The 144,179-nt window shown below is 44.0% G+C and overlaps 3 protein-coding genes across 8 annotated transcripts in view; 2 read left to right on the top strand and 1 right to left on the bottom strand.

The window, feature by feature from the left end:
- Positions 1-525, top strand: part of DOCK4 (dedicator of cytokinesis 4) — a 267,843-nt gene extending 267,318 nt beyond the window's left edge. For all 4 annotated transcript variants that reach the window (XM_078786873.1, XM_078786872.1, XM_078786871.1 and 1 more), the window contains one exon: positions 1-525. This exon is cut by the window's left edge and continues 827 nt beyond it. The gene's annotated coding sequence lies outside the window, so the exon portion shown is untranslated.
- A 1,918-nt stretch (positions 526-2,443) lies between these two features.
- LOC137437096 (RNA-binding protein 15) lies at positions 2,444-10,341 on the bottom strand. 3 transcript variants are annotated; one of them, XM_068131464.2, is made up of 3 exons: positions 6,194-10,341; positions 5,764-6,001; positions 2,444-3,769 (listed from the first exon to the last, which is right to left on the bottom strand). In XM_068131464.2, the coding sequence occupies exon 1, from the start codon at positions 9,951-9,953 to the stop codon at positions 7,431-7,433; it is 2,523 nt and encodes an 840-aa protein (XP_067987565.2). In that variant the 5' UTR covers positions 9,954-10,341; the 3' UTR covers positions 2,444-3,769; positions 5,764-6,001; positions 6,194-7,430. The 3 variants fall into 3 exon arrangements, with proteins under 3 accessions (XP_067987565.2, XP_067987566.2, XP_067987564.2); XM_068131465.2 differs by having other exon boundaries at positions 2,444-3,278; XM_068131463.2 differs by lacking the exon at positions 2,444-3,769 and having other exon boundaries at positions 4,347-6,001.
- A 13,141-nt stretch (positions 10,342-23,482) lies between these two features.
- LOC137437095 (MAP kinase-activated protein kinase 2) lies at positions 23,483-127,195 on the top strand. Its single transcript, XM_068131462.2, has 10 exons — positions 23,483-23,890; positions 71,928-72,067; positions 90,227-90,291; positions 94,662-94,741; positions 101,607-101,733; positions 104,531-104,606; positions 104,731-104,855; positions 107,468-107,553; positions 107,875-107,952; positions 117,653-127,195. Exons 1-10 carry the CDS (start codon positions 23,717-23,719, stop codon positions 117,791-117,793), a joined length of 1,092 nt encoding a protein of 363 aa, XP_067987563.2. The 5' UTR covers positions 23,483-23,716; the 3' UTR covers positions 117,794-127,195.
- The last annotated feature ends 16,984 nt before the right edge of the window (positions 127,196-144,179 follow it).

Below are 144,179 nucleotides of genomic sequence, written 5' to 3'. Positions count from 1 at the left end.
TAATTCCTCATTTCTAAACGGTTTACCGAGCTCTATCATCTTTAGCATGAACAAGACGACCAACCAGGCTTATCAGGGCATTCAATTTGCGGTGGTTTTTATGGTTAATTTTAATGTTTTCGTTTTTTAAATCCTGCTAACTTAAATGTTTGCAATGTGAAGCGTTTTATCTGCACTGGTATCATTTATATATACAGTACATATAAATATATATATTAAGTCGCTGCAGGACAGATGACCGGGCTATGAGCAATGTGTAAATACCTTTGCTATCGGCTACCTTTACTAGCTCAACAAGACTTGAAACGGGTTCGAGAAGAAATGATACCTTTTGGGGTGCACTGATTTTAATTAATGTAAATTTGAGGTGGACGATGAATGGGGCAGCATCGAATGTTGAGATTACGTGTTTCATTTTAAAAGTGCTGCTCGTCTTTAGCATTTGCAGGTATTCCTCCTCTTCCCCCATCTCCCGTCCCCTCCTCGTTTGTAACCATGATGTACAATAAAAAGCCTCATAATCAGCTTGTGTTGTACCAAGTGATTTTACCTAGGAGCGCTTGAACTCCTCTAAAGACGGCACAAACTTGCGTCCAAGTCGAGAGCACGTGATCGCCATGTCGGAGCGGAAATACATGACGTCATAATCCTAATTCGTCTTTTAATGAAATCACTTTGAAAGTTTCGAGGCAAAGCCGAGACCTCGCGACTCGACAAATATTACGTTTGTGTGAACTACCATGTCGTCACAAACTCTACTTACTGTATTTAAACATAGTATCGGGAGGGGGTTCAGGAAGAACTGTTGCAAGAGGATTTGTTATACCTACTGGAGTTCCCACTAGGACCAGGCAAAACATTATGCATTGCAAAATCGAAGATTTTTCAAGTATATTGGTCGGTTGCGTTTGTGGTTCTGTCTGTCTGTTTGTCACCGGCCTGAAGGTCACAATTCTAAACCGATCGTCACGAAACTTCACCAAGCTGTCTGTCGTCCCAATTGAGAAGCCTATTGATTTTGAGATCAAAGGTCATCTGGAGGTCAAATTTCTAAAATCGCCATTTTAAATCCGATTGACTTGAAAATTGAATAACATTTGTATATTGAGTCAATAAATTGGGAAATGAACTATTTTGAAGTCAAAGGTTAACTCAAGGTCAAATTTTAAAAGTCATCAATTTTCATCCATAAAGCCGTCGATTCTCAACCGATTGACTTGAAAATTGAACAGCATTTGCATATCGAGTCACTAAATTGGGAAACATACTATTTTTGAGGTCAAAGATCAACTCAAGGTCAAACTTCCAAAATCATCCCTTTTCATCTGAAAAAACTCAATTTTCATCCGATTGACTTAAATTTAACAGCATTTGCATATTTCTCATTGAATTAGGAAACAAACTATTTTTGAGGTCAAAAGGTCAAAGGTCAAACTTCAAAAATCAATTTTCATCTGAAAAACTGTCAATTTTCATCCAATTGACTTGGAAATTGAACAGCATTTGCACATCGTGTCAATAAATAGGAAAACCAACTATTTTGAGGTCAAAGGTCAACTCTTAGGTCAAACTTCCAAAATCATCAATTTTCATCTGAAAAACCATCAATTTTCATCCGATTGACTTGGAAATTGAACAGCATTTGCACATCGTGTCAATAAATAGGAAAACCAACTATTTTGAGGTCAAAAGGTCAAAGGTCAACTCTAGGTCAAACTTCCAAAATCAATTTTCATCTGAAAACCCATCAATTTTCATCCGATTCACTTGAAAATAGAACAACATTGTGTATTGCCTCACTGAATTGGGAAACCAACTATTTTTGAGGTCAAAAGTTCAAAGGTCAACTGAAGGTCAAACTTCCAAAATCCATTTTCATCTGAAAAACTGTCAATTTTCATCCAATTGACTTGGAAATTGAACAGCATTTGCACATCGTGTCAATAAATAGGAAAACCAACTATTGAGGTCAAAGGTCAACTCTAGGTCAAACTTCCAAAATCATCAATTTTCATCTGAAAAAACCATCAATTTTCATCCGATTGACTTGGAAATTGAACAGCATTTGCACATCGTGTCAATAAATAGGAAAACAAACTATTTTGAGGTCAAAGGTCAACTAGGTCAAACTTCCCAAATCATCAATTTTCCACTGAAAACCCATCAATTTTCATCCGATTCACTTGAAAATAGAACAGCATTGTGTATTGCCTCACTGAATTGGGAAACCAACTATTTTTGAGGTCAAAAGGTCAAAGGTCACCTCATGGTCAAACTTCTAAAAACATTTTTCATCTGAAAAATCGTCACTTTTCATCCTGTTGACCCGAGCTTTGATCAAGATCGTAAATTTTAATCGTCATGAAATGGACAATTTGCTGTATCAATGGAAAACTTTTGGGGGGAGCGGGGGGGGCGGATTTTGCAAGTATCATGCTACGCATGACGTCTTCTTGTTTTATTTTTTTTAGATATTCGGAAATATTTGAGGATGAAAATGCCAGTGCAACATACCCTCAAAATTATACGTCTCCTGAGGATTAGATGGAAGATTTCACATTGAGGTGATTACACCTGTTTAACACAGGATGGAGCATGATGTGGCAATGTGACCTGAAAAATTGCATTTACAAACACCCCTGCTGACTCGTGCAAACCACCATCTAAAGAGAATAAGGAAGGATGCCGTTAAATCCGTACAGACAAATATACCATATATACCTTTCTCCAGAACAAACAATGGAACGTTTTGTCCTTTTTTTTTTTTTTTACTTTTAATACAAATGCTCAACTTTTATCAGATTTTTTTACATGGTCCCACCTTCAGAGCCAGCCAATCATTTCAGTCAGTCAGAGGTAGAATTGGTGGGAGTGCTTGAAATGATTGCCACTCAGATCCAAGGTGGTGGTGGTGGTGGTGCTGCTATTGTATAAAAATTTTTACATCAATAGTCTTCAAAGTGCATCTTCAACAAATCAGTTTTCTTCCCATGCTGGTGGGAGCTCAAATTATCTCCCATTGTCGTCATAGGCACAGAGGCCAAAAAAGAGGGGAAAGCAATTCAGACAAGACCTTGAGGAGCTGCCACTGTTTCCATGTAAACAACAACAATCGTGTGTCACATGCGGAGCCATGGTGATCCTGCGTGATTAACACAGGAAACGGTGTTATACTTTCAAGATGTAAGACGAAGAGGAAACACTTTCTTTCATCCACCTTGTGAAATTGTGCCACTTTCTGTCAACAACGGTCGGTCGCATATGGAGGCACGGCGATCCTGCACGATGAACACATAGGAAGCGGTGTTATACTTTCAAGAAGCAAGACGAGGAGGAAAGGTGAAATCCACCTTGTGAAACTGCAATCCTCGTCGAGCAAAGTGCAATTCATCCAATTGCAGTGCTACATTCATAAAAAGGTGTTCATCCCAGAAAGTGCTGCTTCAATGAATGGTGAAGAAGAGTGAGGAGACACCTAGTTATGCCGTGCACCTACAAGAGCAAAACAAATAAATCTTCACGAAGATCTGAACAAAAGTATGAAATGGGATACGACACGATGGTCCATGGGTAGCGTGACAACTACACGTCGATCGAACACGGTCAGTATCCTGTTAAGTGGCGGATTAGACCGCCACCGAGAACGGGTCCGTGCGGGCAGTGCCCGCATTGCATCCGTCCGAAAGTTGTCGTGCTGTGGCTCGGTGGTAGTGCCAGCTCAAGGACACATCGCACGTCTGACCACCATTCAAAACTTGGTATGGGACATCTTGAAAAACAAAAGCGATGGATTCAGGTGAGCAAGTCCTTGCGTACAGTTTTGATTTCCAGCAGGGCCTCTAAAACGTTTTTGTTTGTTGCCAAAAAGTGCAAAAGAACATGAGGTACATATGGGATTAAAGTGCATCTTCAGCAAGTTTGAATAACATTAAGTTATTAGGTTACTTAAACACAGTTTCAGCTAAGTGTATACCGAGGGCAGCCCATAACCAAAGGTGTGCAAAAAAAACAATTTAGGATTTCAGACAAATTCTGAGTTTGGGACATTTTCAGATACTGATGATCAAATCCACCCCCTTTTTATTTACGTATTTTTTAAACCAGAGGGGGGAAAAATGTAAACATCTGCACAAGATCCAGCAAAAAAATAACCACCCGCTCCCATTGTCCACTAAACATCTCGGGAGGACTGCGGGGAATTGTGTACCCGTGTCCCTCCCTACCCCGAATACCTGCCCACTCTGCAGTACGACAACCTTGGTAAGCAGGTGTCACTGACATTTATGTGCAGGGAACACAATAGATCCAACAGCAGCCATTGGTAAACATCTTAAAAGCCAAAAGGATCCTGTCTGCATTGGTTTATTTTTCAGTTGGTATGTTATTCATATATTGATCTGTTGCAACATTACCACACCGGAGCGCAAGCCGCACCCGGTACACCAAACTGTTGAAGTGGGACCAGAGAGCCGCTGACGGATGCAGTACGCACATCCAAAATAATAATAATAATAATAATAATAAAAAAATAATAGCACAGCAGCTGAATGCAAGCTTACAACCTGCGATTACTTTAAGAAAGTCTGTCCTCGTTAAAAGAGCGTGCAAGGCTTCAAATCAAAGTTGTTAAAGTTTACCGTTAAAACTTCCATGAAAAAGGCGGACGTCACCTCGCCGACCTGTTTGAGGAGTTACGTGAAGGATGTCGCCATTGGACACTCGACGGGTGAACGAAGTGGAACTTTTGGATTTGTAAATTCAAAATTACATCGAGAAGCCTTCAAACAAAAGAGGAACCTTCATTTTTGATCAAAGAACATCACAAAAGCAGCAGAAAACAATGTTGCAACATGCACTGTGGGGTCACACCGATTTAACAACACGAGCGGGGCAGCAGCGTTCACAGAGCCGACACTCCGACGACAGCACCGAACGAACGGCCGCACATGTGGTCCAATACCTCACGGAGACCCTTCGGCCTTGAGCCAGATAGAAAAGGCTCAAACTCAAATGAATCGTCCAGTGTGTAAATATATAGATGGGTATTCCTACAACATACATATGAGTAATATGCAAATTAATTTCTTAGAGAATATTGGCAAAGGGGGGGGGGGGGGGGGGGGAGGGGAAGGATTGGGTAGGTCCAGGGAGGGAGGGGCATAGGGGTGGTGGGAAGGGAAGGATTGGGTAGGTCCAGGGAGGGATGGGCATAGATGAGAGCTTTTGTCACATTTGTAAACGTTCCTGTTTGGGCCAAAAGAAAGTTTTTCCTCACCATGGCTCAATGCAGCTAAGTACTGGACGAAGGATGAGGAGGCGTCTACATATTGGGTACGCAAAATAATTTTCGCTTTGTTGGAGATAATTCCCCCTCTACTTTATTCTCCCACACCTCCCTCTTCCCTTACTCTTATTCCTCGTCCCTCCTACCCATTGGCTTAAGCTATTCTCATGAAAAATATGCAAAATCGGTTTGTGGCTTCCGAGGAAACAAGAAAAAGAAAAAAAGGAGGGGGTGGGAACCTGGAAACAAAATAAAACGTTTAAAAGGCTTGTTTCTTTAACGATAAATTGATATCCAATTTGCATCAGGTTCAGTAAAATGGAGTATTCGTTCAGAGTTTAAACACAAGCGACAAACAACAAAATGCAATGCAATGCAATCACAAAGCGACAAGTATGCTTCCACAATACTATTGTTATAGCCAATGTATAAATGGAGAATTGGAAGGGCTTGTGCACCAAGAGTGTTGACAGACACACCGGGTAGCTTTGCGCAGCAATGGCCGATTGGACACAAGGGACTGAACTGGGCCACGTGGTGGCGTGCACGAGGCTCGTCGATCCGGCTTTTCGAGCTCGTTGATCCGGCAGCAAGATGTTGTGGCGAGGTGAAAGTCGGCGGGCACAAATCCTCATCGAGAAGTTACCAAATGTGCCAACAGGGTAGACGAGATACCTCACCGGTCGAAGTAGACCCAAAGGGCACGGCCAGCGAATCCTGCGCAGAAACAACACAGCAATTTTTGAAGGCACGACACTCGTGGGTCAATCCCATCGCATGCAAAATCCCGTGCCCTCCCCGAACACCCGGCATCAACATCAGGCAGGTGCTGTCACCTTGCAGCTGCACCGTTTTAGCAAACCGAGTTTCACCCGCAACACCGGAGACGTCACAAACGTGACCGCTCACCTTGGCGAGCAGGACAAGCGACGTGTGCTGTGGTAGCCTGCTCGATTCACCGTTCACTGCTGCAGGCCTCCGTCAAAGCGAATGATCTTGGCCCGGCATTGGGAATGCAGGCCACGACGAACACAGAGGACCTCCTCCTTTTCGCTTCCACCTCGCGCCATGTCGTGGGTGGCATCGAGCAGGCTGGAGCGAATCACTGCCGGTTCCGGTGTTTCTGCCAAGAGCGTGTGTCAATGGGTACGTCGCTGGACTTGCACGTTGCTCTTCAAGTCATGAACAAAGCTGCTTTTTGTTTCCTCTCTGACATTTGCTTTCCTTCGCATCAACGAGACTTTCCCATCTGCTGCAAGGCCAAGGCGAAACATTTCAAGAGCAGAAGCTTGGCTCGGCAAGGCCCATTCAGTGGGAACAATGTGAACAAATTCCTGATGCTCAGTTCAGATTGAAGAAGAAGGAGGGGGAAAAAAAAACAGCCTTAGTTTGAGCTTTGCATGAAGAATAAGAAGAGAGAGCTTGTCGCAGGAGGGGGCTCGGGGATGTTCAGTCTAGTTTTTAATTGGTCGGGCAAATTTTTCAGGCAAAAGGATCCTCCCTTGTACGCTGTGTGCCGATGGGGTTGTTTTTGTTCGTTCATTTCATTTCTAATAATTTAGCAGGGATTTTACAACTAATTATGGACCGAAAAACACAGAAATCGCCAAATGAGCCGTAAACATTGCAACAGGTGCCCAAAAGGAATGGCCAATCGAAGGCGGACGAATTAGTAACCAAAAAGAGCACGTGCTGTTTCGACATGAGATCTGCACAATATGGGGATGAAGAGGCATGCAAACTAAACGAGCAGAGTAAGTAGAGTACGGTTAGCATTACATGGATCAAAAAAAGAAACAAACAAAAAAGAAGCTCACGACTATAAACACACCTTTGGACAATTACAACGTACACATTTGTACTAAATGCTTCTCGAAAACACAACTAGGCACAAAGAAAAAGAAGAAAGGAAAAAGCTTGTTTTTTTCTTTTTAAAAAGGAAACTCAATTTTTTACAACTTATGCAGACAGGTGGGTTTTTTTGTTTTGCTCCTCCCCCCCCCCCCTCCCACGCCCGAACCCCCTCATGCGGTGACAGTTTCACACAGCTGTTCTGTCGCAGTAATATCAGCAAAATGTGGAAAAATACGAAATAATTTTGAAACTGCCGCCACATTTCATGTCTTTTGGACGGTTGTTTTTGGGCTTAAGCGTTGCCACGAACGATGATGACTATAAGGTGGTCGTCGTCCGTCCGGGCTAACGTCCGAGCTGGCTCTTGCAAGAACTGCTGGGAGAATTCGCATGGCGGAAAAGTATGTAACACTCCCGTGCCATCCCTCTCTTTGCCAGCACCGCCGCCACCGCTACCAATGGGCAAACTGATGACCCCCGCGGCCTGTTTTTGTTTCAAGTATGACACCAGATTGCGCAGAGGCCGTGGGTCGCCGGATTTGGGCGGCTCGTCGCCGGCACCCTGCCGGGCGTGCAGTGCCAACAGGACGCAGTGCCCGTCGGCACCGGCCAGCTTCATACGCCGAGTTACTTCCTCCAGCTTGGGTGGGTCAAGCCGGAGCCGTTGCGTTATCTTCAGCTGGGAGGCGGGGCCACCGGTCGTACCGTCTTGAAGAAGACCCTGAGCCAGGCTCAAATCGCCGGCCACGAGAAACATGCGCGTTGGAAACGAGCTGTTCTTGAGGACGAGGACACCTTGCCAAGCAGGGCTCAACGATCGAGCGAACTCTGACAATACCTGTGGCAAGGCTCTTCCACTCTCGTTTTTCACCGTGACCTCGCCTTTGCCTCCTCGGTTGTCCGCTTCACCTCCGTATGGTCTGCGGTGCCGCTCGATGCTCTGCGGCCGGGTACGATCGCAACCGTTGGCCTCCCTCTGTCGATGATCATTGGGAGTTAACAACCCCACCCGAAGACCATCGGAGCGAAGCTCGCTCGGCACGACGCGCTCCAGGTCACCGGGAGGCCCGCCGTCCCGACCACGATCGGCGGATCCATAATGGCGGCGAGAAGACCTGTCATCAAACGGTGACCGCTCACAACGGTTGTAACCGTCGGAAAGCGGCGGCGGTAAAGATGGTGGAGGCGGACTTCTACGCCGCCGCCGGTCCTCCCAGGCCGGAGGCCCGGCCACAAAATCACGGGCACGGTCGCCAGGAGGCCAACTGTCCCGATGGCGGCCCCGGTCGACGTGAGCGTACGTGTCGAAGGAGACCGGCACCCTCGCTCCTCCAGTACCGCCTTTGCCCTGGTTGGGCCAATTTCCGTCCTGATTGCTCCAATTGCGATCTCGATAATGCAGCACAGACTGGACCGACTTCAGAGGACTAGTCCTGTCGCGCGTGCGCATGTCATAGGGACCGCCATAGCCATCAGGCAACCCATCGATCTGGGGTTGGAAAGGTCGAGGTGCCTGATCCATGTAGCCCTGATCCAAGTCGGCAAAATCGACACGAAGACGTCTGTCCATCCCAGGAATGTAGAATCCACGCATTTGAGCCCAAGCAGCAATGGCGGCATCGATGCTTTCGTATTGAATGTAGGCAAAAGTTTCCCCCTTTCGATAATCGATGCTCCTAATGGTGCCGAAGCGATCAAACTCACGGGCCAAGGCAGCTACGGGTAGCCACGGGCCAAGACCTCCGACCCAGAGCCTTGTGGTTCGATTGGCCTTTCCGTAGCCAATATTCACAGCACTGCGACCTATGAGCTTCCCGGACATGGCCACTTTGGCACGATGGGCCATGTCCAAATTGCGAAACTTCACGAAGCCGTAAGAGTTTCCTGGGACACTTGAGTTGTGCTTGATGTCGACCTCCTCCACAAAGCCAAAGCGATCGAACATTCGCTTGAGCTCGACCTCGCTGACCTCCAGGTCCAGGTTTCCAATGAAGAGCGTCCGGGTGGCCTTCTGGTCGTCCTCGGGGAGAATGTGGAACTCTTCTTCATCTCTTCTTCCACCGCCATAAGTCCCACGGAGGCGATCGAACGAGCCGTAATCCCAATATCCTAGGTCCCTGTCCCTCATTGCGCCCTCGTTTCGCACGGAGCTTCCTCTCCGGCCTCGAGAGTCCCGACCCGGTCTGCTCACCGGAGAATGGGCTCGGGGAGGTGGAGGCAGCGATGGTGGAGGCGGCGGCGTCGGCGGCGGAGCGTAAGGAGGGTAACCCACTTGTGCTCCGTAGGTGTCGTACTCGGGTAGGGAAGGGCTTCGTCGACGCGGGTACACGGCGTCCACCCGGAGCTGTCGCTGATACAGAGTGGGTCGGGGCTTGGCCCTGCGGGCTTCCCGGGCCTCGTCCGCCCGTCTGAAGCTCACGTAGGCCACGCGTGCCCTGTCGCCGCCGTCCTGCGCGATCTTCACGCTCACGTCGCCGAACTTTTTGAACTCGCGAAAGAGTCCGTCCTCGACCTGCTCGTCCGACAGCTGCGACCCGACGTTTCGTACCAACAACGTCTTGTACTCACGGGCCGCCGGATCGCCGCCACGTTTGGTGCGCCCGCCGAAGCCTCCAGCTCCCCCCACCGAGCCGCTCCGCGCTTCGAACTCGCGCTCGTCCCGCCTTGCGAGCTTGTCCCCGCGATCGGGGCTCGTCCTGCGGCCCGAAGCCGGCTGTCCGCGATGGCCCGGCCCGGAACGCGAGTCGCGCTCCTCGACCATGTTTCGGGGCCGTTTGCCCTTGGGCGGAGAGGCCCGCTCCTGGTGCCGCTTCATACTCGGAGCACGAGTTCCGCGCACGTCTACCTCGATGGGCCTCGACCTCGGCCTCCTCGTAACAGCGCCGATTGACGTCGGTACCTGTCCACTACGGCTTTCACTGGAAGAGCGTTTTGCTCTCGTTAGCCGCACTATCCGCCCGCCGCCATCTTGCCGAGGTTTCTTGACCGGCTCGCTTCCGCCGCGATGACAAATAGTGCGGTGTATCGAGACCCGTCCGCTTTATTTTCCCCCCTTGCTATTCCTCCGTCGCACCTTTTACAATCGTCACAAAACCACCGGCATCTTTTAATGAGATGTTATTGATTTCACCTCAAAATTCTCCCTCCTGCACCGACCTCCCCGTTTCCCTGAATCCTTCGGCGTCTGCGCCCCTCCGAGGAGTGTATCACTCCGCACCCAGCGCTGAGCAATATAATGAAATAATCGTTTCGAAAGATCCATCTCGCCACGAGTCGTCATGTGTTTTTTATTTCCTGCACAATGGTGTCAGCAGTGGGGCAGTCGTCCCAGCGAGCGTCTGGTGATTGTAAATGGGCGAAGAACCCATGTTCGTGTTTGTCCCTCAACCTCAAATGGATGCTCCCGGGACGCTTCCTGCATACCCCCCCCCCCCCCTCCGCTCCTTCAGCCCACGCTGAGGCGATCTTTTCCTCAATCCTGAGAATTCCATTCGTACAACGATTGGGTTCATTTTATTTATTTATTTATTTTTTAGCGGGCCACGTCCTTGCTCGGGTCCCGCCCGATTCCCTCAGATCCCCTCTGATGGAGCTCCGTGAACGCTTCGTAAGACTAAGGAGTGTCCTGATATATATATGTATTTTTTTATTTATCTATTTTTTTTTACCTTAATACGCTGTTTGTCAACCAATTTGGCCTAAACATTTCCAGAGATCATATAACACGCGAGCGGCATCCCTCTAATAAGTTTTTAATAGTAAAGAAAAAAACAAAAAAAACAATATACATCACATCCGGTCACTGCCGTAAAATCTCAATCTTCTTCCTCCTTATCCTTATTCGTTTTATCTTCTTCTTCTCTCACTTCAATTCAGCAGTGGTTGTTCTGTTAACGCCCTTATAGGTATATTTGGAATTTATGGGAATCACAAACATAAGACGTGTGACGAACACATGAATATCCCGTATTTGAATAAGAATTCGCAATGACGTTTTTGATCGTCTCGCATGAAGCTTACCAGCTGTGAACTTCCGCTTTCAGTACAACCTTTGAATCAAAACAAAACGTCTTTCGTTCTTTCCCACAATGCCTGTCCGAGCAGGGATGTTACATCACCAAGCAGCTTAAGCGCTCAAGCAAGCATTCCATTGAATCGGTTGATAAGGAACGGCTAGCTTGGCAAGCGCTAGCGAGCTGACTGGTAATGGCGCACATCTCAGCACATCCATCACTCGGGTACATGTTAACGGTTCCCATTTAAAAAACAAAGCCTGATGTTGGATGAACGTTTAAGTCGGCTGGCTTGAGATGTTAGCGTCTTGAGTTCGAGCCCCTTTCCCCCCGTTGAATTAACACCAGGTGGGTTGACTCAGCCTGTCATCCTTCCGAGGTCGGCAAAACAAGTAGCAGCTGATTGGTAACAGGGGCACTGCATCAGCGGCACAGCCACGCCCCCAGAAAATGATGCAACGAGCAGCCACCGGCTGCAGACGAAGCAGCACCATTCAAAAAGCATAAACCTTGTGACGTACAACACTGAAAACAATATAAACGAAACATTTCACGTTGGAAAAGGCTTCCCAACGAAATGTTTAAACTCGTTTGTCTCCACACGAAGAGATTGGAACGTAAGAAAGAGAAAGGTCATGAAAACGCGAATACTGGGAAGATTGGAGTAGGGATGTGTCCCATTACCAATCAGCTAGCTAGCGCTCGCCGAGCCAGCCGTTCATTACCAACCGATTCAAAAGAGTGCTTAAGCTGCTTGGTGAGCGCTCGCCAAGCCAGCCGTTCATTACCAACCGATTCAAGAGAGTGCTTAAGCTGCTTGGTGAGCGCTCGCCAAGCCAGCCGTTCATTACCAACCGATTCAAAGGAGTGCTTAAGCTGCTTGGTGAGCGCTCGACAAGCCAGCCGTTCATTACCAACCGATTCAAGAGAGTGCTTAAGCTGCTTGGTGAGCGCTCGCCAAGCCAGCCGTTCATTACCAACCGATGCAATGGAGTGCTTAAGCTGCTTGGTGAGCGCTCGACAAGCCCGCCGTTCATTACCAACCGATTCAAAGGAGTGCTTAAGCTGCTTGGTGAGCGCTCGCCAAGCCAGCCGTTCATTACCAACCGATTCGATGGAGAGCTTAAGCTGCTTGGTGAGCGCTCGCCAAGCCAGCCGTTGCTTACCAACTGATTCAATGGAGTGCTTAAGCTGCTTGGTGAGCGCTCGCCAAGCCAGCCGTTCATTACCAACCGATTCAAGAGAGTGCTTAAGCTGCTTGGTGAGCGCTCGCCAAGCCAGCCGTTCATTACCAACCGATTCAAGAGTGCTTAAGCTGCTTGGTGAGCGCTCGCCAAGCCAGCCGTTCATTACCAACCGATTCGATGGAGAGCTTAAGCTTCTTGGTGAGCGCTCGCCAAGCCAGCCGTTCATTACCAACCGATTCGATGGAGAGCTTAAGCTTCTTGGTGAGCGCTCGCCAAGCCAGCCGTTGCTTACCAACTGATTCAATGGAGTGCTTAAGCTGCTTGGTGAGCGCTCGCCAAGCCAGCCGTTCATTACCAACCGATTCAAGAGAGTGCTTAAGCTGCTTGGTGAGCGCTCGCCAAGCCAGCCGTTCATTACCAACCGATTCAAGAGTGCTTAAGCTGCTTGGTGAGCGCTCGCCAAGCCAGCCGTTCATTACCAACCGATTCAAGAGAGTGCTTAAGCTGCTTGGTGAGCGCTCGCCAAGCCAGCCGTTCATTACCAACCGATTCAAGTGAGTGCTTAAGCTGCTTGGTGAGCGCTCGACAAGCCAGCCGTTCATTACCAACCGATTCAATAGAGTGCTTGAGCTGCTTGGTGAGCTCTCGCCAAGCCAGCCGTTCATTACCAACTGATTCAATAGAGTGCTTGAGCTGCTTGGTGAGCTCTCGCCAAGCCAGCCGTTCATTACCAACCGATTCAATAGAGTGCTTGAGCTGCTTGGTGAGCTCTCGCCAAGCCAGCCGTTCATTACCAACCGATTCAATAGAGTGCTTAAGCTGCTTGGTGAGCGCTCGCCAAGCCAGCCTTTCATTACCAACCGATTCAATAGAGTGCTTGAGTTTCTTGGTGAGCGCTCGCCAAGCCAGCCTTTCCTTACCAACCGATTCAATGGAGTGCTTAAGCTGCTTGGTGAGCGCTCGCCAAGCCAGCCTTTCCTTACCAACCGATTCAATGGAGTGCTTAAGCTGCTTGGTGAGCGCTCGCCAAGCCAGCCTTTCCTTACCAACCGATTCAATGGAGTGCTTAAGCTGCTTGGTGAGCGCTCGCCAAGCCAGCCGTTCATTACCAACTGATTCAATAGAGTGCTTGAGCTGCTTGGTGAGCTCTCGCCAAGCCAGCCGTTCATTACCAACCGATTCAATAGAGTGCTTGAGCTGCTTGGTGAGCTCTCGCCAAGCCAGCCGTTCATTACCAACCGATTCAATAGAGTGCTTGAGCTGCTTGGTGAGCTCTCGCCAAGCCAGCCGTTCATTACCAACCGATTCATTGGGAGTGCTTAAGTTTCTTGGTGAGCGCTCGCCAAGCCAGCCTTTCCTTACCAACCGATTCAATGGAGTGCTTAAGCTGCTTGGTGAGCGCTCGCCAAGCCAGCTGTTCCTTACTAACCGATTCAATGGAGTGCGTAACTGCTTGGTGAGCCCTCGCCAAGCCAGCCGTTCATTACCAATCGATTCAATGGAGTGCTTAAGCTGCTTGGTGAGCGCTCGCCAAGCTGATTTGTGACGTTACCGATATCTACCTCAGTCTCACGGGTGTTCAGATACCAAGTTACTTGTACAGATGTTATGTCTCCGGACAGAGGTTATGCTTTTTTAATTTGTTGTTTTTTATTCGTATACATAGTCGAGGCTCGTGGAGGAGCTATAATTAGTACAATGAACGGAACAGGACACGACAGGACAAAAGGAACTGTTGAGAGAGAAGGCGAGAAGCACCAACAGAGTTGAAGGCCAAGACAGAAGGAGACATGGACAAGCAATGGGTGTGGGGAGGAATGAGGAGCAAGAGAGGATACATGGGGAAGACAAGATGGATGCAGAAGGAAACTCTCAGGAGGGAAAACTGGAAATTTGGAAGGGATTGTGGTACTGTGGTAGGGAGAGGGGAAGGTGGGGTTAAGGAGGGTAGAAAAGATCATGGTTTTGGATTGGGGACGATCTGAAATGGTGGTGATCAAAGCACGGAAAGAGCAGGGGGTGCAAGACCAGAAAGGAGGCGGGAGAAGACAGAGACCATCGACCGAAATACGATGGCGAGGTGATAGACCCATAGACTCATTTACAATGCGGAAGATTCTAATGATCTTGAAGGTCTTGGTTTCCATGGCACCTTGGTGAAGATGTAGGGCAGGGTAGGCAGCCCAGAGGAGACACCAGTACTCCATCAAGCTGCGGATGTAGGACTTGTAGGTGGATAGGAGAATTCAGGTGTGCCAAGGTAGGACTTTTTATGACGGAGGATCCCGAGAGGGCAATTGGAGGGAAATTTAGATATGTGTTTTACCCAAGAAACATCATGGCTGAAAGTGAGAGCCAACTTTGTCGATCTATTTGACTTGGTTTCTTTGGACGGTGCATCGCTAACTTTGTGATTGTGTGGGTGGAGGATTTGACCTCGAGTTCACCCAGCGGCCTCCACTGTGTCATCGATTGTCAGGATTGGGATTGCGAGACCTACCAAGATCTCACCACTATCCAGTCTCCCAACCTCACATAGTGTTTCCATATTGATGTTCAGACGCTGGAGCTCAGTTGATCGAGTAAAACTGAAATGGACGACCCAGACAGCATTGTTCGAGAACCACAATGAAACCGTTTCCATGGAGACCGCCATTTTATTAAGCGATGCCGAGCGCTGCGTTCCGTTGGAGTGGTTGCTTGAGCGCTTTGAATCAACAGACCCCAGGTTTTAATAGGTTTATTTCTGTGTTTGTGTGTGTAACAGTTTTAAATCACTGATAGGTTTTATTTTCCATAAAAGTATTTTTTAAACGAAATTCCCAGACTTCTTTGCAGTCTGCTGGAGCTCCTCTGTCATTTTGGTTATTTATTTATTTTTGTACGAAAATCTCGGCTCATAATGGAAGAGATAAATGCCACACTGATATAATATACAGAGAGGAGAGGGAAACAAAAACATGGTAAATGAGTGGTCGGATGGATATGTGAGAGGGAGGGATCAAGGATAGTAAAAGTTGAATCTACATTATAAAATGAGCCGTGTCTGTCTGTCTGTCTATCTGTTTGTCTCTTACAACTTGAGAACGGATTAACGGATTTCAAGAAACTAGTACACCCGCTAACTACGGGAGGGGCAGCAAGGGTCATTCCTCTTTGGGGTACATAGATTACAGTCGATGTATGGTGGGGTCTCAAGAACATTGGGTTTGTGTTCATTTACCAAGTTTCTGGGGAGAGATCGCCAAGTGGTTTAAGCATTCGAGCAAGCACTCCATTCAAAACCGTTAAGGAACGGCTGGCTTGGCAAGCGCCAGCTAGCTGCTTGGTAAAGGAGCACAACCCGTTGACACCTCAAATTGACACCGTAACAACCCGTAACATTGACACCTCAAAAATAATTGGTGGTTGAATTAAGTAAGCTGGCGTGCAAATCCTCTACAAATTTCAAGTCAATCCGATGTAAATTGACAATTTTAGAAATTTGGCCTATGTTGACCTTTTGGCCGATGTTGACCTCAAAAATATTTGGTGGTTGAATTCAGTAAGCTGATATGCAAATCCTCTTCAAATTTCAAGTCAATCCGATGTAAATTGACAATTTTAGAAATTTGGCCTATGTTGACCTTTTGGCCTATTTAGCTTTTTGGCCTATATTGACCTGACAAATAGTGGTTGAATTTAGTGAGCTGATATGTAAATCCTCTTCAAATTTCAAGTCAATCCGATGTAAATTGACAATTTTAGAAATTTGGCCTATGTTGACCTTTTGGCCTATTTAGCTTTTTGGCCTATATTGACCTGACAAATAGTGGTTGAATTTAGTGAGCTGATATGTAAATCCTCTTCAAATTTCAAGTCAATCCGATGTAAATTGGCAATTTTATAAATTCGGCCTATGTTGACCTTTTGGCCTATGTTGACCTTTTGGCCTATATTGACCTGACAAATAGTGGTTGAATTTAGTGAGCTGATATGTAAATCCTCTTCAAATTTCAAGTCAATCCGATGTAAATTGGCAATTTTATAAATTCGGCTTATGTTGACCTTTTGGCCTATGTTGACCTTTTGGCCTATGTTGACCTTTTGGCTTATATTGACCTGACAAATAGTGGTTGAATTTGGTGAGCTGATATGTAAATCTTCAAATTCCAAGTCAAGCCGAAGTAAATTGACAATTTTAGAAATTTGGCCTATGTTGACCTTTTGGCCTATATTGACCTCACAAATAGGGGTTGAATTTAGTGAGCTGATATGTAAATCCTCTTCAAATTTCAAGGCGTTCGGAAGAAAATTGACAATTTTAGAAATTTGACCTATGTTGACATTTTGGCCCATGTTCACCTTTTGGCCTATGTTACCTCAAAAATAGTTGGTGGTTGAATTAAGTGAGCTGATATGCAAATCCTGTTCAATTTTTAAGTCAATCGAATGAAAATTGAGGATTTTAGAAATTCCTGTCCATGTTGACCTTTTGGCCTCTGTTGACCTCAAAAAGGTGACCGCTATACCAAATGTTCATGGAACATGTGGTAAAGTTTGAATTTCCTACGCTGAACGGTTTTCGATGTACCTTCTTAACAAAATACAGACATGTACGTGCATTACTGATCGCTTAACCTCGCTTTTCGCTTCGCAAGCACAGGGTAACAAGTGCAGCAAGGTAAAAACGACACAGGTAAAACGACTCACAACTAGAACGGCACTCAGTAGAGAGCATTCCTCCGCCAGGTGAACAGTTTATGTTTTGCATCCTAGAGTAGACCGGAAAATCACAATACAGAATCACATTTAATCAAAATAATCCGCCCACAACTTTTTCAGATATCCTGCTATGTATCGTTTTTGGCCCCATCTTCCAATGGTGAAGAATAACTTTAAAAATTCTACTAGCCGGATCCGGATCCGGATCTTCACCAAAATTTAATCGAATCATCCTCGTCAAACACTCAACCTCTCCACCAGGTTTCGTTAAAATCCGTCCATAACTTTTTCAGATATCCTGCTATGTATCGTTTTTGGCCCCATCTTCCAATGGTGAAGAATCACTTAAAAAATTATAGTAGCCGGATCCGGATCTTCACCAAAATTTAATCGAATCATCCTTGTCACACACTCAACCTGTCCACCAAGTTTCGTCCAAATCCATCTATAACTTTTTGAGATATCCTGCTATGTATCGTGCCTGGCCCTATCTCCCAATGGTGAAGAATAACTTAAAAAAATTAAATAATTCTCATATCCGAATCCACATTCAGATCTTCAACAAAATCGAATCGAAACATCCTCGTCACACACTCAACCTCTCCACCAAGTTTCGTTAAAATCCGTCCATAACTTTTTCAGATATCCTGCTGTGCATCGTGTTTGGCCCCATCTCCCAATGGTGAAGAATCACTTAAAAATTCTACTAGCCGGATCCGGATCCGGATTTTCACCAAAATTTAATCGAATCATCCTTGTCACACACACAACCTGTCCACCAAGTTTCTTACAAATCCATCTCTAACTTTGTGAGATATCCTGCTGTGCATCGTGCTTGGCCCTATCTCCCAATGGTGAAGAATAACTTAAAAAATTAAATAATTCTCATATCCGAATCCATATTCAGATCTTCAACAAAATCGAATCGAATCATCCTCGTCACACACTCAACCTCTCCACCAAGTTTCGTCCAAATCCATCTGTAACTTTCTCAGATATCCTGCTATGTATCTATCGTGTTTGGCCCTATCTCCCAATGGTGAAGAATAACTTAAAAAATTGAATAATTCTCATATCCGAATCCATATTCAGATCTTCAACAAAATCGAATCGAATCATCCTCGTCACACACTCAACCTCTCCACCAAGTTTCGTTAAAATCCGTCCATAACTTTTTCAGATATCCTGCTATGTATCGTTTTTGGCCCCATCTTCCAATGGTGAAGAATCACTTTAAAATTATAGTAGCCGGATCCGGATCTTCACCAAAATTGAATCGAATCATCCTTGTCACACACTCAACCTGTCCACCAAATTTCGTCCAAATCCATCTATAACTTTTTCAGATATCCTGCTATGTATCGTGTCTGGCCCTATCTCCCAATGGTGAAGAATAACGTAAAAAATTAAATAATTCTCATATCCGAATCCAGATTCAGATCTTCAACAAAATCGAATCGAATCATCCTCGTCACACACTCAACCTCTCCACCAAGTTTCGTCCAAATCCATCTATAACTTTTTGAGATGTCCTGCTATGTATCGTGTTTGGCCCTATCTCCCAATGGTGAAGAATAACTTTAAAAATTAAATAATTCTCATATCCGAATCCATATTCAGATCTTCAACAAAATCGAATCGATTCATCCTCGTCACACACTCAACCTCTCCACCAAGTTTCGTCCAAATCCATCTGTAACTTTTTCAGATATCCTGCTATGTATCGTTTTTGGCCCCATCTTCCAATGGTGAAGAATCACTTAAAAAATTATAGTAGCCGAATCCGGATCTTCACCAAAATTTAATCGAATCATCGTCGTCACACACTCAACCTGTCCACCAAGTTTCGTCCAAATCCATCTATAACTTTTTGAGATGTCCTGCTATGTATCGTGTTTGGCCCTATCTCCCAATGGTGAAGAATAACTTAAAAAATTAAATAATTCTCATATCCGAATCCATATTCAGATCTTCAACAAAATCGAATCGAATCATCCTCGTCACACACTCAACCTCTCCACCAAGTTTCGTCCAAATCCATCTCTAACTTTTTCAGATATCCTGCTATGTATCGTGTTTGGCCCTATCTCCCAATGGTGAAGAATAACGTAAAAAATTAAATAATTCTCATATCCGAATCCATATTCAGATCTTCAACAAAATCGAATCGAATCATCCTCGTCACACACTCAACCTCTCCACCAGGTTTCGTTAAAATCCGTCCATAGCTTTTTCAGATATCCTGCTATGTATCGTTTTTGGCCCCATCTTCCAATGGTGAAGAATCACTTAAAGAATTATAGTAGCCGGATCCGGATGTTCACCAAAATTTAATCGAATCATCCTTGTCACACACTCAACCTGTCCACCAAGTTTAGTCATAATCCATCTATAACTTTTTGAGATGTCCTGCTATGTATCGTGTTTGGCCCTATCTCCCAATGGTGAAGAATAACTTAAAAAATTAAATAATTCTCATATCCGAATCCATATTCAGATCTTCAACAAAATCGAATCAAATCATCCTCGTCACACACTCAACCTCTCCACCAAGTTTCGTCCAAATCCATCTCTAACTTTTTCAGATATCCTGCTATGTATCGTTTTTGGCCCCATCTTCCAATGGTGAAGAATCACTTAAAAAATTATAGTAGCCGGATCCGGATCTTCACCAAAATTTAATCGAATCATCCTTGTCACAAACTCAACCTGTCCACCAGGTTTCGTCCAAATCCATCTGTAACTTTTTGAGATATCCTGCTATGTATCTATCGTGTTTGGCCCTATCTCCCAATGGTGAAGAATAACTTAAAAAATTAAATAATTCTCATATCCGAATCCATATTCAGATCTTCATCAAAATCGAATCGAATCATCCTTGTCACAAACTCAACCTGTCCACCAAGTTTCGTCCAAATCCATCTGTAACTTTTTGAGATATCCTGCTATGTATCGTGTCTGGCCCTATCTCCCAATGGTGAAGAATAACTTAAAAAATTGAATAATTCTCATATCCGAATCCATATTCAGATCTTCAACAAAATCGAATCGAATCATCCTCGTCACACACTCAACCTCTCCACCAAGTTTCGTTAAAATCCGTCCATAACTTTTTCAGATATCCTGCTATGTATCGTGTTTGGCCCTATCTCCCAATGGTGAAGAATAACTTAAAAAATTAAATAATTCTCATATCCGAATCCATATTCAGATCTTCAACAAAATCGAATCGAATCATCCTCGTCAAACACTCAACCTCTCCATCAAGTCTCGTTAAAATCCGTCCATAGCTTTTTCAGATATCCTGCTATGTATCGTTTTTGGCCCCATCTTCCAATGGTGAAGAATCACTTAAAAAATTATAGTAGCCGAATCCGGATCTTCACCAAAATTTAATCGAATCATCCGTGTCACACACTCAACCTGTCCACCAAGTTTCGTCCAAATCCATCTATAACTTTTTGAGATGTCCTGCTATGTATCGTGTTTGGCCCTATCTCCCAATGGTGAAGAATAACTTTAAAAATTAAATAATTCTCATATCCGAATCCATATTCAGATCTTCAACAAAATCGAATCGAATCATCCTCGTCAAACACTCAACCTCTCCATCAAGTCTCGTTAAAATCCGTCCATAACTTTTTCAGATATCCTGCTATGTATCGTTTTTGGCCCCATCTTCCAATGGTGAAGAATCACTTTAAAATTATAGTAGCCGGATCCGGATCTTCACCAAAATTGAATCGATTCATCCTCGTCACACACTCAACCTCTCCACCAAGTTTCGTCCAAATCCATCTGTAACTTTTTCAGATATCCTGCTGTGTATCGTGTTTGGCCCTATCTCCCAATGGTGAAGAATAACTTAAAAAAATTAAATAATTCTCATATCCGAATCCATATTCAGATCTTCAACAAAATCGAATCGAATCATCCTCGTCAAACACTCAACCTCTCCATCAAGTCTCGTTAAAATCCGTCCATAACTTTTTCAGATATCCTGCTATGTATCGTTTTTGGCCCCATCTTCCAATGGTGAAGAATCACTTAAAAAATTATAGTAGCCGAATCCGGATCTTCACCAAAATTTAATCGAATCATCGTCATCACACACTCAACCTGTCCACCAAGTTTCGTCCAAATCCATCTATAACTTTTTGAGATGTCCTGCTATGTATCGTGTTTGGCCCTATCTCCCAATGGTGAAGAATAACTTAAAAAATTAAATAATTCTCATATCCGAATCCATATTCAGATCTTCAACAAAATCGAATCGAATCATCCTCGTCACACACTCAACCTCTCCATCAAGTTTCGTCCAAATCCATCTCTAACTTTTTCAGATATCCTGCTATGTATCGTGTTTGGCCCTATCTCCCAATGGTGAAGAATAACGTAAAAAATTAAATAATTCTCATATCCGAATCCATATTCAGATCTTCAACAAAATCGAATCGAATCATCCTCGTCACACACTCAACCTCTCCACCAGGTTTCGTTAAAATCCGTCCATAGCTTTTTCAGATATCCTGCTATGTATCGTTTTTGGCCCCATCTTCCAATGGTGAAGAATCACTTAAAGAATTATAGTAGCCGGATCCGGATGTTCACCAAAATTTAATCGAATCATCCTTGTCACACACTCAACCTGTCCACCAAGTTTCGTCCAAATCCATCTATAACTTTTTCAGATGGCCTGCTATGTATCGTGTCTGGCCCTATCTCCCAAATGGTGAAGAATAACTTAAAAAATTAAAGAATTCTCATATCCGAATCCATATTCAGATCTTCAACAAAATCGAATCGAATCATCCTCGTCACACACTCAACCTCTCCACCAAGTTTCGTCCAAATCCATCTCTAACTTTTTCAGATATCCTGCTATGTATCGTTTTTGGCCCCATCTTCCAATGGTGAAGAATCACTTAAAAAATTATAGTAGCCGGATCCGGATCTTCACCAAAATTTAATCGAATCATCCTTGTCACAAACTCAACCTCTCCACCATGTTTCGTCCAAATCCATCTGTAACTTTTTGAGATATCCTGCTATGTATCGTGTCTGGCCCTATCTCCCAATGGTGAAGAATAACTTAAAAAATTGAATAATTCTCATATCCGAATCCATATTCAGATCTTCAACAAAATCGAATCGAATCATCCTCGTCACACACTCAACCTGTCCACCAAGTTTCGTCCAAATCCATCTGTAACTTTTTCAGATATCCTGCTGTGTATCGTGTTTGGCCCTATCTCCCAATGGTGAAGAATAACTTTAAAAAATTAAATAATTCTCATATCCGAATCCATATTCAGATCTTCAACAAAATCGAATCGAATCATCCTCGTCACACACTCAACCTCTCCACCAAGTTTCGTCCAAATCCATCTGTAACTTTTTGAGATATCCTGCTATGTATCGTGTCTGGCCCTATCTCCCAATGGTGAAGAATAACTTAAAAAATTAAATAATTCTCATATCCGAATCCATATTCAGATCTTCAACAAAATCGAATCGAATCATCCTCGTCACACACTCAACCTCTCCACCAAGTTTCGTTAAAATCCGTCCATAACTTTTTCAGATATCCTGCTATGTATCGTTTTTGGCCCCATCTTCCAATGGTGAAGAATCACTTAAAAAATTATAGTAGCCGAATCCGGATCTTCACCAAAATTTAATCGATTCATCCTTGTCACACACTCAACCTGTCCACCAAATTTCGTCCAAATCCATCTATAACTTTTTCAGATGTCCTGCTATGTATCGTGTTTGGCCCCATCTCCCAAATGGTGAAGAATCACTTAAAAAATTATAGTAGCCGAATCCGGATCTTCACCAAAATTTAATCGATTCATCCTTGTCACAAACTCAACCTGTCCACCAAGTTTCGTCCAAATCCATCTCTAACTTTTTGAGATGTCCTGCTATGTATCGTGTCTGGCCCTATCTCCCAATGGTGAAGAATAACGTAAAAAAATTAAATAATTCTCATATCCGAATCCATATTCAGATCTTCAATAAAATTTAATCGATTCATCCTTGTCAGACACCAAACCGGTCCACCAAGTTTCGTTAAAATCCGTCCACATTTTTTTGAGATATCCTGCTATGTATCGTTTTCGTCCCTATCTCCCGATGGTGAAGAATCACTTTAAAAATTCCACTAGTCGGATCCGGATCTTCACCAAAATCTATTCATTTCGTCCTTGTCGCATTCGCTACATCTCTGCCAAATTTCGTCCGAATTCGTCCACAACTTTTTGAGATATTTTGTTCACAAACAATCAAACATACAAACAGAGACGGCAGTGAAAACCAGACCTCCAGGCTCCAGCCACCGTCGGTTGGTGGAGGTAACGAAGGAGGCTGTGACGTCAAGCCAGTCCGGGCCCCGAGGGGGTGTGTCATCGCCGGAGGGCACGGCACGGTGCAATGACGTTGCCTTGTGGGAGGAGCTATATCCGGTTCGCTCCGCCCCCAGACCGCTTCCCGTTTTGTGAGGAACCCGAACTTTCCCTCAACTCTTCGTGTCGTCCTCTTTGAGTTCGTGTTGGTATCTCCATCGTTTCCAACTCACCTCACAGTGCGAGGGACCTTCCAGACGCGTCGAGGTCCCGTCGTTGACCTCGAGGGGGCCCTGAAGGTGACTTCGGGGAAACACGAGCGGCTTCATGTGGGCCAACGCCGAGACGCCCTTCCACGGGCCGGCCCGGCCTCCGCTGCAACCCAAACGGCACGTCATCACCGAGGACTACAAGGTGTCGAAGGCCGTGCTGGGCCTGGGCATCAACGGCAAGGTGTTGGAGTGCTTTAAAAAAGAAGGCGGCACCAAGTATGCCCTCAAGGTGTGTACCTGTTCATACTGTACACGGACGGCATCAAGGTATAATAGTAATAGTAATACTGTCCTGTATGTAATCATAGACGTGATGTACCGTCGTTAACGGACAGCTGATGTTCCAACGTCGGGCCAACGTTTCATGCTGGATTCACAATGGATGTCCTTTCCTTCCTGGGAATTCCTCATTCCCGAGAGAAGATGAACTCCTGAGGTTTATAATTCTAACCAAGTCGATATTTACCGAATGTAAATATCCATGTTTCTATTTATAAACGTCCACCATGTCTACAGCAGCACCTCTTGATGATCTCGGGGATTTTCAAGGTGAGTCTGGCTGTGACATTGCAGGACAAAAACACTGCTACACATCGGTGTACGTACCTTCACCTGCATTGTCAGGACATTCGTAGACGATGTACAAACTCGTTTGGAGTGATGGGATTCGACCCCGAGGCCCCCACGTCATTCGAATCAGGTGTTCACCTGACGTCAACTGTCCAACTGCGGACGTAATATCCTTGTATTTGTTTTAAGCCGGCTGTCCTAAAATGCTTGTGACCTCGAAATGGGTGTGTTGTTTCCCTCGCTCAGGTGGAGGTAATCGGAGCACTTTCTCCTGTGACACCAACGTCACTCGGGGGGAAGTTTGGATGGAACAAGTGTTGGCACCGTGAACGCCTCGAATCGTTTATGTAATTCCAGACCATTTATATCACGAGATGAGTGAGGGAAACTTTATTCCTGATGCTTTTCAATAAGGTCACCTGACATGGACAGTGCAGTGAGTTTGTCGTTGCTTTGTGCCAGCGGTTGAGTGGTCACCTTTCCACGCCTCTTGGTCGTCCCTTTCCCACCAAATACCCCCTCCGTTTCGATATGTGACCCCAGTTTGAAGCCAATGCTTCCCCAGTCATCCTGTCCGCAATGTCGGCCCTGGATCAGGGTGCATATGGGAATGGCTTTCTTTTTATAGAATCAAAACTCTTCCCTGGACCCTTCTGCGAAGCGCTCTTGGTGGACGTTGCTTTGTGCCAGCGGTTGAGTGGTCACCTTTCCACGCCTCTTGATCGTCCCTTTCCCACCAAATACCCCCTCCGTTTCGATATGTGACCCCAGTTTGAAGCCAATGCTTCCCCAGTCATCCTGTCCGCAATGTCGGCCCTGGATCAGGGTGCGTATGGGAATGGCTTTCTTTTTATAGAATCAAAACTCTTCCCTGGACCCTTCTGCGAAGCGCTCTTGGTGGACGTTGCTTTGTGCCAGCGGTTGAGTGGTCACCTTTCCACGCCTCTTGATCGTCCCTTTCCCACCAAATACCCCCTCCGTTTCGATATGTGACCCCAGTTTGAAGCCAATGCTTCCCCAGTCATCCTGTCTGCAATGTCGGCCCTGAATCAGGGTGCATATGGGAATGGCTTTCTTTTTATAGAATCAAAACTCTTCCCTGGACCCTTCTGCGAAGCGCTCTTGGTGGACGTTGCTTTGTGCCAGCGGTTGAGTGGTCACCTTTCCACGCCTCTTGGTCGTCCCTTTCCCACCAAATACCCCCTCCGTTTCGATATGTGACCCCAGTTTGAAGCCAATGCTTCCCCAGTCATCCTGTCCGCAATGTAGGCCCTGGATCAGGGTGCGTATGGGAATGGCTTTCTTTTTATAGAATCAAAACTCTTCCCTGGACCCTTCTGCGAAGCGCTCTTGGTGGACGTTGCTTTGGCTTGTTCGTTAGTTACACGGTAAGCAAACGCTGTTGCTAGGTGGGATTTGAACCTGGTTTCCTTGTATCATGAGCCAGTAGGTTTGATGAGAACGCCAACTACCTTTGAAACTCTACACTTGCCTATTTTATCGTCATCGCTGCCTTTGGCTTTCCATTAGCTCGGTTAGTCGAACATCAGGCCTGGCCAGCAGGTTCGTGAGTGACTTGGGTCCAAAAACGCTTCCCCAGAAAATCTTCACGAATGTGGGAATAATCGGCGTTTTCGAAGGAGTGGTAGATCTTCTTGGTAACTCGTCGCGGATGTTGAAAATCGTGGCTATGCTTGCCTCCTACTCTGATATTAATTGTGAATATAATTATGAGATGGGTGCCAACATATGGTTGCTCGTCCATGCCCTGTCCATGTTAACTGGAGCGTCAAACAAAGAAGTAGAACCATCTTTAGAGGCCATTTTCCCCCACAGAGCAGGGGTTGGCCTTTTTTGACCACCCCTTCATGTTTACAACTCGGTGGTGGAATGGGGGGCTCCGACCAATTCCCAGTCTCGCTTTCTGGACCCTTGTCTCCAACTAGTCTTGTTGGGAGGGGGAGTCAGGAAATGTCTATTCCATTTACACCACCTGTTGAACGAGCTGCTCTTCCCGATCAGCATTTGATGACTCGATTTTCTTTCTCCACGGGTTGATCAATTTGGGAACCCACAACCGGTTGTGGATGAACCCGTGCCTTCCCCATCATCTGGTCAACTACCTCATCGGGTTGGCGAGTCCATCTGTTATTATTATCATTACCTCTGCCACCGAAGATGGACGGAGGTTATGATTTCACCCCGTCTGTTTGTCCAATTGTTACTTGCAAAATTGAAGAGTTTTCAAATCTATTGGTCGGTCGACTTTGTTATTCTGTCTTTTGTCTGTTTGTCAATTGCCTACAGGTCACAATTCCAAACCGATCGTCATGAAACTTTACGAAGTTGTAGAGGTGGTCACAACTGACAATCCTATTGATTTTGAGGTCAAAGTCATCTTGAGGTCAAACTTCTAAAATCGTCAATTTTCATCTGAAAAAATCATCAATTTTTATCCGATTAACTGGAAAATTAAACAAGAATTGCATAGTGCCTCATTGAATTGGGAAAGCAACTATTCCCAAGGTCAACTCAAGGTCAAACTTCAGAAATCATCAATTTTCATCAAAAAAGAATAATAAATTTCCATCCGATTTGACCCGAGATTTGATTAAGATCATCAATTTAAATCTTGATGAAATGGACGATTTGATGTATCCATGGCAACTTTTTTTTGGTTTGGGGGGGGGGGGGGGGGGGGAGGGAGGTGGTTGGATTTGCAAGTAACTGGACCAGACGGCATCAGCCCACGGGTCCTAAAATCCTGCTCTGCTGCTCTATCTCGGCCTCTCTCTGTTCTCTTCACACTCTCTTTTGCTCAAGGTCATCTGCCATCTGCTTGGAAATCGACAAACATCACCGCTTTACGCAAAAAGGTGCAAAAACAGATCCTAGCAACTACAGATATCAGCTTGCTCCCAATTTATCAGCAAAGTCATGGAATCAATAATCGCTTCTGACATCAAATCCTTCCTCTTCTCCAATGGCTTGATCTCGGATCATCAATTTGCATTCAGACCTGGTCACTCTACTCTGGACATGCTGCTTCTGCTGTCTCAACAATGGACGGAGTTCCTCAATGCCAAACAGGAAATTAGAGCTGTCTCCCTCGACATATCACGTGCCTTCGATACGGTCTGGCACCCCGCTCTGCTCACCAAACTCTCCTCCTATGGTATCCATGGAAATCTTCACGCATGGCTTGCGGACTTCATACAAAGCTTTCATCCGCAGCTCAATGGAATACTGCTCTCCCCTCTGGGCTGGTGCTCCTGCCTCACACCTAGCTCGGCTTCACGCTGAGCTTCACGCTTCACGCGGAGTCGTCTTGGGAGCAGTGAGTTCAGGAATGGGAAAATAGGCTAATTTTACCTTAGAATCCCCTCCACACATTGGTCATAGACTCACAGTAGACAGATTGATGTAGAATGACTTTGTGTCCGTTTGTTGTTGCAGTTTTGCCGTCGTTGTAATCTTTGCTTCCTCCGCACGTTCTCCATTCTGGAATATGTTGTGCTATTTGAGCCTATCTTGAGTAAGTGTTTAACAGGTCTAAACAGGATTTGAAGTCAAGTGTTGCTCAAGGTCGTCCTTGTAGTGTCGTGTTTATCTATCCCTGGATCTAATTCCAAATTTCATTTTGCTGTAGAGTGCAACTTTGGGTAGTCTGTTGTATTGCATAAGTATAATGTGACGAGCCCAGTGAAGCTGAGTTTATAGTCAGATGGTTTCCATGCTGCCGCTGTCTATGTCTGCATGCTTGAGGACTGTACTGTTTGAGATCTTGTCTTTCCAGGGGATGACCCCGTTAGATTTAGGACAATTTATGTGTACGCCCTCCAGATAGTATAAAAGTGTCGACTATGTCCATCCCAGGGATTCCATCTCACACCATGATGTTCCTGTTTTAAACTCTCGTGGAGGGGAGCATCTGTTGAGACAAGGACATGAGAGGTCACTGGTGTGTTCATCCACAGAGGGGATTTCATTTCGTGCCCACCAACATTATATCTCATTCCATGTGGATGTGTTTGGTCATAATCATGAGATTACTTTTGCAGTTTATGCTTTTGCCATCAGAATCAAATACTGTATTTTGTTGAGCTGTACTCGTTTCATCTCACCTCTGATGGCACTTCCGAGGCCCAACATAATGTGCATAAACAATGTACCAGTATATTGTCCGAGGAATCTATGGCCACTGCCAATGCAGGTACACTACAAAAGGTGTGTGATTGTAAATGTATAACGCCGACATAGTAAAATGCTCCCAATCTTCTTCTTCTTGGTCCGTATGCAGCACGAGGCTGCGGGGTAGCATTACTGGCTGAGGGCGTGGCTGTGCCGGTGATGCAGTGTCCTCTGCTGATGAGGGCAGGAATTTGGAATTCGCCCAACTTGCCTACTCCTCGCGAAGGATACCATGGGATCTTTAACTTCCACAAATGGATGCCAGCAGATGTAATGCCCGCTTAACGTCTATCCGAGGGACGGCACGCACTCTGATGAACCACCATGCCTGTGAAACGCTGCGATGACAGTTTATAGCTGGGTCGGGATTCAAACCCAGGCGAAACAGCTTCGAGGCGAGTGTGCGTACCTCAAGGGTCTGGGCCATCCCATCAGCATAACAAGGCCTTAAATTGTCTTACAAACCTGTTGGATAGTACGTTGCAGTCAGTGTGACACACACACTATCACAATGCCAAACACATGTGCTTCTATTTTTAAGGTTGAGATTTTAACTTTAATTCACCACAAGATCTTGGCCCACCTCAGATGGTCACAGCACCATTGCAGTTGAACCTGATTACGATGATTCTTTATGTTTAAAGTGGAACTTGAGGGCATCTTGCATGCAAAGCTAATACTTTGTAAGCGATTTTTGTTTGTTGGCTTGACGCACCGTCACCTGCATCTTGACGACGTTGAGTTTGGTTTCTCATGTGCTTCTTGACTAAATTTGTTTTCCAACGCGTCCGCCATTGGTCATTTCTCTGGCTACCTCCTCGTCTGTCGACTGACCGGTATGTCTGTACTTCCAACCATCGTGCAATGTCAAATGTCCGTGAAACGGCTTGTCTTGTGCCCATTTTCATCACGGTGACCATTTGAAGTCAATCGAGTGCTTCGAGTCCTGTGCCCGACCACTTTACTTTGTGGCGTTCGAAAGGATTTAAGTCAATTTTGTACAGTTGTGACAATTTACGTCTTTAATCATGTGCACGTGCATTTACTTAAGGTTACGTTGAATGGGGAAAACATCAATTTTGCCTTGGATACGTTAATCTGTCTGACTGTGATCACCTGTGCACAGACCATGGGTGAAAAGGCGACATCTTTGTCATCTATGTAATAATACACAAACAGTACGCGGATAACCAAAATAAACTCCCTCCCCGCTACCTTTCGCCCACCGCAACCACTCCCGATGGACCGGGGCTCCCGCTCACTACGGAGCATGATATTTCTATTTTTGTGTCGTGGTCGTTGTATTTGGTGATTGACTGAAATCTGCTGCGGTGAACAGTTCCAATCATCGAGCAATTTGTCCGCAGAACTCAGTTAGTCGTTTTTTTTTTTACATCCCTGACCCATGAAAAGATCGTCAACGATTTTGTGCTTTGTGATTGAAAAACCTCGGAGCAACGAAATTCAATATCAAAATGTATGTTCATTCAAAATGTCGTGTTGTTTGCGAAGACCAGCGTTCGTATTTGATCAACAGGCTCCCTACCTGGGAAACAAGCCTCAGAAATTGCAGAAACACGATTCGATTTTGGTGAAGATCCGGATCCGGCTAGTATAATTTTTTTAAGTGATGCCTCACTATTGAGTGATATGGCCAATCATGCGGAAGTATGCTCTCTACTGAGTGCCATTCTAGTTTATAAATGTCTTCCATTCATTTTCATGGAAGTGGAACCTGTGCTCACCTGAGATCAACGGAACTAAAGATACATTGTCCAAACTCCATCCTTGTGGCTCTGGATTCAGAAATTGTAGCTTCAGGTGTTCTTTTACAAAACTACAATGTTCTGCCATTCCACAAAGTGTAACTGCCCTGCGTCCTGTTCCGCGAGGTCATTTTTGTGACCTTTTCTTGCTTGTGTTATTCACTGTAGTTTATTTTTCTTTCTCCCTGCCAGGACATCCTTTCCTCTCCAAACTGGAAGCACAGTAATAGTGTTTTGGCTCGGTGAGGTTATTCAACTCGAAGAGTTCGATTTCACTTGATGTAGCTTTGATGCATTCCAGAATCATGGCATAACCTTCCGGCAGCACTATCAAAATGGATCTTTGCACATTTCTCTGAGTTGATGTCATTGTTTTTATGTAGTGAGCTCTTAGTCATTCTGTTTTTTTAGCTTTGGATTTCTGGCATTTGATTTTTTTAGTCATATCTGAATATGATATTTTCAATAGGCCGGAAAAGCGATATTGAGCACCATTTTTAATAAAGCACTTTGTATTTTGTATTGAAAAGTACAAATTATTTGAGAGACGAACAGGGCCAGCAGGATAGCCTAGGCCCAAGAGCTGTGCTTACTCACCTTTCAGCTGCCTACCCTGGGTTCTTAATCTTGAACCAGCTATAAACTCCCACTCTGGTGTTTCTCATGCAGGGCGAGGCGTCAGTTGTGTGCACCGTCCCTCGGATAGACGTTAAACTGGAAGACTCGTATACAATACAAGTTTGGGTCTTTGACGAACATGTCTTTCATATAAAGTATGTGGTTTATTGCCGCCACCTTGAACAAGTTCCTGCCCTGACTGCTAGTAAGACACCGGTCAACTATCTAGACTTATGTCCTTTGCCGAGTTACTACTTTGGCAGCACGGACACTCAGTCAAGATGATGACATATTTGATTGATTGAAGTGATTGTCATTGAAGTGATGCTGAATGGGGAAGGTGGATCAGACTCGGCAATGGTTGCGAGAGTGAGATGTGCATGGAAGAAGTTTCGGGAACTGAGTGGCGTGCTGATGAGGAGGGGAGTGTCGTTGAAGCTGAAGGGAAAGGTGTATGCTGCATGTGTGAGAAGTGTTAAGATTTATGTGAGCGAGACATGGGCAATGAACGACGAACGTAGAGCAGCAACGAAGGCTGGAAAGGGTGGAAATGCGAATGGTTCGGTGGATGTGCGGAGTATCGTTGGAGAGAGAGGAAGACAAATGATGAATTGTGAAAGATGATGGGAATAGAGCCTGTGATTGATGCTGTGAAGAGGAACAGGTTGAGATGGTTTGGTCATGTGTTGAGGAAGGATGAAAGTGACTGGTTGAGAAGAGTGATGGAAATGAATGTAGAAGGAAGTAGAGGATGGGGAAGACCGAGAAAGACTTGGCTAAAGGTGGTGGAAGAAGAAATGCGGGCAAGGGGGTTCACAAGGGGAGATGCAGAAAATGGGGCAAAATGGAGAAGATTGTCATGGGGCCCGCAAGGCTAACTCGTCTCACTCGACTTGTCTCACTCGACTTGACAGTCTGAGGGACTTTCTCTCATGCACGGAGATCTCGCGAGATCTTGGAGACGGCGGCAGGGATTTTCGAAGCTCCACACGGTCTCCACGTTTTTCGAAGTTAAGTCTGTTCACAATTGTATTTTGTCGAAACTGTATTTATCTTTCGGTGTGTGAAGTTATTGTGTGCAACTTTGGTTGTTTCTCGGTGTTTATCTTTCATAAATTGATCGTCTGTTTGCCGTGTCGCGAGCAAGGCCTTGTACAGTGTGCACTGTACAACCTTGAGGCTTTGTTTTTCTCTCAGTGGTCCGTCGTTTGTGATCCAATAACTTTCGTTCTCTGTATTCCCAGTCTTTTCACCCATAGCCTACTTCCTTGTGTAAATCTCAACTCAAAAAAAAAAACAAACAAAAAAAAAAACATTTCCTTCTCTGTTCTCATTCGTTTATTCATTCTTATTCGTTCGTTCGTTCTTCGACCACGTGTTTCTCCCCCATTTCCCCAGATAGTTTTCACTCATTAACCTTCAATGTTTACACTTTCCCCTCAAGTTATGTATTCCGTCATATTTTATAACACCTTTTTCTTCTTCTTCTTTAAAAGGCTGCTTTCGACTTGCTCACCAAATCAATTCATCCCAAAAAAAATATCCATCTCCTATAGTGCCTTTTTTCTACATTCCCTAAACTCTCCTGCACTCCATCCTCCATCCAGCGTCCTTAAACGTATTTTTAACTCGAAGGTCACAAGAAACTCATTTTGCAATAAATGTTCGTTTCCCATAAATCGTACACTTTCAAAAATCCAATCTCACCCCTCCCCTCCAAATCTTCCCCATAACCCCTCCCCTCCAAATCTTCCCCATCACCCCTCCCCTCCAAATCTTCCCCATCACCCATCCCTTTCAAATCTCCCCCCTTATTTTGTCGAAACTGTATTTATCTTTCGGTGTGTGAAGTTATTGTGTGCAACTTTGGTTGTTTCTCGGTGTTTATCTTTCATAAATTGATCGTCTGTTTGCCGTGTCGCGAGCAAGGCCTTGTACAGTGTGCACTGTACAACCTTGAGGCTTTGTTTTTCTCTCAGTGGTCCGTCGTTTGTGATCCAATAACTTTCGTTCTCTGTATTCCCAGTCTTTTCACCCATAGCCTACTTCCTTGTGTAAATCTCAACTCAAAAAAAAAAACAAACAAAAAAAAAAACATTTCCTTCTCTGTTCTCATTCGTTTATTCATTCTTATTCGTTCGTTCGTTCTTCGACCACGTGTTTCTCCCCCATTTCCCCAGATAGTTTTCACTCATTAACCTTCAATGTTTACACTTTCCCCTCAAGTTATGTATTCCGTCATATTTTATAACACCTTTTTCTTCTTCTTCTTTAAAAGGCTGCTTTCGACTTGCTCACCAAATCAATTCATCCCAAAAAAAATATCCATCTCCTATAGTGCCTTTTTTCTACATTCCCTAAACTCTCCTGCACTCCATCCTCCATCCAGCGTCCTTAAACGTATTTTTAACTCGAAGGTCACAAGAAACTCATTTTGCAATAAATGTTCGTTTCCCATAAATCGTACACTTTCAAAAATCCAATCTCACCCCTCCCCTCCAAATCTTCCCCATAACCCCTCCCCTCCAAATCTTCCCCATCACCCCTCCCCTCCAAATCTTCCCCATCACCCATCCCTTTCAAATCTCCCCCCTTGCCCCCTCCCTCCTAAACTACCCCCTCACCCCTCCCCGCCAAGACGCCCCCTCGCCCCTCCCCTCCTAGACTCCTGCCTCACCCCTCCCCTCCAAATCTCCCCCATATCCCATCCCTTTCAAATCCCTCCCCTTGTCCCTTCCCTCCCAAACTCCCCCCTCACCCCTCCCCTTCAAATCTCCCCACCCTCATTGCTTCTCAATTTCCCCCCGCTCACTCCCCCTCCTCAAAGCGTCCTCCCCACTTCTTCCCCCTTCAAACTCTCACCTCCATCTCCCCCAACCTTCTGCCTCGCTCTTCCCCCTCCTCAAATAACACCTCATTGTGGCTCACCCAATCACCATCAAACCTTTTGTCCGCCCCATCCTTCCCTTTCTCCGAGCTATTCTGAAATCTCTGACACACCTTCAACAGCTCTCCCTACCTCTTCCACCTCTTCCACATCTTACCCTACCCCTCCTCCCCCCTGTTCTGTATCTGATGCTCCCCCTTCCTCTTCATTAACGGTATGGACCTCAAACATCCGGGGCCTTCGTTCAAACTTAACTGATCTCTCCATACAGGTTGCTTCTGTCAAACCAGACGTGATCTGCTTAACAGAAACTTTCCTCCTTTATGATGTCTCTGATTCCATAGTATCTCTCCCGGGCTACTCCCTCCTCCGGTATGATAGACCTGAGCCTCGTCCTGGAGGCGGGGTTGCTATCTTTATCAAAAACTCTCTTCCTCACTCGCCCTGCACTGCACTCTCTCCACCTCACCCCCAGGAATACCTCTGGCTACGGCTTCCCCTTCGCTCCCACCTCTTGTTCATATGTGTGTTGTACCGTCCACCAAACAGTGATGACTCCATCTACATCTCGCTGTCTGATGATATGGACCAACTTCTATCTACTCATCCCAACTCTCTCTTCCTCATATGTGGTGATTTCAACTGTCATCATGCCAGTTGGCTGGGTGTGGGTACCTCTCTCACCAGCCATGGCTCCTCAGCAAAGGACTTCTGCGACTCACTGGGACTGACACAATCTGTCAATTTCCCGACCCGGATCTCAGTCAACGGAACATCTTCTCTTCTGGACTTGGTTATGACTAACTTCCCTGAAAATGTCTGCTGCTCTTCTTCTGCTCCGATCGGATCATCTGATCATGTCCTTGTTAAAGTGGACATCTCTCTGACCATCCTCAGGGAGCCTGCTCAGCGTCGACGAGTCTGGCATTTCACTCAGGCCAACTGGCACGGTCTTCAAGCAGCCATCAATCATCTGGACTGGTCTCCCATCTCTACCACCTCTGACATCAACTCATCCTGGGAATTCTTCCAAAGTAAATTGCTCTCTCTCATGCACAGATTTATCCCATCTCGTCTTCAGTTGTCATACCCTTCCTCCCGTCCATGGTACACGGAATCTTGTGGTGAGGCTGTTGCCCAGAAACAACTTGCCTTCGTCTCCTGGAAAGCAAATCCAACGGAAGGAAATCTCATTTCCTTTCACAAAGCCCGAAACAAGTGTGTGTCCACCCTCAGGAGAGCCAGGAAACAATATCTCTCCGTCCTCAAGACCGAACTCTCTTATCTGTCTCCCTCTTCCAAATCCTGGTGGCGTCTGGTCAAATCCGTTTCTGGTGTTTGTTCCCCCTCCATCCCCTCCCTTACCTCAAACGGCTACACAGCTGACTCCGCACGTGAAAAAGCTGAATGCCTCAACTCTGTGTTTGCCTCTAAATCTTGTGTCCCAAACCCATCCCTCTCTGTACCCACCATACCCAGTCGTACCCTGCTGCTCCTGGACTCCGTGTCCTTTCCCCCTGACAAGGTGGAAAAGTTTCTGTCAACCCTCGACTCTGATTCTGCAACTGGACCCGACGGCATCAGCCCACGGGTCCTAAAATCCTGCTCTGCTGCTCTATCTCACCCTCTCTCTGTTCTCTTCACCCTCTCTTTTGCTCAAGGTCAACTGCCATCTGCTTGGAAATCAGCCAACATCACCGCTTTGCACAAAAAAGGTGCAAAAACAGATCCTAGCAACTACAGACCAATCAGCCTTCTCCCAATTATCAGCAAAGTCATGGAATCCATCATTGCTTCTGATATGAAATCTTTCCTCTTCTCCAATGGCTTGATCTCTGATCATCAATTTGGTTTCAGACCAGGTCACTCTACTCTGGACATGCTGCTTCTGCTGTCTCAACAATGGATGGAGGTCCTCAATGCCAAACAGGAAATTAGAGCTGTCTCCCTCGACATATCACGTGCCTTCGACACGGTCTGGCACCCCGCTCTGCTCACCAAACTCTCCTCCTTTGGTATCCATGGAAATCTCCACGCATGGCTGGCGGACTTCCTCTCTAGTCGTCGTCAACGTGTGGCCCTGAATGGGTTTCTCTCATCTCCTCTTCCTGTTCAGGCTGGAGTTCCCCAAGGCAGTGTTCTGGGCCCCGTGCTTTTTCTGGTCTTCATCAATGATCTCTCTGACTCTCTCGAAAATCCTCTCTATCTCTTTGCTGATGACTCCACTCTCTGCCGCTCCATTCCTCTTCCCTCAGATCGGCAGTCTGCTGCCTCCTCACTCTCTGAAGACCTGGACAAAATCACAGACTGGTCAAACAAGTGGAACATGTCTTTCAATCCTGACAAATCTCACACTCTTACTATGTCTCTCCGAAAAGATCGACTGGACAACCCTCCCATCTACTTTCTCAACAATCCTCTCCAAGAAGTTCTGTCGCTCAAGATTTTGGGTCTCACTATCTGCCATGATCTTTCTTGGGAAAACCACATTTCCAAGCTGGCCTCCAAAGCCAGTCGCCGACTGGGCATCCTCCGTCGTGCGAAGTCCTTCCTCGGCACACCTGAGCTCCTCACCACATACAAGGCTTTCATCCGCAGCTCAATGGAATACTGTTCTCCCCTATGGGCCGGTGCTCCTGCCTCACACCTAGCTCGGCTTCACGCTGTTGAAACCAAAGCTTTCAGAATTATTGGAATCTCCCGCGATGAAGCTATCTCTGAGGGCCTTTCACTCACTCACCGCAGGCAGGTAGGTGGTCTTTCTGTCTTCTACCGACTCCTCTCCGGCCTTGCACCCCCAGCTCTCTCTGTGCTCTGTCCCCCAAATATTCCTACAGGTCGCACAAGATCTGCCAGCAACCCTCTGATGGTTAAACTGCCGAAATCTCGGCTCTCCGCTCACCTTCACTCTTTCATTCCTCTTTTCTCCCGCCTCTGGAACAAACTCCCTCACTCCCTTCAATCCCACTCCTCCCTCCAGGTCTTTAAAACAGCTGTTCACCACCATCTCTTATCTTCCCCCATCCAAAACCTTGATCTTTTCTACCCCCGCTAATTCACCCCAGATCCACCTTGTTTGAAATTCCAACTTCTTTCCTGGAAGTCCTGGCAGTGTCCATATGTTTTATACCTCTCCCACTGCCCCCTTCCCACGCCCCCCCCCCCCCCCCCAAAGCCCTCGCCCTCTCTCAGATCTCTCGATGTCTCCATGTCTCTCGGTCCCTGCTCTCAAATGTTGTGTTTGTGTCCTTCCCCCTCTCTCCCCATCTTGTCTACCGCTCCCTATGTTATATGTTTTATGTGTCGGTTTGTCTTTCTGTGTGATTAATGTTCGCTCTTTCACGAGCCTCGATATTGTATACAAAAAAAAAAAAAAAAAAAAAAAAAAAAAAAAAAAAAAAAAAAAAAAAAAAAAAAAAAAAAAAATACATGACCAAACCATCTCAACCTGTTCCTCTTCACAGCATCAATCACAGGCAATATTCCCATCATCTTTCGCAATTCATCATTTGTCTTCCTCTCTCTCAACGATACTCCGCACATCCATCGAACCATTCGCATTTCCACCCTTTCCAGCCTTCGTTGCTGCTCTACGTTCATTACCTATGTCTCGCTCCCATAAATCATAACACTTCTCACACATGCAGCATACACCTTTCCCTTCAGCTTCAGCAACACTCTCCTCCTCATCAACACGCCACTCAGTTCCCGAAACTTCTTCCATGCACATCTCACTCGAGCAACCGTTGCCGAGTCTGATCCACCTTCTCCATTCAGCATGTCTCCGAGGTAGCAAAATGTTTTCACACCTTCCAGCTTCACGCCGTCTCCAAGATCCAACTCAACATTTCCTCCATCTGCAGCTCCCTCTGTGCACACCTTACATTTGAATGTAGCTGCCGCACTGGTAAATGACCCTCTCAGACCACTACATTTTTGATGAACCCACTCAGCGCACATTGTACATTGAATGGAGTTCACTCCGACACCCTTCCTGCACACAGCACACGGCCACTTCCCAGTTCTTTCCACCTCACCACATGCTTTACCACTTGCCATCACCTTTGTCTTTCCGATATTCACCTTCAGACCTTTTGTCTCCATACATTCCTTCCACTTGTTCATCTTTTCCTTCAGTCCATCCATACTTTCCGCAATCAACACCAGATCATCTGCATGCAACAACTCCCACGGTAAACCCTCCTTTACGTTCTGAGCCAGCACCTCCATCACAGCTACAAATAGTAGTGGACTTAGTACCGGCCCCTGATGCACTCCCACCTTCACCTCAAACTCACCACTGTTCCCGTCCTTCGTCCTTACAGCTGTGCGCGCTCTTTTGTACATTGCCATCACTACTCTGATCAACCATTCCTCCACTCCTAACTTCCTCAATGCCCATGTCAATACTTTGCGTGGAACCCTATCGAATGCTTTCTCCAGATCAACAAACCCAAAAAACAACTTCTTCCTCTTATCCATGTACTTCTCCTGCAACTGCCTCACAATGAAAAGCACATCTGTCGTTCCTCTTCCTGGCATAAATCCAAACTGCATTTCGTCGATGTTCACTTTCTTCCTTATCCTCCTCTCCAACACCCTTTCCAATACCTTCATTCCATGCTCCAATAACTTTATCGCTCGGTACGAGCCACACTCCAGAGGGTCACCTTTCCCCTTGTATAGAGGGACGAGGGTACTCAGTTCCCAATCCACTGAAATGCGGCCTTCTTTCACCACCAGATTACAGATCTCTGTCATTCTCTTCACACCCCAACTTCCTGCTGCCTTCAACATATCTCCCACAACTCCCGTCGGCCCTCCCGCTTTTCCACTCTTCATTGCTTTTATCGCTTCCTCAACTTCCTTCTCAGTTATCTTCTGAGATAACTGAGATAAGAAGAGGAGGCATGTACAGTGTGTACAATACAGATAATATGTTTTTACAAATAAAATGGAGTAACCATTTACATTCTCAACATGCTGCATCAGTGGCGGTGGTAATGGCGGACCCTGCATCAACAGCAGCGGTAATGGTAGACGCTGCATTAATGGCGGTGGTAATGGCGGACACTGCATTAATGGCGGTGGTAAAGGCGGACACTGCATTAATGGCGGTGGTAATGGCGGACACTGCATCATTGGCGGCGGTAATGGCGGACCCTGCATCAATGGCAACGGTAATGGCGGATGCTGCATCAATGGCGGCGGTAATGGCGACGCTTCATCATTGGTAGTAATGACGGACGCTGCATCAATGGCGGCGGTAATGGCGGACGCTGCATCAACGGCAGTGGTAATGGCGTATGCTGCATCAAAGGCGGCGGTAATGACGGACGCTGCGTTAATGGAGGCGGTAATGGTGGACGCTGCATCAATGGTGGCGGTAATGACGGACGCTGCGTTAATGGAGGCGGTAATGGCGGACGCTGCCTCAATAGTGGCGGTAATGGCAGACGCTGCATCAACGGTGGTAAACTTCTTAATTTTTATTATGCTATGATATTGTTACGGTCCGCGGTTAAGGATGGTATGTTTGCCGAGCGGAGGCACCGCGACCTAACAGTTTCCCCGATTCACCCGATTCACCCAGACGTTGGCCGTATCGCGCCACAGCTATTCAATATGGAAAAGACAAAGACAACGGATGTGAAGAAAAGGAATAAGAAGACGAAAGCAAAAAGGTTTGAAAATACTACTAAATTTATTTACTATGTACAGGCTCAAAATAACCAAGGAGAAGGAAAGATAAGAAAATAATATACAGAAGCTTTTTAGAGACACAGTGAAAATCGCTAGCTTATCTAAACAGACTTAATTAATACCCAGGACAGAACAAACGAAGACGACTCACACGGGGAATGATGATAGGAATGGCAGGTGGATGTTTTGAGGGAGAGGGAGGTCCAACGGGTCCTGCAGCACGATCGGCGCGTTGGGCAGCCGCCGTTCCTTCGCGGCCCTGCTCCAAACTGCCGTCCAGGCCCCAAGCGGCTGTTGAGTGTTGTTGCTGCTGGGGACGCTGCTGCTGCTGGCGAGCAAGGCGACGAATAGCAGGCTTTGTGCTTTCCTGGATGATCTCCTTTGAACAAGAATCGCTGCTGGATGATCTCTTCTCTTGGACAAGAATCGCTGCTGGATGATCTCCCTTCTCTCTCTTGGACCTTACAACTCCGCAGCTTTCCTCTGACGACTCGGCTCTTTTCATGGACCTCACCACGCAGCTCAGCCTTGGACCTCACCACGCAGCTCAGCCTTGGACCTCACAACTCAGCTCTCTCTTGGACCCCTTTTACTCAGCTCTCCTCTGACGACCCAGCTCTTTTCTTTGCACCTCACCACGCAGCTCAGCCCTGGTCACTCTTGCGCGCACGCTTTTATAACGCCTCCGGCGATTAAGCCGCCGGCCTTCAGGACACGCCCATCGGTGTGCTCACCTCGGCCATGGTTGGTCGCGCGACCCTCTGGCTCCGCCCTTGATGACGACGGGCGGGCACGCCTTTCTTCCCCAACCCGAGCACATGTTCAATGGCGGCAATTGTAGTTGGCAATGCGAATGGCAATTGACGAAAGGGGAAATGGAGGTTTTGGGGAATGGGAATGAAGAATGAAGGGAATCTATCTTTTTCACTTGGTGCAATGGAGTGTCATTCTAATGGAAGACAAGGCCTTACCCTAAAACACATAATAAGGATATAAACTACTGAACAAGGGTATTATAGTGTCCTTCAATGGATGCTTTATGGAATTAACTACCGGGACGCCCTTTGACCTTTACACAACACTGGAGGCAGGAGGGGCCAGAATCAAACAATGTTACACAGCAATTTACCACAATACAACACAATAAAAAAAAATACAATCCTCATATCCGCAACAATATTTAAAATCTGAATTTTATTTCAATTGAGTTATACTAGGGCATGCCCGTACGTGGGTGCCCGTTCCTTGCCAAAAAAAAAAAAAAACGCTACCCGTACACTCTACCCCGCCCGTACGCCCGTACGCCCGTAAACAAAAAAAACAACGCTCTTCGCTTCCGCCCTTCGCTCTGACTGAATTGGGAGAAATAATGCGCATAAGAAATCGAGAAATTATTATTTTCTCCGGAAGAAATCGAATTACGAACCGTAATGGCGCACGCGCTCGGCTCGGCTCGGCTCGCTCTCACATCGGCCACGCCTACGCAACAACGCGTTCTGTGATTGGCTGCCGGAAGTGCAGTCTTCACTGTCCGGAAGGTCGCATATCGCAGTTACGATGAATCGCAAATTAGTTTTAATTAGTTTTAAAACATAGTTGAACGCCAACATAGTTTGCCAACGTGAAATAAATGAATACGCTCTCAAATGTGCCGTCCGAGGCAGAGTCTGTTCGCCACGTTCGGCACACGTGATAGCTCGCTGCTCTCTGATTGGTTGAATCGTTTTTTGGACATAGCTCGGTAACTACTTCTCCGATTAATATGAAACCTTGAAAAGGCACATCCTCGGGTCCCCAGCAATATACCTGGCAAGTTTAAAGTATATCGGACCGGTAGTTGTCGAGAAACAGCGGTCACAGACAAACAGACATACATACATACATACATACATACATACATACATACATACATACACACAGAGATTACTGGAATTATAGATAGATACTTAAACACTGTAGAACACAAATTGCCTTTTTGGCATTTTCAAGCCCCTTCCATTTAACAGCATTTTACTTCATCTCATCCAATCAAATTGGCTGCTCACAGATTCCGCCCATGTCATATTTTTCTTTTCAAGACTGTGCGGGGTAAGGTTTTCGATTAACTCTCTTGCATTTACCAGGTTTTCATAAAGAAATTGTCATCATCTGTAAGGAAAGCTCTCATGCTTCAATGGAAAGAGGACAAAGATGGCAATCCTCTCTCAATCCTAGAATTATGTGCTAATCACATGCTGACATAATTTTGCAATGGGTCCATTGGCGCATGCTTCAGAAAAATCAAAGGATTGAATTTCCACTGCTCATGCAATGACTTATATAATCTTCTGCCTGGCAGGTTGCCTTATGTTGGCGTAACGATTGCATCATGCTTGACGACACCATTTTTGCATCGTGGTTCCACGTTGGGTAATACCGTAACACTCACTGTCGAGACTTAAAGCAGCATCCTCATTATCTTTGTTCCTGCACAATACATGCTTCACCTTTTCTTGTGTCTTCTTCCTAACTCATTCATGTTCATTTATTATTTTAAAATTGGAGATGTACAACAAGTCCATTGTGGTAATTGCTGTTAATTTTCTCTTGATTCGAAAATATTGTTACGGATCTCAGAGACGGCACTCCCCTTAGCAAGGGGGGGTTAATCCCCTTGGCCTGTTAAGCTGGCCGTCTCTGGTCCTGGTACTTGTAACGCTCTTTTGTGGGGTGGAATTGATCAGGGTTATTGGTCAAGGTGTTCTCCCGAATACCTTTACCAATCCCTCCGCAAAACACTGAGACAAGTACCGCTCGAACCACGGACAAGATGGTATTTGCCGAGCGGTTTAGCAATCCGCAGCCTGAGCCATTAACAAAGGACTAAACCCGACTCCGAGCGTTGGCCAAATCGTGCCACAGGTACTCAATCGAAAGAAGGGACTAAAGCAATCAGGGGAAAGAAGAAACCAAAGTAAGGAATACCAGACATTTATTAATTATATACAAAACCAAAGAAACCAAAGAAGAAACAAAAGTAATATACAGAAGAAGAAGAAGACAGGGCAAACCTTAAAACAATCTTATATTATTTCCCAGGACAACAAACAGGACAGACAAACAGACTTACACGACAAGGGAATAGCAGGCAGGAATGACTGGAAGAAGGGATGAGAAGGCCCAGGCAGACGATGGCATCAAGGTCCGGCTCCAGGAGTCGACTCGCGTCGTGGCGGGAAACCCTGGCAGGCAGCGAGCGCGTATCGTTCACCCTGGCGGACGTTGCATACAGCGATGGGATTGGGATGCTCCGTCTTCTTACGCGTCTCTCCCTTGTTCATTCCTCGTTCATCTCCCAACCGTGCCTTCTCACCGACTCTGGATCACGTCTCTCTCTGCCTTCTTCGTAAAAAGGCTTCGTGCTCGTCCTTATATTACGCGTGTTCCAATCAATCCGCGCTTCATGGAGCCACGCCCGCGATGGTACCTCGCCAGCCCTGGTTGGTCGGTAGGGGCTCGCTGACTCCACCTCGGGTGGTGCGTCGGCGTGCCACGCCCGTGATCTGGCGGCTCCGCCCCCTTCTTTCTCGGCTTGACCGCATGGCTAATGGCGGCGTGGTGCCAACCCGAATCGAGGCAAGGAGCAGCGAACGCTGCTGGCAAACGAAGTACTGGGGCCTATCTTATTTGATTAATGCAACGCAGATTCAACTACTGGGAACAGATCCTTAACTGAAACACATAATAATGAAATAACTACGAAGAGGTACTATGGTTCGCTACGTGTTGTTCATGGACTAACTAGGGTGCGATCTTTACCAAGCCAATTGATGGGGGTATTTACAGGGGAACATTTATAAGGGAAACATTTACTAAAATTTACTAGTGAAGGTTATAAAAACCGTAACAATATTGTTACGTGGTCCCCTCAGTGACTACCTGGTCTCGGTGACCCCCGGACCGTGAGAGGAACTTCGCCAGAAAGTAGTATTATATATGCGCTTTCGCAACGCAATCCCTATGAATTCCACCCAAGAGAAAACTGAGGTTCAATGATATATTTCAGGGGTAATGATACCATACAATTTCAATGATACAATCAAGGGTATATTCCCCGAGCAATCCACCATCCACAATTCACACTCAACAATCAATCAATCCCCTAGATGATTAAGATGGCCATCTTATATATGTGTGTCCCCTTTTGTACTCACGACCCCCTTTTGGTCTCTGTCCCTCACAATGTCTCTGGGCCCCTCCTGACCAAGATGATGGTCGGCGTCGCCGCACTCGGGCGGTTGAATGAACCCCGGGTGGACGTGTTTCCACCGGGCATGTATCGTACCGTGAACCACGGCTGCAGCCCCCTCGTGGCCACGCGAAGCGGGTACGGTAAAGCAAGCAAAAGCCCCACGCCGCTTGCAACGCGTGTTAGGCCCCAACGTGCGACCCGTACGCGTCTTTGTAGACGGTGCCGCGAACGGTACCAGACGCGGGGTCGGTGCACGGCCCCACGGCAACTTGACGTCTCCACCGGGTAGGTACACGTCCCGGTAACTACTCTCGCCAGACGGGCTTGGGAACGCCGCTTTTCCACGCGGCGCAAGGTCGATCCCACCTTTCGTCGGAGCGGGGCGAGGAAGAAGAATCCTCGCCGCTTTTCCACACCTCGTGTCTTTTTCCTTCCGTTTCCGGTCTCTTTTTCCAGAAGGGCTCCTGACCCTCCAACCACAACAACCCTTAATCGACTATACATTGATAAGCAAAGACCTGAATAGTACTTCACATACATTCCCATAAATATGTAACAATATGTTAGACACTTGCACTCTCCCTTATTGTGTTTATACCCAAGCTGACGATTCACTTTAGTTGCTGGGTGAAGGTTGTAACACACAATTACAGCACGTATGAGGAAGCAGGGTTTGGTTTTTGGCACTCATGATCTGAGGCCAGATATGCCCCAAGTATGTGTTCCAGTTCGCCAGTGAAAGCTATCTGATTGTGTGGCTTTCAAATCCACCTGCTTGGGACGCTTGCTAATCACAATGGACCAGGGGCGATATAATCGGTGCAACACTTATACAGTAGCCTTCTAACAATGTCTTAACAGGGATTCTCCTTGATAGTAAATTTAATATAGTGTAGACCACTGGGCTGACATGAGGGCCTACAGGTACGCACACTCGCCTCTAAGCTGTCTAGCCTAGGTTTGAATCCCGACCCAGCTATAAACTGTCATCCCGGTGTTTTGCAGGCAGGGTGATCCATTAATGTGTCTTAAGTTGTCATGGGTGGACATTAAACTGACGTCCCATGACTCGCGTCTGCAAGCATTGGTTGGTCGACGTTAAAGACCCCATGTTATCCTTCGTGAAGAGTAGGCGAGCTATCGCAGGTACCATGAACAAATGACAAATTCCTGCCTTGACCAGCAGAGGGTATTGTATCTGTTGCACAGTCGTGCCTTCAGCCAATGATGCTACCCCACAGCCCTGTGCTGCTTACGAATGAAGGAATTATATAAATCAAACTAACAAAGGCGAATGACAGAAAGTACACCACTGGACCAAGGCAAAGCAACCTTTTGTTTCTTCAGTGAAAACTCCAGAAATTGTGGAAGAGATTAGAAGACCAGATTGTGACAGATCAAAATGGTTTTTAAGAGGATGTCAGGATAGACTGGAAAGTGGAGCCCACAGCTCTGGCGGCATGCTCTTTGTGATGTCACAGCTCTGACGGCATGCTCTTTGTGATGTCACAGCTCTGCAGGAAAGTCATGCCATCATATACAGTGGCTCAGTGACTGAGCGAGTAACGCCTTGTCGGGTTACCGGGACGTCGAGGTTTTGGTTTGGATAGCAACAGTGATCTGGTCTTCTTGGACCACCAGGTTACAATGTTTGCTACCTTAGTGTGGGGTTGTTGTGTGGGCTGCTGCTTACGATACTATAAGCAAATTAATTTTTCCAGGTTTTCCTTTGAAAATTGAACAGCTCTTTTGGCTCCATAGGATGGCAACCAGTCTTGTCTAGTCCAACATGTATACAGTCGTGATAGATCTTTTTTAAAGTGACACAAAATAAACAATTGAAAGCAGGTTTACAGAGCTATGATATGTATCTATGGATAATAACAAAAGGCAGTGTGTGTGTGTGCGTGTGCATGTGTGTGTGTGCATGTGTGTGTGTGTCCTCAATAACTCCAAAACCATGACACCTAGCAGCTCTAAACGTCGCATACATACGTCTCGACATCCAAAGGAGTGTATGAATGAAAACTGAGTGTTTCGGTGTATTAAAACACCTCTTTGAAGATAATTTGGGGGTACTCATCATAAAAATTAAAAAAACAAGTCAGGAGACGACGATGGTTCACGAGCGAGCGGTAGTCAATGACAAAGGACGGACTATAACCTAAACAGGCCCGGACTGGGGGTATGAGGGCCCACGTGGCAGGTGTCGGCCCCCGACATGCGGTGTACATGCCTATTTACAAAGGGCCCCAAGTCAGCTGTACGTAATTGTGTGTGGTGCTGGCCTGGAAATGTCAAAACGAAGGTTACTGACCTTGAAATGAGATAGAAACTAATGTATAATCAGTTGCGAGGTTAGTTAGCTACACAATAACGAAAATTCGGTTTGATTCCGACAACTTTGAAAATTTGACCTTTGTGACCTTCAAAGGTCAAAGGTCGAAGATTCTGCAATTTGTTGGAAAACTTGTATTTCATGATTTATGTGATAATATAAGATCATGTACGACATTTCACCCGATCAGGAAGCGAACAATGTAATAAAACCATCAAAAATCGACTTTTCTAAATTACGTGACTTTGTGACCTTGACCTTGGGGCGAAAATGAAAAATCGAGCTCCGTGGGGCTAGACACATGACATTGGCCTAACCAAATAGCGAAACCCCTGTCGGATTCCACCAAACCCCTCGGAGAAGATGTAGCTTGAACTCGATTACCCCCTAAAAAGACATCCTTTAGGGGCGTGGCTCCGCCCACAATGGGCGCAATACGCCCACTCTAGGCAGGACACAACTAGATCATGATATCAACCTCCCACCCAAGTTTCATCTAGATCGGATGATATCATCGGGTAGTTATGCTGCGGACAGACAGACAGACAGACACACAGACAGACACACATACACAGACAGACAGACACATAGACAGACACACTCCCATGCCGAATATAGTGGTCACTCTGTTTGATAATTCGTGATCCAATAAGCCCTACCATTATGGCGGTGCACAATACCGATCTGCCATTTATGACATCGCTGGGTTCTTAAGCCACCATTTAATTTCGGCCTATTGAAACATGCCTTGGCTTGGAAGCAATATCTACACTCAAGGACTAATTAAGGCATAACATCGAAATCTGGATTCGGATTTGAGGATCGGATCCTGGAAACTAAATAAGTATCGAAATCTGGAATGAAATCTGAAAAATTTAACATTAGCATTCTTATCTATCTATAATTCCAGTAATCTCTGTGTGTCTGTGTGTCTGTGTGTTTGTGTGTTTGTGTGTTTGTGTGTTTGTCTGTGACCGCTGTTTCTCGACAACCACGGGTCCGATATACTTGAAACTTGCCAGGTATATTGCTGGGGACCCGAGGATGTGCCTTTTCAAGGTTTCATATTAATCGGACAAGTAGTTACCGAGCTATGGCGATTTCTTTACCAAACTCCGCAAGCCGTTCGCTTTGGACCAAACCATTTCATGTAAATAGAGGGGGGGGATTGTCACCGTACTCGCAAGCCGTTCGCTTTGGACCAAACCATTTCATGTAAATAGAGGGGTACGATTCAACCAATCAGAGAGCAGCGAGCTATCACGTGTGCCGAACGTGGCGAACAGACTCTGCCTCGGACGGCACATTTGAGAGCGTATTCATTTATTTCACGTTGGCAAACTATGTTGGCGTTAAACTATGTTTTAAAACTAATTAAAACTAATTTGCGATTCATCGTAACTGCGATATGCGACCTTCCGGACAGTCAAATGAGGACGTCACTTCCGGACTTACGGATAGTCATAGTGACGCTGAACGTGGCGAGCAGACGCTGCCTCGGACGGCACATTTGAGAGCGTATTCATTTATTTGACGTTGCAATCTGTGTTGATTGTTTTGTAAGGTACGATCGATTGTAGTACACGTTTATAATAACTCTGCCGATACAGGCCCGATTAACTGCAGCGCCATCCGAGCTGCGGCGTCGGGACGATACATTCATTGTACGGTCACATCACGCACTTACGGGCACGCCCATGGGCACATGGGCACGCCCATGCATGCATGGGCGAAGACATTTTTTTTTTTTTTTTTGGCAAGGAACGGGCACCCACGTACGGGCACGTCCTAGTTAAGTTAACTGTATTTATGTAGCCAAGATTGTTCTCCTCCTTCTGCACTGTCGTCTTAATTCACACCTCCATAGAATATAGTGTGGTTTTCTCAAGTTGCAAATCCTGCAACTTTATTCCCATTTGTCATAATTTCATTATTGTGATTGTGAACAAACAGAATACGGAGAAACTGCATGAACAAAGCACGAGCGCTTCTTCTTCTGCCTCTTCCTCTTCTTCTTATTGGTGTTCTTCTTCTTCAAAGCATAATGGAGAAACTCAACTACTCATGAGATTGCCAAAACATCAACATCAAAACAACATGAATTGTCCAGTTCCCGGCTTTTTGGCAACATACACCGCCCAGATCTTCTTCAAACTCGACAACGAGAAACTTTTTATCCAAACTCGGAAAACATTACGGAGAAGCTTGGCCACTGATAATTCTTCTTCTTCAAACTCGGCAATGCATTAAGAGGAAACTCAGCTGTAGATTACCTAAAGCCCCCTTCATTCACTGTGATGTCTGGGCACGTGGCTTATATGGGCGCATCTACCTCTTCTCATCATCCTCACCCATCGCACTCCTCCTCCCTCCTCTCTCTCTCTCTCTCTCTCTCTCTCTCTCTTCTCCTGAAACCTCCCCTCGTCTTGCCCCCTCCCCTCCTTTCACCCCCCTTCCACTCACCCCCCCCCCCATCCCCTTCGCTCCCACTCCTCCTCTCTTCCCCTACCCTCTCTTAATATTCCTGTCAGCTAAGCGACTCTGCATTGCTCGGCAACACTGGTTACCCTTGCTCGTCGATAATAATAAATGAACATATGTCACCCACAGGGTGAACCGTATCTTGCCATTTGACCTTGACCTTAATAATTTCGTATGGTGAATAGTATGTCTTCATGACCAACGCACATGAAATATTGAAAGATTTTGATGAGAACTGAGGAAATAATTTTTTCATGAAAATTCCGTTTTTTCGTCATGACGTCATCAAATGACGTCATAGCGTCAAACTGTTTACAGATCTGGGAAGCACTCATCAAGAGCATTCATATGAGGTATTACTCGATATGGTACCTACGATTTCAAAATTTGACCTTGGGGTCAATAATTTTCGACCTCCAGCGCTAACCATGAAGGTCAAGGCCGATCGCCACCAAAAACTAATCAGCTGAGCGCCGGACCATATACTAGATTCCCATGAAGTTTGGAGACGATCCGATCAAAGTTACTCAAAAAATTAGTGTTTCGTCGACCTCCATGATTGGCCGCAAAGTGACCTTGACCTTTGACCTTGACCTTCATAATTTTGTGTGCTAAAGGGTATCTCTAAAAGACTCTGATATGCGAACTTACAAGAGTTTCCAAAGGGAACTGTGCTCTACAGAGTGACCTAAACAATGCGAACTAAAGCAATACAATATACATGAAAAGTGCAGTTTTTTCGTCATAACGCCGTCAAATGACGTCACATTGTCAAACTAGTTATATGTTTGGAAAGCACTCAACAAGGGCTTCAATTTGAGGTACTACTCGATATGGTAACTGAAACTTGAAAATTTTACCTTTTGGTCAAAATTGAATGACCTTCAAAATGACCTTGAAGGTCAAGGCCGATCGACACCAAAAACTAATCAACTGAGCGCCATACCACACCCTATATACCCACCAAGTTTGGAGATCATAAGATCAAAGTTACTCAAAAAATAAGGGTTTCGTAATTTGACCTTGGGGTCAATAATTTTCGACCTCCAGCGCTAACCATGAAGGTCAAGGCCGATCGCCACCAAAAACTAATCAGCTGAGCGCCGGACCATATACTAGATTCCCATGAAGTTTGGAGACGATCCGATCAAAGTTACTCAAAAAATAAGGGTTTCGTTGACCTCCATGATTGACCGCAAAGTGACCTTGACCTTTGACCTTGACCTTCAAAATTTTGTGTGCTGAAGGGTATCTCTATAGGACTCTGATATGCGAAGTTACAGGAGTTTCCAATAATAACTGTGGTCTACAGAGTGATCTAAACGTGAAAAAAAAATGATTAACCACAAACAAAAAAACAAAAAAACAAAAAAACAAACAAACAAATAAACATATGTCACCCACAGGGTGAACCGTATCTTGCCAAGTGACCTTGACCTTTGACCTTGACCTTAATAATTTCGTATGGTGAATAGTATGTCTTCATGACCAACGCACATGAAATATTGAAAGATTTTGATGAGAACTGAGGAAATAATTTTTCATGAAAATTCCGTTTTTTCGTCATGACGTCATCAAATGACGTCATAGCGTCAAACTGTTTACAGATCTGGGAAGCACTCATCAAGGGCATTCATATGAGGTATTACTCGATATGGTACCTACGATTTCAAAATTTGACCTTGGGGTCAATAATTTTCGACCTCCAGCGCTAACCATGAAGGTCAAGGCCGATCGCCACCAAAAACTAATCAGCTGAGCGCCGGACCATATACTAGATTCCCATGAAGTTTGGAGACGATCCGATCAAAGTTACTCAAAAAATAAGGGTTTCGTTGACCTCCATGATTGACCACAAAGTGACCTTGACCTTTGACCTTGACCTTCAAAATTTTGTGTGCTGAAGGGTATCTCTATAGGACTCTGATATGCGAAGTTACAGGAGTTTCCAATAATAACTGTGGTCTACAGAGTGATCTAAACGTGAAAAAAAAAAGATTAACCACAAACAAAAAAACAAACAAACATACAAGCTGACTAATACATCTTGCAAAAACTTCGTTTTGGCAAGATAAATATAATCAAAATGTGTCTTCTGATTTGAGGATCTGAGCTGATGGTTAAATAACCTGCGTAAGCTGGAGAGAAATCTGAAAAAGTTGATAAATTAGCGATTCTTACAACTCGGTGTATTTATGTAGCAAGGCTGTCGTCCCTCATTCTGCACTGTCGTCTTGATTCATACCTCCATAGGACAGGGTGTCACTCTACTGGGACCTGCGATACTTGTGATTAATATTCGAAGTCTTTAATTTAAAAAGCTGTCCTTTTGATGGCGTTTTGTATGTATATTGTATGCTGTCAAGGTGTCCAGGTGTGTGTTCACTTACCAAGCAGTTAGCTATCGCTTGCCAAGCCAGGCGTTCCTTATCAACGGTTTTGAACGGAGTACTTGTTTTAGTGCGTGTCACTTGGCGAGCGCTCTACAAGAACCTGGTAACTGGACACACCCCGGATTCATTACATGGCGACGAGGATAAGCATCTATGCCATGACTTCTTTCAGCCATATCGATGAATTCGTCCTTCAGGGGGCAGATTTGGAAACACGGATTGGTAGGAATCGAAAGCAAGTTTAATCTTAATTTTTTTCCTAAACATGGTTAAAAATTATTTATTCAATGGAAGTGAATAGGAGGAAGTGGGAGGAGGGACGGGAAGGGGTGGAGAGGCGAAGGGTAGGGGTGGAGTGGGAGTCCAGAGGGTGGTGGGATGACGAAAGGCGTGGGATAGTGGGAGGAGGGACCCGGCGTTGCTCGGCAACGCCTGACAGTCTGTCAGTCAGTCCGTAAACAAGTCTGTCCGTCAGTCCGTTCGTCGGTTCGTAAACACTTGAAACTTCTTCTCCGAAACCACTGATGGGATTGTGACCAAATTTGGCACAATTTTTTTTTTGTGTTGTGACTGAAGTTTGTTCACGACATTAAGAAAGTCGGGGTCTAAGGGGGTTTACCGGGGTCAAAGTAGATCCAGGTTTGACCCCCCCCCCCCCCCCCAAAATACATATTTGCTCTTTCCTCTGAAACTACACACACAATTTCGATGAAACTTCATCACAACCTTCATCCCCCATCATTACCGAAGTTTGTTCATGGCATGAAAAAAATCTGCCTCTTTACTTTAGGGGTTTATGGGGAGGGGGTTGTCCCCCAAAATAGGTATTTGCTTTCATCTTGGAAACTACACATGCAATTTTGATGAAACTTCACCACAACCTTCACCACCTGTGATGCACCAATGTTTGTTCAAGGCATGAGAAAAATTAGGGTCTGTGGAGGTATACAGGGTTGGGGGGGAGGGTGGGAGTGGGGTTGCCCCCAAAAATAGTTATTTTTTGTTTGTTTGTGTAAAGTCTTGTGATTATGTTAGTATGATTCTACATGTTGCCCTGTCTTCCAGCAACAATTGAAATGGATTTAAAATACCTTTAGTCAGTGCAGTATACTGTTGAGCGCCAGGGGTATTGCGTCTATGTTTCCATTTTGACCCCTGTGAGTCCCCACCCCTGGGGCATGAACCTGTGGTTAAATAAAACCAAAATTAAACAAAAAATAAAATGTTACATATTTTGTGCGTCCGTCAATGTTGATTGCTTATATAAAGTTTCATTTAAAAAATGTTTTAAAATGTGCCCATAATTGCATTTTATGTTTTTTTTTTTTACCCCACCCCAAGGGGTGGAGCCAACATGATACTATTGTTGCACCTTCTTGCCATGTGTTGATCATAACGACCAAGTTTGCTGAATTTCTGCACAACCGTTTTGGAGGAGATAAACAGACAAACGGCCAGACAGAGCCCATTACAACAACCATAGGAGGAGATAGCGTGACGGACGGATGGACAGATGTAGCTGATTACAAGATCCTCTTCTCCCCCTCCTCTCACGCCCCCCCTTCCCCATTATTTTTCAAAAAGTGTGGGGATAATCACGCATACGTGCATGAGGGAACAACAGACTTGATCTCAGACAAACACAGCTGCTGATCTTGGGGGAGGTGACGTAACTTCACGGGGAACTCTGGGTACCAGCAAAGCCATCTTTATGGTCTCGCTTTTCTATCCACACTCGAACCACCTTTTAGAGGCCATTTTTCCCCGCAAAGCGGGGGTTGGCCTTTTTCGGGGACCGTGGTTGTTGTTGTTTTTTGGTCCCCTTTTTGAAGCAATGTTTTATGGCCGGATGCCGGCCGGCCGCCCGGCGTTTCTATCCACACTCAGTGGGGAAAATATCCTCCTCCACATGTCTACCAACCGATGGGTTTTGTCTGTGGTCTATTCTTTAAATACTGAACATCAACAAGCAAGGTGGAATGCACCTATCATTTTTGGTCTTTGTTATGTTGTTATTACCTCCGCCACTGAGGGTGGATGGAGGTTAGGTTTTCACCCCTGTCTGTCTGTTTGTCTGTCTGTGAACAAGATATCTCAACAAGTTGTGGACGTATTTGGACGAAATTTGGCAGAGAGGTAGTGTATGCGTCAAGGACAAAATGATTAGATCTTGGTGAGGATTCGGATCCGGATACTAGAATTTTAAAAGTGATTCTTCGCCATTGGGAGACGGGGCCAAAAACGATACATAGCAGGATATCTCAAAAAGTTGTGGACGGATTTGGACGAAACTTTGTGGACCGGTTGGGTGTCTGACAAGGACGGTTCGATTCGATTCTGGTGAAGATCTGAATATGGATTCGGATATGAGAGCTAATTTAAAGTGAGTCTTCACTATTGGGACATAAAATATCATTTTAAATATTGAAAAGCGATATATAACATATTTTATAAAGTTATGGACGAGTTATGAGTAAACTTGGTGAATGAGTTGTTTGGGTGACGAGAAGAACCGATTAGATTTTGGTTCAGGTCCGAATCCAGATCCGGCCTGTCAGTGGGATACAAAACATCAACTGTTCACCTGGCGGAGGTATGTGCTCCACCGAGTGCTGTTCTAGTTGAGTTATTAAATGATGTTGTGACTAAGTCTTTGTTATGACCCGGTCATCGGAGGAATCAAACCGCAGACTTAGAGCAGACGCTGTTAGCGCAATTCCCCTTGGTCTGCTACTTCCGTTTCGATTGTTCAACTCGGGGAGCTTAATGTCACTTGACATAGCTGTGCAATGTGTTACATTCCAGAGCCATTGCATAACCTTTTGGCGAGCACTTCAAGAATGCAAAAAGGACTTTACACGTGTTCCTTTGAGTTTATTTAGGTGTATTTACACCAAGGCTCGTTTTACACAGTCGTTCTGTTTTCACAGGTTTGCATTTCTGGCATTTTAATACATCTATATTTTATTACAACAGTGTGCTGCTGAGTTTTGATATGTGCCTTCTATGAGTTTTGATGCGTCCATTTTCGTGATGAAAAAAAACAACCTTATTCATCTCAAATATATGAAGAGGTTTTTATGTGAAATTTATCTTGCAGTATAGCTTATTTTGATTGATTAATTTTTTAATCTCATTTCAGCTATATATATATATATATATATATATATATATATATATATATATATATATATATATACTAGCAGAAGTACCCGGCATTGCCGGGCGGTAGAGGGGTGGGGAGGGGGGAAGGGGAGGGGAGGGGAACGGTGGGGGAGGGGTGGAGAGGGTGGGGAGGGGCGAAGAGGGGGGAGGGGAGAAGGGGGGGGGGGGGGAGAGGGGGAGGGGAGAAGGGGGGGGGAGAAGAGGGGGGGAGAAGGGGGGGGGGGAGAAGGGGGGAGGGGAAGGGGGGAAGGGGGGGGGAGAAGGGGGAAGGGGGAAGGGGGGGGGAGAAGGGGAGGGGAAGGGGGGAAGGGGGGGGAGAAGGGGGAAGGGGAGGGGAAGGGGGGAAGGGGGGGGAAGGGAAGGGGGAGGGGGGGAGGGGTAGGGGGGAGGGGGGAGTCAAGTCGGAAGTCATTGTCGTCAATTGAATGTCGCATTTATTTTTTATTCCCTGTCAAATGGCATTGGTCCCGCATTCCAAACCCGGAAGTCAGAAGTCATTGTCGTCAAATAAATGTAGCATGTATGTTTCACTCTCTGTCACATGCCGTTGGTCCCATGTCAATCGGATGAAGTTGAAAAATTAACGTTACGAAGTTTCTCTGGGACGTACTGATTCCGAATATGAAGTTGAACGAAATTAATCGATGGAAGGTACCAAACAAATTGCTTCCGATAAACAGTACACTACACACTCTTTCCGTGCCCTATCTGTGCGAGTGAAGAAGTAAACGGCTCTGGGACGCCGGACTTCCTTTGCCATACGTTTCAAATACATTTAAACTTCAAGTACGATCAGTTCACTTCAAAAGGCTTGAGCTTGCACCAATCGATTTTTTTGTTAATCGATCTATTAAGTCATAATGTCCAATTCTTCACTTAAATACGGACACATATCCCCCTCCGTACTCATTAAAAGAATAAACATCCGTCAGTTCCGGTTATAACTTTGTGGGCGGTGTATAAGTAAAAAGAGGCATCGTGTGTTTTAATTTGTAAAGCAGTACAATAGACATTTCGCTTTATTAAATTATCATTTATTTTACCATTCTGTTCGCCTCTCGTTCTCGTCTCGAATCTCGGTCGATCGCCGAATTAATGCCAGGGGGGTTGACTCAGCCTGTCATCCTTCCGAGGTCGGCTAATTGAGTACCAGTTCACTGGTAATTCCCTGTTTGTCGTTGAAGGCGGCAAAAAGGGTTGGCGTCAGGAAGGGCATCCGGCCGTAAAACATTGCTTCAAAAAGGGGACAAAAAAACAACAACTACCACGGTCCCCGAAAAGGCCAACCCCCGCTTTGCGGGGAAAAATGGCCTCTAAACGGTTTTTTTTTTTTACCATTCTGTTACCTTTATTCGAAAAACAGTCACTTAAGGGATTGAAGGTCTTTTATAGTTCAAAATGGACACCTAGGACTGATTCCGAATATGAAGTTGAAAAATTAACGTTCCGAAATACGCTGATGACGTCATAATTTTAAAACGCGAAGTTTTTTAAATTTTAAGGTGTGCTATAGTTGCTCTGAGACGTACTGATTCCGAATATGCCTTTGGTTTTGCTCTGCGATGAGTAGTTCTCGAGTTATAAGAGGACAACCAAACAAACAAACATACTTTACTGCTTTATATAGATAGATACAGTCACGCGAAAAAGTAAGTACACCCCGTGTAAAGTTTTGACTTTTTCAACATATTTCAACATACAGCTATTTGATCTTCATTTCAACAATATTGATAGATAAAGGTGATATAACACAACAAATATCATGAAACATTTACATTTTGTAGTCCATTGTATAATTTAAATAAACATAAATGCAAATTTCACATGTGGAAAAAGTAAGCACACCCTTTGCTGTACTGGCTGTATTGCCCCCTTTGGCAGAAACAACCTCAAGTAGGCGTTTCTTATAACTGTCTACGAGTCTCTGACCGACTGAGAGCAATTTTTGTCCACTCCTCCATGCAGAATTCTTTCAGCTGTGCGATGTTTGAGGGGTTTCTTGCATGCACAGCTCGTTTCAAACCCCCCCCACAACATCTCAATGGGATTTAGATCCGGGCTTTGACTTGGCCATTCCAGAACCCTCCATTTCTTTCTCTTCAGCCATTCCTTGGTGGATTTACTGGTATGTTTCGGGTCATTGTCATGTTGCAAGGTCCACCTTCGGTTGAGCTTCAGCTATCCGGCAGATGGCCTCACATTATCCTCAAGCACCCTCTGGGACAATGAAGAATTCATAGTGGATTCTATGATGGTGAGCTGCCCAGGCCCCGATGCAGCAAAGCTGCCCCAAACCATAATATTTCCACCAACATGCTTTACAGTTGGTATCAGGTTCTTGTGGTCAACTGCTGTCTTTGGTTTTTGCCAAACATGTCTTCTGGTACTGTGGTCAAATAGCTCTACCTTTGACTCATCTGTCCAGAGCATATTGTTCCAGAAGTGCTGGTCTTTGCCCAGGTGTTCATTGGCAAACTTTAGTCTTGCCCTGATGTTCTTTCTGGACAGCAAAGGTTTCCTCCTGGCACAACTCCCATGTAGATCAAATTTGTGCAGCCTTTTTCTAGTGGTGGACTCGTGCACTTTGGCATCAACAATGGCAAGAGCTACCTGTAGGTCCCGTGATGACATTCTGGGGTTCTTCGAGACTTCTTTCAGCATCTTGCTGTCTGCTCTCGGGCTGAACTTGCTGGGGCGGCCTGGCCTGAACAAGTTGGCAATTGTTTGGAATATTCTCCACTTGTAGATGATCTTCTGGACAGTCGAATGATTGATTTCAAATTGTTTGGAGATCTTTTTAAATCCCTTCCCAGACTCGTAGGCATCTATAACCTTCTTTCTGAAGGCCTCAGAGAGCTCTTTTGATCTAGGCATGGTGACGCCGCACACTTCAACAACATTGAGCAAACCAAACTAAATGTCTGAGGTTAAAATAAGACAGGTTCCTCCAAGATCCTCTCTAACGATGTTCTAATCATTTGCACCTCAGCTGGTGCACCTGATTCTAATTTTAGGTATTTGAAGTAGTGATAAATGTAGGGGTGTACTTACTTTTTCCACATGCGAAATTTGCATTTATTTTTATTTAAATTATACAATGGACTACAAAATGTAAATGTTTCATGATATGTAAATATTGTAAACATGTAAACATTGTAACATGTAACATGTAAACATGTAACATTGTAAACATTGTCAACATGTAAATATTTATCCGTGGTGTTGGCTTAGCGGTTAGGGTCCCGGCTTAGGATCCCAGGATCCTGGGTTCGAAACCCGGTCGATCGCTGAATTAACGCCAGGGGGGTTGACTCAGTCTGCCATCCTTCCGAGGTCGGCGAATTGAGTACCAGCTTGCTGGGATGAATGATCCCGGTGTGTACCCCGGTTTAGAATAGGTACACCATATCCCTGCACATTGTAAGAGCGTGACCAAGGGTTGGCGTCAGGAAGGGCATCCGGCCATAAAAACATTGCCTCAAACAGGGAACCATGATTGTCATGGTGCCCGCAAGGCTAACCCCCCGCTTTAGCGGGGAAAAATGGCCTTAAAAAAAACGATCATTCATTTCATATATATATATCACCTTTATCTATCAATATTGTTGAAATAAAGATCAAATAGCTGTATGTTGAAATATGTTGAAAAAGTCAAAACTTTACATAGGGTGTACTTACTTTTTCACGTGACTGTATATATACTAGTATAAAGCCCATCAAAATGTTGGGTTGGAACAGTGCATTCGTGAGAGTGCCGAAGTCTAAAGCCTGGGCCTAGTGTCAGGTGTGTTTATATCTTCTTTATACAGGGTGAGTCAAAAGTAGTGCCCGATTTCTGTTTATATATATATATATATATTTATATATATATATTTATATATATATATATATATATATATATATATATATATATATATATATATATATATATATATATATATATATATATATATATATATATGTGTGTATATATATATGTGTGTATATATATATTTCTGTCAGTTGATTGTTTGTTTGCCATTTGTATTACAGTGTACAAGAATGTAGAAATAAATGAATGACATGTTTATCTCACCATTTATTCGGGGGAAAATTATTACGGAAGTGTACTGTTTTACTTGCAATTTTCAAAGTGCCCTCCCTCGTGATCGATGCACAATTGCAGCCGAGCAGGCACAGAGTGGCACACCCGCTTGCAGAGTTCGATATCAATTTCCTCAAACTTTGCAGTGATTTGAGCCTTCAATTCCTGAATGGTACGAGGCTTTTCACGATAAACAAGGTCTTTCATGAGCCCCCAAAGACAGAAATCTGGAGGTGTAAGGTCTGGGGAGCGTGCTAGCCACTCGATCGGACCACGGTGGCCGATCCTCTTTCCGGGAAAGTTTTCATCAAGCCACTGACGAACATGACGTCCATAATGAGGTGGAGCTCCATCTTGCTGGAAATAGCAGTCCTGATCTTGTACCCTGGGCCAATAATTGTCTGCGAGACAATTATTAACAACGTGACATCCCAGAAAGAATCTGACAGCCGAAAAAACAAATCGGGTGCTACTTTTGACTCACCCTGTATATTTGACATCCTCCGGATGTAAATGAACAATCGTTTTACTATACGCACGTTGCACATCACGTGCAGCGAATTTCACCTCTCTGCGCCTTTTATTTGTTATTTAAAAAAAAAATGTTTCTGCACACCGCCCTTGAGGCTCGGTTTGCAAGCCACCGTCGACATTTCCAAAAGAAGAGACATAATTACTTTTTTGGAAAATGTTTTTTGAGTTTGTTTTATCCTCAATAATAGAGCGTAGTGAATACACATTTGTGTTGAAAGATTGGTGTTTAAAACCTTCCCTTATTAAGGGGGGTCGGATATCTGTACAAACACACAAACGGATCGTGTGTTTTACATAGTAGATTGCTGGAAACACACACAATGGTGAATCGGAATGGCAATGTATTTGCCGTAATTTATTTAATTTTCCTGTTGAGTGACCACATGCTCCCTTTTACCAAGGATGAAGGCCCGAACTAGATTGCACATGTTAAGGGATTCGACGTTGCTGAGCATCCCATATGGCGGGCGCATGATATTGCAAAACGTAATACGGTCATTATGCACTTTTTTGAAATGATATTAAAAACAAAGGCTTGATGGGGAGCCATTTTAGTTTCAGGGACGTTTGCTCGACTTGCGTTGCTGTTATCATGGACATCATGGTCATATGGTCTTTTCAACACTTTCGGCCTCCTTTTTCATTTTGATCTGAGTGCCGAATTGGTGAATCGGGTTGGCTGCCCTCCACACCCATATTTGTATCATGTTACTTTTGCGAAATGTGATTTACTCCCGCCGCTGTATTTTTATACGATTGTGCAAGGATGTGGCTCCAAATAGCCAGTGGCCAAAGTCACATCTTGGGCAATGTCTGACCTTTCTGGAAACGATTCCTTTGTTGTCACTAAGCATCCCTCTAGACTAGAGGATAGGGGAAGACATACCTGTTGTAGGGTTTGTTTCTACAATTAGTGCCCCTGGTTTTTAATGGCACTCCAGAGTTTCTTTGCTCCTCCTCTTCTTCAAGATCAGGGGCCAGAGCCTAATAATAAAGAAGAGGAGAATTAAGAAGGTGGCAAGGCAATGGTTTTCATTTGGAGAGTAATTAATGGATGGAATGGTCTACCTGGAAAGGTCATGACATCAGAAACACAAGATAAGTTTAAATTGGAATTAGATGGGTACCGAGAAAGAATGAGTGATTACCGGTATATGTTTGGTTGCAATGATTGTGATGTCTGTGAGAGGGTGTTGTCGAAAGACAATGTGCGGTCGTTGTTCACGCATTGCTCACCCTAATACTTTGCTATTCCCATCTCGTCTCCCTCTAAAACCTTCCAATCCTCCACCTCTTCTCCCTCCCCCTCCCCGACCACACCTCCCCCCACCCACAAAAAAGGCATTTTAATTTTTAACACCCTGGTGATGTCCTTGACCCTGTCACACTTTTCTCATCCCCACACCTCTCCCCCATTCACCCTCCACCCCCTAATGAAATAGAGTTGTTCGCTTGACGGATTTTGGAAAGTCGTGTGGCTGAAGCACAAGCATGATGTGCTGGATGGCTTCCTCCTGCGTCAAACTTCCTTGTTAATCATTGTTACCTCCACAACCGAAGTTGGACGGAGGTTATGTTTTCACCTGTTTGTCTGTATGTCTTTGAGCACTGAGCGGAATATCTCAAAACGTTATGGACTGATTCAGACTAAATTTGGTGGCCAGGTTAGTTGTGTGACAGGGACGAATTGGTTAGATATTGGTGATGATCCGGTTATTCGAATTTTTAAAGTGGTTCTTCGCCATTGAGAGATTTATTTATTTTTGCATACACCATCGAGGCTCGTGTAAGAGCTAACATTAATCACGAAAAAAATAAACGGACACATAAAAAAACATATAATAAAGGGAGCGGGACAAGATGTGGAGGGAGAGGGAAGACACAAGTACAACAGTAAAGAGCAGGGACATTGGGAGATCTATGGGAGGGAGAGGGCTTGGGGGTAGGAGGCATGGGAAGTGGGAGGGGGGGGGGGGGGAGAGGTAAAAACACATGGACACTGCTAGGACTTCAAGGAAAGAAGTCGGTATTTCAGAAAAGTGGATTTGGAATGTATTAATGGGGGTAGAAAAGATCAAGGTTTTGGATGGGGGAAGATAAGAGATGGTGGTGAACAGCCGTTTTAAAGACCTGGAGGGAGGAGTGGGATTGAAGAGAGTGAGGGAGTTTGTTCCAGAGGCGGGAGAAAAGGGGAATGAAAGAGTGAAGGTGAGCAGAGAGTCTTGATTTTGGCAGTTTAACCATAAGAGGGTTGCTGGCAGATCTTGTGCCAGTAGGAATATTTGGGGTACAGAGCACAGAGAGAGCTGGGGGATCAAGGTCGGAGAGGAGTCGGTAGAAGACAGAAACTTCACCAACCTGCCTGCGGTGAGTGAGTGAAAGGCCCTCGGAGTTAGCTTAATCGCGAGAGATTCCAATGATTCTGAAATTTCTGGTTCCAACAGTGTGAAGCCGAGCTAGGTGTGAGGCAGGAGCACAAGCCCAGAGGGGAGAGCAGTATTCCATTGATAAGATAAGCTTGAAGTTGTCTTAATGGTTAAGCTGGCCGGCTTAACATCTTGGGGTCTTGAGTTTGAGTCCCTGCCGTTCCATTAAATATCCTTCCCAGGTCTGCAAAATGAGTACCTGCTTACTGGAAGCAGGGGGAACTGCATCAGCGGCACAGCAACGCTCCCAGCAATGACGCAACTAGCAGTCACAGGCTGCATACGAAATATTTTTAAAAAAAGATTGAGAGATGGGGCAAAAACTATGTATTCAAAAAACACCATGTGGTCAACTTCAAGTTTAAACTTTTGATCTCGTCTCCCTCCTATAAAACCTGGTGGAACCTTGTTAAGTCTGCCTTTGGTGTATGGTCTCATTCCATCCCTTCCCTCTTTTCAAATGGCACCACAGCCGACCTCTGCTCATGAAAAGGCCGGGTGCCTCAATTCTGTTTTCTTCCTAATTTTGTGTCCCCAACATCCCCCTGCTCACTGTACCCAACCTTCCCTGCCAAACCCAACTGCTCCTGCACTCTGTGTATTTTTCACCTGAGAAGGCGGAGAAGTTTCTTTCAACCATCGACTCTGATTCTGCTACTGGACCGGACGGCATTAGCTGCCATGGCCTAAGAACCTGTTCTGCTGCTATTGCACATTCTTTCTTCTCTTTTCACCCAAATTGTTTCCCCTTCATCTTCTTCCATCTGCTTGAAAATCCGCCAACGTCACTGCATTAAATAAACAAGATACAAAAACTGATCCCCTTAACTACAGACCTATCAGCTTACTTCCAATCATCAGCAAGGTCATATAATCCATCATCGTATTAGACATCAAATACTTACTCTTCTCCAACAGCCTAGCTGATCTCTGACCATCAAGTCAGATTCTTTTTTTCTTTTTTTTTGTATACTGAATCGAGGCTCGTGAAAGAGCTAACATTTACTTCACAAACAAATCAACCAGACAAACAAAATATATAAAAAGAGGGAGCGGAAAACAAGATGGGGAGAGAAGGGGAAGCACACAAACACAACATTTGAGAGCAGGGAGATGTGTGGGAGGGAGAGGGCTTGGGGGGAGGAGGCGTGGGAAGGGGGTGGGGGGGGGGGGGGGGGTGGAGGGAGAAGTATAAAACACAAGGACACCAAGGACTTCCAGGACAGAAGTTGGTATTTCAAAAAAGTGGAATTGGGGTGAAATTAGCGGGGGTAGAAAATATCAAGATTTTGGATGGGGGAAGATAAGAGATGGTGGTGAACAGCTGTTTAAAAGACCTGGAGGGAGGAGTGGGATTGAAGAGAGTGAGGGACTTTGTTCCATAGGCGGGAGAAAAGAGGAATGAAGGAGTGAAGGTGAGCAGAGAGTCTTGATTTTGGCAGTTTAACCATAAGAGGGTTGCAGGCAGATCTTGTGCGACCTGTAGGAATATTTGCGGGACAGAGCCCAGAGAGAGCTGGGAGGGCAAGGCCAGAGAGGAGTCGGTAGAAGACGGAAAGACCACCAACCTGCCTGCGGTGAGTGAGTGAGAGGCCTTTGGAGTTAGCTTCATCGCGGGAGATTCCAATGATTCTGAATGCTTTGGTTTCAACAGCGTGAAGACGAGCTAGGTGTGAGGCAGGAGCACCAGCCCAGAGGGGAGAGCAGTATTCCATTGAGCTGCGGATGAAAGCCTTGTATGTGGTGAGGAGCTCAGGTGTGCCAAGGAAGGACTTCGCACGACGGAGGATGCCCAGTCGGCGACTGGCTTTGGAGGCCAGATTTGAAATGTGGTTTTCCCAGAAAAGATCATGGCAAATAGTGAGACCCAAAAGCTTGAGTGACAGAACTTCTTGGAGAGGATTATTCATAAAGTGGATGGGAGGGTTGTCCAGTTGGTCTTTTCGGAGAGACATCGGAAGAGTGTGAGATTTGTCAGGATTCAGATCCTGACAGATCCTGAGATCAGATCCTGAGATTCAGATCAGGATGTGCTACTTCTGTTCTCGCAACAATGGGTGGAGGCCCTCGATATCAGACATGTCTCTCTCGACATATCTCGTGCTTTTGATACAATCTGACATCCCGCTTTACTTTCCAAACTCTCTGCCTATGGCATCCAAGGCCAACTCCACATATGGCTTCTTGACTTCCTCTTCTCTTGTAGCCGTGTGGCTCTCAACGGAATCCTTTCATCTCCTCTTCCTGTCAAGGCTGTAGTTCACCAAGGTCGTGTCTTATTCCTGATCTTCATCAATGATCTCTGTCCCTGTTTGTAAAATCCTCTTTAGCCATTTTTTGATGACTCCACCTTCTGACGTAACATCCCCCATCCTTCAGATAGGCAGGCTGCAGCCTCGTCCCTCTCTGCAGACCTTGGTAAAATCACAAGCTGCTAAAACACTGTCTTTCAATCCTGAGAAATGCCACACACGCACTATCTTTGTCTGAAAGGACTGTCTGGCAAACCCTCCTATCTACTTTCTTGGCAATTCTCTTGAAGAAGTTCAGTCATTTAAACATTTGGGCCTCACTATCAGCCATTATCTCTCTTGGCCAAACAACACCTCTAAGTTGACTTCCAAAGCCAGTCGCTGACTAGGCATCCTCCGTTGTGCAAAATCCATCCTTGGCACACCTGAACTTTTATGCACCTACAAGGCCTTCATCTACAGCTTGATGGAGTACTGCTCTCCTGTCTGGGAAGTTTCCGTCCCCCTCCACCCGCCCCACCCCCCCGCCTCACATATTGCTCACCTTGATGCCGTGGAAACCAAGGCTTTTAAGATCATCGGAATCTCTCGTGATGAAGCTGAGGCCTATGACCTACTCATCGCAGAGAGATTGGTGCTCTCTCTGTCTTCTACCACCTCCTTCCTTGTCTTGCACCCTCCTCTGTCTCCTCTCCCCCTACCCCCCTTCAGGTGTTTCTGTAGGCTGCAGTAACGTCTGCCAACAATCCCCTTCTGGTGAAATTTCTATAATCCAGAATCACTGCACATCTCCGCTCATTTGTTTCTTGTTTCTCCCACCTGTGGAATGAACTTCCATATTGTATTTAACCTCATTCCCTCCATGTTTACAAGACAGCTGTTCACCACCATCTTAGATCATACGCCACCCAAAACCATGATCTCTTCTACCAGCAGTAACTCTCCCCAAGCTCAACTCTTTCCAACTTTCCTGCCTTGGCGTGTGCTTCTGTGTCCATCTTATCCAACCCCTTTGTCCTCCCCTAGTCATCATTCTTCCTCACATCCTTTATTTTCAAAGTCTCTTTATTTTGTCCCTCAACCCGGCTGTTGTGTCTTTCCACCTCTCCACCTACTGTTTGCTTTGTTATATTACATCCTGATCCGTTCTATGTTCCAGCTCCTCCACGAGACTCGACTCTGTATAAAAATTAAAAACATTCCGCAAGAGGATCCATATGCGATATTTTGCCAGGCATGACATCCAAGCTGAGTCGCTGCTTATCATCCATGTCGTCATTGTTCACATAATGACCATTGCATTAGGGAAGCTTGTTTTTGTTGTTGTTTATTTCTTCCTACATTGGTTTTGGTATTGTACACCTTGGAAATGGGAATTTTGTATATAGGAACGTGATAAAAAGTACAGTATTCATGTATGGTCACAAAATTATTCTTTTAATTTTTCATCTTCAGTTGTCGTACCCTTCCTCCCATCCATGGTACACTGAAGCTTGTGGTGAGGCAGTTGTCATGAAACAACCTGCCTTCACCTCAATGAAGGCTAATCCAATTGAAGGCAATCTCATTTCCTTTCACAAAGCTCGGAACAAGTGTGTGTCTACCCTCAGGAGAGCCAGGAAACAATATCTCTCCACTCTCAAGACTGAACTCTTAAACCTGTCTCCCTCCTCCAAATCCTGGTGGCATCTGGTCAAATCTGTTTCTGGTGTTTGTTCCCCCTCCAACCCCTCCCTTACCTCAAACGGCTACACAGCTGACTCCGCATGTGAAAAAGCCGAATGCCTCAACTCTGTGTTTGCCTCAAAATATTGTGTCCCAAACCCATCTCTCTCTGTACCCACATTACCCAGTCGAACCCAGCTGCTCCTGGACTCTGTGCCCTTCTCTCCTGACAAGGTGGAGAAGTTTTTTGTCAAACCTCGACTCTGATTCTGCAACTGGACCAGACGGCATCAGCCTATGGGTCCTAAAATCCTGCTCTGCCGCTCTATCTCACCCTCTCTCTGTTCTCTTCACCCTCTCTTTTGCTCAAGGTCATCTGCCATCGACTTGGAAATCAGCCAACATTACCACTTTACACAAAAAGGTGCAAAAACAGATCCTTGCATCTACAGACCAATCAGCCTGCTCCCAATAATCAGCAAGGTCATGGAATCATTCATCGCTTCTGACATAAAATCTTTCCTATTCTCCAATGTCTTGATCTCTGATCATCAATTTGGATTCAGACCAGGTCATTCTACTCTGGACATGCTGCTTCTGCTTTCTCAACAATGGATGGAGGTCCTCAATGCCAAACAGGAAATCAGAGCTGTCTCCGTTGACATATCACGTGCCTTCGATACGGTCTGGCACCCAGCTCTGCTCACCAAACTCTCCTATGGTATCCATGGAAATCTCCACGCATGGCTTGTGGACTTCCTCTCTGGTCGTAGTCAATGTGTGGCCCTGAATGGATTTCTCTCATCTCCCCTTCCTGTTCAGGCTGGAGTTCCCCAAGGTAGTGTTCTGGGCCCTGTGCTTTTTCTGGTCTTCATCAATGATCTCTCCGACTCTCTGGAAAATCCTGTATATCTCTTTACTGATGACTCCACTCTCTGCCTCATCCCTTAGATCGGCAGTCTGCAGCCTCCTCACCCTCAGCAGACCTGGACAAAATCACAGAGTGGTCAAACAAGTAGAACATGTCTTTCAGTCCTGACAAATCTCACACTCTCACTCTGTCCCTCCAAAAAGACCGACTGGACAACCCTCCCATTTACTTTCTGAACAATCCTCTCCAAGAAGTTCTGTCACTCAAGCTTGTGGGTCTCACTATCTGCCATGATCTTTCCTGGGAAAACCACATTTCCAAGCTGGCCTCCAAAGCCAGTCGCCGACTGGGCATCCTCCGTCATGCGAAGTCCTTCCTTGGCACACCTGAGCTCCTCACCACATACAAGGCTTTCATCCGCAGCTCAATGGAATACTGTTCTCCCCTATGGGCCGGTGCTCCTGCCTCACACCTAGCTCGTCTTCACGCTGTTGAAACCAAAGCTTTCAGAATCATTGGAATCTTCCCCGATGAAGCTGATTCTGATGGCCTTTCACTCACTCACCGCAGACGGGTTGGTGGTCTTTCTGTCTTCAACCGACTCCTCTCCGGCCTAGCACCCCCAGCTCTGTTTGTGCTCTGTCCTCCAAATATTCCTACAGGTCGCACAAGATCTGCCTGCAACCCTCTTATCGTTAAACTGCCAAAATCAAGACTCTCTGCTCACCTTCACTCCTTCATTCCTGTTTTGTCCCGCCTCTGGAACAAACTCCCTCACTCTCTTCAATCCCACTCCTCCCTCCAGGTCTTTTAAACAGCTGTTCACCACCATCTCTTATCTTCCCCCATCCAAAACCTTGATATTTTCTACCCCCGCTAATTTCACCCCAATTCCACTTTTTTGAAATAACAACTTATGTCCTGGAAGTCCTAGCAGTGTCCATGTGTTTTATACTTCTCCCATCCTCCCTCCCCCCTTTCCCACGTCTCCGCCCCCCAAGCCCTCTCCTTCCCACAGATCTCCCGATGTCTCTGTTCTCTACTGTTGTACCTGTGTGCGTCCCTCTCTCTCCCCATCTTGTCTCCCGCTCCCTTTATCATGTTTTATGTGTCAGTTTTTTTGGGGGGTATTAATGTTAGCTCTTTCACGAGCCTCGATCTTGTATACAAAAAAATACAAAAAAACAAAAACATGGATTCTGGGGTCCCACATTCTGAGTTTAGAATCCAAACAACTCACTGTTATGATATCGATGTGCCATTGGAAGGAATATTCAATTGGAAATACTACACACGTTAATTTTTATTACATTCCGGTGCTCTTGAAATATAATAAATGCAGAAATGGCAAAATTCTTCCCTCCAGGGAAGGCAAAATTAAATGGCAAAATTGTGCAGACGAGGAGATGAAAGTAAAGTGCAGAAATGGCAAAATTCTGCCCACCTCTCGTTTCCCCGTGCATTTGGTAGATCCCAATATTCCTTCCCATTTTCCATCTACATAATAATACACCTATGTGTTTGACTGGCCCTCCATCACATATCACGAGATGATGGAATCTCGCGAAATTGTGTAATTAACGTTTCCTCATTTAACTGTAACGATGTTCTTAACAAATGGGAGTGGAAACATTGTTAAGAACAAGAAGCAAGGGGAAGAGGAGAACACTGAGCTGGGGTCAAAGACTTGGAGTGGAGAGGGGATTGAAGCTTTGGGGTTTGGGTGGGAGGTTGAGGAATTTGGGGTGGGGGGGATTGAATGTTGACCTATTGCTGACCTTTGTGCCTCATAATCATGAACGGAAGTGATGAATTTTGTTTGGTTTTTCATCAGAATATTTGTGAAGGATCAGCACTCAGGTAGCTGCGGTGAATAATTTATTTGCATGCGTAAAGCTGATGCTGACGTACAAAGGTAGCGTAGAGCAGGATCATCTGTTTATTTGAAGAAGAATGATGAATTGGGTACCAGATCTTAAATAAACAAAAAGTCATAAATCCATGTGCACACATGTATGAAATATACTGTAGGTGTGTTAGCATTTACGTCATGACCAATTGCAATAATACCAATTTTAATCTTGTATAGTGTACGGGTGGCGTTTAAGGGTCAAAAGAGGTCAAAGGTCATTTGGTAAAATGTCTCGATGCACTTCATATGAAGTCAAAGATAAGAATTTATATAATGCCCCAGAGTGATCTCTCACCTCAGAAGTCCCTCCTCCTTTCTCTCTCTCTCCTTGAAATCGCCACCGCCATGTCCTCTTGAAGGTTATCAAATGGGTTAGCAACAAAAGATGAGGTTTTTCACCACACACCGCATCCACTCCCACAGAACCACCGTGGGATTCGTGGGAAACATGTGGAAGGGGCCATCTGGCCAGTGGCGTCCACAGGGTGAAGCTTTAGGTTTTCGTGTGGCGGCCTCCGAGAAAAACCTCGTTCCAAAGGGCACCTTGGAAGCTTAACTCGGCTCACTCACCGGAAGTGGCCGCATTTCACGTTTCTCTATCGATTTGATGGAAAATGAAAGTTTTTAATGTGAATTAGAACTTCCTCCTGTGAAAATCATCAATTTTCATCTGAAAAAACCATCAATTTTCATCCGATTGACTTGAAAATTGAACAGCATTTGCACATCGATTCACTAAATTGGGAAACTAACTTTTTTTGAGGTCAAAGGTCAACTCGAGGTCAAACTTCCAAAACCATCAATTTTCATCTGAAAAAAACCCATCAATTTTCATCCAATTGACACGATAATTGAACAGCATTTGCACATTGAGTCACTAAATTGGGAAGCCGACTATTTGTGAGGTCAAAAGGTCAAAGGTCAACTCAAGGTCAAACTTCTAAAATCATCAATTTCCATCTGAAAAATCGTCACTTTTCATCCTGTTGACCCGAGCTTTGATAAAGATCGTCAATTTTAATCTTCATGAAATGGACAATTTGCTGGATTGATGGCAATCTTTTTTGGGGGGAAGGGGGCGGATTTTGCAAGTATCGTGCTCTGCATGACGCCTTCTTGTTTTTGTTATTTTAAAGATTTCAACCTTCAAATACTATTCCATCACACTGCAGCATAAAACACCATCCCTGGATATCCCCCTTTTTTGGAGGGAGGTGGGGTGGTTAATAAAGCATAAATCGGTGACGTCATATTTCGGCTTGTGTTCTCAACAAGACTGGAGAAAAGGGGTACATTGGAGTGAAGATGAGCATTGAAACTAGGTTTGGGAATAGTAACCAGAATCGGAATGGGAATGGTAACAAGGTACGTGTTGTTTGATTAGTCAATTTAACCTGACGAGGCTGGGGTTGGACAAATGAATCGGAAGGAAAAGTGAGCAGAGTCAAACAAGAACAGAAATGATCAATAGGATGGGATGGCAGGATGGCCTTGAGGTATGCACGCTCACCTCTAAGCTGTCTCTTCTGGGTTCTAATCCCAACCCAACTATAAAGTGTCAGTCTGGTGTTTCACAGGCCTGGTGATTCATCAATGTGTGTGCTGTCCCTCGGATGGACGTTAAATGAGTGTTCCATCTGCCGACATTAGTTTGTTGACGTGAAAGATCCCACGTTGTCCTTCGTTAACAGTAGGCGAGCTATCGCCAGCACCATGGCCAAATCCACATTCATGCCCTAACTAGACAAATGTGAGGCCTGGCCAGCCGGTTCATGAAGATTCGGTCCAAGATTCCCCTGGCTGACCCCCCTCCCCCCCAATGAAAGGTGGGTTAATAGTGCCCGTTAAAGAAGAATAAATAGGAAAATGAATGATTAATAGAATGAGTTTGATGTTCTTATTTTAAAATGAGATCAGTTTATTTTGTAAAAAGTTTCACCTCTTCATTGATCAATCATTCTTGTGTAATTCTTATAGCTTATGGACATACTGATGAACATCTTTACTAGAATGGAACAAACATGGATGTTACAGAAACTCCAAAATTGACATGTGCTCCACCTTAGGTAACTCCAAAAATCTCCACAATAGCTCCACCTTAGGTGGTAACTGGTATGATAAATCCTTTTCCTTTGGACGGCAAAAATACCCGTCTTCAGTGACGGGAGGAGCGAGCCATGGTGGTGGCAAGAATAACCACAGAAGTTGAAAAGCAGTTGTTGGGGGAAAATCAATCCATCCTGCAGCGCTCAACTTCACCAAAGGTGGCGCTATTCATACAAACTGCAACAGCGAGGCAGTATACTCCATTTTTCCTGGGGGTTCCCGGCGGCCAAAGAAGCTGCTAACCCTGCTAAAACCTGGCCTGCACAACAATTTACCTCTGTGAAAAATTTGGTCCAAATCCGTCCAGAGGTGTGTGAGTGCATAGGTAACACACAGACAGATAGGCAGATTGACATGTATAGTTGCCGAAAAGGAGTGTGACGTGTTATAATCAATAAAATTGCTTTAAAAATGACAAAAATTATCAAGTGCTTTTCCGAGTCTGTGCCGCAGCACATTAGGTGGGTGGGGAAGGGTACTCCCACTTGGAGGATGGCTGTGCCCGTTGGTTTGTACATGTTACTTCTTTTGTGAATGTACATTTTACCACTTTAATTTATTAGTCCCCTACCGGTTTACACCGGAGGGGACTATAGGTTTGCATGCCGTCCCTTCGTCTGTCCGTCTGTCAGTCCGTCATTCCATCAGTCCATCAGTCTGTCAGTCCGTCACGCAAAGAACAGTTTTCCGGACTTTTTTTTCCAAACTCGTAATGCTAATGATTTCAAACTTGGTACATGGTTTCCTCATAATAAGTTACAGATCAAGTTCGAACTTCACGACGTTTCGATCATTTTTGACAAAGTTATGGCACTTTGAACTTTGGTCATTTCCCCAACAGTTTTCCGGACTATAATTTGGAGTGCGGTAAGTCAAAGCTGTTAATATTCCTTGTTTTAACTCCAATTTACATTCTGTTTCCACTTTTAGTGAGAAGTAGGGGTCTGTGCAACCATTTGTAAACTTTATTTGGTGTAAATCGGATAATTTTTAGCCGAGTTACCTCAGACCGTGAGTTGGTAATTATATAATCCACACAGTGCAATAAGTGCAGGCTGCTCCACGGAGCGACCTTGCGGGCTTATTTTAACTCCAATTTATATTCTGTTTCCACTTTTAGTGAGAAGTAGGGGTCTGTGCAACCATTTGTAAACTTTATTTGGTGTAAATCGGATAATTTTTAGCCGAGTTACCTCAGACCGTGAGTTGGTAATTATATAATCCACACAGTGCAATAAGTGCAGGCTGCTCCACGGAGCGACCTTGCGGGCTTATTTTAACTCCAATTTATATTCTGTTTCCACTTTTAGTGAGAAGTATGGGTCTGTGCAACCATTCATAAACTTTATTTGGTGCAAATCGGATAATTTTTAGCCGAGTTACCTCAGACCGTGAGTTGGTAATTATATAATTCACACATAGTGCAATACGTGCAGGCTGCTCCACGGAGCGACCTTGCGGGCTTATTTTAACTCCAATTTATATTCTGTTTCCACTTTTAGTGAGAAGTAGGGATCTGTGCAACCATTCATAAACTTTATTTGGTGCAAATCGGATAATTTTTAGCCGAGTTACCTCAGACCGTGAGTTGGTAATTATATAATCCACACAGTACAATACGTGCAGGCTGCTCCACGGAGCGACCTTGCTGGCTTATTTGTCCCCTACCGGTGTTTTCCGGATGACAGACTGCCGGTAGGGGACGTGTATTGCAGCGCAATACTCAGAATGCTTGTTTATTTTGCTGTGGTTGTGGGTAGTTTCATTGTGTTTGCAGAAGAAACTTCAATGCTGTTCTAATGTAAAGTAAGAACATCTAAATCAGACTTAACCACTCACGGTATTGATGTCATCGCTCCTTCTCCCGCTCCCACCAGGATTCCGTTACTAGAATTGTATACACTCAGGTTGATACTCATGGATGTGCTGCTCATTATGATGTTTTTTTTTTTAGCTCTAATCTATGCAATCCTTGACTTTCAGATGCAGGTTTCAGCGTTGAATTGGGAAAGATTTAGGTGTGGTGGAAAAAATTAAGTGTAAAATTACATGAGTCTTTGTTGCTTTTTACAGATGCTTCAAGATTGTCCAAAAGCCCGACGCGAGGTAGAGATGCATTGGCGTGCGTCCAACTGCCAGCACATTGTCAAGATTGTGGACGTATATGAAAATATGCATCAGGGAAAGAAGTGCCTTCTCATCATTATGGAGTGGTATGTCAAATGATGCAAACTATCTACTATCTGACGCTGGTGTCATAGGGTTTGGGATGAGAAATACCACCTCGGTAAAATAATCTTGGAAAAATTGACATACTTCTGTTACTTTCCGATACATTTACTCTGTGCTGTATCTCCACTCTTGCAGTTTAAAGATGCATGATCACATTGTTTCTCAGTAGTCAGTTTAAAATAAAACTTCTCAATAGCCAGTTTTGGGCACTTGAGTGAAATGAATGTGCTTGTGAAATGTGAGTGCCAAACTTTGCTCAATGGTTGTGGGGTGTCCTTACACTCGAATCTGCAGATTCTTCACCACCGGTCTGCAGAAGGAAGGCTGCCTGTCATGGAGTAATGCCGGGGGGGGGGGGGGGGGGGGGGGGAATAAATAAAAATGACTTGGCATTTAATATGGAATATATATTTTTCCTTGACTTGGGTTTACTTTCTTAACTCAGTATATCAATCTGGTGAGTTTCTTTTACACTTTGGTGATTTATTTGTTAAAAGAACCATGTCACTGATTGTCTGTCGCAGCAAGAAGTCAACAACAGGATTATATCACAGGTGGTGTGGCAAAATGTACGGACAGGTGCATTTGATGATTGGCTTCACAGTCGGGTATACAAGGGTTGTTGTGTTCTGTATTAGTGGAAAACAACTGCTGCACGTCTCCAAAAGTTATTGCCACTTCCTCTGGAGAAGGTCCGTCAACTCGACAATGCTGTTTGTCATGGAGTGGTGGCTTTACGAAATTACGGCATGAAACAGCGTGCTATTGCTCGGCAGTATGGCATCACTCAAGGTCAGGTGTCAAAGATCCTGAAACGAAATGCTCAGAGGGGTGTCCCTACTCCAATACCGAGGCCAGGACGTCCCCGCAGAACCACAAGGAGGGATGATCGCCAGCTGCACCGGTTAGTCCGCAATGGCCATACCAAGTCAGCTAATCGGCTTAGGGCTGAGTGGCAGCAACTGACAAATGTGCCTGTATCCAGAAGGCTAGTCAACCAACGACTGGTTCAAGCAGGCTATCGTGCCAGGCGTCCCCTGAGAAAGCCACGCCTGACCAGACAACACCGCCAGCGCCGATTGCAGTGGGCCAGAGAGCACCGTCAATGGCAGCCAGGACACTGGAATCACGTGATCTTCAGTGACGAGTCTCGATTACTGGTCCATCGTCAAGATGGCCGCGTCCGAGTGCGCAGACAAGTGCATGAAGCCTACAACAAAGATTGTATAGTGCCAAGAGTCCAAGCTGGAGGTGGTGGGGTGACCGTTTGGGCTGCTTTTCATGCAGGGGGCAAAACTGACCTGGTTGTTCTGAATGGAAACCTGAACCAGTTCAAGTACAGGGCCATTCTGGAAGAAACATTGCTTCCATTTGCTCGTGCAGCCTTTCGAGGAAACTTTGTCTTCCAATATGACAATGCACGGCCTCATCGTGCTCGCATGATCCAACACTTTCTTGCTGACCGTGGTGTAGAGCATATGGAGTGGCCTGCCATGTCCCCGGATATGAATCCGATAGAGAAATTGTGGGCAGAATTAACGCGTCAAATCGACCACTTGAACCAGCAGCCGACCTCTGTGCGTGAATTGCAGCAGGCTATTGTCACTGCATGGCAAGCGATTCCTGTCCAAACCTTGGCAAATCTTGTGAACAGCATGCCTCAACGTGCTCTCCTGAATGCTCGTGGGGGTTACACGAAGTACTGAACTGTAATTTTACTGTCCGTAAGTAATCCCAGTCGTAATTTAACTTTTGTTTTTGTTAAAAAAAAAATTGGCTAATGTGCAAAATAAAGAGATACTTCTGGAAAACATACAGAAGTTTAACACAGTACTGTCCATGAATTGAGTTCGATATCAGTTTTCATCACTTTCAAGGATCAATTTATTTGTTTCGAAATGTCAAATGTGGTTTTTGTTTCTTTTAAAGGTCACATTAACAAAATCTAGAATAATTTCAACATAATTCCAATGAACTCTTGGTTCTAAGACATCTTGAAAAGTAAGTTCACCCCCACACTAACAATCCTAACAACTCGGTTCACCCCCACAATATATACATATACACTTACACACATTACACACATTACACACATTACACACATTACACACATTACACACATTACACACATTACACACATTACACACATTACACACATTACACACTTTACACACTTTACACACTTTACACACTTTACACACATTACACCCATTACACCCATTACACCCATTACACCCATTACACACATTACACACATTACACACATTACACACATTACACACAGTACACACAGTACACACAGTACACACATTACACACATTACACACATGCGCGGTAGTGCAAGTGGCAGGATTTATTGTCCCCCGTCGCACCGCGGAGCGAAAAGGGGACTATGGTTTTTCCATCCGTGCGTGCATAAGCGAAGGACCGCATTCGAATTTGGTGTGTGGGTGCAACCCACATCAAAATCCAAGATGGCCGCCGCCATGTATGTCTGACGCCATGTATGTCTGACGCCATGTATGTCTGAACCTTGTGAGCGGAATATCTTGAAAAATAAGCGAAGTACCAATTTCTAATCTGGTGTGTGGGTGTATCTAGGCATAAGGAAGAACCCTATTGAAAATTGGGTCGCCACGTCAAAATCGAAGATGGCCGCCGCCATGTATGTCTGAACCTTGTGAGTGGAATATCTTGAAAAGTAAGCGAAGTACCAACTTCTAATCTGGTGTGTGGGTGTATCTCGGCATAAGGAAGAACCCTATTGAAAATTGGGTTGCCACGTCAAAATCCAAGATGGCCGCCGCCATGTATGTCTGAACCTTGTGAGCGGAATATCTTTTAAAGTAAGCGAAGTACCAACTTCTAATCTGGTGTGTGGGTGTATCTCGGCATAAGGAAGAACCCTATTGAAAATTGGGTTGCCACGTCAAAATCCAAGATGGCCGCCGCCATGTATGTCTGAACCTTGTGAGCGGAATATCTTGAAAAATAAGCGAAGTACCAACTTCTAATCTGGTGTGTGGGTGTATCTCGGCATAAGGAAGAACCCTATTGAAAATTGGGTCGCCACGTCAAAATCCAAGATGGCCGCCGCCATGTATGTCTGAACCTTGTGAGCGGAATATCTTGAAAAATAAGCGAAGTACCAACTTCTAATCTGGTGTTTGGGTGTATCTCGGCATAAGGAAGAACCCTATTGAAAATTGGGTCGCCACGTCAAAATACAAGATGGCCGCCACCATGTATGTCTGAACCTTGTGAGCGAAATATCATATCGTAGCATGTTTTCTGCGTCTTCCACTTTGTCAACTCACATCACTTCCCCGACGGGGGACCTAGGTGTTACGCTTGTGTTTTTTGTTTTTTTTAAATCAACAATGAGTACAACAAAGGAGTTTTCAAGTCATTCCATGAGGCACTTCATGTGTACTTAAAGATGGGTGACATCAGAGGCAGCTAAATTGGGCAATTTCCTCAACTCGGCAATTACATAAAAACAAAATATTACTGTAAAAAGTTATTAGAGATGCATGATGTGCTGAAGTATAGACAGTAAAGACCATTAATTACGTGGTTCTCAATTGGCGGTCCGCGGTCATTTTTCGCTGACCTTTGTCAGTCCCTGTTGTGAAAAAGGTTAAGAACCCCTGCTCTAATCCATCAGTCACATATTTCAAGTTTCTTGGTGGTTTCAAGAATGCCAGAAACCACACACTCTGCATTTGTAAACTATCAGGATAATCATACGAAAATACGCAATTTGGTGTCTTGTTTGTCTGTCTTTCTGTTTTTTTGACCATTGTTTTTTTTTTATATTGTTTTTTTTGATATTCGGTCGTTACTTATCCAATTTCTACCAAACTTTGCATGAGGACTAAGGGTCACATGATGGAGGTTGAAGTGACTCAATGTGCCCTCCTTCCCAAGGGTGTTTTCCACCTTTGATGAACACTGAAGGTGTATAAATAGCTTGTCATGGCGTTTTGTGAAGCACACCTAGGGGAAGTAAAAATTATTATAACCACAAACAATTCAGTCAACATAAGTGAAACTCTTCCGTTTGTGTACGAAGATCCGTATTTTTGTAACGACCCATACAGAGGTTTCCATATTTTAGTCGTCAGAAAACCATCCTGCGATTTTATGGAATTGATGTGCTATTCTGATATGCTGATTCGTTTCTTATACCATTTCATCCGGATGTGGTGCAATGCTTCCGATTATGTGAATTACTCCCATCCATAGACGTAGTGAGGGGCAGGAGGGCTGATGGGGTCACCACCCCAGCGCAAATGTGGATGGATCGCCAAAAAACGGTTCCATGATCCATTTGGTTGTACATTATAAATTTCAATTCAACGGACTCGTGAGAGCACAAGATGTAACTTTCAAAACGACGTTTTACATTTTAAAACTCTGCGGTACGTGTCAATGTGTCATGTCGATGTTTCCGAACCCTTTCCATCCGGTTTAACACCTCCTCACCGTAAATAACCACCTTTAGAGGCCATTTTTCCTCGCAAGCGGGGGTTGGCCTTTTTCGGGGACCGTGGTTGTTGTTGTTTTTTGGTCCCCTTTTTGAAGCAATGTTTTACGGCCGGATGCCCTTCCTGACGCCAACCCTTTTTGTCGCCTTTTTACGACAAACAGGGAATTACCAGTGAACTGGTACTCAATTTGCCGACCTCGGAAGGATGACAGGCTGAGTCAACCCCCTGGCGTTAATTCAGCGATTGACCGGGATTCGAACCCAGGATCCTAGGATCCTAAGCCCTCACCCTAGCCGCTTGCCCAACACCAGGGCTAATAATCCTCACCGTAAATAAATCCGTATTACTAATTATGGATCTGCCGGTTGCGTAAGTCTCTTATCTTACCGAATTGTCTTGTGAATCTTCAAACAGACTAGGTTATGCATTCTGTAATATGTAGATCCCCCAAAGGTCGAAGGGTGGAGGGTTATAAAATTGTTGGACAGTTATTTATTAATCACGTGTCAATCAGATCCATATGTTTTGCGTCGTACGAGCCCAATTAGCGACGGCCAGGATGTCATGTTGTGGTGGTTTGTGTACAGCTTGTGGCTGCTGGTTGCATCATTTTCTGGGGGCGTGGTTGTACCGCTGATACTCATTTTGACGACCTCTGAAGGATGACGGGCCGAATCAACCGACCTGGTGTTAATTCAATGGGCCGACAGGGGCTAAAACTCATGCCCCTTAGATCTCAAGCCAGCCATTTTAACCGTTAAGCTAACACTAGGCATACCATCCGATGTTAATGACGTAATAATAATAATCTCACTATAATTCACCAAATGTCTGTCTGTCCGTCTGTTCCCAGGTACCGCAAAAACGGCTGAACCGATCGCAACGAAATTTTGGGTGGGCAATCCTGGGACCCCCAGGAGTAAAATAGGCTGTATTGTTTTTCCAATTTTTCCAATTTCCAATTTTCCAGTTTTTCCAAACACGATGGAATAATATTTACCGATATGAACAGTGATGTGGCTTTTATTGAAATTCTACAAATACTGTTCAGATTTTGATGACTTGCGTGTGATGTGATTTAACGAATGTTTATATAAATCGTTTAAAATAAAAGAAGCCTTCAATTTCTGATATTTTGCCTTTTCATTTGGGCCTCCCAATTGAAGCCCCGCCCATAGGGCGGGTACCGTTGCTAGTTAATATTAATACAGGGAGCTGGCATGATGGCTTAGCAGTACGTACACTCACCTTAACGCTATCCAGCCTGGGTTTGATTCCCTGCCCAGCTATAAACTGCCATCCCAGTGTTTCAAAGGCAGGCGGATTCATCGGTGCTTGTGCCATCTCTCGGATGGACGTTAAAATGGGAATCCCGTCTGCCAGCATTAGTTGGTGGACATTGAAGATGCCACTGTGTCATTCCACAAGAGTAGGCGAGCTACCGCCAGCACCATGTACAAACTCCAAATTCCTGCTTTACCTTTAGTCAAACGTCAGGCCTGGCCAGCCAGTTTGTGAAAGACTTGGGCCAAGCTTCCACCGGCCAACACCACAAGAACGTGGGAATAATTGCGGCAATAAAAGAAGAAGAAGAATATTAACACACCACCATCAGTATGGTATGCACATAAACATGACTCTCACTTAGTCCCTTGTCCGCTCCCTAGTGGAGAGCGGGTTCTAGTTACTAAAAATGGGATGACATCTTCGGACAAAAATCACATATATATACATATATGTACACTATGGGACAGGAAGAAAATCAATTAAAAAATTAATTATGGATTACCGAAGTAGACTGGCCGGCTTTTATGAATTCTTCAGTTCGATACTGGTATCGTCCTTTGTATTGGGGCACCCCCCCCCCCCCCTAAACCCTGATTTTTTTTTAATGCCATGAACAAATGTTTATGCATTATGGCGATGACAGTTGTGGTCAAGTTTCATCGAAATTTTGAGTGTAGTTTCAGAGGAAATGCAAATTCCTATTTTGGGGGGATCTAACCTGGATCCACTTTGACCTCCGGTAGACCCCTTACATCCCGTTTTTTTAATGCCATGAACAAACTTGAGTTGCAACATACCAAATATCATTTGTGCCAAGTTTGGTCACAATTCCATCAGCGGTTTCAGAGAAGAAGTTGCAAGTGCTTACCGACTGACGGACGGACGACGCGCCATCGCATAAGCTCCCTGCAACTATGTTCCAGGTGAGCTAACAATTGAAAATAAAGAAATTTAATAATCGAAAATTGAAGGAATTGAAAAAGAAATTTAAGAAATGCAAATTGAAAAATAAATATTATTGGGGATTGGGAAAAATTAAATTATTGAAAATTGGGGAAATTAAATAATGGAAAATTAAATAATAGAAAAAAATATATATATATATATATATGTTATTCAAAAAGCGGGACACCACGGACACCAAGACAAAACACTTAATGCCTCCATCCAGGTACCATAATTAGGAGGGACCACACTTGGGTTTTGTACATCAATCGAGTAAGACGAAACAGCTGGCCACCATATCTAGTCCACAAATAGACCCCTTCATTAAATGCATTGAAGGCCATATGAAGGATACATTTAGTAAAAGGGGAATGGTAACATTTTACTCTGCTTTACTCTGCTCTACGTTTAAAACTCGTGGATGTCGATCTGACAACCTGCACAGTACTTTGCATGTCTTCATGAAAACATCGAATCAGACTGAGTTTTGGAGGACAGTTTATCTTCTCCAAGACCTTTTAAAGACCTGACCTGCCGACCAGAGCAAAAGCCTTGTCAAGGTATATGAAGGCTCGTTCGAGTGATTTTCATTGCTCTCTTCTGCAGCTCCCTCGCATCTGCATGAAGGCCTAGATGTATGCGCACTCGCCTCTAAGCTGTCTAGCCTGGGTTCGAATCTCGAATCCAGCTACAAACTGTCATTCTGGTGTTTCACAGTCGGGGGTGATTCATCGATGTTTGTGGTGTCCCTCGGATGAACATTACACCGGGCGTCACCTCACGTCTGCCACGGTCGGTGGACGTTAAAGATCCCACGGTGCCCTTCAACAAGAGTAGGCGAGCTATCTCCGACACCCTGAACAAATTCCAAATTCCTGCCCTAACCAGCAGAGGGCATTGCATCAGCAGCACAGCAAGTGATGGAAACCAGCAGCCACAGACTGCACACAAAATGATGATCTGCTGAAGTGTGAAAATCAGCTCAATTGTTTAAATCTATTTGAGTGAAAGCTACACTGAGCTTCAGGATACACATGATTTGTCCAAAGATGTTCCCAGTGACACCAAGGAAAGAGAAAACTCCAGTAGTTGTTGCAGTTGTTGTTGTTGTTGTATAGACCCGGACAGTTCTCTTGAGCAGGTCCGCAGCACGGGGACAGCCGATCGATCTCACACTAGCGACCCAGAGGTCCCCCACATCCAGAATGGTGTTCCCCCCACCTTCACAAAGTCAGGTCTATGACAGAGTTAGAGAGTTGGAGAGAGTGAGAGGGAAAGAGAGACAGAGACAGATGCGTTCCCTATAGTTGTTGTTGCAGTTGATATTGTCACCCTTGTTTTGTTGAGTGTTATGCAGTTTGCATCTCATATGTTCTTTGAGATATTGAGCCTTCTGTCTAGTAAAGCGGAGGCGAGCTGTGCATGGTACCGAAGCGGTGTCCTTTCCACATTTGAGCTCCTTGGCTGTCACACCTTTTTACCAGGTGCCTTCCCACTGGCCAAAATGTCAATGGCCATACTTTATTCTTCTGCATTGGTTCTGCATATATAACTCCCACAACATGTGGAGGTTCTGCAGTGCATTTAAGATGACTTTTACGACATTGATGTCTCTAAGACTCCGCGCCCCCATTGCTCAAAACTAGGATAATTTAATCACTGGGTAAGAGCTATCCTGAAGTGAAAATTCTTATCCAATGATTAACTAACCCACCATTTATCATCAAGTGAGGAAGCAGTGGCACTTTCAAGGTATTCCGTATTACCTCACCAGGGTAGGAACTTTCAGGCCATTCTGTATGGAAAACTTTGGAAATTTTATCCGTCAGATAAGTAATTTATCCACAGGATAGTGCTTGGCCAAGCTCTGAGCAAACGGGTGCAGGTAGTTGTTTCATCTTATCATTGCACTTCCTTGTTCTGATGAATGATCGTATCTCTACTCGGTGATGTCAGTGGATCTGTTTTCTTAATGGTTTTACCAAATGCCAGGTTGCCCCTATCGTGTGTGTGTGTGTGTGTGTGTGTGTGTGTGTGTGTGTGTGTGTGTGTGTGTGTGTGTCCGTCCGTCCGTCCGTCCGTCCGTCCGTCCGTCCGCACATGCTCCTCGAACCTTCTAGCTTGGTAAAGCAGTAAAGCACAGTTCACGTCCCATACATAACAGCCAAAACTGTGCGACCTGTGAACAACAATGTCCGTCTGCCACACGAGAACACGACCTCTGCTTTACTGCCTCACCAATCAGGAGGCGAGTTTGCGGTTGGGCCTAATAATAAACCAAAATATGGCCCTTCTGACCCTATAAATGTATCATGGTGGTTAAATTCCACAAGCGCATGCGTACAGCTTCGCTATACTGCACCTTAAACGTATTTTTGACCCAAATATGTTTAGGTGAGATTTGCACGTCATCTTGCAATTGGCTGTGCTTTGCTTCTAGCTATTTTAAGCTCTTGTAATGTTTTCTCGGTTGGTCTGTCAGTACGGTATAATTTGAATGGGCTACATGCAGGAAGAGCTTCTTTAGAGTGTTGAAAAAAATCCTCGGGTTGAGCCTTCTTGGAACCTTGTGTTGATAGAGCTGGAGGGTAAATCTTTGTGTTCAAGAGATACCATACTTGCTGTGCATTTTCTGGAATTTCTGTCTGGAATAGCTTGTTTATTCGCTTCGAAGACTTGCTCTCATCTTTCAGTGTTTTTTTTTTTTGTCACTCCCTATAGCATGGGGGGAAGGCTCATAACTGTTGTAGGGTTTGGTTCTACAATTAGTGTCCCCAATTTTTAATGGTACCACAGAGTCCCTTGGATACCTAGGAGTACTAAACCATCATTTAAAATTTTTTTTTTTTTCCTTAACTCCCAACACTCCCAATTTCCTTGCTGTATCAATTTCCAAGCTGTATCTCGGAGCCGGTTGGGACCTTTGGGATGAGATTTTGCATCAATAATGTGAATATAAAGTACTTACCCCAATTATAGACATATTAACATTTTCCACCAAAACTCGATGAAGGTTTGTCTGATCAGAACGAAATTGCGCTCTCTAGATAGCCCAGAGCAAGGCACATATACACTTTTACATCATATTTACATCACTAGTACACCTGCTCACTACAGGAGCGTCAGGGGGTCATGTTATTATCCTTATTATTATGGCCAATTATTATTACTATTATTTATGTTATATTAGGTTATTGGAAATATCAGACTGTGCCTCACCATTCTAAATTCCCGATGATAAAATTTACTTCCGTGAGGGTGTCGGGGGAGGAGGGTGGGGAATGGGGGCAATATCGCATGTCGTGAAATGGGGCAATATCGAATGTCGCAAAATGGGGCAATATCGCATGTCGCAAAATGGGGCAATATCGCATGTCGCAAAATGGGGCAATATCGCATGTCGCAAAATGGGGCAATATCGCATGTCGCAAAATGGGGCAATATCGCATGTCGCAAAATGGGGCAATATCGCATGTCGCAAAATGGGGCAATATCGCATGTCGCAAAATGGGGCAATATCGCATGTCGCAAAATGGGGCAATATCACATGTCGCAAAATGGGGCAATATCGCGAAAACCCCTCTTGGGGAGGGGGAGCATTGTTTTATAATAACATTAATATTATGCTATTATCATTAGTGTTATTACTTTTGTCATTAAAAAAACGCCATGGAAACAGCAGGAAAGCTCGTTTTATTTTGTGGGGTATATATAATACAGTAGATGTTCGCTTAGGTGCGTTCGTCGACGTGATGAGCATAGATTGCCTCACGGATGTCGGGATTCCTCCAAATTTATTTCTGTTTAGTGTTAAACAGCAGTAGCGACTGTTTCAAAAGGTGATCATACGTGTTTGTGGTTTATAAAAAAATTTACTTCTGGGTAGGGGCTGTTGCTCCCACGACAACGGCACGATAAGCTACTTATTCACGTTAACTCGGTGTTTGTCTGAGGAGGAAAACCCCCTTGGGGAGATGGGATATTATAAGTATGAATATTGTTTTGTAATAACACTAATATTATGCTATTATCATTAGTTTTGTTTTTAGAAGCGGCTTTTGAAAAACGCCACGATAAAGCTATCGTAACACTGATGTACACCTCAACACGCATCCCACTTGGCGAGGAAAACCCCTTTGGGGTTTGGGTGGGTAGTTAAATCGCTACAACCTCCATCATGTGACCCGTCATCCTCCTGTCATGTTTGGTGAGATTGGATAAGTAACGACCAAATGTATTGCGGTCAAAAATCGCTCAGACAGACAGACGGACAGACAGACACCAAATTGCGTAGGACACACAATTGTGTATTTTAGTATGTGATTTAAATTTCCATCATACCCATCCGGATTAAAGGTCAAGAAGCGGTCTGAAAACAAAATAACGTGGTTTTTGTCATCACTTAATTTTGCCAATGCAGAATCTGAAAGACCGCGCTGGGCCTTCCAAGATGTTCTGAAGGTCCCTTGGCAGTCCGAAAAAAATATGCCATCATTGGAGTAAGCTGCGGGCGATCGCCACGGGTAGGCCTGGGGAGGCTTTGTGATCGCAGATATCTAGTTTTGTGTTGTTGCTGTTGTGCATCTGATCCATCAACAGCACCAACATAAACTAGATACAGTATCAACAAAAAACTGTTTGAGCCTGTAGAGTTTTCTATACTTCAGCCTAACTTTGCTGCAGACAAGGGAACGGTTAGAATTGCAGTCGGTCTATGTTGGCTACAGATGTAAAGCACATTTGTCAGGTCACTCGACCTTGTGATGACAAGATCAAGTTGATGCCATTGCCTAGATCTTGGGTGTCTCTCTTAAACCACGTGACGGAGCCTTCCTTGTACCTGTTGGGAATGCACAATCCATGTTTGGCACGCAGTTCCGGATAAAAGTCCATTTGGCTTCTCTTCCCAACCCCATACGGTCCAAGCCATGATTCATATCCGTACCTATTGGTGAACTGAAATCATTTATCGCACCTTTGTGATGTATTATTAATAACTGTCCAGCTTTTCATATAACTTTTTTTTTTTTTTCCTTCTTCCTCATTTCAGTAAAGTATGGGGGCGTACACAACACACCCATCAGTCATCACAAAAACAGAGTCCAGGTGAAGCGAAATCGCTTCCTCTGAAATGGTTGTGTGGTTTTCAACTTTCCCCGATCAGTCAATGCTTCGATTTAATGGTTTGTTACATTTATACAATCGCTTTGTGGTTAAATAATTCCCAAAGAAAATGGTATTCATTCGACTTGACTTTTACGAGGGATAATTATGGCGTAGCCCGTAGGGAAATGCCGTCTGGAACAGCGTTTGTTTGTCTGTCCGTCCGTATGCATGTATGTGTGTGTGTATGTTTGTGTGTCCCTTCCGCCTGCATTTTGCGGATTTATTCCCTTTAAAATCCATCTGCTCTGCAACCGTTGGTCCGATTGATACAAAATTTTCACCACAGGGAGCGCTTTCTCGTCTAGAATTTTTATTGATAATTATGACGTCATATGTCACGTGGTTCGGCCACCATCTTGGAAAAATTGAAAAAGGGTTGTACCTCTATATCTACGAAACCGCTCCATGGAAAAAAAACAAAACTGAAACATGGCTCATTGTCAAGTACTCCGCTTGCGGAATAAAATATGTTAATGATGATGTCATCGGTACTTTAATTATGACATCATAATTCGACAAGTACAACGCTTGATTCTATCAGTATGAATTTTTTTTCTCTGCAATTCTCGGTCCGATTGACATGAAATTTTCACCATAGGAGGGCCGCCTCCTGTAGAATATTTCAATGATTATTATGACGTCATAGGTCATGTGGGACAGGCGCCATCTTGGAAAAACTTCGCACCTCTATATCTCTGAAACCACTCCATGGAAAAAATTGAGACCTGGCTCATTGTTCTGAAGCCATTCCAGTGTTGCTTTGGCTGTATGCCTGGGACCATTGTCCTGGTGGAATGTAAATCTTTGCCGCAGTTTAAGGTCTTTTGCACTCTCAAGCAGGTTCTCCTCAAGTATTTGCCCGTGTTTGGCTGCATTAATTGTTCCCTCTGTTCTTACAAGTCTCCCAGTCTCTGCCACTGAAATGCATCGACATAGCATGATGCTGCCTCCACCATGCTTCATGGTAGGGATGGTGTTAGATGGGTGATGAGCTGCGCTCTTTTTCCACCAGTCATATGTCACGTGGTATGGCCGCCATCTTGGAAAACAAAAAAACTTTTCACCCCTATTTCTCTCAAATTACTCAATGGAAAAAAATTGAAAGGTGGCTCATTGTAAAGTACTATTCCCCCATAACATATGCTATGCCCCATGGGGAATAGCATATGTTGGTGATGATGTCATAGGTGCCGTCATTATGACGTCATAAATCGACAAGTCGAACGCTTGATCCGATCAGAATGAAATTTCTTGAGCGTGAACTGGGGATAAATTGCTCAAGAAAAAAAAATTGATGTTGGTCATTGGTCACGTGGTTCAGCAACCATATTTTTACAGCGTAGCCCATAGGGCAATGCCGTCTGGAACAGTATTTGTCTATCTGTTCGGTGTATGTATGTATGTTCCTCAAAAACATTCACCAATCAGAGCTAAGGATCTGGTCACATGACAGGGGGACAGCAGATTCTCCACTCAGCAGATCCAAGCCCGGCTACGCTGTTGTTAGACTATCGGTCTTGTTTTTTAAATTCTAGATTATATGATTAGCTGTCTTGCCAATCACCATTGTGCTACCAACTGTTTTTGTCATCCTCTGTGATCGTTTTATCAAAAACCAAAACCACCATCTCATGTCGTCTTCTATCCCGACCTGTGATCATTTCTGCCCCCATTTTTCCTGCTTGTGGCGACCCTCTTGCGTGCAGGGCACTATCCACGTCCATGGTATCCCTTACACCATTCTTGGCCACAGTTTGTGCAGATTACATAAGTGGATAATAATAAGAATCCCGACAAAGATTAACCACTACGTGACAGCTGTGGGCCAGAAGGTAAACGTTTTACTTTGAGGTGTCGGAGGACAGGTGGAGGTAATCAGGCGACAAGTGGAGGTACATTATGAAGTGGGAAAGATTAGTTGTGGTCAGATTTTTCTGTTTTGTTGAGGTATGGCATGAATGCATGCACCTTAGAGGTAGGACAATGTAGATTCGAAGATTACTGCTCAAAACAACTTTTGTTTGGCCTTGTTGAGGCTTGCCAGTTTTTTCTTGCCAAGAGGAGCTGTTTCGCAATGCCAACTTGGCTTCGTCTCATTATTATCACGGCAAAATGTTTCCATCTGAGTACACTCTCTTTTTGTTTTTAACCTTTTTTCTTGGAGTACAAACTCTTTTGTGGATTGCTTATCAGTGGAGGTTGCCTATCTGGTCTAAGGCCTTACAGATATGAAAATTCCAAAATCCCAGCTCGTACTTCAACGGGTTTTTATCAAATGAAATTTGCCAAAGATGTGCCAACGGCCTTGTGAAGCAAAGTAAAGCTGATATTTCAGGCATTGGCTCTTCTGCTGTGTCAGCCCCCACATGGGGCGATTTGACTGAAAGTTCCATCGATAAAACCTATCGGTTGAACTTTCTGCTGAGGTAGACTGACCGGAACCTTGATAATCTTGTATTCTTTGTATTATAACAGTATGGCTACTGCATGAGGAAACCCGGAAACACACTACACACAGTACACGCACGCACACACACACACACACACTACACACACACTACACACACTACACACACACTACACACACTTAGCGTTTTAGACCACTTGGCCCACCGGCTCACATCCCCCGTGGGGTCAACCATAAAAGCAAAACTCATTTATTCTTTATCAGCTGCTACCACTACTAATTCGCATACCCAGCTGAGGGGCGTAGTGATTGCCTTGGGGGTTGACCCTTTGCCACTGCGTTCCCTTAGTTGGGGGTTGACCCTTTGGCACTGTGTTCCCTTAGGACAGTGGGAATGCAGTTATGGCAGGAATTTTGGAATCTTTTTTTTTTGGCCATGGTGCTGGCAATTGCTCGCCGACTCTTCATGAAGGACACCGTGGTATCTTTAACATCCACCAACTAATACCAGCACGCGGGCATCCATTTTAACGTCCATCCGAGAGGGACGGCACACACATTGATGAATCGCCTTGCCTGTGAAACACCGGGGTGGCAGGTTATAGCCAGGTCAGGATCCAAACCCAGGAAAGACAGCTTGGAGGCAAGTCTGTGTTCCTCTAGTCAAGACCATCCTGCCAGGCCGACACCTTATCAATTATTGCGAATTTAATTTTGTTTATCTTCTGAATTTTAGCTTGAAAATATCTATTTTTAGCTCACCTGGATCATAGTTCCGAGTTGTTAGGCACAGAGCTTATGCGATGGCGCGTCATCCGTCAGTCCATCAACACTTGCAACTTTTTTCCGAAACTGCTGATGGGAATGTCACTAAACTTGGCACAAATGATATTTGGTATGTTGCAACTCAAGTTTGTTCACGGAATGAAAAAAATTGCGGTCTAGGGGGGTCTACCAGGGGTCAAAGTGGAGCCAGGTTTGTCACCCAAAATATGAATTTGCTCTTTCCTCTGAAACTGCACATTGAGTCAGAGAGATCATTGATGAGGATTAGGCAAACGACTGGGCCCAGAACACTGTATTGGGGCACTCCAGCCCTGACACGAGAGGAGATGTTAGGATTCCGCTGAGTGCCACACGTTGGCTACGAGAGTAGAGGAAGTCAGGAAACCATGTGTGGTGTAGTTGGCCTTGGATGCCATATGCAGAGAGTTTGGATAGTAAGGTGGGACGCCAGACTGTATTCCTTTGTCATAAGTCATGTATCATTCAATAATCTTATCTTTAAGAGCCTTAATAAATAGTGCTGGCACCTCGTTAAATCCATCTGTGGTGTACGCTCCAGTCGCTCCATCTCCAACCCCTCATTCACCTCAGACGCATCTCGAGACATGGCAGATGTCGAAACTCAATGTGTACTCAAGAAGTCTGGGTGTGTCCTTCCATATTAGCGAGACCTCTCAGAAACAATTGGCGAAATACTACGTGGTACGCGGATAAGTGTGCGTTATACCACTACTTTTAACCTCCCAGCGAGACGTCACTACGCCAGTTTTAATTCCAGGTGGCTACTTTACCAGGCCATTCTACAAGGCCGAACCTTAGCTGTACCAGCCTCTTTTGTGGTACCTTATCAAAGGCCTTCTATAAGTCGAGGTATACAGTACTACAGCCCCTGCACCTCTTTCATTGAACCGATCAGAAACTGCTTCACAAAACTCCACGAAATTTGTTAAGCACGGCCTCCCTTTAGTAAATCTGTGCTGATTGTCTTATTATAATTAGTTGGCATTCATTCAGATATTTCGCCATCTCTTCCCTAATTAACATCTCTAGCATTTCCCCCACAAGGTATGTGCAATTAGCAGGTCTCTAGTTCTCTGATTTCTCTGTAGACCATCTCTGCCATCTCGCTCTCTTCGCTATTTATCCTGCTGTCTCGCTTTCCTCGCTACTGATCTGCCTGTGCTGTCTCTCATCGTCCTCACCTTCACCACACCCTCCCCTCATCCTCACCACAGCTTTCCCCGGCCCTTGCCTCACCTTCACCACACCCTCCCCTCATCCTCACCACAGCTTTCCCCGGCCCTTGCCTCACCTTCACCACTGCTTTCCCCTCGCCTCGCCTCACCTTCACCACACCCTCCTCTCACCTCACGACAGTCTCCCCTCGCCTCATCCTCATCACAGCTCTCCTTGCCTCACCTTCACCACTGCCTTCCCCCTCACCTCACCCTCACCACTGTATACACTCACCTGTGCCTGCATTTACCTCACCTTCACGACGAACAATCGCCTCTGCTGTCTTCCTCACAAATACAATCCATTTTTATCTTCAAATTGTTCACAGTCCGTTACCTCCTGAACAGTAACTATCCATCCCTTCAACGTGTCTACGTCAATCGTGAAGTGTGCCATAACTACACACTTTCTACAGCAAAGTCTGCACTCTGTCTCTCCTATCCCCAATGGCGCCCACATCAAACATTTGTCATCTTACTCTATGCTCCTCGTTCCCCAATTGACTGACTCCCTTTAGGCTCGTTTCTCAACCATGTTTTCACAACCTTTCTTCACCGTCACTGCTCATCAACTAATCTAATCCCAGGCTAAAGAAAATCCCTGTACAACATCATGTTTTTTTAGCCCAGGCCTAGATCCCTCTGCTTTGAGGTGCTCTCCTCGAGGTAAAAAAATAAAATAAAATAAAATGGGTTGAGATGTTCTGTGAACTTAGTCTTAATTGTCCTATATTCATTAAAGGGAAATTAATTTGGACCTGTATCTTTTCATTGAGACTGGCCCTAGACCTGGCGGTACGCCTAGAATGGCCTAGGCCCTAGACCTGGCGGTACGCACACTCGGCTCTAGCCTGGGTTCGAATCCCGACCCACCTATAAACGGTCATCCCGGTGTTTCACAGACAGGGTGATCCGCGTCCATGTTTGTGCCGTCCCTCGGATGGATGTTAAACGGGAGTCCCTTCTGTTTGCTTTTGTTGGTGAACATCAAAGATCCCAGGGTGTCCTTTGTGAAGAGCAGGCGAGCTATCGCCGGCACTCTGGCCAAGTTCCAAACTCCTTCCCTGACTTCCTGTGCCCAAGTGGCGACCCGTTAGGGATTGTAACCCGAGTCGAGGAACCGCTTCGGTTGGTCCGACCCTCTGTATGTTTTCATGATCTTTACATTTTTCAAAACAACCTTTTAGCGCAGTTGTGCAATAAGGGCTTGATGTAGGTACCCACTGGTCCGTGTGGTATTGTGCATCTTCCCATGCCACAAGTGTTGTCCTTGCCTTTCTACCTGAAACTTCTGAAGATCATACAATCTCCTTCAAGTTTCCAGGTCAACCTCAATGTGTAAGCACGTCACCTGCCCATAGCTCATCGCGAACTACTTGAATCCATGTGATTACCCAATATGGGGGACTTTCAAGACTCATCTTTCCAGGAAGTTCACAAACGCTCGTGTCGCAGAGACTGAAAGTTGTGGAATTGTGTAACTGGACCGACGAGACCCGTGTTGTATTGAGTAATATTGAGTAATATTGAGATTTAATATAGAACTGCAGTGAGTAATTTTGCCCCCGGGTGAAACAAGTGTGCATCTGGAAAATGGTGCTTATGACACATAAGGAATGTTATTCATATATGACGAATCGATTATTACTTTATATTCACATTAAACTTTTCAGTCTGTACTCCTGTAGATGTCATTATTTTGGCAGCAATGTGGAACATTTCCCTCTACAACTCTTCTTAAAGTGAAATGTAAAGTTTTGAGTCACCCACTTCACCCCTCGTGCTGAAAGGTGTTTGTTCTTCTTTGTTTTGTTTTCCAAGTATGGAAGGAGGAGAGCTTTTCACCAGAATTCAGGATCGAGGAGACCAAGCGTTCACCGAGCGAGGTACGATCAAGAAGGTTGTGTGAAGTTCCGTGGCCAAATCGAATGTCTATAGATACAATTTCGGGGAAGATCATTTGCTCCCGGAGACGCAGCTTTTGCAATGTTGGGGAAGTCGATGCCGAGAGTTTTTTTTTTGTTTTTTTTTTGGATGCCTTCGAAAAATGACAAGAGCTGTGCTAACTGAGGAATGTGGAAGCTTAATGGGTTAAAAATAAATAAATAAATAAATAAATAAATGGTCGTGGGAGATGTCGTATTGAAACCTTGCAAGTTGTGTTGTCAGTTATTTTCCTTTTTTGTGTAAAAATGATGATTTACCGTTAAGAGTTGATAAGTTTTGTGTTGTAATGAAGTAAGTAAAGAGGTGAGTAAGGAAAAAAGTTAAAATATGTAAAGATGTCTATGTGAGCCTTGAAATGCGCACAATTTGCTTTCGAATTTTTTTTTTTATCGGTGGACCGAGGTTATGTGTTCATCCCGGTCTGTTCGTCTGTGAGCACGATATCTCAAAAGGTTGCAGATGTATACAGACGAAACTTGGTGGACAGGTTGGGTGTGTGGCTGGGACATATGTGGACAAAACCTGGTGGACAGGTTGGGCGTGTGGCAAGGACGAATTGATTAGATTTTGTTGAAGATCTGCATCTGGATATGAGAATCTTCACCATTGAGAATGAGGGCCAAAGCGATATATAGAATGATATCTCGAAGTTAGGGACAGATTCAGACAAAATTCGCTGGACGAATTGGTTTGGTGACAAGAACAAGCTGATTCGATTTTGGTTCAGGTCCGGATGCAGATCCAGCCTATCGGTGGGATACAAAACATAAACTGTTCAGCCTGGTGGAGGTGTGCGCTCTACCGAGTGCCTTCCTAGTTAGCTCACCTGGGACGAAGTTCAGGGGAGCTTATGCGATGACGCGTCGTCAGTCTGTCACTCCGTCAGTAAACACTTGAAACCTATTCTCAGAAACTGCTGATGGGATTGCGACCAAATTTGGCAAAATGATATTTGTTTAGTTGTGACTAAAGTTTGTTCACGGCATTAAAAAAAATCGGGTCTAAGAGGGCCTACTGGGGTCATAGTGGATCCAGGTTTGACTGCCCCCCACCCCCCCCCCCCCCCCCCCCCACACACACACAAAATAGGAATTTGCTCTTTCCTCTGAAACTACACACACTATTTCGATGAAACTTGACCATAACCTCCTTCATCACACGTAAGATGTACCAACGTTGGTTCACGGCCTTAAAAAAAACTGCCCCTTTAGGGATCTACCGGGGGGGGGGGGGGGTTGCCCCCCAAAATAGGTATTTGCTTTCTTCTCAGAACCTACACACACGATTTTGATGAAACTTTACCACAACCATCATCATCCGTGATGTACCAATGTTTGTTCGAGGCATTGGAAAAATTGGAGTCTGAGGAGGTACACGGGGTAGGAGAGGGGTGGCGTTGTCCCCCAAAATAGGTATTTTTTTTGTTTGTTTGTTTAAAGTCTTATTATTATGTTAGTATGATTGTACATGCTGCCCTGGCTTCTAGCAACCATTGAAATTGGTTTAAAATACCTTTAGTCAGTGTAGTATACTGTTTATTCTACCAGGTGAGCACCAGGGGTATTGCCCCTATGTTTCAAACTTGTTTTGTGACGGTGATACTGTACTATACTCTTCACTGAAAACTGAAGCGACAACTTTTAAACTGTAAGACAAACTATGGCTTCATAATTAAACTTCATACTTAAACCTTGTTTGGTATGTGTTTGCAAACCATGTCTATTGAGGAGAGAAAAACAATCGAGAAATTGATGTAATGTTAGAATCTTCTTCACTTCATCCAAGCCATTTTGGAAATTCGCATTCAAATCTCGTCTCCCACAGAATAAGCATACATGTCTGCACGATGAAACATCCTCTACAAATTGGCTACCCATGTGCAAGTCATTTAGGAATAGCTGCGCATCCCTTAACATCAAATTAGTTGATTCTTGCATTGAGATGGTTCGGGGGATGGGTGAATGCGACAACCGTTGCTTCCCACCCAGTTCAACGTTGGTACATCACGGGTGATGAATGTTGTGCTCAAGTTTCATCGAAATTGCGTGTGTAGTTTCTGAGAAGAAAGCAAATACCTATCTTGGGGGAACCCCCGCAGATCCCCAAAGGCGCAGATTTTTTTTAATGCCGTGAACAAACTTTGGAACACCATGGGTGGTGAAGGTTGTGGTCAAGTTTCATCAACATTGTGTGTGTGTAGTTTCAGAAAAGAAAGCAAATACCTATTTTGGGGGAGTCAAACCTGGACCCTCTTTGACCCCCCATATACCCCTTTCGACTTTGATTTTCTTAGTGCTGTGAACAAACTTTAGTACATCACGGGTGATGAAGGTTGTGCTCAAGTTTCATCTAAATATTTTGTGTAGTTTCAGAGGTAAAATCAAATTCCTATTTTAGGGGGTCAAACCTGGATCCACTTTGACCCCGGTAAACCTCCTTATACCCTGATATTTTTTAATGCCGTGAACAAACTTTAATCGCAACACAACAAATATAATTTGTGCCAAATTTGGTCGCAATCTCATCAGCGGTTTCGGAGAAGAAGTTTCAAGTGTGTACGGGCTGACTGACGGACGGACAACGCACCATTATTACATAAGCTCCCCTGAACTTCGTTCCAGGTGAGCTAACTAGAACAACACTCTTCGACGTCACGACGTCGACCGATATGCCTCCGTCAACATTATTATGTCATTATAATACTTGTACCAAGTTTTAATTTAAATCCCTTCAGCTGTTCACAAGTTATCACATTTTTACTTGACATGACCTCTGCCTTTGGCCTTTGTTGGGGTCCTCTGCCTCAGGACCCCAAAAATCGAATCAGTTTATCTTTACATCTTTATACATACACTACATGGCCAAAAGTATGTGGACACACGAACATCTCATTCCAAAATCATGGGCATTAATATGGAGTTGGTCCCCCCTTTGCTGCTATAAAAGCCTCCACTCTTCTGGGAAGGCTTTCCACTAGAAGTTGGAACATTGCTGCGGGGATTTGCTTCTATTCAGCCACAAGAGCCAAGCTTCAGGCACTGATGTTGGGCGACCACACCGATGTCAACAAACCATTTCTGTATGAACTCGCTATTGCACGGGGGACATTGTCATGCTGAACAGCAAAGTGCCTTCCCCAAACTGTTGCCACAAAGTTGGAAGCACAACTTCGTCTAGAATGTCATTGTATGTTGTAGGGTTAAGATTTCCCTTCACTGGAACTAAGGGGCGTAGCCCGAACCATGAAAAACAGCCCCAGACCATTATCCCTCCTCCACCAAACTTTACAGTTGGCACGATGCATTTGGGCAGGTAGCGTTCTCCTGGCATCCGCCAAACCCAGACCTGTCCGTCGGACTGCCAGATGGTGAAGCGGGGTTCATCACTCCAGAGAACGCGTTTCCACTGCTCCAGAGTCCAATGGACTTTACACCACGCCAGCTGACGCTTAGCATTGCACATGATGATCTTTGGCTTGTGTGCGGCTGCTCGGCCTTGGAAACCCATTTCATGAAGCTCCCGACGAACAGTTGTTGTGCTGACGTTGCTTCCAGAGGCAGTTTGGAACTCGGCAGTGAGTGTTGCAACCGAGGACAAATGGATTTCATGTGCTATGTGCTTCAGCACTCGGCGGTCCCATTCTGTGAGCTTGTGTGGCCTTCCACACGTCAGAATTACAACTCATGCCCACAAAGTCGCTCACACACTTCTGCATGATGTCCGAGATTGAACTCAATTTAACAAGGTTGGGACATCCATATGGAGGTGTGTTTGTGCTAACCAAAACCACCCACCGTCTGCTGAACAACTGGAAGTGTTCCTGGTTGAAGAATGGTGCAAAATCCAACAGCAACAGCTGGATTGTCTTTTTGTGGATGACAAGACATATCCAGACTTTATCAAGTGGTCACGCATGTTATTAAAGCAATTTCCGCCAACGTAAACCTTTCTGTGATCATTTATGGAGCGACGTCCATTGCCAAGTTGCACGCTCACACGTTGTTTTGGTATACCAGTTCATGTTTGGCCTTCGCTGACATCAGGTTTGTTTATGGGGTGCACAGTATATCAATGTACTGGTCCTCTTCAACAAGAATAGGAACACGTATAAACATGGGCAGCATGAGGGGGCACCGACCGACCTGTCTGCATTGTAAAAACGATGCATACCTCTAAACTTGCTGTTTTTGTGAGTGTATAATAATACATGAACATAGTCTTGTTAAACTTTTAATAACAATCTGTTCTTAATGATGTTTTTTGTACTTGTAAGTGATATTGATGATTTGAAAATATCTTTTGTTTGCAGAAGCATCCGAGATAATGCGAGACATTGGAAAAGCAATTCAGTTCCTGCATTCCACGAATATTGCACACAGAGACGTTAAGGTACAATTAATGCTGTAAAGGCGTTAATATTGATTCTTCAGTTTGGTCAACAATCTTCAATACGGGACTTTCAAAATGACGTTATCCGCCCCAGAATGCTCGTCGTGCATGCGCAGAAACCCCTGGAAATAGCGATCCTCGGTGCATGCAAACTTCTATCGTGTGTTTGCGTGTGTGTGTTTGCGCGCGTGTGTGTGTGTGTGTGTGTGTGTGTTAGTTATGGATTGTTACCTAAAATAGCCCACAAAGCTTCGAAAAGAAGCTGAAAATACTTGGAAGGGTACCTGAGAAAAAGCTGGGCTATGCCTTTGCACAACAAAAGAGTTGCAGCGAGACACCGTATCTGCTTTGGGTGTTTCTGAACACTGGTGGGCAGGTTATACAGTGCAATCAGAAAGTATTCAGACCCCTTCACTTTTTTCACATTTTGTTATGTTGCAGCCTTATGCTGAAATCGTTTAAATTCATTTTTTCCCTCATCAATCTACACTCAATACCCCATAATGACAAAGAGAAAACAGGATTTTAGAAAGTTTTGGAAATTTATTAAAAAGAAAAAAATGAAATATCACATTGACATAAGTATTCATACCCTTAACTCAGTGCATAGTAACTTAGTTGAAGCACCTTTGGCAGCGATTACAGCCTCGAGTCTTCTTGGGTATGACGCGACAAGCTTTGCACACCTGGCTTTGGGGATTTTCTGTGCCATTCTTCTCTGCAGATCCTCTCAAGCTCTGTCAGGTTGGATGGGGACCGTCAGTGGACAGCCATTTTCAGGTCTCTCCAGAGATGTTCGATTGTGTTCAAGTCAGGGGTCTGGCTGGGCCACTCAAGGACTTTCACAGAGTTGTCCCTAAGCCACTCCTGCGTTGTCTTGGCTGTGTGCTTCGGGTAAATCTGTACTTTGCTCCGTTCATTGTTCCCTCAACCCTGACCAGTCCCCCAGTCCCTGCTGCTGAAAAACACCCCCACAGCCTGATGCTCCCACCACCATGCTTCACTGTTGGGATGGTATTGGGCAGGTGATGAGCGGTGCCTGCTTTCCTACAGACATGACGCTTAGAACGTATCCCCAACAGTTCCATCTTGGTTTCATCAGACCACAGAATCTTGTTTTTCACAGTCGGAGAGTCCTTTAGGTGCTTTTTTGCAAACTCCAAGCGGGCTTTCATGTGTCTTTCACTGAGGGGAGGCTTCTGTCTGGCCACTCTGCCTAAAGCCCAGATCGGTGGAGTGTTGCAGTGATGGTTGTCCTTCTGGAAGTTTCTCCCATCTCCACACAGGATCTCTGGAGCTCAGCCAGAGTGACCATCGGGTTCTTGGGCACCTCTCTTACCAAGGCCCTCTCCCCCGATTGCTCAGTTTGGCCGGGCTCTAGGAAGAGTCCTGGTTGTTCCAAACTTCTTCCATTTAAGAATTATGGAGGCCACTGTGCTCTTGGGAACCTTCAATGCAGCAGATTTTGTTTTTGTAGGCTTCCCCAGATCTGTGCCTCGACACAATCCTGTCTCTGAGCTCTGCAGGCAGTTCCTTCGACCTCATGGCTCGGTTTTTGCTCTGATATGCATTGTCAGCTGTGAGACCTTATATAGACAGGTGTGTGCCTTTGTCCAATCAATTGCATTTACCACAGGTGGACTCCAAACAAGGTGTAGAAACATCTTAAAGATGATCAAGAGAAATGGGAGGCACTTAAGCTAAATTTCAAGTGTCATAGCAAAGGGTATGAATACTTATGTCAATGTGATATTTCAGTTTTTTCTTTTTAATAAATTTGCAAAACTTTCTAAAATCCTGTTTTCTCTTTGTCATTATGGGGTATTGAGTGTAGATTGATGAGGGAAAAAATGAATTTAAACGATTTCAGCATAAGGCTGCAACATAACAAAATGTGAAAAAAGTGAAGGGGTCTGAATACTTTCTGAATGCACTCACTGTATGTGGGGCTTGTGAATGCATGGGGTAAGTTTAAAATCAACCTTGGAAAATGATATTACTATTAATAATGTTGTTCATTATTGTTATTCACGTTTAAATACGGGATGTTTTTATCTTAATTGTAAACTACTGAATAAAATCAAGGTGGGGGCATTGCCTCCCTTCCCCCTCCCCCCCCCCCCCCCCCCCCCCCCCACAAACTCCGCCGATGGTTCTAGTGCCACAGATAAATTATACTAGATTTTTGCATCTATTGTGCTAAAAGGAGGTGTGTGTGTGTGTGTGTGTGTGTGTGTGTGTGTGTGTGTGTGTGTGTGTGTGTGTGTGTGTGTGTGTGTGTGTGTGCGCGCGTGCGTGCGTGCGTGTGTGTGCGTGCGTGCGTGCGTGTGTGTGTGTGTGTGTGTGTGTGTGTGTGTGTGTGCGCGTGCGCGCGCTGCCGCTCCCTTGTATAAACGGAAAATTTTAGGAACTCGACACCTCATATCCACGAATATTTCTCGAATTTCCTGTATTTCTGAGTCCGATTCGCACGCAGGAACAGAACAATTCTGGTTAACCATTTTGACATTGCCGCTCTTTCGTTTAAATGGTGAAAATTATGTTTGAAAGATGATTTGAATTCCAGATTTCATCCTCGTGACGGCAGGTCAAAAGTGCCCCGGCTAGCAGAAAGGAGTCGCTGAAAACGTACGCACAGCACTTGTGTGGAAGGCCTCGTCAGCAGTCATACGTCATTTTGAAAGTCCCGTCATTTTGAAAGTCCCGTCATTTTGAAAGTCCCGTCATTTTGAAAGTCCCGTCATTTTGAAAGTCCCGTCATTTTGAAAGTCCCGTCATTTTGAAAGACCCGTCATTTTGAAAGACCCGTCATTTTTAAAGTCCCGTCATTTTTAAAGTCCCGTCATTTTTAAAGTCCCGTCATTTTGAAAGTCCCGTCATTTTGAAAGACCCGTCATTTTGAAAGTCCCGTCATTTTGAAAGTCCCGTCATTTTGAAAGTCCCGTCATTTTGAAAGACCCGTCATTTTTAAAGTCCCGTCATTTTGAAAGACCCGTCATTTTGAAAGACCCGTCATTTTGAAAGACCCGTCATTTTTAAAGTCCCGTCATTTTTAAAGTCCCGTCATTTTTAAAGTCCCGTCATTTTTAAAGTCCCGTCATTTTGAAAGTCCCGTCATTTTGAAAGTCCCGTCATTTTGAAAGTCCCGTCATTTTGAAAGACCCGTCATTTTGAAAGTCCCGTCATTTTGAAAGTCCCGTCATTTTGAAAGTCCCGTCATTTTGAAAGACCCGTCATTTTGAAAGACCCGTCATTTTGAAAGTCCCGTCATTTTGAAAGACCCGTCATTTTGAAAGACCCGTCATTTTGAAAGACCCGTCATTTTGAAAGTCCCGTCATTTTGAAAGACCCGTCATTTTGAAAGTCCCGTCATTTTGAAAGTCCCGTCATTTTGAAAGACCCGTCATTTTGAAAGACCCGTCATTTTGAAAGTCCCGTCATTTTGAAAGACCCGTCATTTTTAAAGTCCCGTCATTTTGAAAGTCCCGTCATTTTGAAAGACCCGTCATTTTGAAAGTCCCGTCATTTTGAAAGTCCCGTCATTTTGAAAGTCCCGTCATTTTGAAAGTCCCGTCATTTTGAAAGTCCCGTCATTTTGAAAGTCCCGTCATTTTGAAAGACCCGTCATTTTGAAAGTCCCGTCATTTTGAAAGACCCGTCATTTTGAAAGACCCGTCATTTTGAAAGTCCCGTCATTTTGAAAGACCCGTCATTTTAAAAGTCTCGTCATTTTTAAAGTCCCGTCATTTTGAAAGTCCCGTCATTTTGAAAGACCCGTCATTTTGAAAGTCCCGTCATTTTGAAAGTCCCGTCATTTTGAAAGTCCCGTCATTTTGAAAGTCCCGTCATTTTGAAAGTCCCGTCATTTTGAAAGTCCCGTCATTTTGAAAGTCCCGTCATTTTGAAAGTCCCGTCATTTTGAAAGTCCCGTCATTTTGAAAGACCCGTCATTTTGAAAGTCCCGTCATTTTGAAAGACCCGTCATTTTGAAAGTCCCGTCATTTTGAAAGTCCCGTCATTTTGAAAGACCCGTCATTTTGAAAGTCCCGTCATTTTGAAAGACCCGTCATTTTGAAAGACCCGTCATTTTGAAAGACCCGTCATTTTGAAAGTCCCGTCATTTTGAAAGTCCCGTCATTTTGAAAGTCCCGTCATTTTGAAAGTCCCGTCATTTTGAAAGTCCCGTCATTTTGAAAGTCCCGTCATTTTGAAAGACCCGTCATTTTGAAAGTCCCGTCATTTTGAAAGACCCGTCATTTTGAAAGACCCGTCATTTTGAAAGTCCCGTCATTTTGAAAGTCCCGTCATTTTGAAAGTCCCGTCATTTTGAAAGTCCCGTCATTTTGAAAGACCCGTCATTTTGAAAGACCCGTCATTTTGAAAGTCCCGTCATTTTGAAAGACCCGTCATTTTGAAAGTCCCGTCATTTTGAAAGACCCGTCATTTTGAAAGTCCCGTCATTTTGAAAGACCCGTCATTTTGAAAGACCCGTCATTTTGAAAGTCCCGTCATTTTGAAAGACCCGTCATTTTGAAAGTCCCGTCATTTTGAAAGACCCGTCATTTTGAAAGTCCCGTCATTTTGAAAGACCCGTCATTTTGAAAGTCCCGTCATTTTGAAAGTCCCGTCATTTTGAAAGTCCCGTCATTTTGAAAGACCCGTCATTTTGAAAGACCCGTCATTTTGAAAGTCCCGTCATTTTGAAAGTCCCGTCATTTTTAAAGTCCCGTCATTTTTAAAGTCCCGTCATTTTGAAAGTCCCGTCATTTTGAAAGTCCCGTCATTTTGAAAGTCCCGTCATTTTGAAAGTCCCGTCATTTTGAAAGACCCGTCATTTTGAAAGACCCGTCATTTTGAAAGTCCCGTCATTTTGAAAGTCCCGTCATTTTGAAAGTCCCGTCATTTTCAAAGTCCCGTCATTTTCAAAGTCCCGTCATTTTCAAAGTCCCGTCATTTTGAAAGTCCCGTCATTTTGAAAGTCCCGTCATTTTGAAAGTCCCGTCATTTTGAAAGTCCCGTCATTTTCAAAGTCCCGTCATTTTCAAAGTCCCGTCATTTTGAAAGTCCCGTCATTTTGAAAGTCCCGTCATTTTGAAAGTCCCGTCATTTTGAAAGTCCCGTCATTTTGAAAGTCCCGTCATTTTGAAAGACCCGTCATTTTGAAAGACCCGTCATTTTGAAAGACCCGTCATTTTCAAAGTCCCGTCATTTTGAAAGCCCCGTCATTTTGAAAGCCCCGTCATTTTGAAAGCCCCGTCATTTTGAAAGCCCCGTCATTTTGAAAGCCCCGTCATTTTGGAAGCCCCGTCATTTTGAAAGCCCCGTCATTTTGAAAGCCCCGTCATTTTGAAAGCCCCGTCATTTTGAAAGCCCCGTCATTTTGAAAGCCCCGTCATTTTCAAAGTCCCGTCATTTTCAAAGTCCCGTCATTTTCAAAGTCCCGTCATTTTCAAAGTCCCGTCATTTTCAAAGTCCCGTCATTTTCAAAGTCCCGTCATTTTCAAAGTCCCGTCATTTTCAAAGTCCCGTCATTTTCAAAGTCCCGTCATTTTCAAAGTCCCGTCATTTTCAAAGTCCCGTCATTTTCAAAGTCCCGTCATTTTCAAAGTCCCGTCATTTTCAAAGTCCCGTCATTTTCAAAGTCCCGTCATTTTCAAAGTCCCGTCATTTTGAATGTCCCGTATTTAACATAGTTTAGTCACATTATTACCCTTTTGACATTTATTGTTATGGATGTGCTGCCTCAAAGTCCCAAGTAGATCATTCGATGATCCATGACAAAAGTCTTCACACACGTATTCCTCTTGTTTGGAGAGAACCTTCAATCAAATTGCAAACTGTGCGTTTTGGTCAACTTTTCAACTTTTGCAATTGAGAAATATGTATTCTCTTTTATAAATATCCTCTTTCATAACCATGTTCTGTGATATTTGCATTATTTCAATAGTTTGAATAGTGTGAGAGAGTGTGAGTGTGAGAGAGTGAGTGTGAGAGAGTGAGTGTGAGAGAGTGAGTGTGAGAGAGTGAGGGTGAGAGAGTGAGTGGGTGAGAGTGTGAGAGAGTGAGTGTGAGAGAGTGAGTGTGAGAGAGTGAGTGTGAGAGAGAGAGTGTGAGAGAGAGAGTGTGAGAGAGAGAGTGTGAGAGAGAGAGTGTGAGAGAGAGAGAGTGTGAGAGAGTGAGTGTGAGAGAGTGAGTGTGAGAGAGTGAGTGTGAGAGAGTGAGTGTGAGAGAGTGAGTGTGAGCGAGTGAGTGTGAGCGAGTGAGTGTGAGCGAGTGAGTGTGAGCGAGTGAGTGTGAGCGAGTGAGTGTGAGAGAGTGAGTGTGAGAGAGTGAGTGTGAGAGGGAGTTTGTGTGTTTTGGTTGTTATCTACATATGCGGGTTTCAGAAGGTGGAACGGAGTCCGCCCAGGTCTCGAAGTGTCCATCTCTGTTTCTTTGAGGGAACATGGTTCATGCACAAATTAGTTCTCAAGGTTTTGTTCTGACAGCTTCTAATTGCAGTTTGTTTGTAGTAATATTCCCAGGGATGGGTTTTAAGATCCCTGCAATGCTCTTTATTCCCGTTGCTCCAATTATCACTGGTACAATTTTGGTGCTCTTCAGCTTCCAGAATCTTTTCACTTCATTTTTGAAGTCTTGGTTGTTAGTCATTTTCTAGATTTCTACTTTGTTTCAGCCAAAATTGCTGAGTACTGACACCTCAATGAGCAATGCCTTCTTTTATTTTTTTTGTACCTCAGTACTATATCCGGGCGCAATGCTTTGTTTTCTATGTTCACGCTTGATGGGATCACTAGTTCCTTGTTTCGTGCTTGAGCATTACCTCCTTGTTTTCAGTGATTGTGTGTGTGTGTATGTGTGTCAGCCAGAGAATTTGCTGTACACATCAATAAGGCCCAATGCTGTTCTGAAGCTCACCGACTTTGGTTTTGCAAAGGAAACTTTGAATAACAAGTCACTTGCCACTCCTTGTTATACTCCTTACTATGTGGGTAAGTGTGACATTGCTCAAAACTGGGGGGAAAAACTGGAAAACGTTTTTTTTGACAAAGGGTTATGCCCAAAACGTTGATCGTGTTTATTTTAAAGCAGTGTATTTTTCACCATTATCTTTCTTTTATGATGTTTCACCGATGCAGATTATCCCCTTTATATATGTATGTATATATATACAGTCACGTGAAAAAGTAAGAACACCCCATGTAAAGTTTTGACTTTTTCAACATATTTCAACATACAGCTATTTGATCTTCATTTCAACAATATTGATAGATAACGGTGATATAATATAACAAATATCATGAAACATTTACATTTTGTAGTCCATTGTATCTATCTATAATTCCACTAATCTCTGTGTGTATGTTTGTTTGTATGTTTGTATGTTTGTATGTTTGTCTGTGACCGCTGTTTCTCGACAACTACCGGTCCGATATACTTGAAACTTGCCAGGTATATTGCTGGGGACCCGAGGATGTGCCTTTTCAAGGTTTTAAATTAATCGCAGAAGTAGTTACCGAGCTATGTCCAAAAAACGATTCAACCAATCAGAGAGCAGCGAGCTATCACGTGTGCCGAACGTGGCGAACAGACTCTGCCTCGGATGGCACATTTGAGAGCGTATTCATTTATTTCCCGTCGGCAAACTATGTTGCCGTTAAACTATGTTTTAAAACTAATAAAAACTAATTTGCGATTCATCGTATTCATCGCTTCACATTTGCGACAGTGAAGACTTCACTTCCGGCAGCCAATCACAGAACGCGTTGTTGCGAGCCCGAGAGCCTGCGCCATTACGGTTCGTAATTCGATTTCTTCCGGAGAAAATAATAATTTCTCGATTTCTTATGCGCATTATTTCTCCCAATTCAGTCAGAGCGAAGGGCGGAAGCGAAGAGCGTTGTTTTTTTTGTTTACGGGCGTACGGGCGGGGTAGAGCGTACGGGTAGCGTTTTTTTTTTTTTTTGGCAAGGAACGGGCACCCACGTACGGGCATGCCCTAGTAATTTAAATAAACATAAATGCAAATTTCGCATGTGGAAAAAGTAAGTACACCCCTACATTTATCACTACTTCAAATACCTAAAATTAGAATCAGGTGCACCAGCTGAGGTGCAAATGATTAGAACATCGTTAGAGAGGATCTTGGAGGAACCTGTCTTATTTAAACCTCAGACATTTAGTTTGGTTTGCTCTTTGTTGTTGAAGTGTGCGGCATCACCATGCCGAGATCAAAAGAGCTCCCTGAGGCCTTCAGAAAGAAGGTTATGGATGTCCACGAGTCTGGGAAGGGATTTTAAAAGATCTCCAAACAATTTGAAATCAATCATTTGACTGTCCGGAAGATCATCGACAAGTGGAGAAGATTCCAAACAACTGCCAACTTGTTCAGGACAGGCCGCCCCAGCAAGTTCAGCCCGAGAGCAGACCGCAAGATGCTGAAAGAAGTCTCTAAGAACCCCAGAATGTCATCACGGGACCTACAGGTAGCTCTTGCCACTGTTGATGTCAAAGTGCACGAGTCTACCATTAGAAAGAGGCTGCACAAATTTGATCTACATGGGAGGTGTGCCAGGAGGAAACCTTTGCTGTCCAGAAAGAACATCAGGGCAAGACTAAAGTTTGCCAATGAACACCGAGGCAAAGACCAACACTTCTGGAACAATGTGCTCTGGACAGATGAGTCAAAGGTAGAGATATTTGGCCACAGTACCAGAAGACATGTTTGGCGAAAACCAAAGACAGCATTTGACCACAAGAACATGATACCAACTGTAAAGCGTGGTGGAGGAAATATTATGGTTTGGGGCAGCTTTGCTGAATCAGGGCCTGGGCAGCTCACCATCATAGAATCCACTATGAATTCTTCATTGTACCCGAGGGTGCTTGAGGATAATGTGAGGCCATCTGTCGGAAAGTTGAAGCTCAACCGAAGGTGGACCTTGCAACATGACAATGACCCTAAACATACCAGTAAATCCACCAAGGAATGGCTGAAAAGAAAGAAATGGAGGGTTCTGGAATGGCCAAGTCAAAGCCCGGATCTAAATCCCATCGAGATGTTGTGGGGGGATTTGAAACGAGCTGTGCATGCAAGAAACCCCTCAAGCATCGCACAGCTGAAAGAATTCTGCATGGAGGAGTGGGCAAAAATTTCTCCCAGTCGATGTCAGAGACTGGTAGACAGTTATAAGAAACGCCTACTGGAGGTTGTTTCTGCCAAAGGGGGCAATACCACCAATTAGAGCCAAGGGTGTACTTACTTTTTCCACATGCGAAATTTGCATTTATGTTTATTTAAATTATACAATGGACTACAAAATGTAAATGTTTCATGGTATTTGTTATATTATATCACCTTTATCTATCAATATTGTTGAAATGAAGATCAAATAGCTGTATGGTGAAATATTTTGAAAAAGTCAAAACTTTACATGGGGTGTACTTACTTTTTCACGTGACTGTATATATATATATATATGTGTGTGTTGTTTGATTCCGGTGCCACAAGAGAAATTATACTCGATTTTGGGCATCCATTATTTGATTGGACAAGCACCATCCCGATGGGAGTGCTTTTTTTTTTTTTTTTCTGGTAAAGCAATTCGCTCTATGTGAAGTTAGAGCTGCTACGATATATTTGTGGCCTAAAGTACTTGTTGCTCACCTGCTCTTCATATTTTTTTTGTCTGTACCTTGATTTGTATGATTTTCTTTTCACTGAAGAAATCACTGAAGAAAAAAAATCATTGATTGCTCAAATATAATTTTTTTTTCTTTTTCTTACAGCTCCAGAAGTATTGGGGCCAGAGCGATATGACAAGTCATGTGACATGTGGTCATTGGGCGTCATCATGTATATTTTGTGAGTTTTAAAAAATTCATTCTTTGATATTCTCCTATTTTATAGAGTATTGGGTCAAACTGATTGATGCTTCAGAAGTGTTCAGGGAAAGGAATGATTTTCCAACAAATGCGCTCTTCTGCAGGCTTTGTGGATTTCCACCATTCTATTCAAACCATGGCCTTGCCATCTCTCCTGGTATGAAGAAGAGGATTCGTCTGGGACAGTACGAGTTCCCCAATCCTGAATGGGCTGATGTGTCAGAACAAGGTCCATTGATGTTTTACAAAGCAACCCGTATTTATTTAATATTTGTGAAGACCCGGGTTTTTTTCTTTCTGGCAGTCAAACAAAAGTCAATATCATTCCAAATAGGAAATGTACTATTTTTACCTCCGCCACCAAAGGTGGATAGAGGAGGTTATGTTTTCACCCTTGTCTGTCCGTTTGTTTGTTTGTTTGTTTGTTTGCAAACAAGATCTCTCAAAAATTTGTGGACGGATTCGGACGAACCTTGTTGGACAGGTTGAGTGTGTGACAAGGAAGAATCAATTCAATTTTGGTGAAGATCTGGATCCGGATCCGCTAGTATAATTTTTAAGTGATTCTTCACCATTGAGTGATATGGCCAACCAGGTGGAGTTATGCTCGCTACTGAGTGCCGTTCTAGTTAAGGATGTTATAAAGGACACATTCAACAGGCATGAATAACTAATGTAACGTGTTAAATAAGGTGGTGTAAGAGGCACTACAGCAACGGCGGTAAACCTCCAGAATTTTTTTTTCTACGACCTATAAAATCTTTATTTTATTTAAATTGAATGATAAACTTGAAAATTGTAGAACACAAATTAAATGATTGGTACTTTCAAAACCCTTCCGTTTAGCAGCACTTTGGCACAATATTATGGCATTTTACTTCATCACGACCAATCACATTTTCCGCACGTGGACCTTGCCCATGTACTTGTTGTATTATATTTATCTAGTTATATTCTTCTTCTTTGTCTTGTTATTACCTCCACCACCAAAGGTGGATGGAGGTTATGTTTTCACCCCTGTCTTTCCTTTTGTTTGTTTGTTTGTGAACAAAACATCTCAAAGTTGTGGACGGACTCGGACGAAATTTGGCAGAGAGGCAGCGTATGTGACAAGGACCAAATGATTAGATTTTGGTGAAGATCCGGTTTTGGATCCGGCTACTAGAATTTTTAAAGTGATTCTTCACCATTCGGAGATCGGGTTAAAAACAATACATAGTAGGATATCTCAAAAAGTTGTGGACGGATTTGGACGAAACTTGGTGGACAGGTTGTGTGTTTGACAAGGACTAATCGATCTGATTTTGGTGAAGATCTGAATATGGATTCGAATATTAAAATTATTTAATTTTTTAAGTGATTCTTCACCATTGAGTGATAGGCTAAAACCAACATATAGCAGGATATCTCAAAAGATTATGGTCGGATTTGGACGAAATCTGGTGGACCGGTTGTGTGTGTGACAAGGAAGAATCGATTCAATTTTGGTGAAGATCTGGATCCAGATCCGCTAGTATAATTATTTAATTACTAGCCGAAACCCGTGAAACATCCACGGAAGGGAGGATGTGGTGTATGGATAGAGTGTACCATTATGGATGGCATAGGGGATTTGCTTGTCCGAGTAAGAGTTAGGAAGAAAGATGAGAATGAATAGTGCGTATATGAACAACGTATTTATTGCAATCTACTTAAATGACAACGCTACGATATACTTTTGAAAAATGAATGGATTCGTAATAGGAATGGGCATAGCACCACTCTGGCCACACTGGCGCAGTGGTATGTGTCAATGGAAAGGAACAGCAGTAGAACCATAGACTTTTAAAAAATGAACGGATTAGTAAATCGACTGGAATTAGCCCCATACTGGCGCATTGGTAAGCGTCAATGTCAAGGCAGCGTAGTAGGAATATAATACAATGAACGCAGTATCAGAGGTTGAAATTATTTTAAAACTTCTGGATAAACAATGTTTGGGGTAATAGTCAAGCCTCTGACGACTCCTTGCGGCGTACTCGTATTATCAACCTTGATATACACATCTTTGAACGACCGTGCTCTTGAACATGCCACATATAACTGGCCGTGGGAGAAGACAGGAGCAGGCAAATAGATACCCAGTTTACGGAATGTTTAGAAATTATGGTAAACCCACCTGATGAGGTTATCGTACACCGCGATCGACGACACCGGCACAAATGCATGCTCAGGATTGTCCACTCAGTGGACGGCTTGCTGTCGCCTTCGACTGTCCAATCAGCGGACGGCTTGCTTCGCCTTCACCCAGCAGACGCCCAATACGATGACGTCGTAAGATGGCGTCGTATCGGCAGTTAATCGGATGCTTTTGGGCCCCAACGTCGGCTAATTCATATTTTTCGAGTATGCCTGTACGTGATAAACAAAGAGCGCGGTTCGTAGATCGTAAATCCATTAGTGCCGTGGGCATCGGGTCACTGGGTGCGGCGTAAAAGGGATAACAAAGTCGAGTCCTTACGCTATTATTATATAGATTTACGTGATTCCTCACCTTTGAGAGATCAGGCGGAAAGCGATAAATAACATGAAAGTTTAAAATGTTGTGGACGAGTTGGTTAGGTGACAAGAACAAGTCGATTGGTTCAGGTCCGAATCCAGATCCGGCCTATCAGTGGGATACAAATTATAAACTGTTCAGCCTGGCGGAGGTATATGTGTTCTACCGAGTGCCGCTCTAGTTTATTTTGTTTTGCTGCTTGCATTTTCATTATTTTTATCATTTGTAACTATATTCATTAATTTTATTTTGCAGTACTTCATAAACCATCCTTTTTATTGCATTTTCCCCTTTTTTTACAGCCAAACAAATCATTCGACATCTTTTAAAAACGGACCCGGGGGAGAGGATGACTATCACTGAGTTTATGACTCATCATTGGATAAATGTATGTTGCTTTCCATTCCTCCATCCTTGTGTTGTACGAACTACGAACACGCATTCCATCTTTCAACGTGTGCTGCCGTTCTATAAGTTTCAAGTTTCATGTTGCAGGTGTGAAAAAAACATCTGGACAACTGCACATCGTAATACTGCTGTTTGCTCCAAAAATACCTGAGGATTATCGGCAATTTGTGTTGCTCTTTTAACGGTTGTTCGTTGTGTTGAAAAGCGTATTCCTCAACTATGAAGATCGTCTTGTTAAAAAAAGGTGAACGATGCACAATGTGCTTTGTGTTGATGCCCTTATAACCTCTGTGCTCAACAGTCCATGGCAGTTCCACAAACACCTCTTTACACGAGTCGCGTACTCAAGGAAGAGAGGGAGACGTGGAATGAAGTGAAGGTAATTTTGTTTTTTCATGAACTCGCACAATACGCACACACACCTCCTCACCTTCACTACCTGTATGAGGAATTGTGCAACATTGTGCAAAAACCCAAACGTGTATCTGAGCATAAATACTTGGACATGATGATCGATAACAAATTGAAATGGAGTAGGAATTCCCAATTGTTGGCCCGTAAAACGAACCAAAAATTGTACTTTTATAAGAAACTAGCAGAAGTGCCGGGCGGGGGAGCGGGGGCGGGGGGCGGCAGTAGGAGGAGGAGGGGGAGGGGGGGAGGCAGGAAAAGAAGGGGTTCGTATATATGCTGGTTTGTGAATGTGGCGTTCATCACGTTTCTGAGTTGTGTGATGCTGATCAGGAAGAAGAAGAAGCCCTACTACCAACTTCATACACTTTTGGAATTGTTTGATTTATTTGTGTTCAAATGTCTGGTGATTGTTTTGTATTTATCTATGCGAATGTGTACTTGTATATAACTGTCATTAATTTTAAAAGGCTTCGGCACTATCGAGCGATTTTTTTATATTTATTTATTTATTTATTTATTTATTTTTAAACTCCAAAAAACCGATCTTTTTTTTTCATAATTTTTTTTTGGCCTAAAGCACTCCTGGCACTCACTGATCAACCTCTGAAAGTTTGACGAGATCCGTTCAGCCATCTCTGAGAAAAATGGCGACACACACACGCAGACAGACATCTCTCTCATATAGTAGATTGAACGAGTTTCACGTCAATAATGGCATTTTTGTTCTTTTCTATGAGGCCATGTTTCATTCCCATTTTAAAAGCTTGGAAAATGACTTGTGGTAGCCACTCAAAGTCCGTAAACTTTGCGGTTTCTGAATGATTTTGACTTGCTGAATCCGAAAATGGATGTTTACATTGAGGAAAAGTGGAACATGACCTACTTTTCAGACCTTAAAGGTCACCAAGAAAATATTCAATGCAGTAAGCATCAGGCCCATCAAGCCAACACCATTGTTGCCAGTATTATTCTTGTTTGTCTGTACTCTGTACTCTAGTCCAGTCCTCGGGGTCTTTAAGGGTCTTTTAGATCTTCGGGGTCTTTGGGTTCTATTAGATCTTCAGGGTCTTTTGGGTGTTTGGGTTTTCAGGATCTTTAAGGGTTATTTGGGTCTTTAGGGGTCTTAAAGGTCTTGGGGGACTTAAAGTGTCGTCAAAGGTCTGAGGGGTCTCAGCAGTCTAAAGGGTCAAAAGGTATATTCCAACAGTACGTAATTAAAAGTTCACAGACTGTGTTTTGGGGTGTTATTTTTATTTGAAGAAGAACAAGACGTTTTCGTCACAAATATACATACTTACAAACATACATAACCATATACATTTGTTCTATTATAATAAGATTTGTGAATGATCATTAAGACAGTTAAAAGCTCACCTCCACCGAAAATCTTTGCTCGACCAAGATGATCCCGCTTTCTACTTCCAGCAGCTCGGCATACGTGTTCTTTCTGCAAATTATGCAGGTCGGAGATAGAATGAGCTGACCTTTTTGGAAGCCCCTGCCTTTTCAATTCAGTACTGGCTGCAGTACTTGACCGTAATGTTTTCTTCGGTGGCTCAACAACTTCCTCTGACAAGGGTTGGGGTTCCTCATCCTCTCGCACTGATTTTGAGAGCACCTTGTCTGCCCTGGCGATCGATTCTTTATTTGTGAATCGTGCATGACATTTTCTGTGATATCCATACGTGCAAGACACCAAAGCAGTCAATTCCTGTGACCAAATACCAGTGTACAACAACAACATTCATTTTAAGGCCATTTTCCCTGCTAGAGCGGGGGTTAGCCTTGCGGTCCCCATGACAATCTTCTCCATTTTGCCATATTTTCTGCATCTCTCCTTGTTAACCCCCTTGCCCGCATTTCTTCTTCCACCATCTTTAGCCCAGTCTTTCTCCGTCTTCCCCGTCTTCTACTTCCTTCTACATTCATTTCCATCACTCTTCTCAACCAGTCACTTTCATCCTTCCTCAACACGTGACCAAACCATCTCAACCTGTTCCTCTTCACAGCATCAATCACAGGCTCTATTCCCATCATCTTTCGCAATTCATCATTTGTCTTCCTCTCTCTCAACGATACTCCGCACATCCACCGAACCATTCGCATTTCCACCCTTTCCAGCCTTCGTTGACCAAATATTTGACCAAATACCAGTGTGCTGCTCCGAAACATCTTTTTCCAGTCCATCTAGGTGTTTCCACTGCTCTGCACAGACTTTCACCTTATCCAAACTCTTCTCAGTGAACTATGGAACATTGGAAGATGCCGCGTCCGAACATATATGGATAATACAGTCCATATTTCATGATAAATCAAGAAATTGTTGTGAAATTAACGGGTGCTGCCACCTTGAATTTTCTCCATAATTTCTTCCTGCACAAGTCCGACTCACACAAGCCATAAGCCGGACCCTCCCTTTCTGGTGGAAAATATAAATCATCAGGAATAAGAGGTTACAATTACAGGCTTGCATTATACCAACATGGCATCATCAGATTGCATGGAAACATTTATAAGCACAAAACAGCAATAAAACGTTCATACATATAGGAATAGCAGTAAAGACTTTCTAACAACCTCTTTGCTCCACTTTGTCACAATGTAAACACTGACAATCATGTTTGGAATGCCAAAAAATACCAATAGCCAGAAAATGGTTTAGTTACTGAGTGGGTGCCACCGGATGAAACGATAGAGAGGAGTGTAGATTTTAATATCTACACTCCTCTCTATCACCCACATAACTTTGGGTCACAGTGTTTGCATCACCCATATAACTATGGATCACAGTGTTTGCGTCACCCATATAACTATGAGTCACAGTGTTTGCATCACCCATATAACTATGGGTCACAGTGTTTGGGTCACCCATATAACTTTTGGTCACAGTGTTTGGGTCACCCATATAACTTTGGGTCACAGTGTTTGGGTCACCCATTTAACTATGGGTCACAGTGTTTGGGTCATCCATATAACTTTTGGTCACAGTGTTTGGGTCACCCATATAACTTTGGGTCACAGTGTTTGGGTCACCCATATAACTATGGGTCACAGTGTTTGGGTCACCCATATAACTTTTGGTCACAGTGTTTGGGTCACCCATATAACTTTGGGTCACAGTGTTTGGATCGCCCATATAACTATGGGTCACAGTGTTTGGGTCACCCATATAACTATGAGTCACAGTGTTTGCATCACCCAAATAACTATGGGTCACAGTGTTTGGGTCACCCATATAACTATGGGTCACAGTTTGGGTCACCCATATAACTATGGGTCACTGTTTTTTTTTTATATTGCCTGTACGTACGCCAATAGTGCATATTAATGATATGATATCGAATCCCTTTCCCTGTACTCAGACTCGAGACATTAACCTGAACCTTGAATGAAGCACTGTCAGCTCTATGGTAAATATTGTTGTGTGTTGAAACTTGTGTTTGAAAAGAAAAGAAGAAAATAGACGTAATTTGATGTTGCGACATCGACCTCCTCGTTGACCGCCACCACCCACATTAAGTGTTTACTTACTCTAACTTTGACCTAAAACCTCAAGACCATTTCATCTCAATACCTAATCTGTAAATATGTATCATGGTACGTGTACTTAGTTTAGTTGAAATCCCTACCGTGATAACATTTTCACATGACATGACCTCTGACCTGTTGATGCCAAAATCTAATGAGTTCATCTTTGCATCATAATATTGCTATGGCACCGAGGTTCAGGGGTTACTATGAGGAGGTTCCTCAGACCTCAGACCTGAGGCCACTAGGCCACGGATAACTCTGCGGCCTGACGAGTTAAGTACAGTCCATGCAAGCATTTTCAGGATGCGTGCAGCCTTTCCCCATTGGTGCGCGCTCGAAGGGGGCGGTTCCCGCGATGCAGCTGGTGGAAAGTCCCATCGTCACTGAGGGAGCTTTCAGCATTGTCCCCGCCCCTCCTTTTTCCCATGCGGCGGCAAGGGCCAGCCCCCATCCTTCCAGAGACTGACGGACGGACGGACAGACAGACGGAGAACTCGAAAACATAATGCCTAGTCAGCGGAGACATAAAAACGACCAGGAAACTTTCCATGTTTGATGAATAATTCCATCAACTCCTTATACAAACACATCAGAATCAGCTGATCAGTATCAGGTGCATTTAACCATTCAACATATTGGATTAACTTATTATTCATACGAACGTTTTACTTGAGCACACACTCACTTCTTAGTCGTAACACAATGTATAAGGTAGTATATGAGAGGTTGTTGGCTACGGAGAGGGTTTGCCGATTGGCTGGTCGAGTAACTAACCGGAATGAAAACTGCCTGAAAGTGATAGGAAGTAACGAGTGGATTCCTCAAGGACACGAGTGGAGAACAATTGGAGACCATAGAATTATCACCAGGCTAAGTCACATTTTATATTTTCCCCCCGTTTTTCATGTTTTTCACGTTTTTCAAAATATTTTTCACGTTTTTCTCGAAATGACTAAAATGTGACTTAGCCTGGTTATAATTCTATGGTCTCCAATTGCATTAAATCATGGCCTACATCGGTCCTTGATCCAAAGTGTCTCGATTTCGATTTGATATGTACATTTGGTAATTTGTCAAAAGAGAATATTAAGGAATTGAACAAACCCAGGAAGATTGTCCAGCATGTAAAACGAACAAACCTAGTTCCTTCAATTTGTACCTTGTATGAGAAACTTGTTGTGTTGAAGGTTCAAAAGGTAATGCAAGACCCATCGCACTCACCTTTTCTTTTTTTCAGGCATTCACCTTTGTGTTCCACTTACTTTGTGCTGTCATTTTAGACTATCTTTTGTGCCAAATGCAATGAATTTTGTCACATCAGAAGATCCATTAACACGGTCCGTCTGTATCAGGGGTATAATACCCCCGTCCGCAAAGGTCGAAAATGGTGATTAAGATACTGCGTTCAATATACTACTATTCCCCAAGGATCGCTGTAATCCGAGGCCGAACTTGATGGAGCAACATGCGGGGGGTAAAAGACGGGAAAGGACTGTTACGGTTGAAATGGTGGCTATTAAAAGTAATGAATACGGGAAAGGGGTGACAGGATGCTAAAAATAGAACAGAACAAACCAAGCGGTCGGCAGATACTTATGGGGATGATGGGGCACGCAAACTTGTGTACAGAAGAGATTAATTGATGACCAAAGCCGAACCCAACTATGGTTCCAAAATGAAATGCCGGGATTGTCCCAACAATGGGGAATGAGCGAGGGCTTGAGCGAGGCACGAGTCGGTCTGGGTCCGGTCTGGCCTGTGCAGGTTTGTGCTGCACAGGGCTGGAGGATGGCGATGAGGAGAGGGATGCTGCCTCTGCAAAAGTCTGATTCCTACTCCTACCGCAAGTCCAACTACCACACTGGGTCTCCGACTGCAATGCCCTGCGTGGTCACGGCCCTCATTAGCTTTGGGACCGCCTTCATGCACAGCAGGTCCATATCATTGGCTGCCCATGACTGTGCGCGTGTCATAGTCCAGGCCGTCTTGACCCATTGGGTGGCCCCAATAAAAATTCACGCAGCCTATCTCGACACCATGGCCCGCAGTGGGCCAGCATTGCTTGAAAACCAGAGGTTTTACACAAACTTTCCCCATACTCTCTTATAATTAACACTCACTGCCTCAGTGCACGTTCAACAAGAATACTTGCTCTGACATTTTTCCTGTCACAAGAGTAATCCAACCTACGCGGACATATGTACCATACTATCCTTAATACAATCTAGCTATGGACCCCCGCCCCGCCCCTTACATGTAAGAATATGTTCAATGTTCATGCAAAATAGTGATTGATGCAATGCAAACATTCCCTTAACATCATCATCATTCCAAAGATTTCATTTCCAATTACCAGTAGATGTAAAATTTCCAGGCTTTTCACATGGACAATAAACAAAATGAAATGAAATATGTAATGGTACATTTGGATATACATTTTGTGGACAAGCTTATCTCTGTGCCAAGTGTTCAGGAAATGGCATTCAAATATCGTAATTGGCTGTTTTACTTATTAATGGCGGATTTAATGTGGAAATGCCGACTGCTGTGGATTTTCTATATCTACAAAATTCTGCCTCGTGCTACAACTCTGAATGTTACATTATTTTGAATGATGTGCCATTTCCTTATTCGTCAGCATTTATTCTTTCCCAACTTTGTATTTGATTATATATATATATATATATATATATATATATATATATATATATATATATATATATATATATATATATATAGATATATATATATATATATATATATATATATATATATATATATATATATATGTATGTATATATGTATATATATATATATATATATGTATATATGTATATATGTATATATGTATATATATATATATATATATGTATATATATATATATATGTATATATATATATATATATATATATATGTATATATATATATATATATATATATATATATATATATATATATACACAAAGAATTAAGTTAAGCACCCCCCCCGTTTTTTTACAACCTCGCACATTACAAGTTTGTTGTCGTCAAAACAGTGTAATATACCCATGATATTGCTATATTTTCTGGAGAAGTGATATTATGGTCACATAAAAACATAACAATCATGCCGTTTTCAATATTTTATTCTGAATAATTTAAGGTGAAAATTTTTGGGAATTTTAGGCATATTTTCACCTCAATTTAAGTATGGAGCTATAGGTCCATCACGGACAGTGTGGATGACGTTTAGGTTTTCTAACGTACAGTCATTTTTCTGAGAAGACCTCTAGCGATCTTTGCGTCAATAACGTGTGTAGGACCCACGTGATCGGATCACTGACTCAACCCTACGCCTCATAGACCCTGTAAGCCGTCGTATGCGTTGCTGTGGCAGGTTGTTCCATTCCCGATGTAATGCACGTTCCAATTCATCCAGATTGGCTATTGGAGGGACCATCTTCGCAATTTGTCGTCCCAACATGTCCCAAACGTGCTCGAGGGGGTTCAGGTCAGGACTGTACGCAGGCCAGGGGATGGTTGTCACAGCACCTTGCTCCAGCAAGGCTCGGACGCGTCTCGCACGGTGAGGCCTGGCGTTGTCATCCATGAAGATGGGATTGACGCAAAGATCGCTAGAGGTCTTCTCAGAACAATGACTGTACGTTAGAAAACATAAACGTCATCCACACTGTCCGTGATGGACCTATAGCTCCATACTTAAATTGAGGTGAAAATATGCCTAAAATTCCCAAAAAATTTCACCTTAAATTATTCAGAATAAAATATTGAAAACGGCATGATTGTTATGTTTTTATGTGACCATAATATCACTTCTCCAGAAAATATAGCAATATCATGGGTATATTACACTGTTTTGACGACAACAAACTTGTAATGTGCGAGGTTGTAAAAAAACGGGGGGGGTGCTTAACTTAATTCTTTGTGTATATATATATATATATATATATATATATATATATATATACTGTATATATGAATATATATATATACTGTATATATGAATATATATATATATACTGTATATATGAATATATATATATATACTGTATATATGAATATATATATATACTGTATATATGAATATATATATATACTGTATATATGAATATATATATATATACTGTATATATGAATATATATATATACTGTATATATGAATATATATATATATATACTGTATATATGAATATATATATATACACACACATACATACAGTGCCTATAGAAAGTCGACACCCCATTTTTCTCTCTTCGCCTTTTGTTTTCACCTTTTGTTACCTTATCACCTGGAATTAAAATGCATGAAATCAGACTTTTTCACCTTTATTTACACAGCATAACCCACAACGTCCAAGTGAAAAACAAATTCTTCAAGTTTCAGAAAATCAATTAAAAATACAAAACTAGAATATCTTGGTTGGATTAGTGTCCCCACCCCTTTTACTTAATATCGGGTATACGGGTGTCTTCTGATACCTCAGGGGGATAGATGCCCCTGCCTTGCATAATCCCAGGTCACCTGTGGGTGAGGTGTAGTACCCCCCTTACCAGGGTAATGGTCCGCAGCCATGCGGTTTAAATGGCAGATGGCTCTGCACATGTGGTGGATGAGAGTCCAGTCGACTCCAACACCATGGGCGGAAGAGGGTGAATTCCCCAATAGCCAACAGAGAGACGGAGAGGAGTGGCGACCCCCGTCTATACCACATACTTACCCGTGTGTACCAGCCATAGAAAGGCAATATGATGGCACACACCATCAATGCCCGAGGACACTCGGGGACACTTTTGAGGAATGGCTTCTTCCTTATTGCCACCTTCCCGTACAGGCCAGACATGTGGAATGCTTGGGATATTGTTGTCACATGCACACAGTGACCAGTCTTTGCCACAAAGGCCTATAACTCTTTCAAAGTTGCCATTGTCCTCTTGGTGGCCTATCTGATCAGTCTCCTCCTTGATTGGTCATCCAGTGTGGAGGGACAGCCTGTTCTAGGCGGGGTCTTGGTGGAACCATACGCCTTCCACTTATTAATGATTGCCTTGACTGCGCTCCAAGGGATATTCAAGGCCTTTGAAATATTTTATACCCATCCCCTGATCTCTGCCTTTCCACCACTTTATCCCGGAGGACTTTTGAAAGCTCCTTGGTGCTCACAGTTGAGTCTTTGATGTGAAATGCACTACCCAGCAGAGGAAACCTACAGGAACAGCTGATTTTATTCTGAACTAATCAGAATCACTACAATTTAACATAGGTGGAGGACAATTAACTTGGTGTGTGATTTTGAAGGTGATTGGTTACACCTGAGCTAATTTACAATTGCTATTATAAGGGGAGTGGACACTTATCCAACCAAGATATTCTAGTTTTGTATTTTTAATTAATTTTTGAAATATGTCGAATTTGTTTTTCACTTGGAAGTTGTGGGTTATGATGTGTAAATAAAGGTGAAAAAGTCTGATTTAATGCATTTTAATTCCAGGCTATAAGGCAACAAGAACCACCTTTCGAGGCCATTTTCCCCCACAGAGCAGGGGTTGGCCTTTTTCGGGCACCGTGGTCCCCTTTGTTGAAGCAATGTTTTATGGCCGAATGCCCTTCCTGCCGCCAACGCTGTTAGTCGCCTCTTGCGACACAGTCTCCTCTTGCGACACACAGGTTATTACCAGCAAGCTGGTACTCAATTTGCCGACCTCGGATGGATGACAGGCTGAGTCAACCCCCCTGGCATTAATTCAGCGATCGACCGGGATTCGAACCCTGGATCCCAGGATCCCAAGCCGGCATCCTAACCGCTACGCCAACACCAGGCTACTATCAGGTTATAAGGCAACAAAAGGTGAAAATTTTGAAAGGGGGTGTAGATTTTCTTTTGGCACTGTGTACACACACCCTTTTGGCCCAATACACCAAACAAAGAAGTTCCGGTGAGGGTCTGTAATCTGATTGCTCTTTGTTGATTCATTTTGTTTTATCTTGAAGGGACTGATCTTTGTTCATCCTTGGACTACCTGTTCTGTATATTTTGTAATGAAACCCAATTTTTCACATTTTATCCCTTATGCCTGTGTTCTTGATTGCAACTCTAATCCTCGATCATGCATGGTATGTATATCTGTGTTCCAGGAAGAAATGACGAGTGCACTAGCCACGATGCGCGTAGATTACGACCAGGTGAAGATCAAAAAGCTGGAGGAGTCAAATAATCCGTTGCTGAACAAGCGGCGCAAGAAACAGACCTCCACGGCTGCTGCGGCCTACAACTAATAAATGGACTCTATCATACTCTTGACGATGATGTACCCGACTGCCTTATTCTAACATCGCCAAAGCGTGTTTTAACGCGTTATTGCACCAAATTTTACCCGTCGTTTTGTTTTACTCTCGGTGTCACCGAAGTGTTTGTTAATCCATCATTGCCGAAATTGTGGCGTGAAAGCTTCAGCATGTCATACATGGTATAAAAAAAAAAGAATGAGATGTTTGCAACAATTTCATGTTTTTAAAAAGAAAAGTTTATTGAGGAGCGCTGGTAATCTTCTTGCTGCTTTTTAAGTTCGGAGCGAAGTTTGCTTTAACCTGAACACGTGTTGCACTGATATTTTTGTATTATTGTTGGGCTTCTTCATAGCGATGGATCAATCACCCCTTCTCCCTCACCCCCTTTTTCCTGACTCCAGTCGTGCTGGCTGTGCCTTATACAAAATTCCTAGATGGGATGTAGTTTCTGCACGACGGGTTTATGCGGTTGTCGTTAAACTATTTTGAAAATCTTTTGGACAATATGAAGTGTCCCTTCATGACGCGGATAATCATGCAGGCTTGATGGAATCATTGTTGTTAAGGAATACACGGCTCTTCCAATCACATTGTAGGCAGAGTCCCATTTAGGAAAACTGGTATCTCGGATTGGCGGACAATCCCACTTTATTGAGTGACCTTCGACTTGACATGATGGACATTGAAATGTAGAAATTATTTTGATTCAAATAAGTTCATTGAGGCCTTTGCAGGGAAATGAGGACAGGTTGTTGACAGGGAAGTGCAGGTAAAGTTGTTGAAGGTTGATGTAAGAAATTGGTGATGCCATGTGAGCAGGTCACGCTTATTCATCCTGAATGCTGGGATTTCTCATCACTATATAGTGATAGATTGGAGGATGAGGGAGATGGAGGCCGCACAGTGGGGAATAAGTGGTGGTATTAGTCCAGGAGCCAGTTTTCAAGAGAGGCCTAGAAAATGAGTTTCGTGCAACACCCACTACACCGTTGGTTTGTCATTTCAGGGTGCTTGGGATACATCTGTAGAACAAATCCAGCCCTGATGTACAGTTAAATTGTGGCAGCAACAATAAATGGCAGCCACTTTTCTATTAAGGGGGTAGCGTAAAGCTCGAAATTGACGATTTTTTTTTCTATTTTTGCTTTTTCAGCTCTTCCAATAGGGATTCTTCAACATTATAATTAAAAGGATAGTGGGAAGTATGAGGGGATTTTCGTTATGCTGTTCAAGTATGATTTTAAATTTTTATTATTATTATACCTTGTATTATGCACAAATCACACAAAATCGCTGAAATATTTAGTTTTTGCTTTTCGACTGTAATTATGCAATATCATCTTTATGTTGGTCAAATGCGGTTATGGTTGTAATATGATATATCTTTATGATCTTTTCAAGAAACAAAATTGGACAATCCTTAAGTAAAGTCAGAAAAATATAGATTTCATTTCCCCTTAAATCATCAACCCCACTCCTGTTATGACCAAAAGTCCACAAGTAATCTCAGCAAAAATATCTCACCAGGTCAAATCTGGCTGCGTATCATAACCATAGTCATTCACTGAACATTACAATGTTAACATATAACTGTTATTTGTTGTATTATTAAAATAAACACATATTTTGCTACTGAATCATCCTCTAAGTGGTATAAAATCACGAAAATGTCATCATTAATCTTCCTCATCATCATCATCTTCTGAGTCGCTTGTGGTAGGTTCTTTGTTTGGGTTTTTGCATTGTTCACCTCCCATGCAAGTGCAGGCTTCTGTGCATGGCATGTTATTGTTCTTGCAGGCACATACGTGGCTGCGTTGACATGCAGACACTTTACACTTGCACGCGGTCAGCTCAACTAGTCCAACTGGAGCAGGGTCTTTGGTCATGAGGGTGGGCTGGAGAGTTCCATCTTCGATGTTCCATCCATTACCATCTGGCTTTGGTAGTGCTTGGTTGGGGAGCAGTGACTTTTTCCAGATGAATGACTGATAGTTAGCTCGATAAATGTGTTGCCTAATACTGTCAGATGTTGGTGGTCGGCATTCACTCTTCTGCCTCTTCTGGCTGAACATCCAATATCTGATTTCGTCCACCGTGTCACCTGCTGCCTGAGCTGTTGTGTACAGGGAGCATATGAACCGTTCACAAGCACGGACAGTATCCTCTGTCGGTGGGATAATATCTCCCAGTTGTGACACTTTCTGTTGGTGGTCTTTACCGTCCTCAAGTTTACTCAAAGCTGTCTTCTTACCAATTCCACTGAAGGCACTCGTCGTGTCACTTCCTGTTAGTGCATGCAATGATGGGAGTGCTTTGCATACTTCTGGACCAATGGCCAAGACTATTTCGTGGATTCGTGTCGTAACTTTTGCTTTATTCCAGTACGAAACCAAAGTTTTTGGCATCTCATTGTGGCGTACATGTGTATGCATATGACTGCAACGTCAGTATCTGGTGATTGCACGATCACCTGTGGGTGGTCATATGACGCATTGTGAGCATGCAGAAGAAGCCTGGTGTCTGCTTATTCGTGGTCAGACTCCAGAGGTGAGAGTTTAGTCACATGCCCTCTTACGATCAGCTTGCACTCCTTTCCGTTCTTGAAGCCACCACCGAGGACCAGCTGATTGCCTGGTGCTACTTTTTCTGGTGCAGTTTGGCACCATCGATCACATAGGAATGCACATGAATTTGCTTTGTTGTTTGGATTAAGTATATATTTGTCCCATTGTTTAGGTAGAGGTGTACTGGGTCCCAATATCTTAATCACCAGTTCTGTAGAAGACCCTCGTCGCATGCGTTCTCCGGTCTTGATAGAGTAAGGGTGATCGTAGCGATCAAAGACCACATCTACCCTGTTGCAGCCATTCTTCCCAAATGGTGCTGATATCAGATCATAATACTTCTATGCCATTTCGCCAAATGTCTTAGTGCCGCCAGATTTCACCATTTGGACCAATGCCATCGCATCAATGACATGAGCAGTGGGTAGTGGTGCTTCATTATATGGAAGATTTGGCAACACATCAGCTTTTGTTTCCAACTCTGCTGGCAGATCACTCTTCACATTCTTACGCATACTGCCGTCAGAATGTGCCAATGTATAAGGCACAGATGATAGTTCATGTGCGAGGACTTCCTTGAGGTTGACATCACGTGCTTCAGCAACAATGAGTAATCTGCCAAAGATATCTCGATCTGCACTGACGGCAGCTGTCTTGTCTTTTGCTGATTTCATCGTCTTTTTCTTTGCCATTGATGCAAATGTCATGATATTCATGTGTGGCAGTGTGTCCCAGAACCCCCTTCTCATTTGTGTCGAGGCGTTTGGTAACAAACTCTTTCAGTTGCTCCTGTCCAATATCTCGTGCTGTCACTAGACGCACTGCAACAGCGTGTGGGAGCATCACACCTGATATGATGTTAATGAGGGGCTGACACTCATCTCCTTCAAGAGTATCAGTGTCGAACGGATTTGTTGCAAGGCCAGATTTGAATATAGACATCAGCTTCTGGACATCTTCTTCGTCTCTATTTCGCCTGGCCGCACCAGTTTCTTTGTGTGTTCCGATCCTGTCACTGTCTTGAATATCACACATCTCCTTTGTTGCCGATGTAATTGCTGCTCACTCATGGCTTGTCAAGAACCATCTGTCTAGGGCCTGTTGCTTCAGGGTGATACCTACAATCCCTCCTCTCTTCTTAGAGGCAAGGTTGATGGACTGCTCCAGAGCCATGTCAGTCCAGACACGACTAAATGGCTGGCTGGATCTACATACAGCGTGGTTGCCCTTCATGAACTCTTCGTGTACTCCAGGAAACTTCGCTGGTAGTTGATGCATGTCGCAAAGGTATATGGGGAGCCATCGTGAGTAATTTGTTCTGTCCATACAATAGAAGTATGAAGTCATCCTAGCTACTCAAGCGGAGTTACAGGCCAAGTGTAACTCCCAGCATCCTTCTCTCTCAGCACGAATGAATTCAAGAAGCAACTGCACCATCTCGATGTAGGTGTCCCAGAAGGAGAAGAGGTGTGACGCTGTCTTCCCTAGGATAGGATACAACAACATTTTATTTAGGATTGGTATACAAGGTAAGTAAAACATTTGATTTCAGTACGCTGTTGAAGATCGAAAGAAATGATGTTGAAGATGACACCAAAATCATGTCAACACTTAGGTGTCCAGATATTACACACTTTACCTGCCGTTCTGAAGAGTGACATCAAGTTTTGGACATCCGTCATATCATCACAGACTGTCTGACAACTCTCACGCAGACTGCCCGCATCATTCAGGTTTAAGGAATCCTTGCAAGCATGGATGTGTGTGGTGATAGTTTCGTCATCCACACCAGTATCGTCGTGTCGTTGGGATAACCACTTGCACTGTTCCTCCCATTGTAACCTCACCATGGCTTCCATGACCAGCTTATGACCTCGAACACCACGGTTGTAAGATTTCCCCTTAAGTAGGTTTGCTGCCGTGTTACTTCCATAGGTGCCTGATTCAACAAGGTCTGCCAGTCCCGAATCCTCAAACAACTTCCCAATCACTGCAAGGTAGTTGAGTGCGTCATGAAACCCGCCCATTCTGATGACTGTGTCATCAAACTCATCGGGGTGTCGCCACTGTATTTCTTTAGCTTTCATGTAGATTGCCAAGTCGAACGTTATGACACTGTACTCTTGGCCCAGACTGGACATCATCTTCTGTACCTGTTTCATCACAGTGTACACGGTACTAGGTTCGGTGGATGAACCATTGATCATGGGGCAGTAACCAACTTCAGTGATGGATGGTGACACACAAGATACCATGGTGTTGAACCCACTCCAGCCTTTAACTGTCTGTTGATCAGCGTCCATGGGACTGAGCTCAACTTCTAACAGCTTGGTCGGAAGCATACGCACCAATGTCCATGCCAGATCCATTTTGCTAGCATTGTCATCCAGGTAACTTCCACTGGTGTACCACTCTTGTTTGACTGCATTAAGAAATGGTGTGACTGCTGGTTTTTTCCCATAGGTACTGCATTCCAGCATGGCTTGGCATGCTGCTGGGTTATCTAATGTGTGTCGTTTTCCTGAGTGGTCTGCATATGACTTCCTCTGTGGTTGTGGACCAAACTGTCCCTGCTGATACAACACAAGAGTTGTGGCATGGGTTGTGTGCTGACCATCTAACGTTTCTTCATTTATATCATTGTTGTCAGCAGCTGCTTGTATGAACACACCTGGCCAGATGTTTGATGGGGTGACAACATCCAGAAGATTGGACTTGGCAACAACTTCCATAGCTCGGCTGGTATCGACTGCTTCAACGTCTTCATAAGATGAACAGTGGCCCAAGCGGTTGAGTATGTTGATGACTTGTTTCGAACCAGTCAGGTGGCGTACTGACATGGTGAGACTTACATGCTTGGGTGTTTTTACTCTGCCATGTAAAGCGCTGTGTACAATATCTTGGCCAAGCATTATAACATGACTTTCAACTTCTGCATTAGGGTTATCGTCGGTGTATGGTGGTGGAGCTGATTCCTTGCGGATGACACAGCGCAGGAAGTTATATAGACTTTCTGGTAGCATGTCCTTGGACCTCCTCAGATTTAGATCATGAAGACTCAATGGGTGAATTTGGATGCCTGCACAGTCATCCAAATCGGTCCTGATGATCTGAGCAGCATGGTAAATGGTGCTCATCGGCCCAGCGTCTGCATCGTCATGGGTAACGTATACTGTATCAGTAGTTGCAGTTTGTCTCTCAAATCAGCGGCGTTGATAACTTCACATAGTGAGATCTTGCTGGAGTATACCAATTGGGATTTGCTTCGATCCTGCTGTTGATGAAAAACCACACTGTCCTTAAAGTGATTCTGGAGCCTTAGCTTGAGTCTCTGGCTGGTATAGCTATCTGCTGTTTTAACATCCATACCTGTCAGAATAGTCTTGTACTGTGCAAGAAGGCTGGTGAGCTCATAAGCCTTTCCTCGCTGGATGCCTACTTCAACCGAGGACATGAGCTTAGTAAAGGCATCTGAATAGACATATGGGCGCTTCTCTTCCTTGTATGCATGGTACTTGAGGTTCGCTTTGCTTGTATACCGAGCTTTAAGCCCCAGTCACACCGGGCCTGCGACCAGGTTATGACCTAGCTGCGACCGAAAATTTTGTGAATTGCGGGCAAATCGTAGAAAGAGCGCGTGACTGGTCGCAGAGGTCGTGGGTGATCGCCAGAGCAAAATCAGTCGCAGCAAGGTCGATGGTCATGTTCAAAACTTCTGACCTGCGATTCCAAATCATAAGAGGTCGCAGACAGGTCTTACATGGTCGTACCACCAGTCCCGCATGGACGCACCACCAGTCGTGCATGATCGCGGGTCAAGTAGTCGCATGATTGGTCGTGCTGGTCCTGCCACCTGACGATTGGTGGTGCCACCTGTCGTTCAACCTCACGATCGGTAGTGCGAGCGGTCACAAGTCGCCACGATTGACCGTACGATTGGTCGATGATCGCCACCACTATTCACGCGATTACCTACGATTGATCTTGTGTTCGATCTTCTCCAATCGTTGGTGATCGCACAACCACGCGTACCACCAATCGTACGATGACCCCTAAGACCAATCGCTGTTTACGATCGCAAATGGAGAGCGTAACAAACATTGACGATTGGTCGTACCTCGGCCAGATTGCCATCAATCGCACGATCCAGAAATCGTACGATCCAGTGTGACTGAGGCCTTACATGGGTTGTGGTATTTAGCCTCAGCAGCTATCAGGTCAATGCCACCTATCTTGGTAAGCATGTCGTCGTCTCCCTTTACATATGCTGATTGCTGTATTGCGGTACACGCATCAAATGTTGTAATATTGTACAGTACCTTGCTCTTTCCATGGTACTTGCGTTGACAGAAGAGACACAACGACCAGTCCACAGCAGGTGCTGAACTTCTCGGCCGGGTTGTACTTTCGTCAACGTCCTTCAAACAGCATTCCTCTGCTGGCTTTCCATGGACGTACTTAAGATTGTGTGAGCTTGTGTGTAACGTGCACGATGCCAAACAGTTTCCACGGTGTGCAACGTTTCAATAGAAGTCTCGAGACGTTGGTAGGTTTCATCACGTCTGTGTTTTGCAGCTGATACAAACTTTGCAATTCCTCCATCACCGGTTTCCTTAAATCTGAAGCTGTGCTTGTTTGGCAGATGATGCGTTTTTTCCGATGGATTAGTTTCATGCGTTTTTGTGGTGGAAGTGGGAAAGATTCCTCTGCGCTACTCTCGCTCGCCATGCTTAGGTTGTTATGTTCCTTGCTTCTTATTCGGACAACTGCAAAATACAAAGTGCAGTTTCATGTCACGACAATAATATGATATTTCATCACATCGATACTATTTCAACGCAGAGACAACTGTGTAAAATGTTTTGATAGCAAAATATTTGGAAATTTCGGGAATTCCTCGAATTAGGCGATATTATTTTTGCATAATTATATGAACATGCGAAATATAAAACTATTTTATAACATACACATATAGATGTCTCATACTCATGAATGAAACTTTCACAACGAAATTGGATGTATCTTGCCTGTCGGGGCTAAAAGAAAAAATAAATAAATGAAATCCGTCAAAATCTCAGATTTACGCCTTGGACACTCCCCCCCCCCCCCCCCTCATAGAAAAGTGGCTGCCATTTATTGTTGCTGCCACAATTCAACTGTACATCAGGGCTGGATTTGTTCTATAGATGTTGCCCAATCACGTGGAAGTGACAAACCAACTGTGTATTGGGTGTTGCACGAAACCATTTTGAGCAGATTCTGGCTCCTGGACTATTTCATGAATTTCCGAAAACGATTGGCCCATGGAACATACATGTTCGTTAAAAAAAACTCGCTATAAACACAGATGGTTAAATTTGCCTTCATACAGCAGTAACTTTGTCTTTTCTGCCTCTACTACTACTCCTCCTCGTACTACTACTACTACTCCTCGTACAACTACTACTACTACTACTCCTACTTCCTCGTACTACTACTACTACTACTCCTCCTACTTCTCCTCGTACTACTACTACTACTACTCCTCCTACTTCTCGTACTACTACTACTACTACTACTACTCCTCGTACAACTACTACTACTACTCCTCCTCGTACTACTACTACTACTCCTCGTACAACTACTACTACTACTCCTACTTCACGTACTACTACTACTCCTCGTACAACAACAACTACTACTACTCCTCCTACTTCTCCTCGTACTACTACTACTACTACTCCTCCTACTTCTCCTCGTACTACTACTACTACTACTACTCCTCGTACAACTACTACTACTACTACTCCTCGTACTACTACTACTACTCCTCGTACAACTACTACTACTACTCCTACTCCCCCTCGTACTACTACTACTCCTCCTACGTCTCCTCGTACTACTACTACTACTACTCCTCCTCCTCATACTACTACTACTACTACTCCTCGTACAACTACTACTACTACTACTACTCCTCGTACTACTACTACTACTCCTCGTACAACTACTACTACTACTCCTACTTCTCCTCGTACTACTACTACTCCTCGTACAACTACTACTACTACTCCTCCTACTTCTCCTCGTACTACTACTACTACTACTCCTCGTACAACTACTACTACTACTCCTAATGCCCTACATGTTTCCACCGTATTGTGGCGTCGGCTGAGGAAAGTTTTTGACCCAAATCTTTCATGAACTGGATGGCTTTACAGGTCTGAAGTTTAACTGAAACGGATTTGTAATTTGTTCAGGATGCCGGCGATAACTTCCCTATTCTACATGAACGACACCGTGGGATCTTTATCGTCCAGCAGGTAATGAATGCGGACGAGACACTCGTCTTAAGATCCATCCAGAGCACGGCCCGCGAATCCAACGGTTTATAGTCGGGTCGAGAATCGAACCCAGACCGGACTGCCCAAAGGCAGGTATGCTACCTGTGCACGATCCTGTCGGACTCAGAAACGTGTTAAATACGAATTTATTTGTGAAAAAGGGACTGATTCCATGAAGAACAAAAATTCCAATAGGGGAGTATTTTTATCAGTAAATACTGGCATCGGATTCCGAGTGAAATTGGAGGCCAATCGGTCGTGGAATGTTTTTTTAAATTGTGGAATGTTTTTAAAATTGTGTAATCCGATCAATACCGAGTGAATTGAAAGACATGTTGGAAACAAATCTAGAAATATTTTTGCTATTGCTGTATGAATGTTTGTGTGTGTTTGTCGAAGGTGTTTTGAATCGCTTGTTTTCATTCAAATTGCTTTTGTATTTCTATAGAACAGGTGCACATGTTGAAAATCTGAGGTGATTAAAAGACCTTCCGTTACTAGATATTGTTTCATATTAATAACTCGCAGGGGTGCGCAGCGTTGCCTGGTGCTGTTGGCATTTTGAAGAAATTAGATTTTATTTGTTTTTTTAAAAACTTTTTTGTGGGGGCCTAAAGCACCTGTCTAAACCCACTAAGGAATGGGGTCGGAGATCATTTAATATTACCTTTCACAAAGCAACAAAGGCTTCGGCACTATAGATAGATTTTTAAAAAATCCAACTTTCTTTTTCAAAATTTCTTTGCCGAAAACACTCCCTGGCACTCACTGTTGAACATCTGAAATTCTGACCAAGATCTGTTTGACCATGTGTGAGAAAATGGCGACATGCACACGGACAGACATCTTTAATATCATAGACGAGGTATTCCTACCGATCGCTTCGCTGATGGATTGATGAAAACACGGCATGTTGTACCCCACAAACATTCTGCTCTATTCACCCTATAATCTGCCTGATTTCATCTTCCTTCCGATTGGAAGTTAGCTAAGAACTTCATCAACCGTCCTTGCTGTTTATACATGATGGTGTGAGCAAACATCACTTCCGCTTTGCTGCGAAACTCAGTGTTGGATGCTTCGGTTTGAACCTCCGCTTAAAATGAGTGACATGAAACATGTTGAAAATTTCAAATCATTCTCACTCCGATTTTTGCGTCACCTTAATGCATATTTTGTTCAGTTGTTTAAACTTTCTTTATAAAAGAGTAAGATCATTTGTAATGCTGGATACCACCAGGTGGCGCTATATGGTACATATTGTTATGAATTTGGGTAGAGGAATATCTAGAGCCAGGTAGATCTATAGGTAGGTATTCGACTGTCGCGATAGGGAATCAACCTTGTAATAAGTTCTGTGTTTTTAGGCGATTTGTCGGGATCAGAGTATACCTGTGAACATACCAGGATGTTCGGGTGTTAAATAGTGTAGGGAATAAGATAACACCCCTTGTGTGTCAGACCTGGTAATCATTCCTTTGTCTATTATGGCAACGCACTCCTATAAACACTTAGATAGGCCCTTTAGTGCACACAGTAATTAAATCCCCTTCCCTTACAAAGACTGTAGAAGACAGGCAGGAGGCCAGATCGGGGCACTGCCGGATGGCCGCCGCCAACTACACCACCAGCTAGCCTGGCAACATCGCGTGACACGAGCTATAACCACGCCACAGGGAACGTGTGATTGGTTGGCGCGGAAGGCGTGAACCTCCAGCCAATCAGGACGGGAGGCGCGAAGACGCAACGGAGGAAGAGGTTGTTCATTGGAGGGAAGGCGCTGGAAGGTTCGGTGAACGGCGGGAAGCTACGAGGCGCTGATTGGGTGGCGCTCCAAGGCTGATGTCATAACCCAGGTTACAAATGGGGGCGCTGCACGACATTTTCAGGAGCTCTTAGCTAGTAGCTCTCTCCTGGCTTCCTCGCGCTCGTGGTTTCCTCTTCGCTCTGGGCTTCTTCGCTGGTCGCTTGTCTCTGCGCTTCCCTTCTTGGTCTTGAGAGGTCCTGGTGGTCGTTGGTTCGCCATCTGCGTGGTGCTTGGAGCGGTGCTCGGTGCATCTGGAGCTTGGAGTGGTGCTGAGCAGGCAGGACCTCGTGGTGTGCAGCGGAGCGAGTCACATCGGGGCCTAGCGGAGCGTGTGAGGCAGACGGAGGGAGTTTGGAGCCGCGTTGAACGGACACTGCACTTGGACAGATAAGGTTGCACCACATCACCATTACACGACGATTTCTTTTATTTATTCATTCCTGTGTGCGTATTCGAAGTGAGGTGTGTGGGATCCCAATATTGGACCATTATTTGATTACCATCACGTTCCTTGTTATCGGGTTCCGTTGAATAAATCTCTATTTTTGTACATTAAATCTTGTGTTTGTTCGAGTTCATTAATTCCCTAAAGGATCGGAGCTGCCGTCGGTTCACTCAAGGTAAGCGCTTTTGCCGCATCTTCCTCTTCCCTTCTTCGCCCGCGTTTTATAGCCGAATCCGAGTTGGTCGTCGCCTCCGTTAAATCCGTTCGGTCTTCCGCGGTCGCTGGTATTAACCAGAGGGATTCGCACGACAATATTTACATAGAGAGAATTGGAGTCTTCAATTCACCACACTGAACCCCCTCCCCCAGATATGCTACCCCGACAGAAACCATACTTGGGGTAGCCTTGGGCAACATGAAAAATTTGATTCATTAGTTTTTTAGTCTTTGAATGAAGCACATATGAACAACCAGATTCACTTTTATTGTAGAGTATGGTTGGTGATGTCTATGGGACTTTATTTAATTGTCCAAATGAAGTAATGATGATTTAGAGCACAAAACCAAATATTGTGCATGATGACGATGTTTCTTATTAGTTTTTGTTTTCTTTAATAGTATCGTGTGTCTACCCTGTAGTGAAGACCTTAGGGTGACGGATGGCTGACCGAGCTTTAGCTCTGAGGCGTATACCCAAACTATGGCGGTTCCTTCTACACGGGTGGGGGTGGAGGGTAACAAGGCTTACCTGAACGGATGTCACTGGGCGTCCTCGAACCCATGACAAATAAGACAGACAATAAATTGAAAATGTACAAATAATGGGTTTAATGAAAAGAATGCCAGGGAACAAATAATGTGCAGTCAAATCTAATTCCTATATTGAGGTGCCTCCACACGGACTCGTATATAACACAAGGGGGAAATAAACAAAAGTAAAAATGTAGGTTGGTGCGTTGCCTGGTACTCGACTCCGGTCTCAACGGTAATTTTTGTGGTGTCGCCGGTTCTGCGTCTCTGCACGGGAAGACATGCGTTGTTAGCGCGAAGTCGTGTTCACCGCCAGCCGATGATGCGAAGCGAACAGGCCAGAGCTCCCCCCTCGGTCCTTTTCGCTTGGCTGCTCCGAGCTCTGACTGTCCCGAATGTCCCAGGTGCGCATGACACGAAGCACAGCCATCATGAGCCAACACCCAGAGATAGAGAGAAGGATGCGTCCGCCTTTACCAACGCTCGGAACATGGAGAGCGAACATGCGACTGTCTGTCACGAACCCAGCACAAGAGAGCGAGAAAATGGTGGCACTTCGCCTTTTTGTTCCTGGTGCTGGAATGTTCAACGATGTCACACTCTCACCAATCGTGCAGCACCATCGCATGGCTCCTCCGTTCTTTAACCAATCGGTCTTCAGGGTGTCGCCTCATGGCCACTCTTGGCGCCCATCGATATGTTTTGGCTGGGTGGTGTCATAGTGTCTGGGTACCGTCGGCAATCACGTTATTTAATTTAGGTGCTGATCGCATGGCTGGTGGTGTAAGTGTTATAAGAACGAAGGGGGAAAAAAAACAGAGGCGACTACACACACAAAATTTACCCTTATACCCTAACTAATTAGCATACGTCACTGGGCGTCCTCCACTCGCACGCTCCACCCCTCCACCCCTCACTCGGAGACACGTAACGCTTACTCGGACATCCAGTCCTAACTTAAATACATCCAGTCCTAACTTAAATTCTTTTTCACGACATTCAGAGCACACTATCTATACAATCCTATCTGGACTACGGTATTTAATTGCCTACCCCCATACACGTAACAATAGTTTAATGGCTCCAATTACACCCCCCCCCCCCCCCGCCGCCCTTGTGGGGTCGCCCTTGGGAGATAACTCTGATTGACTTTCACGGACCATCTGGTCAGGCCTGATGTACAATTGAGGGTTGCAGGAATTTATAGAAAAAAAATTTGGTGTGTCTGATACAACTCGGTGTGTGGGTCACCCATATAACTATTTTTTACATTGCCTATCATCTGTACGTACGCCAATAGTGCATATTAATGATATGATATCGAATCCCTTTCCCTGGACTCAGACTCGAGACATTAAGCTGAACCTTGAATGAAGCACTGTCAGGTCCATGGTAATTACCCTGCGCTCGTGAAGCGAAAAGCGGGGTTAAACATTCAGCTACGTACATACGTGTGCCATGTCTGCATTTTAAAAATTCATTTTCTCGGCAACCGTTTGTCCGATTGACATGAAAATTTCACCATAGGAGAGCCTCCTCCTGCAGAATATTTTAGTGAATATTATGACGTCATTGGTCACCTGGTACAAGCGCCATCTTGGAAAAACGTTCCACCCCTATATCTCCCAAACCGCCCAATGGAAAAAATGGAAACGTGGCTTATTGTCAAGTACTCACCATGGGAAATATAATATAACATATGTTAATGATGTCATCGGTGCCTTAAAGATGACGTCATAATTCGACAAGTACAACACGATCTGATCAGTATGAAAAAAAAAATTCCTCTGTAACTGTTAGTCCGGTTGGCACGAGATTTTCAGAATATGAGCGGCTCCTGTGGAATTTTTAAAATGATAATTATGATGTCATATGTCACGTGGTACAGGTGCCATCTTGGAAAAATCGAAAAAAGAAACTGCTCCATGGAAAAAAAACTGAAACATGGCTCATGGTCAAGTACTCTGCTTGGGGAATAAAATATGTTAATGATGTCATTGGTACTTTAATTATGATGTCATAATTCGACAAGTACAATGCTTGATTCGATCAGTATGAATTTTTTTTTTCTCTGCAATTCTTGGTGCAATTGACACGAAATTTTCACCATAGGAGGGCCTCCTCCTGTGGAATATTTCAATGATTATTATGACGTCATAGGTCACGTGGTACAGGCGCCATCTTGGAAAAACTTCGCACCTCTATATCTCTGAAACCACTCCATGGAAAAAATGGAGACCTGGCTCATTGTTCTGAAGCCATTCCAGTGTTGCTTTGGCTGTATGCCTGGGACCCTTGTCCTGGTGGAATGTAAATCATTGCCGCAGTTGAAGGTCTTTTGCACTCTCAAGCAGGTTCTCCTCAAGTATTTGCCTGTGTTTGGCTGCATTAATTGTTCCCTCTGTTCTTACAAGTCTCCCAGTCTCTGCCACTGAAATGCATCGACATAGCATGATGCTGCCTCCACCATGCTTCATGGTAGGGATGGTGTTAGATGGGTGATGAGCTGCGCTCTTTTTCCGCCAGACGTAGCGCTTTGCATTAAGGCCAAATAGTTCAATTTTGGTCTCATTAGACCACAGAAACTTTTGGCTTAAGCTCTCAGTGTTTCACGTGACTTTTTTGCTAACTCCAGGCATGCTGCCATATGCCTCTCTCTCTCTCCAAAAGTACTGTCTGCAAATCCTCCCATCTACTTTCTCAACAACCTTTTCCAAGATGTTCAGTCACACAAACTTGTGTCTCACTTTCAGCCATGACCTCTCTTGGGCAAGCCGCATTTCAAAGTTGGCCCCCGAAGCCAGATGCCGACTGGAGATCCTCCGTCATGCTGTCTTTCATTGGCACACCTGAGCTCTTATTCACCCACAACGTTTTCATCTGCAATTTGATGGAGTACTGCTCCCCCCTCTGGGCTGGCTCCCCTGCCTGACATCTTGCTCAGTTTGATGCTGTGAAAATCAAGGCCTTCAAGATCATTGGAACCTCTTATGATGAAGCTGAGTCTATGGGCTCCACTTCGCCATCACCAACAGGTCAGTAGTCTGTCTTCTTCCTCCTTATTTCTTGTCTTGCATCCTCTCTTGTCTCAATACTTTCTTCCCTTCAGGTATCTGCAGGACGCACTCGGTCCACCAGCAACCCCCTCCGAGTAAAATTCCCTAAATCCAGGATTACTGCTCACCTCCCCTCATTTTTTCATCTCTGTGGAACCTCCTACACTCTCTTCAATCACATTTTTTTTCTCCCTGTCCGGCTGTTCACAACCATGTCAGGTCATCCCCCATCCAAAGCCATGATCCTTTCTACACTCGTTTAACTATCCTCAGCCCTCCCAAATTTTGCTTATGTATTTCCATCTCTTCTACCCCACGTGTTCTCCCCTACCCCTCATCATTACCTGCATCCCATGTTTGGCCGTCACTGTCTACCTTCTCCCTCCTCCCTGCTATTAGCATTTCCGCTTTCTACTACTTTTGCATTTATTATTTGTTTCCTGGTTCTTCCATCATGTATACCTCTTCCGGCCTAGACCATGTATACATATTTATTTTAAAGATTGATACCAGATTAGAGAGACAGAAACTGTTTACAGCAAAAAAAAACAGAAAAGCAGATCTAGAAAACCTGAAATCTTAAAAAGAAGAATTCCAAATTGAGCTTCGAAAGTGGCTCCATGCACTTCAGGAGGAAGATGACCCCAACCTGGATACATGGAACTATCAGATCGTTTAACATTAAGAAAGTGCATGCAGATAAAGAAAGAACGGAAATCGTATCCAAAATTTCAGACAGCATCAAACAACTTGTGAAAAAGAGAAGGGAAATGAAAAGAGATGGAATTGGAATTCAAAACATGGACGATGTAGAAATATGTAAACATAGAATATCCTCCGCCAGACTGAACAATTTACGTTTTGTATCCACTGATGGGCCGGATTTGGATTCAGACATGAACCAAAATAGAATCAACCTGTTCTTGTCACGTACCCAACTCATCCACCAAGTTTTGACATAACTCGTCCACAACTTTTTGAGATATCCTGCTCGCAGACAGGCAGACAAAATCATGGGTGAAAACATAACCTCCATGGACCTTCTGTGGGGGAGGTAACAATCAGAAAGAAGATGAGAGAATACATCAGGAAATATAATACTCAAAAGATAAAGGAAACAATAGAAAATAATAGAAGCTTGAATAAAAACACAAAACATTATATGATGGTGAACAAAATATTACGCTGATTGACAAAAATGGACTTGAAATTAGAGATCAAGATAAGATAATACAACAAATGGAAGAATTTTATGAATGGCAATACCACAGAAACGGGGGTTGAACACTTGCATCACACAACAGCTGAAGAGACACCAGACATCACAAACTGGGAAGTTAAGCATGCATGACAGAACATGAAAGGAGGAAAGGCACCAGGACGGGCAAACATATTGTTGCGGTTGTGGAACGACCCCGGGATGTAGCACTCAACACATAAGGGATCGTTGGTTTCAATATTTCTATAGTATTTGAGTTTAATCGGGTTACCTTTCCCTTTGTAACAAGGACAAGGAAAAAATGTGTGTTGTGTGTGTGTGTGTGTGTATAGCAAGTTCGATCCCCTTTGTGATTCTCCACTTTCCTAAAATTCTCTCACTTCATCAATCCCTTCCAATCCCTATTCCCCTCCCTCTCAAATCTCTCCTTCCCAGCATCTTCCTAAAAACCCCTCTCTTCATCAATCCCTCTTCCAATCCCTGTCATCATCAATCCTTTCCAATCTCTGTCATCATCGATCCCTTCCAATCACTCTCATCATCAATCCTATCCTATCCCTCTCGTCATCCATAGAACCGGAGGTTGTATGTACTCCAGGGATTTGCCGTGCTAGAATAGCTGACATCCCACCTACAGTTTAGTTCGGCCGTACATAATAAGTAGATAAAGGTGGGAAGTTAAGAGCACGGTTCCCCATCTGTGAGGTGCTAAATCACCGGTAATGTAATTGGAGCTTTGGCGTGGGGACCCTGCCAGATTTAGTAACCTAAGACGGCATCTCCGATTCCTATCAGGTTGCAGAGTTATCCATGGCTCGTCGGTATCAGGGTCGGGGGGTTGAGAAGCAAATCCGAGTCACCCCCTCGTGAACCCTGCATCATTGCCCCCCCCCCCCCCGAACCCGTAGCAATATTAATACATAATTATGGAAGGAGAAGACACCTCCACAGTACAGCTTGCTAAACTATATACAGCTTGCTTAAGGCAAGGCAAGGTTCCCAAACTTTGGAAAGAAGCCAACATGATTATCCTCTTCAAAATGGGAGACAAACGAGATCTTAAGAATAATAATAATAATAATAATTCATTTATTTTGTATAGCGCTTTTCCAGAAGCCCAAAGGCGCTTTGACAGAGTGGAAAACATAATGCATAACAATACATGAAAACAACAATTGCAAAAAGACAAGAATCAAGAAAACAAACAGCAGCGATATACGGCATATATATAAGACAAGAATCAAAAAGACAAGACAAGAATCAATAGGGAAATATTTAAAGCAAAAGGAGGGAGAAGGAGAAGAGATAGTCAGGGGTTAAATGCTGTGGGTTGAATGTTGAATGCAGCGTTGAACAGGTGGGTCTTTAGTGATGTTTTGAATGTGGTGAGTGAGGAGGAGTCTCTGATGGTGTGAGGTAGTGAGTTCCAGAGGGTGGGAGCAGCGATGGAGAAGGCCCTGTCCCCCCAGGATCTGAATTTGGTCCGGATGGAGGGGGTCAGGAGGTTGGTACCAGCAGAGCGGAGGTTGCGGGTGGGAGTGTGTCTGGAGAGGAGGTCAGCCAGGTAGGATGGGGCCAGGTCTATCATCCAATCAGCCTACTTTCAAATATATATAAATATTTCACAAGGGTTCTGAGCAATCGAATGGAAGGCATTCCAGATAGCACCCGACCAGGAAAGCAAGCTGGTTTCAGAAGTGGATATTCCACCATAGACCATGTACACATCATTCATCAACGGAAGGAAAAATGACAGGGATGTAATAAACCTCTCTGCATGGTATTTGTGCACTGAGAGAAGGTATACGACTCTGGAAACACAGCCGGTGCTGGAGGCATTACACCAGCAAGGAGAGGAAAGGAAGTACATTGAGTTTCTGAAAGATATTTACACAGATCGTACAACTAGTGACGCTGTACAAAGGAAGTGCTAAGATCAAAATAAAACAAGCGTTCCGCCTAGGTCCCCCATCGTTGAAGTGATGTGAGTTGACAAAGTGGAAGACGCAAGGCGGCCATCTTTGATTTTGACGTGGCGACCCAATTTTCAATAGCGTTCTCCCTTATGCGTAGATACACCCACACACCAGATTAGACGTTAGTAGTTCGTTTATTTTTCAGGATATTCCACTCACAAGGTTCAGACATACATGGAGGTGGCCATCTTGGATTTTGACATGGCGACCCAATTTCCAAAAGCGTTCTTCCTTATGCCTAGATACACACACACACACACCAGATGAGAAGTTAGTAGTTCGTTTATTTTTCAGGATATTCCGCTCACAAGTTTCAGACATATATATGGTGGCGGCCATCTTGGATTTTGACGTGGCGACCCAATTTTCAATAGCGTTCTTCCTTATGCCTAGATACACCCACACACCAGATTAGAAGTTGGTACTTCGCTTATATTTCAAGATATTCTGCTCACAAGGTTCAGACATATATGTGGTGGCGGCCATCTTGGATTTTGACGTGGCGACCAAATTTTCAATAGCTTTCTTCCTTATGCCGAGATACACCCACACACCAGATTAGAAGTTGGTACGTCGCTTATTTTTCAAGATATTTTGCTCACAAGGTTCAGACATACATGGCGTCAGACATACATGGCGGCGGCCATCTTGGATTTTGACGTGAGTTGCACCCTTGCACCAAATTAGAATTCGGTCCTTTGCTTACGCACGCACGCATGCACGCCCGCACGCACGCACGGACGCACGCACAGACGCACGCACGCACGCACGGACGCACGCACAAAGGAGTAGCACAAGGTGACCCGATCTCGCCCAAATTATTCACTTCCTGTCTGGAGTGTACATTTCAATCATAAGTGGGAAGATAAGGGGGTCAAACCAAAGTAGAAATGAATGCACATATTGCTCACGGAGGAATCTTAATAAAGGTAAACCAAATAGAAGAAGTAGAAGAATACAAATACCTAGGGCAAAGCTTTAGTCTCAGGGAAAATAATCAAGAAAAAGAAATAGAGAAGAATCAAACTTGTATTGTGACCATATGGAAATCTCAGTATCTCCATGAGAGGTTACCAATATGTCTGAAAAGGAAAGTTTTCAATCGGTGTATTATTCCAACTATCATCTATGGGGCTGAGACCCGGGTGTTAAAGGGGAATCCAAATGCTCAGGAAACCTCGGCGACAATCTATCCCTTGATACCCTACAAAATAGATATGATGCCTTTTTCCGATTTGTGATTTATAAAGTCGGTAATTTTCCGATAAAAAATCGAAATCTTCTTCTTTTTAACCATTACATCACACCCAGGAGTCACCCCCATTTTTTGTATTGTCTACGGGTTACATCGCGATCCAATTTAACTCAAACGACGAATACTTTTCGATTTTCCACAAATATGTCTGGTCGATGCGTCCTTGGTGGTTTTAGTAATACAAACCAAGATGGTTTCATGCCACACCAATGGCCGAAAGACCCTAAGTTTGCCCTTAGTAACATACAGGACACTGTTGAGCCTGCGATGGTTGGACAAAGCATTTGTCGCCCATTTTATCAGAGGTGTCCGAGTGTGCCTGGGTGGTGTCGTGCTGTGTCAGTGTGTCATGCAGTGTCCGTGTCATGCCCATGTTGTGTCGTGTCCATTCCATGTCATGCCGTATTTCTTCTGGAGTAATATAACTGATTTATCAACTCATACAAGATCCCTAATACACCGTCAATTGAACAGAAAACCAATCTGTAGTGAACATGTGACCGGCGTTTCATCTTCACTAACACCTCCATTGTCGCCACGTTTGTTTGAATCGCTCGCTTAGGCCCCAGTCACACCGGGCCTGCGACCAGGTTACGACCTAGCTGCGACCGAAAAATGTTGGAATCGCGGGCAAATCGTAGAAAGAGCGCGCGACTGGTCGCAGAGGTCGTGGGTGATCGCCAGAGCAAAATCAGTCGCAGCAAGGTCGATGGTCATGTTCAAAACTTCTGATCTGCGATCCCAAATCGTAAGAGGTCACAGACAGGTCTTACATGGTCATACCACCAGTCGCGCATGGACGCACCACCAGTCGTGCATGATCGCGGGTCAAGTAGTCGCACGATTGGTCGTGCTACTGGTCCTGCCACCTGACGATTGGTGGTGCCACCTGTCGTACGACTTCACGATCGGTAGTGCGACCAGTCACGACCTGTCCCGACTGGTTGCACGACCTTACGATTGGTGGTACCACCAGTCTTTAGCTCGCAGCTCGCAGGCTTTAGCTCGCCAAGGCTGTGCGCGTTTACCTCAAGCACTACTACAACAACGTCGGCAGTGTCCCATGGCAGGATAACATGATCTAGGAACTGTTGTGTGAATGTTGGAATTTTGATATTTTTTTTGAGATATATGTATCATATATTATATGCTATGTGTATGATCTATTTTTGCATATCTATTTTGCAATGAACTTGTACAATAAACATGCTATTTCATGATATGTCAGGAGAAAAAGTAATAATTAGTTGTCTTTATTTTGTGTGTATGGTCTGGGTAATGAATGACTGGTTTATATTACAATGGAAAAAATTATTATTTTAAATACAAATTAAATCAATACATGTATACACAAACAAAGTTGTTTGTCAAAGTAAAATCTTTAACACCATAAAGTAATGTGCAGAACTAAGCTGCGAGGCCACAGCTCCCTTCTTGGGAGGCATAGCGAATTATAGTTTCAGTTGAAAAGTTCGACGAAGTGTACTCCTTGAGCGGTAGGTGACTACTGATGCTGACGCACGATCGCGAGCCTTTAGATCTGATCGAGCGACCCATCTCATGACTGGCTGCGATCGATCGTGTGAGTGGTCGCAGGTCGCCACGATTGATCGTACGATCGGTCGCTGATCGCCACCACAAGTCGCACGATTACCTACGATGGATCTTGCGATCGATCTTCTCCAATCGTTGGTGATCGCACGACCACGCGTACCACCAATCGTACGATGACCTACCACCAGTCTTAAGAGCAATCGCAGTATGCGATCGCAAATGGAGATCGTAGCAAACATTGCCGATTGGTCGTACCTCGGCCAAATTGCCACCAATCGCACGATCCAGAAAACGTACGATCCAGTGTGACTGAGGCCTTAAGGTTCAAAATAATGTCTCCATAATTCCCCATAGAGCGTTGCCGTCACTAATTTTGTCTCCAATAGTTTTTTCAAGATCCCACTGATCAGTTTCAACATACTGACAACCTTCAGAATTGCTTATGATGATGTATTCAGTATCAAAATCTGAGCTCAACATGCACTGTTTCTCAATGTAAACTGCCTTTTGGATCAAGGTGGGTGGTATTAGTATAAGATCACGCGAAAATCGAAAATCGACGCTTTATGGCTTTTTCGGAATTTTGTGTGTGATTGGAAAAAAAAATTCCCTTCAAAGTAGGCCGTGATTAATGATTTTCAATGGTTTTCAGGAAAAAAAAAATTGTGTTTGGTTTCCCCTTAACAACAAAAATGGAGAAGTTAACAGCAGCAAAATACTGTCGTGTGGATGGCTCTATTAACACAGAGCACCCACGGATGACCAATCGAGCTTACTTTGAGGTGACGACCAAATACGGATTTCACTCGACAAGCACGGTGGAAAAGAGAAGAAGAAGAAGAAGCGGCAGATTTTTACCTGACCCGACCCGCGTGCAGTCTTCAAACTGCAGGAAATTAAACTCACGAACAAGGATTTTGTATGTACAAAAATAACACGGCTTTATTGCCAGACCCCGAGAACAAAGAACGCGACGATATCTAAAACCCCTAATGAGCGCTCCCATATCAGATTTCAACAATAGACAAAGGAAGATATAAAGTAAAAGAACCGTTGTGTTTACGTTTGTGCTGGCTTAGCTCTGTTTGCAGTGTCAGGGATCGTCTGGCTCGAGCACAGTCCGGACGTAGTTCCGGTGTTAGCGGGAGGAAGGCCGACAGGTCGTTGGCGCCCACCAGGCTTCGACTTGATTGAGTAGATTGAGTGTCGGCAAGCCTTGCGTCCCCGCGCGATCGCTCGCGATGTCCGGAACCAACTGAGAGAGAGTCGATGGCGGAGGAAAGCGTAAGGGGCAGCAGGAGAAGAAGGGAAGAGAGTCCAACGCAAGAAGGGGTCCAGCGCAGGAAGGCAGTCCAAAACGAGAGGGCAGAACAAGAAGGGGGCAAAATGCCGGCTTGCGAGTCGTTTTATCGGCCGTCTCGTGACGTCACCGGCCCTCCCTACCAATCAGCATGTCCCTTCTTGCTTGCCCCTCACGTCCCCCAATCCGAGGGAAGCTTCTTGCCCCTCCCCTGGCCAATCACCAGTCCTCTCCCATTCCGCCAATCGACGGCCCTTGTCCTGTGGTGTCTTCCTTCTACCAATCCCAGGGAAGCTTCTTGCCCCTCCCTTGACCAATCACGCGCTCTTCCTTACTCTGCCAATCAGTGGCCTGCTTCTTACTCGGCCTGCCTGAGCAATGAGTGTTGCCATGCAAGTTTGTGATGTAGCTGGCTGCAGCTCCATCGGCAGTGCCCCGAACTGGCTTCCAGTGAGTCTTGTGGTTCTTGTGGCGGAGGGGAATTTAAGTCATGTTTGTGTGGTGTTACTAATGGGCCTAACTAATGTCTATGGTGCGTTGCCATACGGGACACATGGATGATCACAGGTTTGACACACCGGGGAATTAGCTTAATCCATATGCGACTTATGCCCCATTCCTCGTAATGGGGATGAAGATTCACTTAATCCGACATACGGGCTAGACAGGTCCTCTACTTATTTAAATCGAGATGGTTCTTGCTCACCTTCACTCTTTCATTCCTCTTTTCTCCCACCTCTGGAACAAACTCCCCCACTCCCTTCATTCCCATTCCTCCCTCCAGGTCTTTAAAACAGCTGTTCACCACCATCTCTTATCTTCCCCCATCCAAAACCTTGATCTTTTCTACCCTCGCTAATTCACCCCAGATCCACTTTTTTTGAAATTCCAACTTCTTTCCTGGAAGTCCTTGCAGTGTCCATATGTTTTATACCTCTCCCACCTCCCCCCAAGCCCTCTCCCTCCCATAGATCTCTCGATGTCCCTGCTCTCAAATGTTGTGTTTGTGTCCTTCCCCCTCTCTCCCCATCTTGTCTACCGCTCCCTTTATTATATGTTTTATGTGTCGGTTTGAGTTTTTGTGTGATTAATGTTAGCTCTTTCACGAGCCTCGATCTTGTATACAAGAAAAAAAAAATCCAATATGGAATGAAATACGTTAGATATTACATACAAATATATAAATATGTTAGGTATTAAATACAAATATATAAATATGTTCGGTATTACATGCAAATATATAAATATGTTCGGTATTACATACAAAGATATAAATATGTTCGGTATTACATACAAAGATAGAAATATGTTCGGTATTACAAACAAAGATATAAATATGTTCGGTATTACATACAAAGATATAAATATGTTCGGTATTACAAACAAAGATATAAATATGTTCGGTATTACATACAAAGATAGAAATATGTTCGGTATTACAAACAAAGATATAAATATGTTCGGTATTACATACAAAGATATAAATATGTTCGGTATTACAAACAAAGATATAAATATGTTCGGTATTACATACAAAGATATACATACGTATGTTAGGTATGACATACAAAGATATAAATATGTTCGGTATTACAAACAAAGATATAAATATGTTCGGTATTACATACAAATATATACATACGTATGTTAGGTATGACATACAAAGATATAAATATGTTCGGTATTACAAACAAAGATATAAATATGTTCGGTATTACATACAAAGATATACATACGTATGTTAGGTATTACATACAAAGATATAAATATGCTAGGTATTACAAACAAAGATATAAATATGTTCGGTATTACATACAAAGATATACATACGTATGTTAGGTATGACATACAAAGATATAAATATGTTCGGTATTAAATACAAATATATAAATATGTTCGGTATTACATGCAAATATATAAATATGTTCGGTATTACATACAAATATATAAATATGTTCGGTATTACATACAAAGATATAAATATGTTCGGTATTACATGCAAATATATAAATATGTTAGGTATTAAATACAAATATATAAATATGTTCGGTATTACATGCAAATATATAAATATGTTCGGTATTACATACAAATATATAAATATGTTCGGTATTACATACAAATATATAAATATGTTCGGTATTACAAACAAAGATATAAATATGTTAGGTATTAAATACAAATATATAAATATGTTCGGTATTACATGCAAATATATAAATATGTTCGGTATTACATACAAATATATAAATATGTTCGGTATTACACACAAAGATATAAATATGTTCGGTATTACAAACAAAGATATAAATATGTTCGGTATTACATACAAAGATATGAATATGTTCGGTATTACAAACAAAGATATAAATATGTTCGGTATTACATACAAATATATAAATATGTTCGGTATTACATACAAAGATATAAATATGTTCGGTATTACATACAAAGATATAAATAAGTTCGGTAAGAAATACAAAGATATAAATATGTTCGGTATTACATACAAATATATAAATATGTTCGGTATTATATACAAAGATATAAGTATGTTCGGTGTTACATACAAAGATATAAATATGTTCGGTATTACATACAAAGATATAAATATGTTCGGTATTACATACAAAGATATAAATAAGTTCGGTAAGAAATACAAAGATATAAATATGCTAGGTATTACATACAAAGATATAAATATGTTCGGTATTACATACAAAGATATAAATATGTTCGGTATTACATACAAAGATATAAATATGTTCGGTATTACATACAAAGATATATATATTGTTACGAATTTGGTAGAGCAATATGTAGAGCAGAGTATATCTGAGTAGGTAACATGCTTCGAGATGTCGCGATAGGGAATCTACCAACTGTAATAATTCATGTGTAGGCATTTGTCGGGTTTAGGTGTATAATTGTAAATCTACCAGGAGATTCGTGTGTTAGTTAGTGTAGGGAATAATGAGTAGAGCCCTTGTATGTCTCACCTGGTAGTCAAACCTTTGTCCATTTTGGCACTGCAGACCACATAAACATTAGTTAGGAGCTCTAGTACAACACTAAATGACGCCTTTCCCCCCCTGACATGACTTAGGAAGAAATCAGACTATAACACCGCCACAATTGGCCGCCACCATTTACACCTCCGAGAGGCCTACCCGCCTCGCATAGCACGTGCTGTGACCAAGGAACAGGAGCGGGATTGGAGTGACGCAGTGGGCATGACCTGGACGAGCCGGCGAGCCGGGGGAGGCTCTGATTGGCAGAGCAATGCGCCAATGTGACGTCATCGGCCAGAGATATTAACAGGGGCCGGACGCCATTTTTCGGCAGTTGAGGGAGTAGTTCAGATGAGATCAGAGCCCCGACCTGAGTTGGACCAGAGAGAGGAGTGCAGATCTGACCCAAGTTGGGCTGAGTTGTAGCCTGAGTGGAGCTCGCTGTCCTGCTGTGGGACCTCGTGGTGCTTTGGAGCTTGGTGCACAGACCTCGTGTGCAGCGGCGAGGGCGTTGGCTCGGGCCTAGCGGGGCGTGGGAGGCGGACGGAGGATTCTTCCAGGCAGGGAAAAGAAGACGACAAGACAGCTGAGACCGAGCTCCGCGTACCCAATTACCTAACGGACGTTTTTATTTTCGTAATTCATAATCCCTCGTTTTGTTTTTGAAGTCGGTGTGTGGGATCCCGATTTAGTACCTTATTTTATTACCGGCGCATGTTTTTCCTGTCCTTGCCCTTTTCCTGAATAAACCCTTGCATTATTTTCTGTACATACTTGAACGCAGTTTACCACCTGATTGATTTGATAGTTAAGGCTGCTTGGACTTGCGCTGTTTCCCTCCATTCCGCGCTCAGATGTTTTAGATTTTGGAATCCGCTATTGAGCTTCCGCCTCGGAGTTAAAGCCTCATGATCGGCAATCCGCGACCGCCAGATATTAATTTCGGTGGTTGCGCAACAATATGTTAGGTATTACATACAAAGATATAACTATGTTCGGTATTACAAACAAAGATAGAAATATATTAGTGTTACGGATCCCAGATTTAGGTGAATTACTATTCATGTCATTGCTTATTAATGTTTATTCTATTAAAGGTTGTTGTGGTTAA

The sequence above is a fragment of the Myxine glutinosa genome, chromosome 11, assembly GCF_964187855.1.
Source record: "Myxine glutinosa chromosome 11, kmMyxGlut1.1, whole genome shotgun sequence".
In the NCBI taxonomy this organism is placed as follows: Eukaryota; Metazoa; Chordata; class Myxini; order Myxiniformes; family Myxinidae; genus Myxine; species Myxine glutinosa.
This window is presented reverse-complemented; position numbering and strand designations above follow the sequence as displayed.

What these genes read in the sequence shown, in the direction of transcription:
- LOC137437095 (XM_068131462.2), top strand. Translation starts at nt 23,717, where the DNA reads ATGTGGGCCAACGCCGAGACGCCCTTCCACGGGCCGGCCCGGCCTCCG. An exon ending in CTTCTCATCATTATGGAGTG is followed by an intron (nt 72,068 to 90,226) that starts GTATGTCAAATG and finishes TTGTTTTCCAAG; the next exon opens with TATGGAAGGAGGAGAGCTTT. An exon ending in TTGCACACAGAGACGTTAAG is followed by an intron (nt 94,742 to 101,606) that starts GTACAATTAATG and finishes TATGTGTGTCAG; the next exon opens with CCAGAGAATTTGCTGTACAC.
- LOC137437096 (XM_068131464.2), bottom strand. Translation starts at nt 9,953, where the DNA reads ATGAAGCGGCACCAGGAGCGGGCCTCTCCGCCCAAGGGCAAACGGCCC.